The sequence below is a fragment of the Aricia agestis genome, chromosome 7 (genome assembly GCF_905147365.1).
Source record: "Aricia agestis chromosome 7, ilAriAges1.1, whole genome shotgun sequence".
Lineage (NCBI taxonomy): Eukaryota > Metazoa > Arthropoda > Insecta > Lepidoptera > Lycaenidae > Aricia > Aricia agestis.
Window position 1 is genome coordinate 8,181,289 of NC_056412.1, and position 144,179 is coordinate 8,325,467.

The window sequence follows — 144,179 nt, forward strand, 5'->3', positions numbered from 1 at the left end:
GATTATTAAAAATAAAACATCAACATGGTTACATCATGATACTTATTGAGGACGGCTTTTGATTTTCAATTTAAAAAAAGCATTAGGTAACTAACAAGTATCAAAAACGAGTGTAGACCGGAATCTATATTTTTGTAAACAAATATGACGAGTTAGCGTGTTACTAGCTAGCAATTCACACTTCAAGATATTACGTACTTATTATGAAATACAGTGATATCATTAAAGTATCATAGTCATAATATTGTATAATGTATTGTTATTTGTATCTATCCATACGATACATAATGTCTACAATATTCTGTAGATACATAATTTATTCCGGCTTGGAGACCAAAAATAAAGCAGATTACGTGGTCAAGTACATGATTAGCTCTGTCGGCGTCTGAGCGTTAGAGAAAAACATCGAAAACCAAAATAACCGCTGAATATTTCCGTCTCGAGTACGGCTCGACTTGTGGAAATATGATTTCTAAAGACGGTCGGCGCGCGCGCCACTTCCGGAATGTGAGTAAACATGGCGGCCAACAAACATGGCGTAGTTTCCGGCCAGCGCAGCGACTACGCTCGACGCTGATTCACCTGCGATGGCGGTTGATTCTGGCTTGCTCATAACATTTCTGTGCTGTGATTCAGCTTTACGCAATATGAACTCCTCATCCTCAATGTTTCTAAATTCTTTGTCTGGCATATATTCAAGGTTTACTATTTCATAAAACACAATCCTAAAACTTATTTAGACTTTGTGGTTCACGATATCTTTTACTCTGCACTAAGTAGGTACACACCCTAAAGAACTATTACCTAGTTTTGTTACACCCTCTATAGTCTATACCAGTGATTCCCAAAGTGGGCCACGAAACAAAGGAGTTTAGTAACCTCTGGTCTATACCTTAAGCGTGCCAAAGAATACAATATATTATACACTCGAAAAACTTAACTAGTGTAGTGGAGTCAAGAAATTCAGATCGCCAGCAACAAAAATTTCAATGCAAGTAACATTTAAATACAAAATTATTAAATCCATTTAGTGCTTCTAGATTAATTCATTATAGAGGCGAAGGTAAGCGAACAAGGTTGTCGCACTGGTGGCCGTGGCAGTGAACTTGCTTTCTTTACCCCGACTCGCGACACATCGCGTTGCGTCGTATATCTACGAGGTAACACACGAAACTATGACATAATCACGAAAAAACGACGCATTGTCAAATCTCACCACGCGTAATGATAAGAGGATACACCAGGGGCAAGAGAAATGAAAAAAAGTACCTGTAATATCTACAGGGTGTAACAAAAATAAGTGATAATACTTTAGGGTGTATACGTGTTCCTTGTAGAGAGTTCACTATGAAAGTAGCAGCGCTGAAAGACCAAAATTTTTTTTCACTTTTGTATGGGAAAACTCGTGACGCTCGGGCCCTTGCCCATACAAAAGTGAAAAGAAAAATTCGTCTTTCAGAGCTGCTACTTTCACAGTGAACTCTCTACAAGGAACACGTACACACCCTAAAGTATTATCACTTATTTTTGTTACACACTGTATAGCTGTCTCCCTTACCTCAAGCCTATACCGCAGAACGCGATAGAGACAACTGCAGAAAATCAACGATTCATTGTCCCCTGATTCCTTCTCCAAAACTTAACCGATTTACGTACTTTTTTTCATTAAAGATTAAAGAAAGGCTTGAGCTGTGTTTCTATGTTTTTTTTTCTTATAATCTAGCCAAATCTGTTTTCTGGATGTTTGAACACAGCGGAAATCTGGCCATTTTTTTGGGTTTTGAACGGTCATATCTTATTTAATGATTAAATTATTAAAAAAAAAGAGAACATAGGGACTTTGTATTAGTGGCCGTATATATTCAGGAAAACAATTATAACTCTACTAGCATTATCCAGGGAGGAAACAGGGGACAACGTTTGTATGGAAAAAAGGGCGGTGTGGACTCCTCATAAGGATCACTCGTTAGTCGTTAGTCTTTACTCGTTCCGTAAGTCGTAACAAATTGATAATCTTCTCAGCTTAGTTAAATATTAGCTTATCAAAAACAAATAACGAATTGCGATGACATGAGATTATTTAATTACCTATGATCCTCACGTGACTTTTTTATATTTTTTCGCCAAACATTAATGGGGTAGCAATGTGACACGAACGATTAAAAAGTATGTGCTCAATTTGTTAGATTCTCGGTACGGGGCGGCATGCTTTGACGCACCTCTAATAGCGCAAGTCGGGCTTAATCGTTGTCCGCAATCCCACTTCCGCGTAGCTCATCCCGCTGCGCGACCCAGCCTCGGAGGCCTCCCGTTATCGTCGAGCCCGTTACGTGACGCGCCTGACCCGGATCCGATATGCTGCCGCGACCAACCACTGGCGACAGTCGACACGCATAGAAAACGTACCAACTCACATTCTCTTAACACACATACGAAAGAAAAAGACGAAGACTTATCTCCATCTAGGCTTTGGATGAAATCATGATTTTCTTACAGAGTAACTTCATAATCACAGTAACTTCTTAAAGAGTAGAGTAGTTGTCTCAAGTATAACTTGAGACAATCTTCTCCGCGCTGTCTCTTACATTTTGTCCTGAACCGAGTGAGCTCGAACTCGCCGGAAGGATATTTCGGATAGTGTGCGGGGTGGCGGTCCGGCGAAATTCAACTGTTTCTGATCAGAATTCGGACAATGTGCGGCCGGGCTAAATAAATAAAATACGGTAATCCTAGGGTTATCGAATACCAGAAGTTTTAAATGTCAAACGGGCTAATTACAAAATTTGGAAAGCTGGCTTAAAGGACTCACGCTCATTCCATACCGCAATGATTTAATAACTCGTAAAGTTAGAATAGTTGTAGTCACACAATATTAAAATTCATGTATTTTGTTCTTTGATTCTGGGCTACCAGTTCTTAAATTAAAAAACAGGTTAAGAAATTCAATACGATTGTGATTACGAACATTAAACAAATAGGGTATTCTCAAGTTAACTGTTTCAAATAAAAGTGATAACTGATAAGGCATAGTTAGCATGGGTCATCAGCCGTCATGTTGGTAATAAATAATCTATATTATACCTAGTAATACGCGAGAGAAAAACTTTGTACTTATCCCTTTTGACGAAAAATGGGAAAACGTAAGTGAATGAAATTTTGCACAGTAATAGCTGTTTATATGGTGAAGGAGTGCATCGAGCATAATTTTTTAACAAATTAAACATTACACACACTAAAACACACATGTATACAGCATAGTGCATACTATACTGTACTCGGCGAAACATGGCGGTAGCGGTCATTGACTCCGATTTCAAAAGTTATTTTGTTGTTGTATATGATATAGTCCAAATTTGGTAACATGTTCACAAAAATAATGATCAGATGATGCAATCTTTGAGGAATTGACGGAACTCCTTGAAATGTATATTCTTACTCTTGGAAAGATATAGTGATTTTACCCTTTTTTGTAGGATTTCAAGCATATACGACCAAAAAAATAAGAATTTGCACCGAAGTATACCTTGGTTCCGAAGATGCTGTATAGAATTTTTGAATCCTTATATAGACACAATTTGGATACAATATGTTCGATAAAAACATAATATTATGTCAATGTTTCAATTAATCATCATCATTATCATTATGATTATAATGCCATGCATCATCACTTTATGTCGACCTTATTAATGGTATTTCTCATAATCCTTTACATCAAAACGGGTGCCTTTGATTATTACTATTCCACCGTTTATTGACTGATGGATGTAGTGGTTATTAATAAAGTATTAAAACTCATTTGAGTATTTTGTGTTGATGTCGAGCAAAAAGGGCCAAAGTAATCGCGTTTGCTGTATGCGAGCCGCCACCCTTAAATATTTGCTTTATTTTGTTTTTAGTCTTTGTTGTTATAGTGGCAACAGAAATACATATTTTGTAATTTCAACTATCTAGCTAGCGCGGTTCTTGAGATGTAACCGCCTGCAGACAGACTATTATATTGCCGCGGATGAATTCGCGGGCAACATCTAGTAAGACATATAATTATATCATAATGATAAGTATTAGCTCATCACAATGCGGCTAAAACTCTTCCTCCTCATAAGAGACAAAGGACGCTTATGTACTTAACTTATCTACATAGTAAGAAAACAAAAAGCAGTTATCTAAGAACAAGGAAAATAAGTCGGAAAATATAGTCCGCAATCGCGTTAATGAGTGTACTTCAAGCAGTCATGTACCGAGAACGCCCAGTGGAGCAAGCAGCATTTAATGTAATTAAAAGCACAAGTAGAGTGCAAGAGGGACCGCTACGGTCCGCGGTGACACTTATTAGACAAGCTAAAAACAGGATCGCATTCCACGAACCGTCGCGCCAGTTGCACAAGTCAGACCCCACTTTATCTAGGTAAATAGCCCATCAATTATTACTTTTAAGTAATAAGAAATTCTTTTCCTTCGAGTAAGTAAACCTTCCGAAGACAACAGTGGATCCGTAAATTTCTTCGATGAGTTCCTGATTTCCTACAATTTTCACAAGATATTAGTAGAGTAGACAGAATTAGAAAATACATACATACTTGCAAACAATGATAAAATAAAACAAATACAGACGTCAAATCATGTAGTAGGTAGGTGGGCTAGGCTAGATAGGTACTATCTAAAATCACTGTAAATTGACTTTTTAAAACGTACTGCGTGTGTACTGTATAATACTTCGGTAGCAAATATAGAGAAGGAACTACACAAGATATAAAGTTATTAATAATAATTTAGTCATCTAATGACGTAATGTTACATAACAAGTTGATTGTTATTATGCGACATTTTTATCAACATAATATATTATGTAGACTTGGTACAACGGTTTATAGTTATCAACTAAGGAACGACATATTATTATAGTAACGTGACACATGTTTAGTTCATTCTATTTACAATCATAGGAAATTGTCGCTTCGCCAGTCTGCGCGTGTTTGAGCGCCGTCGCGCCAGGAAGTACGCCCACACTTTAATATCACCATTCCACAATTCAGATCATTATTTGGCAGACCTATCGGTGCTGTGTCTAGTGGGCATAAAACACGATGATCTCATTTCATCCGTTCCATACATAAATATTAGATGATATTATATCTTATTATTTTTGACCCGCAATAGTTTTACATGATCTAGATTTTAGTTCATCCGTCCAAAGCTAGAATACCTAAATATGTAGTCCTTATCAGTGTCAGGGATGCAAATCTCTTTTGTTGGTTTGATTTTATTTTGTTAAAAGTCATAAATAATAATTAAGTAGGCTTTTCACGACAGGAAGAACCAAAACATAAGTATAGTAGATATCTAAATAATAAATATGTATCTCAACCCAAGATGTCTTTATAGATTATACCTAACCACATCAATTTTAGGATATTCAAACTTTGAGTTTTAATAAGTATACGAAACAGGTAACCATTATGGGATGTCTCTCGAAGGTAATCAATAACCTGTGTGATTCAAAAACAGTCCATAAAATGAACAATTGCAGGGAGTCAATTTTATCAGACAGCGTGGAGCAAAGAAACGACTATTCAAAGAATGGTAACGTGACAATGACTTCGGTCAGTCAGAAAAATTATTAATTGGCTGCAGAATCGACAAAGAAGCGGAAATATAAAACTGCTACGAAGGATCCCCGCGGCGTGAGGCGCTTTACCTGACTCTTGCCCTGCCTTTGTGTTCTAATTCAAAAGAAGGTATTTGCTTTGAAGATCCTGTGGGAAATTGCACAACAACTATATAGCCTCCATGAATCTATAAACTGTAATTTTATAGGGAGCTAGCTATAAGATTTAAAGGGTTTAAAAGTTGTGTTTACCTTTACAGCTTAAATCATGTGTATTATAATAATATTATGTACATATATGTTTAACTCTTTTTTGAACCATGGATTTAAAAAATTAAAACTTGAAAATGGCACAACTGAAAAATTTTGAAAATATAAATTCCAAAACCGTTAGAGAAACAAATCTTTTAAGCGTGAAGATTCTTGCTTCAGCAGAATAGGGTTGGATCGATAGCAAAATAGTAAATACCATTGTTTCGTAGAAAACCGATGTGAAAGAGCGTTTGCGTTTGTATTTTTACCTAATGACTGTGGTAGCAGCCCAAGGGGAGTTAAGCATATTAGGAGCATCGCACCACTCATGTAGGCAATCATCCGTTTGCTTTACTAATCCATACATAAAATAAAAATAAAACTATTTTTTTAAATGTTAAACAGTATTCAATCTGATCTAAATGAAATTTTAGAATCACGTAACAAAAGCAGTAATATTTTCAATAATATTAAGTGGACGTATCTATGCGTAAGTAAAATCATATTATTCAAATATAACATCTAATAATATAATAATAAAATATTGTACTTGTTACATTAATGTAGAAATTCACACCTCAGTTCTCTCGTCTTAGCCCAATGTAGAGTGGATGTCCGGATTCGTCGAATTTTATTGTCCACTAGCCGCTCTATATCTCACAGATGAGTGTCAAACAAATCTGAACATTTCTAAGAAGGGTCTACGCGGCGCTTTAGACCCTTAAATTTTTTGTACATTTAAAGATAATAAATGATGTGCGTAAAAAAGAATCCGACCTGTTCACAAGATAACGATCGGGAATGATTTTTATGGTAATGTTCACCGGAATTATAATGATCAGGAATCCTTTGGGGCGATATGAAACGAGCAGACAATACGTCGGCGAATGCTCTAAAGATAAAATCGCGTTTATTTTTTTATATTATTATTATTACGATTAGCTTAGAAACGTTACTTTAAATTATAAATATTTGGAAAAATTTATAATTTTATCAGAGGATAAGAACAATATTTAAAATATTATATAAAAAAATAGTACTTATATAAAAATCAGAAGTCTAGCTATAGAGGTTTGTTTAGATACAGCCTGGAAACAGACAGACAGACAGACAGACGGACAGACAGACGTACAGGCATCGAAGTCTCAATAAAAGAGTATCCGTATTTACCCTTTGGGTACGGAAACCTAAAAAATAAAAAAAATACGTTTACTTAATCAGGATGTTTTCATATGCTCGAATTTAGATAATTATTATGTAATATGTTGTTTACATACCTAGCGCCGGCGCAAGGACACAATACAATGATGTTAGGAGGGCCAAAGCTCACAAGAAAGCAATAGTCCTCTTAAGAATTTTAACAAATAAAGAAATACAAAGCACAAGCAATGGTCTATTATACGTCCTTTTGTAGGGTTTCAATTATTAGTTAGTAAGAATTTGAATTTGACTATTCCCTGAATCGCTAATCCATAAGTTAATCATTATTAGGTATTTTAAAACTTGATAGAAACAAGTTAAATAAAAGCTTTTAACCTTTCGATCGTGGAAAAACGAGACACAATAGTTTATCTACTGTTATCGCGGGCGGATGTGGCCGCTTGAGGCTTCATGAAAATACATCATTTCGTAACGCAAGTGTGGCTTTTTTTAATTATAAATCGTCCTGAATCCTGACCGATTCGTACTGAGGTAGTAACGCGGCATTCTGTGTAGCTTCTTAACATTTTAAGAAAATAATATTATAAAGTTTATAACTCTACTTATAGGTTGTCTGGAAGAAACGGCTTATAGCGAATTTTGATTTGAGCAAAATATCCTTTCTTTTTATAATATTTGTATTATGTTTAAATGTGCAAATAAAGAATTTTATTATTAATATAATAGGTATCATCTATTGGACTATTTTAATAATTAATAATTATACTCATCTACAATTCTACATACAACCTAAGTAGAAGTAGGTTGTATTAACAAATAAATCTTTAGATACATTTTAAGAAGTTGATAATTATTGGACGAAAACAGTCTTCACCGCCAATGGTAATTTCTGAAATATTCTTGCAGATATGAAAGTAACCATAGCAAAACTATTTGTATTTTATATTACATTATATAGCATATATTATACATACTAGCACGAAAAAAATACGATAGATCAGGCAGAACCAAACTTCGAAAGCTTTTACAGACCACTGTTTACCACTTCGTTTTCCATTCAAGCTATTGTTACGAAGTGGAGAAGTTCTCTTCACTGAGGATATAATGTTTTCTTTTGTGCGAAAGTTAATATTTTATCCCAACGAAATGCGTTTCTTTTGTGCGCCGTTCGCATTACCTGGGCTCCATAGAATAAGTGTGCGGATTGCACACTTATTATATTATAAAAGAATTTTTAATCAATAGCGGAACTATTTCATACCAAGAACACGTAATGCTAAGTAAGCATGGATATTTTATAAGTGGGTTGGGTGTTGTAATTGATCTGGAAAGAAAGAGCACGCCCTCAACAGCCATAAAATAGAACCTTACCTGTAAACCGTGCGTTCAACCAAATAACATATAATGTACTAGCTGTGCCCCGCGGTGTTACCCGCGGTTTAAGTGATATATTATCATAAAAGACTTTGAAAAGTACGAATAATAGGGTCAAAACGGGACGACACATGGTCCTATAACGGTTTATGGTACTGATAATGATTATGATGAAGGTAATTTGGATAGTAGCATATGCTTACCGCTCTTTAAACAACGTCGTAACTCCCAAACTTGTATCTATAAAGAATCAGGAGTTCTCTCAGCACCTTCCGAACCATGGTATAGCTTGGTGCAAAATTACTTGTTGGTAGCATATGCTTAGAATAATGCTCACGAAACCGAAGTCACCAAATATTTCCATATAAATTTTGAGGAGTTCCCTCGATTACTTATGGATCTCTTCATCAGGTCACTACTTTTATGATTATGGTACCAAATTGGAATGTTAACATTCCTATACACCAAAAGAAAAATTCTGAAAATCGGTTCACAAACGGTGGAGCAATCGTTGAAGATAAAAAAACGAACATAACACCTCCTCCATTTCGGAAGTCGGTTAAAATTGTAGCCTATATGTTATTTTGATGTATAAGCTATATTATTGTAAAGTTTCATTAAAATCCGTTCAGTAGTTTTTGCGTGAAAGAGTAACAAACATCCAAACATCCAAACATCCAAACATCCATACATCCACACATCCATATTCCAGACATCCAAACAAACTTTGGCCTTTATAATATTAGTAGCACAATGTACATGATACAACTGATGCCCTATTTATTAATCGGATAATGGATAATATATCATAAATTATTAACCGATTCAGTGCGGATGACACGGGAGCCGTGTCATACATGATTTTAATGTGCTGCGTATGACACGTGAGCCGTGTCATTTAAAAAACGCTTGCATCTCCCTCAAATTACACTTTAGAAGGTTCTACTCTGAACAAAATCATCTTAATTTTTCACGTAGGACAAGCCTATAGGCTTCGCCTCTGAATATTATGTGAATTGAAAAAAAAGTAGGGGCCGTCAACCTTTTTTAAAAGGTGCATTCATTGCGGATTACACGGCAGCCGCGTCTTATGGGTTTTTAACGTGTGGCGTATGACACGTGAGCCTTGTCATGTAGAAAGCGATTGTATCTCCCTCAAATTACACTTTAGAAGGTTCTACTCTGGACAAAACCGTCTTAATTTTTCCACGTAAAACAAGCTTATAGGCTTCGTTTCTGAATATTCTGTGAATGGAAAAAAGTAGGGGCTGTCTTCTTTTTTAGCCCGGCCGTACGCCCGCCAGATCCCCGCCGGAACGCAATGTGTTCATATATTTTGTTGTGGACCCCGCATACTATCAGAATTCTAACGTGTCAAAATGTATTTTTCTGATCAGAAATTCGGATAGTGTGCGGCCGGGCTTTTAAGTAGTAAGCTTTTAAGAAAATAAAGAAATAATATTGGGAGCCCATATTATTCTATATTATTTTAGACTTTCAATTTCACGCAATTTTTTTTAAACAATAATGTAGAAAAATACTTGCGTTGACATCAAAGTATTACTAATCCACTAACGATTTTTGTTTTAATCTAAGTTGTTTCTTTCGAAAATATTTCTAACTAGCTGTTTCCGCAAACTTCCTTATCCATAGGAATAAAACGCTTCCCTGCGGTTAAAAGTGGTCTTGTATCTATAAGCTTTATTACTTGACACCAATTATCGTGCTTATAAAATTTATCGAAAATCGATATAATATTATATCGAGAAAACTTAGTTTTTATGTATGCAATTGGCTAGTTCATATATATTTTTTTTATTTCCTGATGGACCCCATGATCAGACTACCACTTTTGTGAACGCGGTACCAACTCGGAACCGGATCAATCGGAACAAATACCCCATAACAAAAGAAAAAATTGAAAACGGCGGAGTAATCGTTGAACACACATAAAAAATCCACTCCTCCTTTTTGGAAGTCGGTTAAAAAAACTAACAACGAACTTCTTTAAATTTATCTACGAACGTGTAATTTACGTCGGAAACCCAGATCTATTTAATATAATCATTTTTCTAACTTTGAAACCTACAAAAGGTTTGCTACATCTGAATAAAAAAATCGCTAACCTGCCATTTTCAGGTTAAAACATAGTAAAACTTCTCGAAATCAACTCAAAACAACGTAGCCTTCCGTTAACATCATGGTTTGGTTTCAAATAAATAAATAAAGTTAATAAACACGTAAAAAACACGAAAAACAATATACAAATACCGTGTCATCTACTTCTATGGCGTATGACACGGCTCACGTGTCACGAGAAAATTGTATGCCGCCACGACTGAAAGTCTTCAAAAAGGTGCGCCGCATTTAATCGGTTAAAAGGGCATGGTAGAAAAATTTGAAACTAAAGGAGATCGCGAAAAATACCTAAAGAAGTTGCGACCCGATTCCGATACAAACTAAACTAAAACTGCATTATATTATGTATTATTATTTTTAATTTTAATTTCTTTAGTCGGGAATCAAACAGGCTCTATTATATAATTTTACTAATAAAAAAAAATTATATTTAAAGCTGGGCTCTGAATTTGCAAGCTTACAGTTACCAACTTTTATGGTGGAGCCAAATTGGTGTACCAATAATATAATTATTATTACTATAGGCAATTACGTTAAACGCGACAAGACGCTGTAATGACTTACCAATGGATGGATGGAACTTGTCGCGTAGTTGACCTTGAATAACGCTAGAACGTTTTCCTACTTTACTTCCTGCTTGATCTTGGCATATCTTAAGAACCGATTGTAACAATAAGCTGTGTTTTATGCTACAACATTATTTTACTGATTTTAATTTTTGGAATTTTACCTCACTTTAATTTAAGTACCTAATTGTTAAACAATTTTAAAATACTAGATGACGCCCGCAAAATCCGTTGCACCAAAATTCGTTATCACGCGGGAACCGCATAATTTTTCGAGATAAAAAGAATCCTATGCCCTTTTCTAGTACTCAAAGTACCTTAGCCTCAACCTCAGCAAAAGCGGTTTGGGCGTGAAGAGGAAACAGAAAGACAGACACACTTTCACATTTATAATATAACTATGGATCTCTTAACAACAGTTTCAGTACTGTTGTCAAATTCTCGAAAACACAATTAAAAGCAATATCATTAGTAAGTGTAAGTCTTTCGACATGTAAAGGAAAAATCTCATTTTATCTAGAATTAACAAAGAGCGACATCGTGAATACATGTCACATCACCCGTGAAACCCCGGCTTTGTCCTGAGTGTGAAAGGGTTCACTCATTAGGAAGATTGCGAGGGCGCAGAACTACGCCACATTGTCTATCGTGTGTTGCCGTTGATACATTGTTCCTGTTAGCTGCCTCGATGTCACCACCATGCATTATATTACTGCCTTCTCAGGAAGTATTTTTGCATCAACCAAATGAGTTTTTTTTGCAATAACTACTCAAAAAAGCAACACTAAAGCTTTTACCCAAATACAACATGTGGTATTATTATTATGCACTTAAAATAAATAAATATAAGGTTCTCTCATTAGAATGTTACATTACGTTAATTCGTCTCAATATTACATAATGTTGTAGCCATATTATGGAAATTTAGAAATAGCGATAACATTATTTTTTACCTTATGGCCTTCACTTGTAAGTTTATTACAAAAGTTAGTAGATAAAACTTATTAGTACATTAACACTTATTTCTTATTAAGAATTTAGATACCAATAAATTACATTAAAGTATATTTTACCTAATCAGTTACATAAGCCCTACAAGTGCATTGCTCTTTCCCCAGTAAAGTAGAATACGCAATTGCAGTAATTGCATTATTTCACTGACGTCAGCACCTAACTGACAACAGTGTATATTCTTTGATAAGAGAATAAACATTGAATTCGGAATTCACTTATTTTGACTACTGGACGACGCCCGCAACTCCGTTACGCCAAAACTCGTTTATTGCGCGGGAACCGTCCATTTTTCTGGGACGGAAAGTATTCTATAATTTTACGTAAATTGGTTCAGTAGTTTGGGCGTGAAGAGGTAACAGACAGACAGACAGACAGACGGACGGACGGACGGACGGACGGACGGACGGACGGACGGACGGACGGACGGACGGACAGACAGACAGACAGACAGACAGACAGACAGACAGACAGACAGACAGACAGACAGACAGACAGACAGACAGACAGACAGACAGACAGACAGACAGACAGACAGACAGACAGATAGACGGACAGACAGACACACTTTCGCATTTATAATATCCTACTAACTACTAATATTATAAAGGCGAAAGTTTGTAGGTAGTAGGTATGGATGTATGGATCCTACTATCCTACTCCTACTTATATTATAAAGGCGAAAGTTTGTATGTATGGAATATGGATGTATGGATGTGTGTATGTATGGATGTTTGTTCTCTTTCACGCAAAAACTACTGAACGGATTTTAATGAAAATTTACAACAATATAACTTATACATCACTTTTCATCAGAATAAAACATAGACTACAATTTTAACCGACTTTAAAAATTGACGAGGTGTTATGTTCGTTTTTTTATATTTAATGATTATTCAGCCGTTTGTAAACCGATTTTCAAAAATTTTCTCTTTTGAAAAGCGCCAAGGTATATCATGATTCATGGCTGAGAGGCATGCTGAGAGAACTCCTGACTTCTTATAGATACGACTTAGGAGGTCTCGGCATTGTTTTAAGAACGGAAACGAAATCTATCTAAAATGAAAATACATTTTAATTTTAGTCTTATTAAAACTAGAGAATGGCTGAACCGATTTGGCTGATTTTAGTCGCAAAATAATTATGCGTGGACTAAGTCCAGGGAAGATTCATATTATGAGGAAAGTGATACGAAGTTCACGGGGTCATCTAGTCAAGTATATGAGTATGGACCATGGATGGATTATTATCGATCCTAGAATATTTTAATTATTTTAAGGCGTCATCAAAAACCTCACTCAGAATTTTTTATACAAGACCTAATTGGTTTTCTAGTTTTTATCTGATGTGGGATATGTGTTTATTCGAAAAAGGAGAAATATTTTTATACTTTGGAATGAGAAATTGTTCTAAGTTACTCGCTAGGTCACACTATAGCTAACGAGTGCGACCATAATAATTAACGTTTTCGTTACGACAAAAATATTATATTTTTGCCAAAACAAGCTATTTCGTATAATTTGTATTTTTTACTTATTTTTAATGTTTTCATAACAATTTAGCCGTTCAGTGATCGGTTTAACAATTTGGTATTTAAATAAAATTAATTTTGGCGGATTTACACAATTGGAACACAGTTTACTGGAATGCACTGAATTCCAGTGCATTCCAGCACCCAGGGCTGAATTGGAACAATGGATTGGATGTTGACCCGCTATGATCATATTAATTAAATACACTTTTTGGCAACTTGACCTAAGTCGCCAAAAAGTGCGTGTCATATGCATATCCGATTTAAAAGTAATGGCTAACCCTTCGCATTCATTGAAATCAATTAATGACGTTTGTATCTAATCCGCATTCGATCGCGACAGATGTGAACGACAGGAGGGTAACATTCATTGGTCTCCCTCTAAAAGGAGGATTGAGACCCCTCTCAATTGTGCAAAATACTGGCTCATAGCCACATCTGTCCACTTGCGCTTCCTAGTTGTATTCACAGTGCAGTGCAAATAACGCGTCGGGGTTTGCAGAGCATATTATTAAATTGATGATGACAATAATTCTATGAATTATTATGTCGCCATAATATTTATCCACTAAGAAGGCAGGGAATAAATGGCATGATATTGGTTTACCTGCTTATCTGAGTTATTATTTTAGAATAGAATAAAAAAATATTTATGTATTTGTAAAACTTGAAACATCAAAATGTAGAGCGATATTGAAAATACATAATGGAAAATTTACAGGATGTTTTCATTATTAGCTAATTGCATTTACTTCCTGAAACCAGCTTAAGGAAATCGGAACTCGTATTGTTTCTCTATTACCACGAATGCCATCATCATAATACATACTTCCTGTTACCAATAAAATAACCTACTACATTAGCGTCTAGCCTTCAATTTTGCAAAATTTAACTGTATAATAGTTACATTAAAACCGTAATGTATGCACGCAAAAATGTAGGGTATTGTTAATGATAAAAAGCTAAAAACTATATATCTATGTAAAAACTATAGTTTAAAAAAAACATAACAGTAACTCAACTAATGTAATCGGACGCTGCACTATGTCCCTCGCTGAGATAAGTCGCCCTAGCATTCGAACAAGTGGCTTACAAACACAGACTCAAAATCAGGAAGTACAATGGAGATTAAAGACACACACACATGCACACATAGTCATCTCAAAAGCAATATCACTCGTGTAGAGCGGCACGAATATAAATAATAAAACATACACACACAAGGAAGGAATTTAAATAAAGCATCTCGCGCATTGTACCAGGAAGTAGCAGCTCAGTTACACACACAAGCATAGGGAGCACGACGTACGCGGCGGCGCTGGCGCACACTAACAACACGACTACGCGTGGGAGCGCGCGCACATGGCTCGATTGGGACATACCAAACGAGCCCTCTGACGATACTTTTTTTACGATGTGCATAATATAATAAATATATCACATTCACAATTTATCTAATACCGAACAAGGAACTACAATATTTTCTGCTATGGCATATTTTGCTACCTACAATATTTACTAATTTTGGGACACTTCACACTTCCTATATGCTTTTGATTACTATTTGAGAAAGGTTTATTTTTATCACATTGTTAATAACAATATATATATATATATATAATAGCTTTTTATAACAAAGACAGTTTTTAAATAATAATCATAATCCACATCCGCTAACACATATTATGGGCTCACCTGTTTATAGATTGTGATAAATGATAATATAGCAATGTATATCGATAACGTTAAAATTTTAATGTTGATATAATATAAACTTTCTAAAAAAATTAATAGTTTATCAACCCGATGAGCATCCACCCTCTCGCAATACGGTGCATTCCCGACCCGGTTTTTTGATCACGTTGATCCCAAATCAACGAAGGGATCGCTTTGTCATGTGACACTTGAGCGCACAGAAACTCAGTTGGGGGTTATTCGTTAGGATCACAAAATAGTAAACGATAATCTTTTCTCCCACTTCCTAAATAAATTCTTCAAAATTTAATTTTATTCATGAGAAATGATGCATGCCACATCGAAATTGGATCTGCAATAATTTAAGTATAAGACACACGGACGGACAGACAAAAAAAGATTTGGCATTAATAATATTATAAGTTTAATATGAAGATCACTTTCAGAACGTTATCAGTTGAAGTTTAAACTTTAAACTATGGTATATTACCCGGCTATATATTATAACCATAAACCTATAATGCTTATAACAAAATCAAAAACATTACACACACTACAGTCTACAACACACACACTAGGAGATTTTGATTGACAAGCCTATACACACGAATTGTAGTCTTTTATTTATGGTTGAAGTCTGTTATCAAAATGAAAATAGATTTAGTTTTTTATTGAATCTTAAAATTACAATAATTATTACACGGCTAGTCTGTCATCATTTGACTTTACTAACCTGCGCAGGAATTACGTCTAAAAAATAATAAAGTCAATATCTTGACAATAGAATATCAATAGAAAAGCGTTGAAATATGAAACTTATAATTTAATTTTTTATTTGAGGTCGAATTTCGACCATTGGACGATCTTTAGTACATAATATATACTAGCTGTTTGACCGAGCTTTGCTCGGTATCCGATGAAAATGACATTTTCTAGAAATGATTCCTAGCTAGATCGATTTATCGCCCCCCAAACCCCCTATTCATGAAAATCGTTGGAGCCGATTCCGAGATTCCAATTATACAGGGTGTAACAAAAATAAGTGATAATACTTTAGGGTGTGTACGTGTTCCTTGTAGAGAGTTCACTGTGAAAGTAGCAGCGCTGAAAGACCAAATTTTTTTTTCACTTTTGTATGGGGAAACTCGTGACGCTCGGACGCTCTTTCAGCGCTGCTACTTTCACAGTGAACTCTCTACAAGGAACACGTACACACCCTAAAGTATTATCACTTATTTTTGTTACACCCTGTATATATATATATATATATATATATATATATATATATATATATATATATATATATATATATATATATATATATATATATATATATATATATATATATATATATATATATATATATATATATATATATATATATAATATTTAGATATCTATATGCTGAGTATTCATTAAAATATATACATTTTTTTGGATGGGAATGGCCAGAGAAGAAATTGGAGAAAAGAAGGGTTGTTCCTTGGATCTTAGTTCCCCAATTTTATATCAGAGATCAAGGGAAAAAGTGAAAGAAGGTATACTTTATAAAAGAAAATACTGCTTATCAGCGAAATTTCAACAAAATGGCGGAAGAAAACTCAAAAAAGAAATGAGTTAAACTTTAGAGCTTATTACAAAAGACAAAAAAAAAGAAAAATGGGAAAAACACGAGAAATAAGTGTTCATAAATAGAGATGAACTTGTAAAATTACGAGAAAACAAAAGTAAAGTAAATTTCGAGCTGTAAAAGCTGTGAGCTACATTTGAGTTGCTATTCTGTCCAAAGAAATTTAGAATATAATTATTTTTAAGTTCATCGTACCTGGATCTTAATAAATATATACGGATTAAAACAATATTTGTTGTTATTTTCTCATTTTTCAGATTTTATTTGAAAGTTTATATTTCTTACTATTGGCTATGGTTGTATAGGACATCGTTAATTCTTCCCCTTTTGTGACAATTATACATATGCAACTTATTAATCAGTGTTTTTCTATGATGTTATAGATAGAATTATAATGCTTTCTAATTACCGTTACACAAAATTTTACATTTGTCTAATTACCGTACACATAAAAAATTTAAATCCATCTATATTCTATACATTAAATAAAAATTAATTTTAAATTTTATTAGTCTCGCTAAATCTCGAGAACTGCTAAAACGATTTGGCTTTCGTCTTGAAACATTCGTGTACGCTGTGAGTCCAGAGAAGGTTAATAATAATTATAGGAGTGATACCACAGTGATACGAAGTATTGTTACTTATAAATGACAAATTTTAAAATATAAGTATGTAATTTATAAAATAATATATAATAATTATACTGTATATTGCTCATGAAAATTACACAAAAAGAAGAATTCTAAATAAGAAATAAGATTTCGCCACCGCAGCAACACAAACATTACAAGTAACTTCTGGTTCACAAGCAGAAGTGGCGCAACGTTTCGATGTGACATCGTTGCCTAGTTTTGAGTGGCAGCAAATTATGTAATGGCAGAACAATGACGCCCGAATTGGGGTCAGAGCTCGGAAGTGCGTGAAGTTTAATGTTTTTGGGAGACAATATTTTAATAATTTTATTTTAAATAGGTGTATAGCTATACTCCTTTCTAAGACAGGTTTGGTTTATTTACATCGAAAAGTCCCCGAAACTTATACAAGGGTTATGATGATTGGTATGGACATTATAAAAGGACGCAGGTTCTGTTTATAATGGAAAATATAATATGAATAATATTTTAAAGGTTTCGATGTACCTATAACAGAGTATATATTTTTTTTTCTTAATATGCAATTTTGTTTAAAGGATTGGTAACACGCTCGAAGCAACTACGTTAAATAGATAAATATAAAGAGGTATTTATGAGAAACATACACGTTTACATAATATCTGGAATGACTACCAAAGGACTTTTGTTGCTTTCTTAAATAAGCGAATAGCAAAACATGAAAATGTTAAACGAGCCTTTTTTATCGCGATTTAACTTGTAAATTTAAAATTATTCTTATTTCCTATTTAATGATCACCAAAACATTCCCTAAAATGTATGATTGATAATATTTTTTTTTGTTTAGAAACATAATACTTACAAATATTAAGTATGTACTTTAATTATAAATACAAGTCTTAAAATTACTTTTAATTGAATTTACTTAAATCAGAAATAATAATTTAAAAGTTACTTGCATTTTATTCCTCGTGTTTTAGGTCAGCTCTCAGGAAGCAGCCGTCATTTCCATACGATTGCAATTTCAAGTGTAGAAGCGTCCGGTCTTTACTTCCGTAGAATGTTGATTTCCTAGTTCATTACACTGCTATCCATTTTCAGCTTTGTTCTGCTGCTAACACCAGTAAGTATAGTAATATGTGATAAAATATCGTAATAGTAGGGCTACACCATTAATAATGAGAATTTTAAAAGTTAATTATAAATTCTAACTACTAGATACAATGTATACATTTTAAATAATACTTTGTTTCGTTGTCAAATAGTTATATTAAGAGGAGGAGGAGAAATGAAAAAAAAGTACGTGTAATATCTATAGCTGTCTCCCATACCTCGAGCCTCTACCGCAGAACTGCAGAAAATCCAGAAAATCAACGATTCGTTGTCCCCTGATTCCTTCTCCAAAACTTAACCGATCTAAGTACTTTTTTCATTAAAGATTAAAAAAAGGCTTGAGCTGTGTTCCTATGTTTTGCTTTTTTTGTATAATCTAGCCAAATCTGTTTTCTGGACGTTTGAACACAGCGGAAAATCTGGCCATTTTTTTGGGTTTTTGAACGTTCATATCTTATTTAATAATTAAATTATGAAAAAAAGAAAACATAGGGACATTGTATTAGTGGTCGTAGATATTCAGGAAAAAAATTATAACTCTACTAGCATTATCCAGGGAGGAAACAGTGGACAACGTTTGTATGGAAAAAAGGGCGGTGTGGACTCCTCTTAAATAAAACTTTACAAAACATAATATTATAAAGCTAAACAAGATAAATAGACAAAGCGCAAAAAAGCATTGCTTAATCTAATGATACTTAAATTTGACATTTATTAAAGAAATAAAATATTATGTCATTAACTAATTTGGAGTAAAAGCAAAAGCTTCATCAATCAACTCTCAATTATATTTAGTTGATAGCTTCAATTAAAACATTTTCATTAAATAAAAAAAATGTATATTTATAGCTATCGGAATATAAAGCATAAATATTTTTATTTGAGCAAGGCGCAGTAAGCAAATAATAATATACAAGAAACATAAAGCAATATGGAAAATATATTATGTTTAATGTGACTAAATAATAATAATAATATAAAACTCTATGTTCACGAATCTCAAGCGTAGAGTCCGCACTTCCGCGACCCGGCTTCCTTTTCCGCGGTACAGACAGTCAGGAAGTTAAACAGAGATTTACTCCCTTTGACCCTCCCGAGATCCGGCACGGAACGACTAGAGAGTCATCTAATTTCCTCTTGCCTTCTTGCGGCCTTGCCTTGCCTTTTCAGTTACGCTTGTATTGATCGAAATTTTGCTGTGAAAACTTTTAAGCGATCAGACTGTAAAATAATATTATAACATATGTATTATAGTAAGTACTTACATACATTTTGTGTTAAGTATAATTTGAAACATATACGAGGTGTATTTTTAAATATGAACGGCTATGCTTACGCAATGAAATGATTATTTTGAATATTTCCGCATGTTACTAGGACTTATATAGGATTATACCAGCCTTTAGTACTAAAGTAATTGTTGGTATGGATTTATATTCATAACTTTTGAACTTTATCGATCTTACATTTGTACAAATGCACAATTATACACTGCAACTCAGTAAAAATATGACCGTTAGTTGTTTAGATAATAATTTAACTATGCGATCTAGCACTTAGCACCAGCTACATGTTTTAAAATAAATGTCTTATGGTTTGTTGCGTTTGTGTGAGCGGGATGCAAAAGCGGGAGCGCAGCGGGCGAAGGGAGCAACAGGTAAAGATTCCGAGGCCACTTCCGCCTTAGCTGCCGAATATTTCTGTACGAACCGGTAGTGGGACGGCAGCCAAACCACGCTTTGAAGCCGAAGTTAATTTTTACGGTTAAATGACGTTATTCTCTTACTATTATAATACTTACACTATATTTTACAGAATATGCTAAATGGACAAATTATAAGTATCTTAACATTAAATTTACTTGAAATTAAAAAGCATTTGACATTTTTTTTGTTTTAATTTATGTACTATTTATACTATTTCATTGAGAAGTTGTTTATCTTTCCTTATATAAAAAGGAAATTCTAATAGTTGGGCCGTAGCCCGTAACAAATAATTTATGTTTCGAACATTATATCATTTATCTCGTTGTCCGCAATAACACAAGTGGCAGAGAAGCGCGGTCGCGAACGGGGCGGAGGACGCGAGGGGAGCGGACACGCGTCCGTCCACCCGCGCCGCCACCGCATCGTCAGTTCGCGTCGAAGAGTTGCTCGCGACGCTTGTCTGCGAGCTTGCTCCCTCAGATACGCTGCTGGCTTACGGTGTGCCCGTAATACGACACGTTTGGAGGGACTAAACTACTACAACGCGTGTGTCCAGTGCTCTGTGAACCTAAGACATTGTGATTTTTGTGTTGAAGATGTACATGTGCTAAATCAAGATTTAAATACCATTATTTCAAAGGATTTTTGACAACTCTGCTAGTTCCGGATCTGCTCAGCCGGTGAGTAGCGGTTCTTATCGCAAAGCGCGCTATCTCGGACTCACGCATTTCCGACCCCGCCCGATAAGAGTATCGGTGCCTACTGACGAGTTGGCGATTCCATATTATAAAATATCAAAATCCAGTGGAATGTAATATTTAGATACATTTACTTATTATTAATGTGTTACATATTATTCTTTTTGACTTAAGAATTATAAATATTAATAAATAATGATAAATATTAGTAAATTATATGTTTAAATAATTGTAATAGGTTCTAATTGAATTTTTGTACAACATTATGAGTAATTTGTATGTATTATTATATTTCTATTAAATCCTAATTATGCAAATGATTTATTCTGTAGGTTTCCTTTACTGTGTTTAGTTTATTAGTATTAGAATAAAAACATAATATGGAAAATGCAGAATTTCCCGGAAGTTAGTTCTTGGAACCATATCAGTTTGTTTGTTAATCATGTCAATGAAAAAAAAAATATAAGAAAAATTGAATATTATGTAACACAATAATAACTAATTGTGTATAAATTAAAAATAATTTTAGAGTTCTATATTATAAATTGTAAATGTGTTTAATATAAAAAATCGGCCAAGTGCGAGTCGGACTCGCGCACGATACCATTATAGAGCAAAATTAGGACAAAAATTGTGTTTTTATATGGCACAATTTTTGGCCTAATTTAATTATTTTTATAATATTATAAAATATTGAATTACACATATAACTAAGGATTTTGTGAAAAAACAAGTATTTACCTGTTGCTATTATTGATATAGAGCAAAAAAGGCCAAAAAAAAACACGTTTGTTGTATGGGAGCCCCTTTAAATATTAATTTTATTTTGTTTTTAGTAAGTATTTATTGTTATAGCGGCAACAGACATACACAATCTGTGAAAATTTCAACTCTAGCTATTACCGTTCTTGAGTTACAGCCTGATGACAGACAGACGGACAGACAGCGAAGTCTTAGTAATAGGGTCCCGCTTTTACATTTTGGGTACGGAACCATAAAAAGGATTGTTGAGAATTAATTTCGGCTTGCTATTTTGTTACTATGATACAGCACAAAAGACTCATTCATCATCAAAATTAATAATTTTGGAGTCAATTATTATGTATCAAAATGTAGCCCCAAAATTACTAACTTGCATTTCTATTTTAATAAAAAAGTTTTACTACCATACTTAATATTATAAATGCGAAAGTGTGTATGAATGTCTGTCTGTAACCTTTTCATGCCCAAACGGCTGACCAGGTTTTGCTGAAATTTTGTATAAAACTTTGAATCCCCGGGAAAGGACATTAGACATAGGATACTTTTTATCTGGAAAAAATGCACGGTTCCGGCTTTAACGCAACGGAGTTGAAGGCGTCACCTAGTTTCTTATAAATTAAAATGTTTTTTAGAATAATATTATGTTCTTTATACTAGAATAATATATATGAAAGTATATGAATAAACCATAATATACAGCTTCACTTGAAAAGATTCCTATAATTATACTTGAATTTATTATTACCTACCACTCTTTTATTGTTACTGATGGTCTCCAATAAAATATTTTTAAGAAGTAATTTTATTGATTACAGATATCCGTAATGAAAGTAGTGAGTTTACAACTACCATCGGGGCCGAGTATGGAGCGGCTGCCGTTGCCTTTTAGCCCGACGGAACTCCTGTGGCGGTATCCCTTGCCGTGGGCACCGCCACCCCCGTCACCTCTCGGAGACACTAAGGCTCAACTGCCGGCTGGTCTCCCACCGGAGCCAAGATTATGGACTCGGGAAGATGTCGCAGTATTTTTAAAATGGTGTGAGAGGGAATTTGACCTACCAAACTTTGACATGGACCTCTTCCAAATGAATGGTAAGTTTATGGACAATATTTCTCAACTTGATTTACGATATTCTATGTATATTATGATGCTAGTCTTGTTTTTTTTAATACTAATAATATCCTTAAAATTTTCAGGTAAAGCATTATGCCTTTTAACGAAAACTGACTTGGGTGAACGGTGCCCGGGGGCTGGAGATGTTTTACACAACGTTCTTCAAATGCTAGTAAGGGATGCGGCACTTCTAGGACGAGTGCCTTCATCACCTGTGACGCCCACGGCACGCGCTGCCCCGTACCCACCATCGCCACATTCACACCCTCCAACGCCGACATGGTCAGTCGATGGTTTCCATCACTTTCACAGTGCAGCTGCTGCTGCAGCTCAACCGAACTCGGTGACATTAAGTCCCGCACCATCTGTAGACAGCTCAGGAAGTCCACAAAGAGGGGAGGCAATGACATATGCACCGGCCTACACACAATCAGTACAAACGAATGTTCAAGCTGGAAGCTCTGGCAGCAATCAAAGCGATTCTGATGAAGAAGCTCAATTCTCGCAACCACGGTCACCAAAGGAAACTGCCCTCCCGAGCCCAGCGCCTCAAACCCATTCTGTACCACAACACCCACACTATCGTAATCAGCACCGAGAATTCTTTCCTAACGATATGCCAGAATCTAATACAAGTAAGTTGTAATATTAATTATTAATTGAATCAAAGTTTATTTATACCGAACATTATTGAAATATGTTCTGAAAACACGAAACTTTAAAGTTGCAATATATAAATAATTTTAATTTTTTATTTTAGATGGAAGACTTTTATGGGACTTCTTACAACAGCTTCTAAATGATCCAACACAGCGGTACACAAATTACATTGCTTGGAAGAACCGGGAAACTGGTGTCTTTAAAATAGTAGACCCAGCTGGCCTAGCTAAATTGTGGGGTATCCAAAAGAACCACCTTTCAATGAACTATGACAAGATGTCCCGAGCCTTAAGATACTATTATCGAGTAAATATACTACGAAAAGTTCAAGGCGAAAGGCATTGTTACCAGTAAGTTTTTGTGCTTATTTTCTATTGGTAGTTTATTTGTGTTTTCATATTTAATTATGTATATAATAGCACTATACTCCACTACGGGCTAACTTGTCGCTAGCGGTCGTTGACTCCCTGTCAAAAACTTGTAATTTTCCATATAAAACCACGATAAACAATATCTGACACTTCATTGTCAATCGCGGTTTATATGGAAAATGACAAGTTTTGAAAATGACAGGGAGTCAATAACCGCTAGCGACAAGTTAGCCCGAGCGGAGTATAATACTATATATTTTTAAATTTTTTACTTTAAATATAATATAAGAAATGTTTTCTATAATATAATCATTAACGAAGAAATATATTTTCACAGATTTTTAAGAAATCCGACGGAATTGAAAAATATTAAAAACATATCTCTGTTAAGACAACAAATGAGTCCTACACGCGTTCCACCGCAGCAACCAGTTGTGAAAGCTGAAATGAAAGAAGAACGCTGTGAAGACGAGAATGTTGACGAGGATATGCCAACAGACCTAAGTATGTCTGCTTCTGAACCTTGGCGGAAGAGACCACGAGCAGAAGCTGTACCGACGTCACAGTCTCACGACAAACACCGCATTAGTGCTCTCATTGGGGAAACAATGATGTTGAAACGGGAACCGGAGTACAGCGCTGACCATTACGCTCTCAATTTAAAAAGTGAAAAGTGTGAACAATGACTTTCCTACAGAAGATAAAAAGTGAGACAGTTTTAAATCTTATACACACATTAGTATCTCTAGTCAAATTCTTCTCAGGCGTGTAGGTAGGTATAATTATTGTGAATATAAAAGAGAACTACTGAGAGAAATTTGGCAGATATTTAGTTTTGGACATTTGACAGGGTATGGACCTAAAATGCCTTCGTGCCAAGTGATTTTAAATTATAGTGTCAATTAACATAATATTTAGTTAGTGAAAAAGACAAGAGTTTATAATGTGTTAAAATCATAGAGACATTTTTAATGTTCTGTGCAATGAACAATTCAAAAACGTACTGACTATCCAGTAAGAAACGAGATAATAATGTTGCCAAATTGTGACTGCAATGTGTGTTTCCATGTATAATATTATGTACTTGCGCTTATCATGCATTTTGTTAATTTAGTTAGTTCTTTATAATTATATTTAAATTTTAAGATGAGTAGAAACATAGCTGTCAGCATGTCAAATACATGATAACTAAATATTGTCTTCCATTTATTCCATTTGGCAAAATATTTCAATTGTAGCGAGTGAAAGATTAAAAGTAGACTACCTACCACATACTCAATTTGTCAGAATAATTTCAAGAGAATCTTAAAAAAAAAAAGTTTTAATATGTATTCATTATTCTTTATAATACTAAGCCCCAATTTCACCAACGTCTGTTAGCAAGTTTTTAACAAGCTGTTAACAGCTTGTTAAAATGTCATGTCTTCTCTTTCATTCATAAGAAAAACGAAAGAGGTAACGTGATACTAATTCGAGCGTTAACTTTAACAGTCGTTAGTGAAATTGGGGCTAAACATTATTATTTATGAGTTATAACAAACATGGGCGTACCGAGAGGGCTACCTAGCTTATGAAAAATCTGATTTGCTCCCCCTCCCCCCCCCCTGGCACAGAACCTGGGTAATTTGCCCCCCCCCCCCCCCCCTGGCACCAGAACCTGGGTAATTTGCCCCCCCTGGCCAAGAACCTGGGTACGCCCATGATAACAAAACATTATTGTATTGTTACCTGATGCCTTTAATCAATCTTTAAATTGCACTGTGATAAATATAACATTGTGGTAGTGTAATAGCATATTATATAATTTAGTCTTTACTACATTTTTCAAGCTACAATTTTCTGTGATCTCTTATAACAATATGTATATGTAATAAATAAAGAAATATTGTGTTTGTAAATATTTTATTATTAAGTTAATTAGGAAAACCAAAAGAGTGTATGATTTGTCAAACAAAATGTGAAGCTTTATTAAATATGGATAAGAGTATGTAACTACAACTGAATTTGTATTTTTACATTATATAATAATACTTTGGCAATTGCCATTTCCAACTTGTAAACAATAAAGTATGTTTCTTTTAATGTAATCCAAAAATATTTATTTCACTTTCCTACATAGAAAACAAAAGTCTGTAACTATTTATTAGTGAAATTTATCCGCCATGGAGCTGTAGTTCAAAGCGTAACCTTAAACTCTAACGGTCTTATTAATAAAAATGGCCTACATCCAGCATAATCCGTCCTTACACTCGGAGTTGTTAATCCCTCCTGGATTAACAACTCCGAGTGTAAGTACGGCCGACTTAGCTCTGGTAATAATTTTTTATTTATAAACGTGGAGTAAACTTGGAGTAACAATACATTCCTTACATCGGGATTAAGGAGTGCATTATGGCAACTCTTCCAATTTAAAAGTAAATAGTGTCACTGAGGGAATAAACTAACGTCAGAAATGACATTTATGACACTGACAGTCAACATACTTTGCCTGTTATTATTTCAAAATTCAAAATATGTGCGGGTTTTGCTGTGGTGGTGCTAGGGTGTTTACTGTTTTGTTCTTTGGTTTTGTTAGTACTGTTATTTTGTGCAAGTTTGCAACGTAGGTACTTCTTTGAAGTTTTGTACTTCGAATATGTGTTGAAAACAAATAAAATATATAAATTAACGAATACAATGAGCAAACAAACAACGTATTCGTTCCAGTAATTGGGATAAACTTTTTTTTGTTCGTTCATTCAACGATATCAAAATACGCTCATTGTATTTGATAATTTATAATAAGTAATAAATATTATTATATTTATTTGATAATTTACAATAATAAATATTATCATATTTTAAATAAAATATAATAATATAAATTTATTATTGTAAATTATCAAATACAATGAGCGAACAAACAAAACGTATTCGTTCCAGTAATTGGGATGAAGATGCAAAAATAAGTTTTTACGAACGTTAGACATCTGGTACCTATAAAATGTTGGGTCGTGTTATTTTTTGTTCCAATGTTTTTTTTCCAAATGCCAAAATACACCTTTGTTCTATACTTAATCTCTCCTTAAACTAGGTAGTGTGAAGGACTAACTTTTGTTCCGAGAGTAGATTCGGATTAGTTTACTCCTTCCTTACTCCATGTTTATTAATACTGAATTTTATTACTCTTACCTTAAGCCTAGGAGTAAAGTTATTCTTGCTCTAGTCTGTGTTTATTAATAAGGCTGTAAGGTTGGCTGGTTCAATCCCAGCTTTGGCAAAATGTTGTTTCCAAGTTTTTTTACTCATTGGGTATGCGAGTGCAAAATTAAGAAGATACTCCCTAATAGCCACACTCAAATAGATTTAACGATTAAGTACTAAATAATAATACTTGATGATAATCTTTACATGAATCTGAGTCCAACTTTAACATAACATTACTTAAACATATGTCATGAGATTGAGTTATAAATGCCAACTAGAAATTCATTTCATCAAAAAAAAATTGTCGTGAGTGGAAGAAGAGAAAATAGAAAAGAAAAGATAGATTAAGTATAAAAAGTTTTGGTCTGAGTCTTTGAAGACTTTTTATTTGGTCTAAGTTACGTTAGTAACATAGAATATCATTGGGTCTAAGGCGTCGAGGTGGTAAATAATTATTGTACAAATCACATATCATAGATTTAAATCTATGCAAATACCAGCAAATACTCACCGACCGACATTATTTGTTGTGATTGATGATAATTGATTAATTTAGGTTGAGGACTTGAGGTTCAAGAGGAGGAACTTCACAGAATACCTACGGTACAATTTACAAATTACTCACGGAGAGGAACCAACTTTGAAGTTTGAATTTCGAATTTCGATTACAATTTTGTAATCACAGTCCACAGATTACGTTTCATTTTTTCGCAGTTTCGCAGCTGACTGTCAACTTCATTTTTTTTTTATTTATTGGGAGCTGGAAACGAGTCCTTTGCTCCAAAAAAAATACAATAATAATACAAAATACAACAGATTAAAATTTAAAAAAAAGGAATGTCTTTCTTCTATGTTGGTTCTCACCACAGGCTCTCACCAATGTTCACACTAAGCACTATTTACAAAAAAAAAAAAAAACAAAACACTACGGTACCTATTTACAATTATTTTTAAACTTTTTCCATCGTTGAGCATATATACTGTATAAACATTTGAAGAAATTGTAATTAGAAAGTAAATCTTCTGGGCGGCGGGGTACACTTATATCTTCATCTTTACAAATTTTATCTATTTCAGAGCAGAGTAAAATTCTGTCCAGACCTAGTGCTTTGCAATCAAAGATTATATGTTTGAGGTCAGCATCATTTTCTAAGCATTTGGGGCATTTTGCATCATCTAAAATTCTTAATTTATGGAGGTGGGAGGGGACCAAGCAATGTCCAAATCTCATCCTTGTTATTACTGATGTGAATTTTCTTGATTCAAACTGTACAGTGTAATACCATGGGATTGAAAAATCTTTCTTTATGTCACTGTACCATTTACCCTTATTAACCTTTACTATATTCCAGATTCTTTTCCATAGCTCAAACATTTCATCTTTGACAGTCAAAAAGAGGTCTGTAAATGGCACTTTTATGATGTCCTTATGATCCTCATCTGGTGGTCCTCTAGAGGCTGTATCCGCCCTCTCATTTCCAGCAATTCCTCTGTGGGACCCATAGAAATTCAATATTAATGTTATTACTGACTAATTCATGTAGAATGTTTTTGATCTTAAAAATTAAATAATTACTTTTGAAACTTAAATTACTATTATCTAGAGCTACTAACACACTTTTACTATCTGATATTACAAGAAAATTATTTACATATGACAAAGTTTTTATATATTGTAATGCCATATAAACAGCATAACATTCGGCTGTGTAGATAGAACACATATTACTGATTATAAAACATTTGGTAACATCCAGAAATTCATCATAATAAGCCGATTTAACCTCATCTATAGTTTTCGACCCATCTGTATAGATTTTGTAAAAGTCTGTTTTCTTTTCTATAAAACTGAGAAAGTCGGTCTTACCATAGATGTCTCCAGTTGTTACCAAATATTTTTTCTCTAGAGAACCTTCAAAGTTGTCATAAATTGGCCATAGATCACTAGAATAAATGTCATTTGTCATATTTAAAACCAACTGTAACAAAGTCGGCATCTGTGGCAAAATCCTTGTAGAAATAATTTGTGATGTTATTACAGAAGAATCTAATAAACTAGTTATTTCCTCAGACACTTTAAGTTTTCTTACAGGAAGTGAGGACTTAATTGTAATCATCTTAACAAAGTATTTCTTAGCTAACATGAGTCGTCTCAAGAATAAAGGAGGAATATAAGTTTCAACTTCCATTGAGTTTATAGGGGTGGATTTCATCGCACCAGTTATAATGAGCAGTGCTTGATTTTGAATGATATCTAACTTTTTTAGAAGACTAGCGCTAGCATTAATATATGCTAAGCAACTATAGTCAAAGTGGCTCCTAACTAAACTTTTATACAACATTGAGATTTCATTATTACATTTAACTTGAACTGTCAACTTCATAATGGAGCAGTATTGCCAGATGGTCTCGGCGCCGTACCCCTGAACTAATTTGATTTCCCCCTGGAAATCCCCTAAATTACTTTTTCTTTTAATATTCAATAAAAATATATTACTTAACTTTATTGCAGCTCGACAAGGCTTTATATGAACGTGGCGAGAAAAGGAACTAACGCTTCTATCATACAAAAACTTCATTTTTGACAGTTCTCCTTTACCAGCAGCGCCCCTTGACATCATTGACATATTCATTTAAAGCCTTGTCGAACTGCATTCATCTTTTCAACATCCCGAATCTCGATTAATTGTTGTGGCGCTCAAGTAATTTAAAGATGGTAAAAAAGTATTAGGAACGTGATATTTGGCAAAAAAAAAACTAATTTGACGTGTATTTTGAATTTCCCCTAAAAAATCCCCTAAATATTCATAATCCCGTAATTTCTCCTCGAATATTTGTTGAAATTTTAATTCATTCGCATGTGCCTCTAAAATTTTTGTCTCTTTAATAACACTTGTAACTTTTATTAACTACTTTTTTTCCGAAAAACAACCACAAACACCAACAAACACCTGCTAGTTGACGCCATATTGTAAATAAAACGCACCTAGCGCCGCAGCCGTGCGCGCTGAACTACTTCAATTAGACGGCGGCTTTAGTGTTGAACGTTTTAACGACTAAAATATTCAATATAAAAGCTAGACGTGTGATTGAATGGCGTTGTTCAGTCAAAGGGCTAGCTGTTTGATTGAACGGCTATTTAAACCAGTCGGCTGCGACATATATACGCTACATTCACCAAAACAGCATTTTTTTACAATTTTTGTCTGTATTGTCTGTCTGTCTGTTTCTTCCGGCTAATCTCTGAAATGGCTGGAGCGATTTTGACGGGACTTTTTTGGTACATAGCTGATGTAGTAAGGCAATGAGTTTCGTTAGTAACATAGAATATCATTGTAGTAAGGCATAACTTAGGCTACTTTTTAACCGACTTCCGAAAAGGAGGAGGAAATATTTCACTTTTTTTATATTGGTTCGCGGACAACTCCGTCGTTTGTAGACCGATTTCCAAAATTCTTTTGTTGTTGTATGAGATGTAGCCCGAATTTGGTAACATGATCGCAAAAGTGGTGATCTGATGATGCAATCCATGAGAAATCGACGGGACTCCTTAAAATTTATATGGAAACATATAGTCATTTTATATTATTCTGAAGGATTTAAAGCTTAAACTACCAAAAAATAAGAATTTGCGCCGAAGTACACACTGGTTCCGAAGGCGCTGTACAGAACTCTTGAATCCTTATAGATAAATGTTCGGCTATTTTGGCGTAGTTTCAACAACTAAAAGCATATTATTCTGTCTGTATGTGGCAATAATACTAATCATCATCATCACTATAATTATGCCATGGCCCATGAATCATCACATTATTATCAAAAATCTTGCCTTTGATTATATTATTGTTCCACCGTTTGTTGACTGATTTTCAAAACTCTTTTGTTGCTATAGTGTTTATAGGTAGGTTTATAGGTATAGGCGTCAACTATTTCTGTATTCAATCTTCATATTTTTTTACTCCGTAGCAGCTAACTTTAGCGCAATTGCTATGTGCAATTTATCTTTTTTGTAGATCTAGATTAAATGAACTAAAAAGTATTAAATAATTCATATTCTGTACTCAGTATTTCTGTTCTCAGTTTTCATTATTTTGAAGTCGGTACCAACTCTCAGCTAACCTAATCGCCAGTTCTTTTTTTTATGAAATAAGGGGATAAACGAGCAAACGGGTCACCTGATGGAAAGCAACTTCCGTCGCCCATGGACACTCGCAACATCAGAAAAGCTGCAGGTGCGTTGCCGGCCTTTTAAGAGGGAATAGGGTAATAGGGGAGGGTAGGGAAGGGAAGGGAATAGGGGAGCTTAGGGAAGGGAAGGGAATAGGGGAGGGTAGGGAAGGGAATAGGGTAGGGGACTGGGCCTTCGGTAAACTCACTCACTCGGCGAAACACAGCGCAAGCGCTGTTTCACGCCGGTTTTCTGTGAGAACGTGGTATTTCTCCGGTCGAGCCGGCCCACTCGTACCGAAGCATGGCTCTCCCACGTACTCCCAGTTCTCTGTTCTATGACAAAATATAACTGCAACTTATAATATGACTGACGACGTACCGACTTCAAATTATGAATGTTGAAAACAGAATACTGAGTACAGAATATGAATTATTAATTAATACTTTTTAGTTCATTTAGGAAAACTACTTCTTTTTCTTTCTTCTTTACCTTTGTCTGTACCTTGGAAGTCGGTTTAAATTTTTGTTTAAAAATAATAATTTTACTCTTATTCGTTATCCTTAAGATTTTCTATACAGTTTTGGCGTTTTCATCTACAACTTTATGTTCATGAAAAGTGATCATATCAACTACTTAACAAGATCCCAGTTTTACTATTTGGGTGAGGAAGGGGAAAATTTCTCTCTTTCATTTTCTTCTTTTATCACATTTTGCTGACGCGGACGAAGTCGCGGGCAACAGCTAGTCCAAGTATATAAATAGAAAAATAATTACATTACATTATTTGAAACAGATTAACGAACAAGAAATTAAAAACTCTTTTTTTATATTAAATAACTGGCAACACCTATTTCTATGACCGTATTGGATCCAATCTCTCAGCAAATGTCAAAAATCTATGATCAAGGAAGAAATAAATCATATGTCTATATTACCAGAGTAGACAGAATTATAGGGTATGCCGACTTAGAACTGATGTTGAAATTTTTAAATTTGACGTATTATGACGAAAATCGTCGCTAGGGTTGTTAACTTTTTGGGGTGATAGGGCAAAAGAAAAGTCTTCTTTACACAATCACACCACTGATTTTATTAAACGTGTTCAGTATTCCGTGCAACAGCTCTAAATTGGTACATTACAATTCACAAAAGTCCACAAAAGTTGTAAACGTACTTGTTTCACTAATCACTTTCAAAATCTGTAACGACTGTCTATGTGTATCATTATTATTGTTGTGTGACGCCAAGCCAAGACGTGACGCCAAGCGTGGCAGTATTGCCAACAGAATAATTGCAGATGGCCAACATTAAACAAATTATCTAGTGTTGCTATCTATAATTAATCTATACATTATAAAACTTAAACTACAGTTGCGACAGAGTCGCCACACCACCCCCCCACGGAGAAAGGTAACCCGACGAAATTAATAACTAAGCATAATAATCGTCGAACTTTTTAAAACGTACACGTCTGCCAGACCTTGTGGTGTACGGCTGTTTAGGCTGATCTGTGTTTGGAGATGGTGCTAATTTATTTGTGGAAGATGTAGGAACAGAAACTGCTGTGTTTGGAGATGGTTGCTGAGATATCGGAGAAGTCGGTGGTGAAGAATCTAAAGTTGGAGAATTGTCGACATAGGCTGGTTTGAGTCTGTCGACGCTGACAACAACGGTCTTGCCCTTAACACCAATGGTGATAGTTTTGCCGTCAGTGGCCCGTTCAAGGACTTGATAAGGACCATTGTAAGGGGGCTGTAAGGGGCGACGGACAGTATCGTCTCGCAAAAACACGTGCGAAGAAGTAGCCAAGTCTTTAAAAATAAATGTAGATGGAACCGAGTGTCGTGAAGCTGGAACGGGTCGGATGGATGCCATGTGGCTCCGGAGTTTCACCACAAAGTCGGCAGGGTCCTCGAATTTGTTCGATTCAGCCACTGGAACCAGTATTTCTCCAGGAAGACGAAGGGTTTCACCGTAAACCATTTCAGCAGCTGTGGCCTTCAAGTCTTCTTTGAAAGCCGAGCGTATTCCAAGTAAGACGAGCGGAAGAGCCTTGATCCAGGAATTGCCATGGCACATTAGGGATGCCTTTAATTGGCGGTGGACGCGCTCTATCATTCCGTTGGCGCTCGGATGGAAGGCCGTTGTACGAATGCGTTTCGCAGCGAAATTCTGCAAGAGACGACAGAACAGGTCGGACTCAAACTGAGTACCGCGATCCGTGGTTATAATCGACGGAATGCCGAAACGAGGTATCCACTCCCTTGTAAAAGTGTCAACAACTTCTTCGGCTGTGATGGTACGCATAGGCCAGACTTCAGGCCACCTAGTAACCCGATCGATTGCTGTAAGGCAATAGCGATACTCAGAGCAAATCGGTAACGGTCCAATAATATCCATATGGATGTGAGAGAACCGACCGGATGGAGTGTCGAAGGTGCCTAAGGGAGCAGAAACATGTCTAGATATCTTGCAACGCTGACAAGCTTCGCAAGTGCGGGCCCACTCTCTACAATCTTTGTTTATGGAGGGCCACACGTAACGGTCAGCTACGAGACGAGCTGAGCCCCTAATGCTAGGATGACTCAGGTTATGTAGTTTGTTGAATATCGTGCGACGCAAGTCACGGGGTACATACGGCCGAGGCTTGCCGGTCGCAAGATCGCAAAACAGGGAGTAGCTTGTGCCAGGTACGCGTAATTTTACCAAATTAAGACTGGAATTGCCAAGTAATTGGGTCAACTCCTCGTCTGCTCCTTGGGAAGCGGCAAGAGCCTCATATTCTTGCTCTAAGGAAATGGCTTCTACCCGAGACATTGCGTCAGCGACAATATTGTCCTCGCCTCGTATATATTTAATGTCCGTCGTAAACTGACTAATAAAAGACAGTTGGTTAAGTTGTGGTGGGGGAAGCTTCTCGCGACGTTGTACGAAAGCGTACAGCAATGGCTTGTGGTCAGTGAAAATTGTCACATGTTGGACTTCCACAACGTGTCGAAAATGCTGTACACTTTCGTACACGGCCAAAAGTTCGCGGTAATAAGCCGGCCACTCACACTGTTTAGGGGTCAACTTCTTGCTAAAGAAAGCAAGTGGGACCCAATTTCCGTTAACCAACTGTTGGAGGCAAGCACCGACATGAAGGCTTGATGCATCGGTAAACAAACCTAAGGGTGCATCAGCAACAGGATGGTGAAGGATTGTCGCGTCTGAAAGGCTTTTCTTACAGTCCTCGAAATTCTTCAGCAGTTCAGGCGTCCAGGGATATGGTTTGGAACCCTTACTCTTGGTAGCGGCCAAAGTCTCGATAAGCGGAGCCTGAAATTTTGCGGCGTCAGGGATAAAACGCCTGTAGTAATTGAGCATGCCAAGAAACCTGCGCATTCCTTGGGCATCCTCAGGAGGCTTAAAATCTATCAGGGCCTGAATACGGTCCTGGGGTGGGCGCGTGCCATCGGCGCATATGGAATAGCCGAGGAACACTACCTCGCTGGCGCCAAGGACGCACTTGGACGGGTTTAAAATCACTCCATATTCTTGGAGGCGTCCAAACAGAGTGCGTAGGTGCTTCTTGTGAGTATCCTCGTCTGGTGAAAAGACCAAAATATCATCGATGTATGGAAAACAGAAATCGAGACCCCGTGTGACCTCATCGATAAATCTCTGAAAGGTCTGACCAGCATTACGAAGACCAAAGGTAATATAAGGAAATTCGAAGAGGCCAAACGGAGTCACGATGGCCGTCTTCGGAATATCGTCCTTGAAGACGGGGATCTGATGGTAGGCTTTCACCAGGTCGAGGGTACTGAAAATTTTGGCACCAGAAAGATTGTGCGTAAAATCATTGATGTGACGAACCGGATACTTGTCCGGGACAGTCCTGGCATTCAAGCCCCGGTAGTCGCCACAAGGTCGCCACAAGCCATCCTTCTTGAGCACCATCTGCAAAGGAGCGGCCCAATCACTTTTAGATGGCCTTGCGATCCCGCATTTCATCATGTCCTCAAACTCCTTTTTGGCAGAAATAAGTTTGTGTGGAGCCAAACGGCGAGGACGATACGATACAGGAGGACCATCAGTAGTTTGGATGAAATGGACGGTGTTGTGCTTCACAACTCGGGGTAAGCCAGGAGGACGTGTGATCTCAGGAAACTCAGCGAGCACCTGTGTAAAAACTGAGTCGTTGCAGGCTACAGCCTTGACACTGTCCTGTGAAACCTGAGCCGTGACAGCAGATACAAATAATTTAGAATTCCCGTCGACAAGACGCTTGAGTCGGCAATCTGGCAAAAGGTTATAGTAACTAAGAAAGTCAGAACCAATGATAGGAGTACTAACGTCAGCGATGACAAAATTCCAATGGAAGTCGCGACGAAGGCCCAAGTTCAGATGCATGGAAATACTTCCGTACGTCTTGATTGAGCTACCGTTCGCAGCGCTGAGGTTGTACTCATTATCAGTAAACCGACCTTTAAGAAGCCGCCGAGGGAAACAGCAGATGTCTGAGCCAGTGTCGATGAGGTACTGGTGCTTAGACTTCTGATCAGTGACAAAGAGTCTAGTCTGGCGGCTGGGTTGGTAACAATCAGTGGCCGCCTCTACTGACTGTTGCTGCCATTTCCCTGCGGCGCTGGCCAGCTGCAAGGTTGGATGCATTTGGCTGCCTTGGTGTTGAATTTTTTATGGTACCAACACATTTTTACGGGAGCACCAGGTGTCGAAGTGCGAGAGCGACGACCAGCAGATGCGTTGCGGCTGCGTGAACGTCCAGGCCTCTGGTGAGTTAAGGAAGCAACCTGCTTACTTAGCTCGTCAACCCTTGCCAGAAGTGTGTCGAACACAGTAGAAGAAAATGATGAGGCCGGCGAAGAGCAAGAAAAAACTTTGCTTGGCCCGGCAATCTCAATGACCTTGTCGGCCAGATCTGCCAGTTTCTCTAGAGTCAGGTCAGTCTGTGAGACTAAAATAGCCTGTACTTGCTGGGGTAGGCGTCTCATCCACAACTGTCTCAGAATGCTCTCGTCTGTGAGGGCATTGTTCGAGAGGGAGCGGAGGTGCCGAAGAAACTGAGAGGGTTTTCTGTCGCCTAGTTCTTCCTCTCCGACAAGTTGGCGTACCCGTTGTTCTTCGGACATTGAAAGACGTCGGATTAATTCCTCCTTCAGTTTCAAGTACTTGGTACCGTCGGTTGGAGGAGCAGTGATAATATCATCCACCTCTCCAGCTAATTTCTGGTCGAGCTGCGAAATGATGTAATTGAACATCGTGGTATCGGATTTGATTCCAGAGAGCTCAAATTGAGCCTCTACTTGAGCAAACCAAACTTTAGGCTTGTTCGGCCAAAATGGAGGGAGCTTCACGGAGACTTTGCAAATTTCCGGTTTGTTTTGGCGTTCTAGCCGTTGCTGTAGAGCTGCCTTCTCGGCCTCCAAACGAAGAATGATATCTTGAGGAGTTTCAGCCATTGTTAGTAATTATTAGAAACCACAACCAAAGATCACAGACATGCAGTGCAGAAAAACAAAACCAAATAAACCCAAAATTAGTTTTTAAAAAATTTGGTGTGGCAACGCTGATACAAAAATATAGTTAATAAGTAAGTATAAGTAGCTATAAGTTACACCAATAAACAATTTTTCAAAAAAGAGTAACACCTTTGAAAAAAAAAAAATTAAGTTTTACAATTAGGTTTACCAAATTATGTTAAAAAAATAATAATAATATCCAAAACCACTGGCAAACTTGCCTGTTAATATAGTTAGCAGATAAGGCAAACAAAATGTAATATTTACAGCGAAACAGTGTAAAAACAAAACTTATGTTTGTGAAATATCCGAAAACCAAAACATAATATAAATCAGGCAAAAACCATGAAAACACACAACAAATTAAGGTAAAAAGCGTACCCTCACCGAAATGCGGCAAATAATGAGGAAAAATATGAGTATAACGTTAGAAAACAAAAGTTAGTTTCGAGCTATAACAACTCCGATAATAATTCGTTAAATAAGTAAAATATCAAAAAAGCTTACCGAAATAATGTTGTTGTAACTTAAAACTGAATACTCACTGTAATTTCCTAAAAAAAAACATAATTAAAAGTGAAAACAAAAGTCGAAAAACACTTTGCACTTTTTCACGAGTGTTTGTTTACGTTTGTGAGTCTTTGACAGATGTCAGACGTCAGATAGGATGACAGACGTCAGATATGATGACAAACGTCAGATAGGATGACAGACGTCAGATAGGATGACAGACGTACCGATGCCGTCGATTGCCGAGGAGAAAGTTTCAATAGACACCGAAAGATGGCGCGACCAGTCTGAAACTTCCTGAATGCTTCACAGATTTTTTTCCAAATTCTGCTGAGAATGACTGGATTGATGTGTTTCAGCTGGGAAAACGTAGAACTTTGCAGGAAATTAATTCTTGAGTCTAATTCCGGTGAAATGGTCCTGTTTGCGTCGGCGAAAATTGGCTTCGCCCGCACGTTTTACAGCTAACGCCGAGGCACGGAGTGTAGCGGGCAGGTGTAGTTCCTGTTCCCGAAGTCCGAATGGAAGCGTCGTGTAGCAATTGAGCCAGGAGTTAGGTATCACCAGTGCCGGAAAAGTAGGCTTGACTAACGAAGGCGGTCACCACTTTGGGGTGATCACGTCGGGGTCACCACTTTGGGGTGATAGGGCAAAAGAAAAGTCTTCTTTACACAATCACACCACTGATTTTATTAAACGTGTTCAGTATTCCGTGCAACAGCTCTAAATTGGTACATTACAATTCACAAAAGTCCACAAAAGTTGTAAACGTACTTGTTTCACTAATCACTTTCAAAATCTGTAACGACTGTCTATGTGTATCATTATTATTGTTGTGTGACGCCAAGCCAAGACGTGACGCCAAGCGTGGCAGTATTGCCAACATAATAATTGCAGATGGCCAACATTAAACAAATTATCTAGTGTTGCTATCTATAATTAATCTATACATTATAAAACTTAAACTACAGTTGCGACAGAGTCGCCACAACTTGTTACTTACCTACGAATTTAAAACTATGACATATTCGATGGACGTGTTCCTCTTTGGTCGTATTGTTGTTTGTGTTTTGGCACATGCGATTAAAATTGTCAGAATCCAATTTCGAATTTTTTATTTTAAATATTTAAAATTAAATTATATCAGCCAGCGCGAGGCCCGTTCCGTTCATAATCCTAGTGAAACCCGACGAATTTGACAGATATTGAAACCTGTCCGTCTCTTTGCAGTCGAACTACTGGTCGTTATGTCTATTGTGATATTACATTATCCAATATCATTGAGTCAATTATATAGACATATGATTCATTTCTTCCTTGATCATAGATTTTTGACATTTGCTGATTGGACAGAGATTGGATCCAATACGGTCATAGAAAGAGGTGTTGCCAGTTATTTCATCTGGCAATCGCTTGTAAACAAGCGATATTAAAAATGACGATGTCTTTTGACAAATCGAATTCTCTGAGATCTAGTAACCCTGACGTCAATACCTGTCAGCACTCAGCGTTAGCGCTCTCCATTGGCTATTGAAACCAAATATGACGTAAAATAGGATCAATGAAATATGATAATGAAATATGCAGATATGATCAAATGATCATATAATACATTGGATCCTATATATGATCATAGATAATGTAATACCCCCCTAAGAAAAAAGGGATGACACTACGATGTTGCCACTTTTTAATTTCTTCACTTTCTTGACAGACTGTACTGGAGAGAGCCTTATATTAAAAAGCTTCTAATTAGGGGATATTAGATTATCATATATATTGGATCCGAGATCACTGAGTCAATGATATTGGATAATGTAATATAGACATATGATTAATTTCTTCCTTGATCATAGATTTTTGACATTTGCTGAGAGATTGGATCCAATACGGTCATAGAAATAGGTGTTGCCAGTTATTTAATATAAAAAAGAGTTTTTAATTTCTTGTTCGTTAATGTTTCAAATAATGTGATGCAATTATTTTTCTAAGATCTACAATTGATTAGAACATTTTATGGTTCTATCTTTTATAGTTTAGGCAGCGTACGCAAAATAAGTAAATAACTATTCTGGTTGATTTTTTACACCTTGTCTCCGAAAAACCCAATTAACTTACGGAAACCAATTTTTCCTAAATAAAATTTAGCCTATGTTAGGGGGATATTAGATTATCATATGTATTGGAGCCGAGAACATTATACAAACAAAGTTTACCTCTTATAGATAAGAATATATAAAAATATAGTATGCTTAATTCGCATTATTTAGTGTGCAAGTCAGTAGGTAAGTATTTTTGGTGAAACTTTCAAATATTTTGATCGAAAAAAGGGAATATACAGACACAAATACATGCCCTTAAGCCTTTAAGTACTAGATAAAATATAATATTACGGAGCGCGTGTTACAACTTACATGTCACATGTAAGTAGAATAAATCCATACTAATATTATAAATGCGAAAATATCTCTGTCTGTCTGTCTGTCTTGCTTTCACGCCAAAACTACTGAACCGATTGCAATGAAATTTTGTACACAGTTATTCTAGAGTCTGAGAAAGGACATAGGCTACATTTTGATGTGGGAAAATATCTTATTTCCATGAAAATATCGATGAAAATGAATTCGCATTGCGCGTGGCCAGCGCTCATCCCGGGGGTCCTGGGTTCGAGTCCCGCAGGCGGAACAAAAAGTTTTCAATGTTCCTGGGTCTTGGATGTGTATTAAAATAAAATTTCAAAAATCTTAAACATATTTTATGTATAATATTATAAAAAATCCAGAAATATATCGATGCAATGAACATTTTACTTTTAATACGATTCAACAGATGGCGTTTTATTTTTTACTTTATTGTAACATAGAACTAATCATACTTATTAGTTAGTATGTTTTTGTTTATAGTTTTTAATACGTTAGAATATTATGTTTAATAATATTATCACTTGGTATAATAATAATCAATCTATCTTATCTTATAGAACTCCTACTGCATTTCTAATATATGTGACAAGTTGACAACAGAAGGCGCTCTAAAATAAAGGAGTTCGAGTGTACCGTGTTGGCCTATACTCCATCCAGAAAATATATCAATGCAATCAACATTTTAATTCTAATCTATGAAAACAGATGGCGTTTTATTTTTTACTTTATTATTGTAACAGAACTAATCATACCTACTTTACTATATAATATTGTTTTTATTCATAACTAGCTGTTGCCCGCGACATCGTCTGCGTGGACTTTAGTTTATAGCGCGCGGTGTCAACAAAATTTGTGTCAAATTTAAAAACTTTTTAAAACCCTGGTAAGTGGTACCCCCCTTAGGGCCGCGCTACACCGGAATGGCAGCGCTGAAAGTGCTCGCCTCGCCGCTGCCATTCCGGTGTAGCGCGGCCCTTAATTAATCAAAATACCCAAAAACAGCTGTGCAGTGTGCACATAATCTATACTAATAAAATATCGAAAAATAGGTCAACATCCACCATGGTTGGATGTTGACCTATTTTTCGATGCTCTTACAGAAGTAATAAGCGCTATTCCCGCTCATGACTACTTAATTTTAACTGGTGACTTTAATATCAATCTCCTTTGTCTAAATACAGTAAACACAAACAAATTGAAAAGTTTTCTAAGTTGTTTTGGTTTATTTCAATTCATTGCGGCGCCCACACATTATACGGAGTCTACACGAACACTGATAGACACTATCAGCTCAAATTTAACGGCAAAAACTATATTTACAGAGCACGTAGGTTCAATGTATGGGCATTGCATGATTGGGTGTGAGTTTAACCTAAAAAAAGAGAGGAACAAACCTCATACAATTATTTATAGACCAATTAAACATATAAATACTGAAAACTTTAATGCTGACTTACAGGCTATAAACTGGCACAATATTCTGAGTCTGAATGATGTTGATTTGATGGTTGATTTCTTTAATTCTCATATTTTAACTCTTTTTAACCTACATGCACCAGTTAAAACTACTCATATAAAATCAGCCTCACATCCCTGGATCACAGATACCGTTAAATTAATGATGAGGCATCGTGACAGGGCACTCGCAGAATATCACAGATCAAAGTCCGATAGTAAAAAAGAATATTATAAAAGTTTAAAAACTTTGGTAAATAAGGCTTTACACCATGAAAAAGTAGCATATTTTGAACAGAACATAAATAGCAAAATAAATGAACCTAAGAGACTATGGAAAAACATAAAAGATACAATTACACCTAAAACTGAGCACGGCCTACCCCCGCATTTCAAGGATCCTAATACTATAAATCTACATTTCCTTAAAATACCTACTGTACCTATAACCCATCTTTCGTACATAACATACTATGAATTCCACAAATTCAGTGATGCAATATTCCACCTCGAGACTGTATCCACAAGTACTCTGATTAAAATTATAAAAACATTGAAATCCAAAGCAGTAGGAAGTGATGTTATCAGCTTAGACATGTTATTTTTATCCTTGCCAAACACTTTAGATGCAATTAGCTGTATTATTAACATGTCCATAAAAACAGGAACTTATCCTAAGAGTTGGAAGCAGGCAGTAGTAAGGCCTCTCCCAAAAACTTCAAACCCTGTCGAGTTAAAGGATCTAAGGCCAATAAGTATCCTGCCATGCCTTTCGAAAATTCTAGAGAGAGTCGTATGTGAGCAGGTTACTGGCTACCTGGAAAAAATAAAATGTTACCAGAGATGCAGTCAGGTTTTAGAAAGGGTCGCAGTACAGCAACAGCTTTACTTGATGTCACTGACAACATCATAAGTGCACAAGACAATGGTTATTGCACTTTGCTTGTTTTACTGGATTTCACCCGGGCTTTTGAAACATTAAATATAAATATATTGCTCTCCAAACTAAGCTATTACGGGTTTGATGCTGCTACTATAAAATGGTTTGATAGTTACCTTTCCGGTCGTAGCCAATGTGTTAAGCTCTCTGATAGCAGTGGCTCCTTTGTATTATCGGACATTATGCCTGTTACAGATGGCGTGCCGCAGGGTTCTATTTTAGGCCCCATACTGTTCATTTTATATATAGCTGATGTCGGTAGGTATATTAGGTATTGCAAATTCCATTTTTATGCAGATGACACCCAAATTTATTTATTCTTTAAGCCAAATGAAGTGGACGCTGCAATAAAGCAACTTAACGAAGACCTTAATAGTATAGCCGCATGGGCCCAGAAAAATAGTTTGTGCCTAAATCCAGCTAAATCTAAATACATTATCTGTGGCACTAGCAGACAACTTAGCCTTGTAAACCCATCAACCGACGTCATGCTCATGGATGAGCCTATTGCGCGTTCATATGTGGCACGTAATCTTGGTCTTCTTCTTGACTGTCATCTGCGTTTCCAAGATCATGTTACTAACATAGTCAGTAGTTCGTTTTATAAGCTAAAAATATTGTATAGAATAAGACCTTATCTATCTGAAGAGATGCGTATCACTCTGATTGAGTCTCTGGTACTCTCAAAGCTAAATTACACTGACATAGTTTACGGCCCTCGTCTAGTTTCAAGTACCAAAAGACTGATACAGAGAGTCCAAAATGCTTGTGCTCGATTTTGCTTTAGCATACCCCCCAGAAGTCATGTAACACCCTATCTTAACAAGCACTTAATGTTAAAAATGAAACACCGACGCAGGCTTCATCTTGCATGTTTACTTTTCGGGGTGCTGAAGTACGAGGAACCCAAGTATCTGTTCAACAAATTGACAAGAACAGCTAGCCTCAGATCTTGTGGGTCACGGCTATGTGCAGCTCAGCTGACAATTGAAAAACATCGTACGGTTTCATTCAGAGGTAGTTTTCGGTATTCAGCTTCCAAATGCTGGAATAACATACCGCCCCCAATTAGAAATGCAAAAAGCCTTAAATCATTTAAAAACAAACTACGACAGTTCCTTTTGGATCAACAGTTGTCACAAGAAAACCTCTGCCATGATATCTCCGTGATCTAATATGCCCGTGTCATTGTGTTGTTTTGGTTTTTATTTATTTTTAAAATAAAATAATTATTAGTTTTAAAAAAAATTGAAGGGCCGGCAACCTTTGTATTTGCATAATATTATTATCACTTATTAGATTATTATAGCTTTACCTTTCGATACTCGGAACTTTTGTTTATATTTATAATTAGTTAATGTGAATGGTGTTGGGTACTTTTAGTTAAATCTTTAGTTTGTATCTTGTTTTATTTCTTTGATATATATTTTTAATTGTCTATTTTCTAAAGTACAACAAAATTTTATTAAAAATGGAATCTTGTAGAATCTAATATTTTTTGTTTCGTTTGTTTTGACAGGTGACAGATTTCTTGACCATAGACAAGAAGTCTTGCGTGTTGCCAATATAATCATTGTGGTGACAGCGCGCGACAGCTGTTTGTCGTGTGCGACAACATCAGTCTAGTCGTGGGCTGTCGCGAGATATATTTTATTGTTGTTGTATGTTCTATGTTGTTTTAGTTGTTTGCAATCTGTTGTAATTAGTTAATAATGATATCCATGTCGTCATTATTGGCTCTTGCGGAAGACCGGCGCTGAATATGCCCCTGGGTGTACCAGCACATGCCGAGCATGAGCCAATTTGCGGCTGCAATTTGGAATTGTCTTGTTTTAAAGTATGTGTGCATGTATCATTAATGTAGTTGCAAATAAACTTTATTATTATTATTATTATTATTATTATTAAATGCGAAAGTATCTCTGTCTATCTGTCTGTCTGTCAGTCTCGCTTTCACGCCAAACGCCAAAACTTCCGAATCGATTGTAATAAAATTTTGTATACAGATAGTCTAAAGCCTGAGAAAGGACATAGGCTGCTTTTTTTACTGGAAAAAAGGGTTGTAAGGGGGTGAAAATGCGTAAATTTGTTCAAATTAAGTTAGTTCTAACAATTCATAATAGATGGCGCCGTGCGTCTTCTACATCGCGCTGACGCTTGCTCAAAAGTCTTTCTATAAGACGTGGTATCATCTTACATTTAAGTTTCGATTTTTTTCGATTGTTATATCTATTCTACGGTATTAAATAACTCAGTACTTTATCTGTGCAGTGACGTAACCTTAAATCTATCAATGATAAATAGTTTATGGGTAAAGTTGTGTAATTGGAGGGCTAAATAAGCTTTAAAATTTGGCATAAAATATAAAGTTTAATATAAAAAAATTAAATACTTATTGTATGCACACTGCACAGCTGTATTGATTTAAGGGGTACCAGGGTTTTTTTATAAAAGCTTTTGACACCAATTTTGTTGACATCGCGCGCTATAAATTGAAGTCCACGCGGACGAAGTCGCGGGCAACAGCTAGTCAACAATATAATAAATCAACATATTGCCATTCCAAATCCTAAAATCCCCTAAAATCCCAATGCTCTAAAATCTATAATTTTACATTAGTATTGTTGGAATTTCCAACAATACTAATGTAAAATTATAGATTTTAGGGACACATTCAACTATACAGACTTTTAACGCTCTATAGAGAGCGTTAAAAGCTTCTAATACTTAGAAGCTATTAAGTCGAATTTCTTACATAGGTACTTTATACTTATTACTATCTTTAGTTTTCAATCAAAGCAAATGCGTTGGTTTGGGTTTTGGCGGGTATGTGAAACAGTGATTTATAGCGTTTTCGAAATCTACAATTGCCCCGGGGCAAGGCAGGCAGGACGGGTTGAACGGATACGAAAATAGCCAAAGTTTAAAATTATTATGAACATAACTAGCTGTTGCCCGCGACTTCGTCCGCGTGGACTTTAGTTTACCTATAGTAAAGTTGTTCCCGTACATCGATTGAGTCGTTTACGCGCAAATCAGAAAAGTATATTGTGTTGGAACCGCACATTTTTCCGGTACAAAAAATATTCCTTGTCCCGGATTTAAATTAGTATCTCCAATCTCCATCCCAAATTTCATCAAAATAGATTAAATAGTTTAGGCGATAATCATAAAAGTTTATTGTGCGGGAACCATACATTTTCCGGGAGAAAATTAGTATTTCTTGTCCTTTCCCGAGACTCAAAGTATCTCCATACCAAATTCCATCAAAATAGATTGAATAGTTTACGCGCAAATCATAAAAGTATATTGTGCAGTAACCGTACATTTTTCCGGGACAAAATGTTTAGTATGTTTTCGGGACTCAAAGTATCTTTATACCAAATTTCAGCAACATAGGTCCAGCCGTTTACGCGTGATGTCGTGACCACGCGAAATATAATGTTCCGCGCAGCTTCGCCCGCGTAAATTAGATATTTCACAGACAAATTAGTTCACAAAAAATAGCCTAGCAAAATGGGTGCAGCCGTTTACGCGTGATGTCGTGACCACGCGAAATATAACGTTTCGCGCAGCTTCGCCTGCGTAAATTAGATATTTCACAGACAAATTAGTTCACAAAAAATAGCCTATGATCCGTGGTCTACTTCTTACCTGTGCCAAATAACAGAAAAATTGCTCCAGTAGTTCGTGAGATAAGCCCTTTCAAATAATTTCACTCGTTTTTTTCTCCACATTTTACTCTATTTCTTCGCTCCTATCAGTCTTAGCATGATAAAATATAGCCTAGCCTTCCTCAATAAATGGGCTATCTAACAGTAAAATATTTTTTTAAATCGGACCAGTAGTTCCTGAGATTAGCGCGTTCAAATAAGCCCTTTCAAATAATTTCCCCCATTTCTCCACATTTATCTCTATTTCTTCGCTCCCATTAGTCTTAGCGTGATAAAATATAGCCTTTAGCCTTTCTAGATAAATAGGCTATCTAACACTGAACTAATTTTTCAAATTGGACCAGTAGTTCCTGAGATAAGCGCATTCTAATAAGCCATTTCAAATAATTTCTCCCGTTTTTTCCACACTTTCCTCTATTTCTTCGCTCCTACTAGTCTTAGCGTGATAAAATATAGCCTATAGCCTTGCAGTACAGTACGCCTTTCTCAATAAATGGGTTAACTATCACTGAAAAATTTTTTCAAATCAGACCAGTAGTTCCTGAGATTAGCGCGTTCAAACAAACAAACAAACTCTTTCCAATATTAGTATAGATTTACGTATTGCACTAGTACTAAGTCCACTTGCTTTGTAGATTGTCGGGTAATATGACGTGTTCTGTGATCATTGGTTTTGTTCGGCTATTTCTGTATCCATTCGGCCTGCCCAGCCTGCCCTGCCCCGGGGCAGTTCCAGATGTCAAAAACACTATATGTATTTGTATTTTATATTTTTTGCTGAAATTGGTTTAATAAAATAATATATTGGTAGAATAAAACAGAGTGAAGACATATTAACTATTTTAAAAATGTTTGTATTCAATAGCTTACAGTTCTACATTTACGTAACAAAATATGTATTTCTTTTTATGCAAATGTTACATTAAGTATCTTGAGGTAGGCTTTGGAAAAAAATAATGTCATCTGCAATAACTGTAGAGGCAGTTCTTACTTGTCCATCATCCAGTTTCACCTCTCCGTAGGATAGTTTACCGGTAACATAAACTCTTTGGCCTTTTCTTAGATATTTGTACACGGTATCTCTCAGTCCTGGTCTAAAAACACTGACTCTGTGCCAGTCTGTCCTTTGTAGAACATCACCAGATTCATACTTGTAGCTGAAGTGTGTGGCCAATGGAAAGTTTACTACAGGGTGTTCCTCGTTGCCCCTTTTTTGTGGGTCTGCTCCAACTCGTCCAAGCAAAGTTACTTGATTGATTGCTAAAATTTACATATTTTTTAAAAATACACAATGTACAGGTAATGTGGGTATTTATAAAGGTCTTTGTCCAGTGACCAGCATACAGTTATGACATTTGAGCAGTTCCCTGCTCAAATGTCATACAATAGTATGACATTTGAGCAGGGACAATATATTATGTACTATGTATACACTAATACATAGTACATAATACTCTTGAACAATATTATAATGCTTTGGCCTTATGTTGCTTTGATAATTTAGTATTTAATTGGCATGTAGATCAGCATGTCTAAAAACGATACATACTTTTTTCAGTCTTTTGGCCGTCCAAAGTAAATGCTGTTGTATGAATCTTTATGGTGCTTGGCAGCCGGTTACAAAACTTTGAAGCCTGAAACATGCTTATCATTTATATCAAATAGGTAGGTAATTAAAAACGAAACAAAACAATAATTTATTTAATCTAACCGTTGCCGCATATATAATGACGAAAATTTACTTACGCGTGTCAGGCACAACATGTTGATGAAAGATATAAATAGTGTGATTGTTGTCAATGAAGAATTAGGTATTTATAAAAGGGTACCGTAGTGTTTGTAAACGGAAAAGCGGAAAGTTGCTGTACGCAGTACGAGGTTATATTTTGTGATTGAGTTGAGTTCTTGTTCTTCTTCTTTTTCTTTTTTGAAGTGAAAACTTCTTTAGCGTCGTTGAGCACTTTTGTGGGATGGGTAAAAACCAATGGTAAAAACTAAAAACTGTGAAACTCGCGTCAGATTCTCGTGCTGATCGAAAAACCGTAAGACGGTTGGAGAGTAGTGTTGTAACATCGAAATCGATTAATTGACCAATCGATTGCTTTTTCTCGATTGTCAATATTTTTAAATCGATTGTAAGGGTTTCGATTAATTAAAAAATAGATTTTTTAAAAATCGATTTTCATAAAAAATGGGTTAAAAATTATTGCACAGCGTTAATAATCAAGTTTTCACTTCTGTGGGCACTCCCGGAGTGCAACCCGTCTTTTTTTTCGATTGTCGATATTTTTTAATCGATTGTAAGGTTGGGTAGGGTTTCGATATTTAAAAAAAATGATTTTTTAAATCAATTTTCATAAAAAGTGGGTTAAAAATTAAATCGATTGTAAGGGTTTCGATTATTTAAAATAATCGATTTCTTAAAAATCGATTTTCATAAAAAATTGGTTAAAAATTTAATCGATTGTAAGGGTTTCGATTAATTAAAAAAAAAAACAATTTTTTAAAAATCGATTTTCATAAAAAAATGGGTTAAAAAAATTATGCATAACCCTAATAAATTTTTTTCTTATTAAGGCGCTTGCGGCTCGGCTTTCTAAAAGCAAAAGTACTCTGTTTCTAAAAGTACTATTATCTATTCTGTGCTAAAAGCTTCTACAGAGTACAGACTACAGATTGGCCAATGGGCGGACCCGGTCGGCGGTCCAGAGTCCAGACTCCAGAGGGCAGACTGCAGAGACGTAGTTACTAATTCTAACGGCCGTTCCCAATATATTTTGATCTATCTCTGGTTTTAGCTTACTAGAGAATAGCTCATATTAGATATTAGAGACATAATATATTCAATGTTAGCTGCGATCGGTTGTATGTCAAACCAGAGATAGATTGAATAGGGAACGGCCGTTAATCTGTGGTCCAGAGAGAAGTTGGTTTTCGCCAAGAATCTTATATACAAGACAAGTTTATTGACCTTTATAGTTTGTGCGTTTTAGGATGATATGGGTCACATAATACTTGACAATAATAGGGAAGTTACCTAAGAAAATTAATCGATAATTTAAAAATATCGAATCACTTTGTAAAGGAATGGCAATCGAAATTATCGATTTCGTACTGACGTTTCAGAGTGGCGCCGGCGATTTAAAATGGCCGCCCTTTTTATCGATTTGATTTCGATTCAACAGTATCAATCTCTATTGGCATAATTTCCATTTCATGCATCTGACATTTTTCAAATATTTTCGTAACAATAATTTTCACAGTTAAAATTTATAATTTTATATTAATAAGTTAGCATTTAGCAACTTTTCATTTTTATTAATTTACAATTATAGGAAACATTTGTTTTTGTAGATGGAATAATATAATTTATTACATTTTGATTTTTTCTGTTTTCTTGTAAAAAAAACCCATAGCAAGGAATATGAGAAGTGTCACCCATATCATCTTAAAACGCACAAACTATAGTTATGAATTTTTTACCTCTCACACATTACACAAAGTTGCCATGGTAAAATGAAAAGTACTTACCTCATCCAAATTTGAAGAACTGTAAAACTTAATTAAATGAGTATTATTGATCGTTTATAATCAGATCATTGATCTTACAATTTATTTTGAAGTACACCTAAATTCAGTTTTTAAAACTACATTAGTAAAATCACGTGATATTTTTTAAATAATTCCGTATATATTTTGCCTAATGGGGCATTTTCTTATTTTTTTCATTTGATTGTCAAACAGTTTTCATTTTAGTAACTAGATGGCGTATGGGTAGACAACTATCGGTAATACCAGGGAATACTATCAATAATTGCTACAAAAGTGGGCAAAATAATGTAAAACTTGATACATTTCAATTTGAAAAAGACACAATGATATTCTAATGAATAGTGTAATAAAGTTATTATAACGATATTTTAGTTAAAACTCACGGAAGAAATAGCCCTATTTATCAATATTCACACCAAATGTCACAGGAATTATAAATTTAGGTTTTGACAACAACTTACCTGCACTTGTGCACGATAACGGATATTTAGTGAGATCGCAGATGACGTCTGTCGTCTGCGATCTCCCTTAATGGCCAATATTTTACCAATAATGAACATCAAAAACCCAAATAACACAATTTGGGTAAAAATAATAAAAACCACACCAACAATAAAAAGTAGAAGAAGTTTCAAAGTAACATGCCCGCCAAAACTCTTTCAGTTATCAGTTTTCAGTAGTGTCCAACCGAAACTGGGTTTTCAGCCGAAACCGAAACCGAACTTTCGATCTTACTCTCAGTTTCGGCCGAAACCGAAACCGAAACCGAAACTTGGTAAAAAATTTAAAATTACGATTATTTACTAAAAATTTTATGGATTTTTGACATAAAATACAACTTTTTAAACTAAAGTACCGCATTGAATTTTTTATTTTTTGTGACATTCCTTATCTACTTAATCTTAGACTAATATGTTCCCTAGATTTTTTTTTAAACTATATTCGGTTTTTATATGATTCTAAGTAGGTGCGATTTCACCAAAGAAATTAAACGCGCTTAGTGCACACTAAACCGGTTCTAAACGTATAAACACGTTTGTAACACTCAATTGCATTTCACCAACATAACCTAAACTCGTTCACAGCAAATCCGATTTTTTATCTTCTGAACGCCCAATATCCGCGTTTTAACTTCATAAAACACACTTAAGTCCTGTCAGTGTAGTGTCATGACAGATCGAAAAACATAGACGAAAAACTTGTTAATATGACAGTTTTCACAGATGCGTTTGGGGAACTTATTTATCGTTTTTTGCAATTTTTTAATGAAACAACGTGACAAGGTTCCAAGATGATAAAAACATATAAAAATCATCGTGCGACGTAACGCAAACGTAGATTTATTAATCGCGATTAAAAGAAGAATGTGAAATCTATTTGAAACAAAACGAGATTTACGTCGCCACATAATCGCGTTCATTCTTGAATGAGAACTCAGTTTAATAAAACGAAATTTTAAGTGTGATTGGTGAAATTCCACTTAATGTATTACAATGAAGAATTACCCTAAGAAACAAGAGCAGAAATTATTTCAAGTCATTTTATTTAGGTGCAATTTTACCTAAGAAATAGGATGCGTTTAGTGTATACTAAATCAGTTCTAAATGTATGTAAACGCGTTTATAGCACCAAATTGCATTTCACCAACAACGTTCACGTGTGAATGTCCAATGTTGTACAGTTAACTTCATAAAAGCCGTTGAAGTGCTATTAAGGTGTAGTGTCACGGCGAATCGAAAATCATAGACGAAAAAAATGTCAAGACGACAGTTTTGATAGATGCGTTTGGGTAGCATAAGTATCGTTTCTTGCTTTTTTGGTTGATAAAATAACGTAACTAGACTCCAAAATAATAAAACTATGTAAAATCATCGCGTGACATCACATAACCTTTGATTTATTAATCGTGATTAAGATTATGAAATCCATCTGAAACAAAACGAGATTTACATCCCCGTAGGTACGCGTTTAATGAGAACTAAGTTTTATAAAACAAAGTTGTGTGATTGTTGAAATCCTCCCTTAGACATTAACTACGTACTACTGAAAACAAAATCAATTGCAGTATATTATTTTAATGGGAAACATAGACGCGAGCGCGGTCGAATTTCAAAATGCAATTACTAAGCAAACTTGCAGCAGGGGTCACTAAATCTCGCAAGATATATCCTAATAAGTATATCCTACAATCTCACAGTCAAACAAAATTATTAAGTAAATAAAGTTCATACACAATATTATAATCAATTTATCATAGCATTTACTAAATCGTTTGTTTGGGAAACATTGTTAAAATAGCACGTAATTTGCTAATAGTTATGTATATATTAATTAATAAGCCTGCGTTTGTCGTAGAAATAAAATTTAATAATATAATTTCGATAACAATAAGTTTAGACAATTTAATAAAAATAAAACGTAGTGCTAATTTTTGATTTAGGACTAATCTCGAAAACATTATCTCAAATCACGATTAAATAGATGTGGCGAACTGAGCCGGGGCCTCGCTGCCAAGCAAGCACGAGTTAACTGCGAAGTTTACTGAACGACGCATGAGTTTCGGCGGGGCCGAAAGTTTCGGCTATATTTGAAACTATGGCTGAAACTGGCCGAAACCGAAACCGAAAGTTCGGTCGGTCAATAGTTTTCAGTTTGACGAGTTTTTATTATGTCAGCGTGTTCCTAAACTTTTACCATTATACTGGCCTAATCGCTTAGGCCAATGATTGCTCAATTTAAAAGTCTGACCCCCTCTATTGCCCCTTAACTTTAAGACGACATAATATTGTATTTGTTATAAGTTCAATTAAAGAGGATTATAAAGAGTTAAGCGTTTATCAACTCTTCTTATGTTGCGTATGTCCATGGGCAACGGACAATGGTTGCTTTTCATCAGGTTACCCGTTTGCTCGTTTGCCCCCTAATTTTTTGAAATAAAATGATGTTTCTAAAATAATTTATTTATATTATTATATTATGCGTCATTACTTTCTTCTTACTTGGGAAAATCCTTAGTATAGATCAATCATGGTCACCTCAAAGAGCGAGAAAAAAATACATAAATGACGTCACCCAAGGCCAAATTTTTGATCTTCAAAGATTTGTTTGGAGTGCAATTTCCAGTGTTTTTTAAGTTTCTTGGTTCGTCATCCACAGTCCATTATAATACCATAAACTTTATTTCTAATTTCTATCACAGAATACAAATATTTTTGGCATAACGTCTCACGAGTCACGTATCTACCGCTGATTTTCTAAAATTCAGTGTGGCAACCATTGATAAAGACCATAAACTTATAATATACTGTCGTATAGACCACCTGACAACTCGAAAATGCGTGACCATTTTTGATCTGTCAATGTGTGCGTGTGCTAGTGATGTATATTTTACTATCGATAGTATAGTATTTTGCTATCGATAGTTTAGTCCGTTCGAGTTATTTTACCTGAGTTTCTATAAGAAATAACTGAAATAAATTATATGCAACTTTGACAGATTTTGTATTTCAAATTAGGTATCATAAATTTTAATTGGCAAAAAAGGTGACGATTGAAAAGTAGATACACATTTTCGTTTGTAATAATTTTTCAATCATTATTCGTTGGATATGTTATGACTTATAACATGAGGTTCTTATAGGGGTAAATAATATACACATAACACATTATAAAGCTACTTATTTATTACTCAGGTAAAATCGTAGTATCCCTAAGTAGTCTGTGGGTAAAATCTATCTGGTAAATCAGCCCTTACATTGCTGCATTGAAAGTAAACGTTGAAAGTAAACAACACACATAGTTTATTATATTTTATTCTTAAATTAAATACATATAATAAAACATCATAATACTTTTGGGAGTGCCTCCGCTGCCGGCACGGGCGCCGGCTCCCAAAAATATCAGTAACGGGAACTACGGTAAGTATACTGCCGGCAGCCGAGATATAAAACAACGACTGCCGGCGCTGGCACTCAAATGGGAGCCGGCGATAATGCGTAAAGGGCTAGGTTCCAGTGCCGATACACAAATTTTAAAAAGAAATAATAATTATAATCTCAATTTATTTATTCGACTTTACCGACTTCCAAAGGTGAAGATTTGGTACCTATTTGTTCGGCTGTGGATATTTTAGTTTTTTGTGATGCATTTTCTTAGCTTAGCTTTACCTTAGCTATCTTTTTTCAGCTACCAAAAGTAAGATTTTGCACCACAGCTACAGTTATAAACTCCGTGGTATACTTCCGAAGGTACTGAGCAGAACTTTAGATTCCTTATACATGTTAGAGAGTTTCAGCGTTGTTTAAAGAAGCAAAGATATTGTCTTTAAATGCTACTATGCAGATCACATTTATCAGCATCTTCATCATCACCACCATTAACCCATCCAAGATTCAAGCCCCATACAATTATTATGACCTTATCTATACTAATATAATAATTGGGAAAAGTTTGTTTGTTTGTTTGTTTGAACGCGCTAATCTCAGGAACTACTGGTCCAATTTGAAAAATTCTTTCAGTGTTAGATAGCCCATTTATCGAGGAAGGCTATAGGCTATATTTTATTACGCTAAGACTGTAGCGAAAGTAGCGAATAAATAGAGGAAAATGTGGAAAAACGGGGGAAATTATATGAAAGGGCTTATTTGAACGCGCTAATCTCAGGAAACACTGGTCCGATTTGATAAATTCTTTCAGTGTTAGATAGCCCATTTATTGAGAAAGGCTATAGGCTATATTTTATCTCGCTGAGACTAATAGGAGCTAAGAAATAGAGGACAATGTGGAAAAATCGTGGGAAAATATATGAAAGGGCTTATTTGAACGCGCTAATCTCAGGAACTACTGGACCGATTTAAAAACTTATTTCAGTGTTAGATAGCACATATATCAAGAAAGGTTATAGGCTATATTTTATCACGCTAAGACTAATAGGAGCAAAGAAATAGAGGAAAATGTGGAAAAAACGGAGGAAAATTATTTGAAATTGCTTATTATCTTAAGAACTACTGGAGCAATTTTTATGTTATTTGGCAAACATGAATAATAGACCACGTAAAGGAACAAAGGCTATTTTTAGCGGAAAAATGTACGGTTGCGTGAAATTCCTAAATTACGCAAGCAAAGCCGCGCGAAAAATCTATATATAATAAAATCGTAGGAAAGTCAATTCTGTATTTTGAATATTTTTGTACAACAAATAATACTTGGGATGTGATCTACTATGCTAACGCGGACGAAGTCACGGGCAACAGCTAGTTATTTATACTTTTCATAGTCATTTAGCTCGAGTCTGATGTTATTGATCATTATTCTGTTTGACAAGCGATGTTTGCCGAATAGGCGCCGGCAGCCTATTCGGCAAACATCGCGTGACTTCGGCAAACTTCGGAGTTCGGAAAACGGCGCCGGCAGCCATTTCGGCAACCAGCGCCGGCAGCGGAGGCACTCCCTAATACTTTTTATTACAATTATTTTTAACCGACTTCCAAATACGAGGAGGTTAAACGTTCGGCTGTGGATATAATATTTTTTATGTATGTTCAACGATTACTCCGTCGTTTGTGAACCGATTTGAAGGTAAAGACAATAGTAATATTATACTTAAATGAAATAAAAAGTATTAATTAATCCTTATTGTGTACTCAGTATTTCTGTTCTCAATCTTCATAATTTTGAAGTCGGTACCAGTCCTATTAATAAGTATAATCTAAGTTGCAGTTATACCTATACTGTCAGAGAACTGTCTATTATATTATTGAAAGCTGCATTCAATGAGTATTAGATTCAAGTGACTTATCTGTGAAACCTTGATTTTATACTAGATATGTCAAAAGATAATTATTACTTAAAAATAATCGTTAAAATAAGACAATATGTCCTTTTTAAGGTGATAAATATAAAGGTAAATGATTTTTATTTTAGTTTTATGTTATTGTAAAATATCGATAAGCATATCGATAAATTTGATTCAAGCACTAGCGTATATGTAAAAAAAATAATGAAAAAAAATTCTTCAAAATTTGTGTAATATAAGAACAATAGTAACTTTAGTTACGCAAAATATGAAAGTAAAAAGGAGGATTCACAATATTTTATTGGAAATAGAGAGCTAAAGACAGAATAGAGCAAAAATAAACACATCGTAGCAATTAGGACATGAAGATTAATTACCTGTGAAATGTATATTTTTCAGGATTATTCTTATGATTTACACTGCAAACAAGTACAGAACAAGTCACCATTTTTAAATATAATAATATTTATTAAAAATAACAAACAGATTGAACAATATATTGGAAATACCGAAAGGGCATAAAAACGATTGACGACTTTTGACGACCTGTCAAATAAAAGTTGTTACAATTTTCATTAGACTGCCTCTCTCTTTTCATCTTGTTATAATTCCATAAAGGATTTTCTTCTCTCTCGCACTCTTTATTGGTCTATGCATTATAAGTTTATGCTATAGACTTAATCTATGGTGGCAACACTGTTAGCATCGGAATTCGGACATCAATTTGACATTTCCATCATCCATTCAATTCAATCACCACCATAGACTACCATCATCTAACAATCCAGAAGAAGTTGTTGCCTGTGAAGGATGCCTTCAGCTGCGAATGCGAAGTCTGAAAAACCAGCTTCTTCGGAAGCTACGGACAATTCACCGATAAGACAAATTATGACTATAATCGATCACAAAATTCGTAATTTAGAAAAAAGAAAGGTATGTTATCTCCTTGTTAAACCTACATTGTAACTTTTATTTTGCATTTGAATTCATATATTCCATATAACTGCTTAATGTTATAATAATGTTTCAGAACTATCATATATTTAGTTATTTTATTGCTTTTTCTAGTTTGCACATATATGCGCGATCTAGTACGTATGTAAATAAAGTTGCGGTATTTCGCTGACGCCATTTTCCACATGTGCTCTATTGACGCTTTTGATAGCTATAATATTATTATGTTAAATTTGTTAGTCTACATTGTAGGCGTTATAAAATATGCTCAAAAATAAATATTTATCATACATTAAGGTCCTTTAAAGTTTATTTGCATACTTTTGCCAGTAGCAAATCATTTACCATTGTTGTTTTATTTACGACCATTATGGTTGCATGATTATCCAAACTTCTAACAATTATTGAATTTTTTGTTGTCAAAAGTTGTAGCGAAAGTGGATACATTAATAGGTTGTTATTTGTTGAATATTTCAGAGTAAACTAACATCATATCGAGACCTGCAAAAAGCTGGGAAAGAATTAAAATCAGACCAGAAAGTAGCAGTTGCCAAGTATGATGAGGTAGCTCAGACTTTAGAGTTTGCGAGAGATTTGGCAAAACAGGTTGCGGGCATAGCAACTTCAGCAGAAAAAGAAGCTAAGAAACAAGCTAAAAAGGTAAGTTAGTTAAAATTATGCATTGCCTTCCAAAGCTATAAAATAATTTCAATTTAAAAACTTTTTATACTAGGCCCTCTCTTTATGCTATACATGTGTATGTTACTACTTAAATATTATTATTATAGTTCAACAATCCTTGCTTGACAAGCTCATACAAAATATGGTTGCCAATTTTAGCCTGTGGCACCTCTATTGTGGGTATTGCAGACACAATAGATTATCATTGTTATGCGGCAGCCGGCTGCCTCTTGGGGATTGATGGGTTAACAAAAAAGTGTTAACTATTTTTGCATCTTTTTATATTTTTGTTCATTATGTACAAAATCTGTAAAATGTCCTGATGCCCCAAACATATTATATTTGCAGGATGCATGGGTGCGTTATACGGCAGAAACAAACAAAATTCGTGAGGTACTGTTAATATTAGACTGTCTCGTGCAAATGGGAAATACAGAGGCAAGAGATGATTTTCTAAATGGCACCAATGGAGCAGTAAAGTTAACTGAAGAGGACATCAAAATCTTAGATGATTTGTAAGTTTCTGTAATTTTTTCACTGCCAATAATTTGAATTACTTAATTAATTATTAGATATAGTAACTAAAAGTCCATATTTTGACAGGTATCCTGAAGTAAATCCAAAACATGAACTAAATGAAGAAGGTCAACCTGGATTTCATATTTACACAAACAAGGCTGCTGAACACCTGTACTCCATTATAGATGGCAAGCCTAAGGAAGTTCTGGGTACAACCTATGCCCACATAAAGGAAATCATTACTGCAATACATGATTGTGGTTATTTTGACAAAACAACCGAGATTATTTTAGTAAATGAGGAAAATCAGCAAGCTGTTCAGGAGGAAGTGCAGGAGGAGCATCACATCCCTGAAGCTGAGGAACAAGAGGTAGCTCAAGTGTATCCCACCCCAGTGCCCATTCCAGCCCCACCTGCCAGTGTTGTCCCAACTCCGGCATACCCTCTCCGCCCATTGCCTCCGATCACTCTCCAAGAGGTGGAGCATGCCTATTTCTCTCAACAATATCCCCAGCAACGTCCAATTTCAGAGGTAATTGGATCACAAAACTTCTTTTTTCTGCAAGAGTCTGAAATAGACAGCCCCATTGGCACTCCTCAGCCCCCACCAATTATGAATCAACCTTCACCCCCTGGACCAATTCCCACCCAGACATTTACAAACCAGCACTTTGTTCCATTATCTGGTGGGCGAGTTGCTGAACCTGGGTCTATACCTCTTCCACACCAGCCTCACTTCCCTCCGCACCCAGATCATGCAGCTTACCCCATTCCGGGTCCACTACCGGCCCATCCCCCGGCTGCCCTGGGTCCAATTCCACAGCAGGTGCCCCAGGTAATGCAGCACACTCCTCAATTAGTACAACCAATTCTCCCTGAACCCACACCAGTAGAGGAGAGAAAAGTTGATACTCCGATTGAAGATAAAAATGATGATGGATCAAAGGAGAGCCAAAGCCCAGACCATGAAGAATCTGGTGAGCGTAAGACAAACCAAGGTGAGAATCAAAACCGATTTCGAAGATATGGCCGAGGCAGCGGGAGGGGGTCTTCAAATGGATACCGGGGTCGTGGGTCATATCAAAACAGACAAAATAATGATGGATATCACAATCGGCATGGGGGAGATTACCCAAATAGATCTAGCAAAGATGGATACCAGAAACAGTACAATGATGACTATCAACCCAGGCATGGCAAAAACTACCAAAACAGAGACTCCTACTACGGCAATGGTGATGCGAGTGACAATCATCAGAATGAAAATGGAGGACGAGAAAGATATAATAATGATAACCAAAATTACCAGTCTGGATTTAAAAGCCGCGGGAGGGGCGCCCCCCGGGGAGGCTCTCGAGGAGCGTCGCGCGGTCCTCGCCCACAACAATACAATCGAAAAGCTGAACATGTTGAATAGGATGTGTCACTGTAAAGTGTCACAAGTTTAACAACGCAAACATACCAGTGGTTACGGCTTCGTAATTACAAATTTAAAGATCTAAATCATTTGTGGAAGGCAAATTTCACCGGCAACAACGTGCTATGGAAACAACAGAGATTATGGTATAAAAAAAATAAAAGAAAAAATAATAAAAAAAAAGTAAAATAATAAAACTTGAAACTAAATAAAAAATAAGTTACTTGGAGTTAGATGTATGATATATGCAATTATTGTAAGTTATGTTAATTCTAGTTTTTGTGTAGGATTTATGTCATGCAAGTGACAAAAGTGACATGGTAAAGGAGACTAAGAAAATTTCTCCAGCCCAGGTCGCTGAGTACCTCATGCGTGCCTCGTCCTCGTGATAACTATAAGTATGGTACATGAGATGTGCACACAATTATCCCTTCTGGACCTTCTCTCAAATCTCATACACCTTTGTATTTTGAATATAATAAAATGCTAATTTATAATGTGTTATATGATGATTGTTTTAATAAAGACCTAATATGTTAATGCATAATATATTTGATTGAATCAATTAAAATAACTGAGATATTGTTTGTTGCCTCACTAACATGGCAATGGCTAAAATATGTGATTGGCGTAGTTAACTCATACTCAAAAACAATCATAATCTTAATGTCTTAATAATTTTTATTAAGATACTAGAAATCTTTTAATTTACTAATGCGTACAATAAATAATATTATTAATATTTGGATAAATGATATTATTTGGATCAATACAACGCTTTCTTTCAGCTGGGCAAAATTGTTCCTGCATTGTATTTGTTACTTACTTGTTTCCAAGCTTTACTCTCTATTTTCCAAACATTGTTCTCAATAGAGGCTGTGTGCAAATAAAAAGTATTCTATGAATAAAATGGTTTTACTTTTATATTACAGATGTTCGCCATAGAACACTATCCCAGCCTGTCTGTAATGATCGGTTTAAAACAAGAGAATAACGAAACGAATAAGTACGGTACTTCGCAAGTCGCAACCTCTTATATTATGACGAAGTGAGCGAACTTACGGAGCGGTTTTCGCCCGCGCCCCCCGGTTGTGGAGCTGCGGTTTTATTTCAGAACGCACGAGACCGCTGATTTGTGCGGGCCCGTAGCCGCCGCGGTTGCGATAAGCGCCCGCAAACTCTGCGGGCGATGATCGCAAAACTGGCGGTTTCTACTACGATCGCCTATTACGGCTACTGCGATCGCCCGCTAAACCGCCGAGGCTGCGGGCGACCGCCGCCCGTCGATGCAGCGGGGGCCATGGGTGAAAACCGCTCCGTGAGTTCTTAGCCTACTCGCGCCGCATCCTGAAGTGGCCGAACTCCCCGAGCCGCAGCTGATGACGTCTGACGTCACCAACGCTGGCCTGACCGCAACGGACGCTGGCGCGTGCGCCAGATAGGCGGGTCCACAGCAAGCGAGCCGCCGCGGGCCAGGCCCCTCGCGCGGAATGTGCCGTACGCTCGCTTGATGTGGTGGACGTTGCTCGCCCGAGGCGGGCGCATGCTCACGCTCGGGCGAGCGCGCGCGCGGCCGAGCCGAGCGGTGTCGGTTTTTTGAAATGCTCAAAGGTGCCTCGGTCGTTTGCCTCACGCAGTGTGGACGTCACATGTTTTGGTTTTTGCCGCGGTCAAAAATTAACGATCAGAGTCGACAACTAATAAGTTTATACGCCGCAAATGTATGGCTTTGGGATGCCAGAGATCCCAATTACACTAACAGAGGGATGAGGAAAGATTCTTGAAGAAAAATCAGCCGCAAAATGAATATTCCTGTTAAGGATCTAAAAAAAGACTCCATGTCTTTGTTAGGATCATACATTTAAAGCTGCCACGGCTGTGCGTACGTGCGGTGCCATCGTGTCTTTGTGAGCAATGGCTCGGGCTGTTCGAGCGAGGCAACCTCGCTGTGTACGCCCGTCCGCCTCGCCCGCGGCGAGCATGCCTCGCCCGCGGCTGCGCGCGGCGGACCTCGCCCGAGGCGGCTCGCTTGGTGTGGCCTCATGCAACGATCGGCTATACCAGTTCATATTTCTTCTCATAAATTCGTCAAGAGCGATACCATACTTAATACCTACACGCTTACTCTTGATTGAAAATAACACTGAATGAAAGATCTCCAGTGCGATGTGTGACGGGTATGACTTATTATGTAATTATTGTAAGTACTTGTAGTCGCAGACAGGTGTGCGAGGTCGTTAAAAAAAGCGATTACTGCGGTGTGGCCATTTTCTTAAAATGATTTCTAGCTAGATTGATTTATCGCCCCCGAATATACTAAATTTCGTTGGAGCCGATTCCGAGATTCCAATTACATATGGATCGAGAGAACTTTGGGGGAGGCCTTTGCCGAGCAGTGGGACAGCATAGGCTCTTAAAAAAATGCCTCATGAATACGAACATTATTATCAGGATAAACAAAGGTAAGGTTTATCTTAGTTAAAAATATATTTTGCGGTTTTAAATATTTTCATTTATTGTATCGTAAAGTAAAAAAATGCTAACACTAGAAATATTTAGCGTCATTGAAAATAAATAAAAGTTCTCGTTAACCTTACTAGACAGAACCTTTTATTTTTACAAACTTAATACTATTGTATTGCATTTAATCTAACACTTACATACAATGATGTTATTGGACTAAACCTATACAACCCAATGTAATCATACAAAATATTATCTAATAGTGTACTTATTCTTGTTAGAGAAATATAATATCAATTATTATTTTGTTCATTTGTAGAAGATGATACGTTTTTCCATTTACGGACTAAACATTACTTAAGTTAGTATGTTTCAACTATCATAAAACATTCAAAAGGCCGCTTAGGAATGTAATATTACTTCTATATGAGATTTCTAGAGATATTTATGACGGTGTCTAAGTTATGGGTGATTATTTCGTCTCAGAAAAATTAGCTCTTGGTTTACGTTTGTTTCTTACCTTACTACTCTTATCTTGTTTCTAACTTAAAAAGCTTGGTTTTGCAAAATCGACGTAAAAATAATTATTAAGCAGTAATTAAACATAACTCGTGTCAGAGGCCAAGATCCACTTTGGTTCGCTGAGCCATCGTAGTGAATAAGTAATTAAACTGAAACGAAAATAAATCATCCATAAAGTACATAATATTTATTATATTATTATTCTTTTAGAGGTACTTTCACCTGTTTTTGACGTTAGGTAAATACTGGTAATATTTTTGTTAAAGAAATTTGTGTAATACATACATCCGCATGGTATAGGTATATTGACTATTTTAATTTTTAGGAAATATCTAAAAATCTCGAAGACGCAAAGCCACATTTTATTTTCTAGTATTAACAGATACAGAACAAAGAAATCCAGAAATTATACTTATCAAAGACCATAAACTATCATTCTCGGGGATTTACTGTTTTAAAACTTTTGCTAGATTTTTAGATATTTTATGAAGTAGCCAATATTCCTTCCTTCCTTATTTTAAGGTCAGCTCACATATCAACTTGGAAAGTTACGCTTACGGCTCGTTGTACCCGCGCTTACGATTCTCTAGTCGTGAGCGCGGGGATAACGAGCCGTAAGCGCGGGGACTGCAAGTTGACCACGCATCGCATCGCCGTTCGGAGTCCGAGGAGAGGCATTTACGTTACGATTCCGAGAGCTATGCTTCGGCACGAATGGGCTGGCTCGACCGGGGAAATAACACGTTCTCACAGAAAACCGGCGTGAAACAGCGCTGTGTTTCGCCGAGTGAGTGAGTTTACCGGAGGCCCAATTCCCTTCCCTATCCTCCCCTATTCCCTTCCCATCCCTACCCTCCCCTAGTACCCTATTCCCTCTTAAAAGGCCGGCAACGCACCTGCAGCTCTTCTGATGCTGCGAGTGTCCATGGGCGACGGAAGTTGCATCCATCAGGTGACCCGTTTGCTCGTTTGCCCCCTTCTTGCATAAAAAAAGGGTAATGTGCGTTGCAGTAAGTAGTTTAATACAAACAATACTGAACGGCTCGAGGCGATACGGTGATGATCCCTTTTAGAGTTGATATGTGAACTGACAGTACGGTCTGTGACCCTTAACGTGTGATTGTAGTCGCTTAACTTAAATACAAAAAAAACAGAATAACATAGTATCTATTTTGACTATTGAGAAAAATACGGTATATTTTTTGAAATTGCATAATCACAGAAATAAGGTAAAATACGGTTGCCGCAATTTTGAACATTCACAAAATAGTAATTTCAAGTAGGTAGTTGTATGCCGGCGACAGTAAATCTACATACATTGACAAGTAAGTATATAAAATTATAATTTATATATTTTTCCCACACTTGCTTTATAAGCAAACAGTAATATTTTAAAGAGAGAGTCCACCCGCGTTAAATTTTTTTTTTACAAACACTTTCTCAAAAACTGGTCACTAGATGTTCAAGCTCGCAACTTCGTTCGGGAATTAGTTTTTACGCAGGAATCGAAACTTTTTGTGATAAAACTATCAAAATATGTAGAAATGGATACAAAATATTTTAATTTAAAATAAAAAGAGCTACTCGTAATAATATAATACATTTAAAAATAATGATCACAAAACATTTGAGGTCTAAACACTATTACAATATTTCAAGAAGGTTTTAAAATTATTGTTCACATTTTAATAAACAATTTTTTTTCTCCGCTTGGATTATATTAAAGCTTAGGCCAAACCTATGCGAACAGGCGTCTGCGAAGCGGAACGTCAAGTTGTCAAATGTGTGTTTTGTATACAAAAAACACATTTGACAACTCGACGCTCCGCTTCGCAGACGCCTGTTCGCGTACGTTTGGCGTAAGCTTAAAGAAGTGAAAGGTGTTATGACGTAATAAATCATAACATAATAATATAATACATTGCATCTTAGACACAAATAATTAATTTAAAAAAATTCGACAGGTGTAACAAAACTAAATGATAATACGTTATAGTAGAGGAGGGGAGGGTGCTATTTTTGTAGTCACTTGAGCGTCATGGAGAGCTTTGTACATTAGGTAAAGCTGATAAAAAAATAATAAGATTGTTTTTTTATTTTAGCGGTGGGTTCAGAAACTGCAGCCATTTTAAGGTTTTGAAAAGGAAAATATATTCATAAAATTGCTTATTTAGGTAAATTATAAATATATTTTAGACAACGAGGACTAAATCATTTAGTTTAGAGCAAAATAAAATATCTGCGAAGATTAGTTAAGAAAATATGACGCTTTATTTTTTTTTTAATTTAAAATGTCCCTACAGGCTTACCTAACCTTTGAATCGCCAGTGCTTCATATGAAAGCTTCTTTAGGGTATACTAAACATCCCCTATTTTAATCTGACAGATCCGACGACATATTTTCAATATAAAAAAAAATACCCACCACCTGAGAAATTTGATTTCTATACCATGATAACTAGACACATGTCGGAAGTCTATGCAAGCTTAATCTGACACGCTCGAGCTACTCCCGAAATCCCCTCTTTCCCTCCCCAACTATTAGGATGTATATGTGTCTTATATATATATTACAAAAGTATAAAAAAGTTACTCTTTCAGCGCAGCTACTTTCACAGTGAACTCTATACATACCCTAAATCATTCCTAGTAAACCATAAAGATATCCTGTAACGTTTAGTTTAGTAAAGGAACGCAGACAAAGTTGTGTGACATTGAATACACAAAAAAATTAGGCCTGCTATGCAATGTTTCCCTTGAGGTATGCAAAATTGATTAAAAATATTTATATGTTATATATGCATTTTCATAACTTAACTTAAGTATGACAACCATGTAAAAATTATATTTTAAGACTGCTGCTTTGCAATCGGGATAGACCATAGAAACTAAAATCGTGTAATATTTATCTCTTCTCTGCACGGCTGGCAGGTAACAAGTAACGAAACCGAAAATATTATTCTGCACTACGTACTGAAAGTCTTGCACCGGCAGAAATGGCACCGTTTCATACTTCATGTAGCGTAAAATTAAAAGAACTTGTGATGAAACTTGCAATAAAGGAGGAAATGCTCATGCGTGGTCAAACTTCCGTTTGTCACATTCACGTGTGTTAACTCAAATTGTCAGTACTTGGCCGGGCGGCTCCGGTACTAGAGCGAATGTTATATCATCTGGCGCGACATGGCCTGCCGCATTTTCCGGTCCCAGGACTCCGCCTCCGCCCAAGAATGCCGGACGTCTCTGAACAACTGAAATGTTTAGAGTGCCCCATTAGTATTGTATAGGACAAGGACGAGGTTAAAGGGAATTCCAAAAAGGGCACTATTATAGGTAGAGTAATAATTATTTCATACTTTTTAGTTCATATGAAATATTATTGTCTTAGTCTTGATAATGTAATACCCCCCGTATTACATTATCATTTATATGATCATATATAGGATCCAATATATATGATCATTTGATCATATCTGCATATTACATTATCATATTTCATTGATCCTATTTTACGTCATATGTGGTTTCAATAGCCAATGGAGAGCGCTAACGCTGACAGGTATTGACGTCAGGGTTACTAGATCTCAGAGAATTCGATTTGTCACAACTCACAAGACATCGTAAGTTTTAATATGGCTTGTTTTTTGTTATTTCAGCAAGATTATCCAAGTATATTATTAGAAAAATAATTACATTACATTATTTGAAACATATTAACGAACAAGAAATTAAAAACTCTTTTTTATAATTAATAACTGGCAACACCTATTTCTATGACCGTATTGGATCCAATCTCTCAGCAAATGTCAAAAATCTATGATCAAGGAAGAAATGAATCATATGTCTATATTACATTATCCAATATCATTGACTCAATGATCTCGGATCCAATATATATGATAATCTAATATCCCCCTTTATCATGTAAGTCGGTTTCAATTCTTTTAAATAATATTTTTTTTAGTAAAGAGGTTTTAAAGATTACCTGCGATAGCCAGACTTCGTCTGCTAACAGTTCATTGAGTATGGCCGTGGTGTCGTTATTGGGGTTCTGCATTCTCTTCTCGGTTACTCGTTTGCTGCACTCGGCGTACATTAGGTACTTCTGATGCGATATTCGGGAATAAAGCTGCACTCTACCGCAACACGTCGAACATACGAGGAAGTCCTGAAATTAAATATTCATATGAAAATAAATTAATAATAATAATAATCTTTACTTAAAAACTTTTAGTAGGTATCTGTTACATTGTGTTGGTATATGACCTAGGAGTACAATACAGTTGTATACGAACTTTCGAAGACAATAAATAACGGACTTTACACATATTGTATAACTTTGGCGCCTGCACTAGGCTGAGCCTGTCCTGCAGATCACCAATATATTTTCCTTTTTTTAGACATATAGTTTAGTTAAGATTTAATTAAAAAAAACACAGGTATAATATTGGAAAAACAAATAAAAGAGCATCTAATAATAAAACTAATTCAAGATTTTTAATTTTAAGTGCGCGCTGTGTGTGTGTGTGTGTGTGTGTGTTGTCTATCTATTTATCTCTCGTAGCATAAAATTGTCTTGATACAAAATGCTACACTGCTCCACTTTCACGAACGCTAAATGTTAGAAATGGGCCATCTTGACAAAAATAAAATTAACCATTTTAATCGACTCCCAAAAAGGAGGAGGTTATATTATGTTATATTATAAAAATAACCTACAGGCCATAACTAAAATGAAAGCAAGTCCTAAAATTCGTAATTTGCTGTTGGCCGTTCTTTTACATGGCTGCGTAGTAAATAATATTATAATTCGTTAGGTCGACAAAAATTGTGTTTTTTGTATGGGAGCCCCCATAATTATTTATTTTATTTAAATACTATTATTAATTATTAAAGTGTACACATTTTTAAGGCCTTTGTGAAAATTTCAAGTGCCTACCTCTTATCATCATTGCTGACGAGCAAAAATGCCCAAAAAATCACGTTTATTGTATGGGAGCCCCCCTTGAATATTAATATTATTTTGTTTTTAGTATTTGTTGTTATAGCGGCAACAGATATACAAAATCTATGAAAATTTCAGAAGTCTAGTTATAGCGGTTCTTGAGATACAGCCTGGCGACAGACACAGACAGACGGACGGACACACAGACGGACATACAGACAGAGGGATGGACGGACGGACAGACAGACAACGAAGTACGGAACCCTAAAAATATCGTAGTTGTGAGTGTGACTATGACTCTGGGTACGTCAAAGTAACGTACCCAGTTCGATTTTATCTTTTGATTGAAATAAAAATTTTTAAATTTCAGAATTAATTAACAATTAATGTTGATTAGTATAATTTCCCATACAAAACGGCGAATTCGCATCGCATCACAAATATCTGGACAAAACTCATACTAAAAATGATAAGGCGATGTGAATTCGCAGCTTTGTGGGAGTCCTAAAACCATACCTTTTCATAAGCGAGTCTCGCGTCCGGCTGAATAGGTTCTAGCGTGGCGGGGTTGTAGGGCTGGCCGTACAGCAGCAGGCGGGCGGCTGCGGGGCGGGCGCAGGCGCGGCAGGTGCCCGCCGCGGCGCTGACGCTCAGCCCCGGCCACGTCGCCGCCGCCCCGTCCAGCGCGCGCGCCCCGCCCCCCGCCCCGCCGCACGACACGCGCGCGCGCATGCTGTCCGTCACCTCGTCCACGGTCTTCACGTTGGACAGGAAGTACTCATCTGAAACGTCAGACGGCTTAGGCAATTGCATGCTTATGAGTGTTTGTCACTGTAGCTTGTTGTAAGGTCTTATTGTATACAACACTCTTTGCAAGTAAACAATGATTATAATAATTAATTAATATTATTGTTAAGCTAGAGCATCCGTGGCGTAGTGGGTAGGTTTGAACGAGTGCGTCTCAAAGTTAGAATTTTGGTTCGCCCTCGCAGAGAGTGCAGATTCGATCCCAAGAACAAGATCCCAGTCCCAGACGTTGACCTGCTCATTCTTCTGGACTAGGCCGACTATGGTGCTTGAATGCGGGATGAGCTTGTACATGATGACATTTAAAATCGTGTCCCAGACACTACAGTATTTGATGAGTGGTTACTGCACTCAGCAAAGTGTAGTTTTTACTATTAAGCTGTTTCCCAATTTGATTTTGTATTAATTTTATATGTATATTAATGCTTACCTTGATAGTTGCATCCCGATCGATATTACATATAGGTGACCGTGGAGTAACTTAAAATTAGATAAGGCTAAGCAGTAAGCAGCTTAATATAATATTGTTCATCTTACCTTTTTCTTGGAATATTTCAGTAAGGAAATTAGGATCTAAGGCGTGTGAGATGAGAGTCTGTATATACACTTCGAAATTTTCTTGGTACATTTGGGTCTCCAGCATTCTCTTCTCGATGAAATTGCAATCGTCGAGTGGAAGTTCGCTTCTTATTAATTCTACAATTGTTTCTAAATGCGATTGTGATCGAACTTTAACAGGGACTTGAGTATACAATTTCTTGTTTTCCGGATTCCACGCAGCATACTGGAAAAAACAAATAATTTCTTAATCATATTTAACGTGCTCCTACGTTAAATAAAGCACTCAGCAGTGCAACAAAATCAAAATATATTTTTACGACTTTGAGTTTTTTACTTTCAAAGGGGTACGAAGATTTTGGCCGACCTACTTTCGCTAAATGTGTTTTTTCGCGTTCACGAATATTGTTTTCAAAAATGGATACCTAACATCAATACAAACAAAAAATAATCTTAGACAAAACCACGTAAAGAGTCACATTTCGAAGATGCTAAAGTTTTACCAATTTAAGATATTGCAACTTTGGCAGCTCAAATCTTCGAAATGTGACACCTTACGCGGTTTTTTCCAAGATTGTTTTTTGTTTGTATTGATGTTAGCTATCCATTTTTGAAAAAAAAAACATTCGTGAATGCGAAAAAACACATTTAGCGGACAGTAGGTCGGCCAGGCTCCATACAAAAATCTTCATACCCCTTTGCTTCCCCGATTTTCTTAACTCACCGTTGAAATATTTCTGTATAATACTTTGCCATTCTCCTCGAATGGCTCATATTTTTGCAGTAACGTCCTGCCATCTACTCTCCATATAGCAGGCCAAAGTTCATTCAATTCACTTTTTATTGCTACGAATTCTCCGGACTGAAAATAATGATAAATAAATATAACTGATAATAATAATTAATGTATAATGTTTTTTAAATTTTCCAAAAAGTCGAATCCAGAAGTCTATTGTTGTATCTATTATCTAGGGTCAAGCAAGGTCGTATTCACCTTACCTACTGATATTGGTGATGAAATAAAACCGGAATAAGTGTAGTAAATTAAAATTCAAATCAAATTAGTTGTATTTGAGGTTACTACGGTGAAGTAAACACACACTGTTGTCTGCAGTGTATGATTGTTTGAATAAAATAGATACTTACACACATAAAAAAAAATATTTAGTATCTAAGTACACTTTTTTTCGGCTCCGCATAGTGAGGCAAATCTTAAGTGTTCGGCATAAATTAAGGCTTCGGACAAGCTGGTAATGGGTTTAAAGGGTACTTATTTTTTAACCGACTTCCAAAAAACGAGGAGGTTATATGTTCGGCTGTGGATATATATTTTTTTAAATTATTTGTTTAGGTAATAACACTAGAAAATAATGTAAAATGTAGTGTTACAGCTTTCTATTGTTTATGAAAACCAAATCTGGTCAGTAGATCAAAGATTACCTAGAGATCAATAAAGATCCTACAATCTCAATCGCATTACTTTGTCTCTAATAATTCCGTATCCGTAACTATTGATTTGTCTCACTGTATTGTCCGAGGTTGGGGACCTGGTGATTTGTACCACAGGCTTTGGCCTAACACAAACACCAGCTCCTCACAGACCTAGGTATGCTGATTAAAAATGTTATCTAGCTCATAAGACTGTTTGTGAGGAAAAATAAATAAAGAATTAATTAAAAAAAAGAATTACAAATTGTGATTAGTTAGTGCAGATAAGAAAAACTTTGATACGTTTTTATCTAATTTAAATTTGATCACTAGTAATATGAAAATACATATTATTGGAATTTGGGACAGGGGAATGTACCTACTTACTTATGTCTTATGCAAAAACATAATGTAAAGTCTATTAATTGCACAATATGTCTCAATTATTATTATATAATGTTGCCAAATCCAGTGCTTTTATTTGAACACAAGGCTTTGAATTTTAAACTCACAAAGGAATTTATATATTTTTTATACAATAAGGGGGCAAACAAGCAAACGGGTCATCTTATGGAAAGCAGCTACCGTCGCCCATGGACACTCGCAATATTAGAAGAGCTACAGGTGCGTTGCCGGCCTTTACACTATCATAGGTATAATAACTAAAACCAGACACTGCATTATTCATTCAAATTCTTTTTATATTTTATTCAAGAGAATTCTCAGAATGTTTATACACTCCTGATATCAAGCTCTTGTTTCTACTCTTTCACGTGGTAAAGATGATGTTGATACAATTCAGCAAAGTCTTAAAATGAATAAAAATAGTTTCTGTATCTATAAGATGTGGTTAAATCAATTAACGACCTTTGGAACACATGATTTATGATTACCTACTAGGTACTGCTTGTATAAAGACATGCAGACAGGAAACAGATAATGTGCCCAGATGTCAATTTATTTTACCACACGTTATGTTGCTAGCACAACATACCTGATACGGCATTTCTTCAACCGGCCGGTTGCTGTCAATTTGGCCCGTGCTTGATATTTGCTGATGGGACTTTATGTGGTGCAATTTCCTGTTTGAATTAGAGTCGTTGTCCGATCCATACACGCCGTAACCTAATCCGGCTGCATGTGCCGAAACTAAAATAGTAAAATATACATTTTAGTTTACTTATTACAAAATTTTAAGTATTCTTAGAATATTGAATTAGAATATTATGTACATAATATTACCTTTTGCGCAGATATTTTTAAATTTATCTATAATCGGTAATCACACTAGGTATGGGACACAAAAAAGTTCCGACTGATGAGCAAAAAAAAACAACAGTCTTCATAGGATGCCTTTGATGTGTTCTGTACTTTTTAAGCTGTTACTGCCACTTGCCAGTCTATTTTATATTTGACAACAAACGCACGTTAAAAAGCGGAAAGGAGTGGAAAAGGAATAGGATATAAAATGTGTTATTCACCAACGTGATAACATGTACACTTGATGTAAACTTAATAATCTTTCGATGCTGTATCGGGCTGGTAGGTTACTGTACAGATATTTCAAGTATATTGTATGGACATGTTATCCCTATTGGCGAAGTGAGGGGTGCTACCAGGAATAATTACAAACTAAAATTATTTAACACATATATCAGTAATATACTCGCGTTTATTTTAGTCTTTCCTATTATACAAAAGTATTTACATATAATATTCAGTTGTGCATAAACAAATAACAATTAAATAGAAATACAAAACTTATATTCAGGGCACGGCCTTCTAATAATACATTATACACAATGTATAGCTGTATTTATTATGCAATAGTATTCTTCTTATAATATAAAAAAAATCACTTTCGTCTAACAGCAAAGTACATGAGTACATTATAGTAACCAACTAAAGTCAAATACTGTAAAATTACAATACATAATTTAATTATATATACAACAGACACCACTGGTATTAGACCCATAGAAAAATATACCACGATTTGGAATTATAACTGGTAGCACCCCTTCAGTAGCGAGTATGACAAGAGTCACAGAATTTACAATATACATAAAATGGCACTAACAATGTGTCATCAACATAAGGGTGAAATCTTGTTACAGACTAACCTAAATATCCCTCTCTACTAAGATACGTACATCACATTTTCTCAATATAGAAATTATTTACAGTAAATAATAGATTTTATCTAATAAAAATTTACATATCACAGTTAAAATGTAACAAGTTTTCACAACCTGCCCAGTCGGCAGCTAGCTTGCTCCTGTCATACAAGCTTCAGGGCTGGTTCTTCACCATCGCGCTCTACTTCTCAAATGAAAATCTAATAAATTAAACGCACCTTCCTCGGGTTGATGTTGGTAATAATATTGCTGCTGTGGGGTGGGCTGCAGAGCGGCCACGGGCGGCGGTATGGGCACTCTTGGCTTCTTAGGCGCGGCCGGCTGAGGCGCCACCACGGCCGCAGGCGTAGGCTTACTCATGATCGGATTTGTCGTACGACCTTTTTTCCCTTTATCGTTTAAGGGGGTAGTGGGGACGTTGAGCACTGGCTTGTTTAATCGCCTCGCTTCCTCGTCTGGATCGTAGCTGGACTCATCTGTACCATCGTATTTTCTTTTCCGATCTTTGAGATGGTAGTATCTTGGATCGTCCAAATCTACTCCCTTTGAACCTAAAAGATTCGCCGGCGTCCCATGTAACTGATTTGATCCCAACAAACCAATCGCACTCATGTTTGCAGACGAACTCATAACTTGACTATTCAATGACATACCTGAGCTCAATGCATTCGTGGAAGCCATTGCGCCGTTGGAATTTTGTTGCGAGTTTCCCTCGCAATGAGGTTTATTGTGTTCGTTAGGAGTATATGGTTTATTATTGGTATTGGTATTGCTATTGGTGTTAGACCGCGACCAAGTGGATTTCCTAGCGCCTCGGCCGGCCGGTGGCGGAGACGTGTCTCTTTCGCCTTGTAGAAACTTAAGGTAAGAAGCCATGAAACCTGAACCGGGGCCCGTGACCGGAACATTGAATTTTTTTTCCATAACTTTCGAGTCTTGTGCAGTATTGTTAATACTCTGCTGCTGAGAAGTGGGTGCTACCGTTGATGCAGTATTTCCCCGTTGTTCTGCAAGGAAACCAAGTTCTTCCTCTATATTAGGCACTACTACCTTAGGCTGTTCCTCTTCACGAGTTTCTGGTGTAGAAAATGATGACGAGGAAGCCGAAGGTGGAGTTTCACTAAACGAGGAGAGAGGTGTTAACTCCACAGAGGACTGGAAATCTGGATGGGGGCCCAAGTGGAAAGGTGGAAAATAGGTTAAAGCATGCCCATGCTGCATAGCCAGAGCCTGGTGTTGGTTAGCGAAATTTGTTGCATGTAGAGGAGCTTGAGAACCAAAAGCAGATGTGCCGGGAAACATTTTTGGAGGGGGTGGAGGTAGATTCCACCTTTCAAAGTCGAAATAGGTACCATTTTGTTGTTGATTAGTGGTAGAACTATGAGCTGGTGGAGGAATTCTATTTGCAAAGTAATCAGCCATTACAGCATTTGAGAGCTCATTAATATTTGGATGAGAAGATTTCTCTGTGCTTTTTCGCCTTGATACAGATTTTGTAGGAGTAGAATTTGATACTGGAGGTGGGTTTTTGCTGGTTTTTACATCCTGTAATTGACAGCTCTGTTGTAAGCTTTGCAGATTTTTTACTATACTCATTGGATCACCGCGACAACTGGAAAGGTCTTGTAATGCTACATTGTTACTATCAAAATAATGTTTCTCAGTTACAGTAATACTTCTTTCAGTTGAAGTTTGTGCTTGTGTAGGTTTGTCATTATTATGAGTATTGCTTTCAGATGCACTATTGCTAAAATTACTAGAACTAAACTTTCTAGGTGCTTGCCTCTCTGACTCCCAACAACTTTGATTGGAAGTCTGATTTTGATTACGTTCAAACCTATTTTCACTAAATGATTTACCTTGTTCAATACCTAATGCTCTTGTTATAACTGAAGGGTATGCTACTTGACTATTCTGAGATGGAGGTCTCGTAACGGAGGCATCTAAAGGTGACCTTGGAGCTGCACTATTAAGTTTAGAATAGTGATCTCCATGCTGCTGTGGTGAATTAATAGAATTCATTGGACTGTGGTACACAGGATATGCAGGACTAGAGCCATGACCTATAGGAGAGGTTTGCGGGGCAGTCTGAAGCGGACTTTGTTTTCTTGCTACAACCACCCCACAATCTGGACCATTTTGAGAACTGCTACTTGAGTAGCCTGTATCTGTACTTGAGCTGCTTTTTGCTCTCACATGATAATCTGCTTCAACATTATTTCCACTTTGATAATGTCTGAAACTAGAGCTTTGAGAAGATGAATACTGAGACCCACCGATTCTATTGGACTTGGTGCTAGAAGAACTACTATTATAGTTTAGTCTTCCAGGAGCGTCCATTATTGAGTAACTTATTGGAGATGATTGGGGCTGAATCTTATCACTTGGATTTGAATCACAACTTTTTCTTTGCTCATTAGATAGTTCAGGGTATATTTTACTTTGGGCTTTAGTTTGAACTTGTGGTGGTTTAGATGTAGGTGATACAAAACCACTGCTACTAATAATAGGTCTAGAAGACTTTTCGGTTGCAGAGCTTTTCGGAGACTGGGAATTATAAATGGATGCTGATGGTCTAGAAGTTGAGGAAGGAGAACGATAATCTTTACTTGGTGGGGTTGGGGAAGAGGTCACTGATGGAGTTGACACAATACATGATTGTTGGGTGTGAGCAGTAGAGCTTGCAGAACTTGAATAAGACTTACTTCCAGCATAATCCTGCTGTGATGAAAGCTGACCACTTTTTGAGTTACTTGAACTATAATTATCACTCTGGTTTCCAAATGAAGGAGATTGAAAGAAGGTGGATGATGAAGACGATGTTGGCTGTTTTGATGCCGTTGCCGGTGATCCGGATCTGTTAGATTGTTTGGCTGAACTTGCAATTTGAGAATTAAGGTGGTTGTTTAGAGTTTGTGCTGCCGCAAAATGGGCATTAAAATTTTCATATGTAGCTGATGATTTAGTAGTCGCTGGGCTTGGAGACGAAGGTACAACACTTTCATGAGGCAGAATTCCAAAAGGACTTGGTAGCTGGTTATTCCCTTGCCAACTTAATCCTGTTGCTCCTCCAGGTGTTGCAGATTGATCAAAAAATGTTCCTTGAGTTGCTAATGTCTGGTGAGAATAATTTTCTCTCAATGAAGACAGCTCACTCTCTACGGACGTCTGTTTTGATGCAGCTGCAGCTTGTGCTTGGGCAATCACTTGGCGATGTTGTGCTTGTAAAGAAGAACTGTAATGTGCCGGTTTTGGGTTTGCATGATGAAAAAGTGGCGAGAATACTGCATCATATCCTACAGCTGGTGGTGACAAGAATCCTCCTGGGTTAAAAGGCGAAGCAGTTGATGATCCTAGCTGCCCAGCTAAGGAAGCCGTAGTATGTGCAGCCTGTAATAACAATTGGCTAGTTGTGGATGGCACTGATTGACTTCCGAGCCCAGAGCCACCACTTGCTAGATGGTGATGAAAGTCCCCACTTGCAGCACCAGCTTGTACGCCCGCTAACCGATTGTATTGAGCGTATGCTGACCATGGTCCTACTGGATCCATTACCACCTCCGTGTTGTTTCACTTGAATATATTATATTTTAACAGATGTCCACACTCTCATCCATAGTTTTTATGCACTTAGAGTCTTTATTTACCATCAATTCGATTGTAAGCACTCAGCAGAATCATTCATTATTTTATTTTTATATTTTTCGAAGTGTCAACATGCCTGAAAAAGAATTAAATAATTTATAATGCTGAAATGGTATAGTGATACAAGAATTAGGAAGGATAAGAAACATAAAATATTACACGTCCTTAATATCATTTGAAATAAATAAAAACAAAGTAAATAAAAATAAGGCGCCGCTCCATGATGGTAGCGTCGAGAGACAGAACAATGCAGAAAATTATTTATGTAGAATCCTTTTCAAAAAGTGTGCATTTACTTGTAGAAACATACCCATTGTCTTCGTTTTAAATAATCATTCATCAATGTGCTTTTATTGGACGCTCACACGGCAGATAACATCATAAATATGGCCTCGATTCTTCGAGTGCTCGTTGCGACGGTTTTGTATAGAAGCGAATATAATAGCCACAAATAATCAATTACAATGTTACGCAACTATTCACATTAATGTTACCACTTGCCACTAACTTTTCAGATTATTTTTTGTGAATAATTGTGCTCAAGAAGATCAATTTCTTTATTTACAAGTAAAAATACGACAACGTTTCGCCTTTCACATTAATCGCCGCCATCTTACTTGTCGAATGTCGAATGAACGACCGCACAACAAGTACAGCAGCGCCATCTTTTTAAAAGTTTTTATTTTTTCTCTGTACCAAAACTACCAATTTTTGACAATGCAATATCTTCATACTTTTGAATAATTTTGTTATTTTGAAAATAAAATTTGAACAAAAATCCTACTTTACTAATTTATTACATTTTTAATTTGTTGGTACATGTTCTACGTAAATATATAATATGTATTCAAAAATATTTCTCTTTCTATATTTTTCCTGAATGGCATGGCCAAAGCCCAAAACTATGGAAAACAAATCCTCATTTTTTTTTAAATGCGGATATGAGGCACGAGATGGCGGAGACGCATGACGGCTGACGCACGGTGCGGCAAAAAAATCATCAAAAAATAGAAGGCAAAAGGCAAATCATAAAGTTACAGTCTGTCAAGAAAGTCATGACAGGCGGGAAAATTTTTAAATCAAAGAGAAGGAGTTTTGCCGGGAATGTGAAATGGTGATGTTGCGTTTTTATAATATTATTTTCCTAAAATTGTGTTATCTGGGTTTTTAATGTGTAATATTGGTAGGATATTAACCATTAGATATTCGTTATCATGCACAAGTGTGGGAAAATGATGTAATAACCAGAAACGTGCTCTTTTGTGTTTCCTCCAAAACTCCATCGAAAGTTTCAGTAAAGCGTCTACCACTTTACTGAATCGACCGACTTGACTTCTTGATTTTATGCTTAGACTTTGACTAGACTTTAGACCTGACTGACCTGACGATAATATTGAAAAAATTGTATTAAAGAATATTGTTTTCCCGCCATAATATTACACTCGACACTGGCCATGGTTATAGCCGAAGTGCCATTATAAGAAAAAAAATAATCAAAGAGAATGTCATAATATGACATTTAAACTACGTTAAATGAAATAAAAAAATAAGAGAAGGACCAACTTTATTAATTAATCGAGATAAAAATGTGCATGGTGACAATCACAGATTAAGTATTATAGTATAGATGTAGTCTTAGCCCGTGTTCGCGTGGCCATTTTGTGCTTATTTTCATACAAATATTGTGCGTTTATTTTCTTCAATATTTCTATAATTTGTCGATTATTTCGAAGCACATTATCATACAGGAAAGAAAGTCAATTAGTTAATGATATCGATTAACTATAGTTCAAGTGATGAGAATCCGTAACCACACGTAAAAAGCTATGCAATTTTTATAGCCAAATTATTAATTGATGTGATATTTTTAGCACTAATGCCTTATATAGCACGAATAAGGGAATAATAAACTTATAAATTATCTTTTTAGCTTACAAAAATACCGATTGAAAAGCCCAAAAAACGTTATTCAAAACTTACGTATTTAATGTTAAATCCACGTGTTTGAGGCATTCTTTGACTATTCTTATGGTTTATTATATAGCGGAACCACCAAACTCAACAATATCTAGCATAAATGTTTACTAAAAACCTTTATTAACACTTTTATTACATGAAATATGCCGACCTACTCCTTTGTTATGTCCTAGTAAGTAGGACATAACATTACACGCTTTTGACGCTTATACACCGATATAAGGCTCTCTCTAGTCTATAAATAAATAAAATAAATAAATAAAATAATTTATTTTCAGCCAAAAAAGCCCATATTATAAATAATTTTTGACAATAAAATAATTATGAAATAACAAATAATCACAATGCAGCTCATCAGTTCATCTTGCTACCCTGACATGTAGCTCAGTTAGTCTGCGAAGGAGTGGAGAGTCAATTCACTCCGCTATCATCTTCAGGACCGTATTCCGGCTCTCCCGAACTCTATGCACCACTGACGCTACCTTTTTCCGCATAATCGCATAGAAATCGTCGACTCCTGCATCGGCAAACATCCCGGATGCACTGCAGTATCGAGGGAGCCGCAATAGAGACCTGAATATGTTATTGTAAAGGACCCGCAAGGCGCCATAGGTCCGTTGAGTAAAGCTGGCCCACAGACCACAGATGTAAAACACCTGACAAAATGCTTTAAAAAGCGTTATCTTGACAGGCGCTGTACACCTGGCAAACCTGTGTGCCAGCATATTACCGCGGACCGATAGCGCCCTGCGCTCCCTCTCAATATCCTCCTCATCACTAAGAGTATCTGTCACCACGTGACCGAGGTATTTAAATTTTGTAACACGACTCAGAGGTACTCCGTTGAGTAAAGGTGGTGGACATTCTTGGTGAATGAAAGTCTTATTATTGCATTGAAATATCATGTACTCACACTTACCAACATTGATGTACTCTAAGCCGTGTTCAATAGCGTACCTCTCACAAATTTTTAACAGCCTGTTAAGACCACTGATTGAGGGGCTCAGCAGTACCATATCATCAGCATAACTTAAGTTATTCACACATACACCATCAATATGACAACCAGTATGAGTACTGCTGAGCTCCTCGATCAACTGGTTTACATAAATATTAAATAATCGGGGCGAGGTTTTTCCTCCTTGTCTCACCCCACACTCTAAGGAGTAAACCTCAGAGAGTGAATTACCCCACCTAACACAGTTCCGTTGATTACCAGACCAATACGTCAATAGCCCAATTATGTTATTTGATACGCCAAGTTTTCTTAACTTTGTACAAAACTTCTAATACGATACGATACTCTATCAAACGCCTTGGACAAATCCAAGAAACATGCAAAGACCGGCGTTTTCCGCTTGGTATAGTACTCAACGGTCTGTTTCAAACATAGTATGGCACTCTCAGTAGACACTCCCTCTCTAAAGCCAAATTGTGTGTCCCCAATCGAATCACACTTCTTCAGACACGTATCCAGTAACGCATCTAGAACTTTTGCTAATATTGTAGCAAGAGAAATGGGTCTATAGTTTCGCATACTGGACGTATCCGCCGAAGCATTCTTTACGATAGGGACCACAATAGTTCTCATGAGGTCTGCTGGCAAATAGGAGTGCCGGATACAAAACGTATAGAACATTCCTAATACTCTTTGCAGATGAAAGCCTGCGTGCCGCAGGTGCTCCACACTGAGTCCGTCGTGACCAGGCGATTTTCCCCTCTTCATGCCATTTATCACCTTGGACACATCCTTACCCGAGAAACCAATCGCTGGGCCCGACTGAACTTGACACTCAGTGTGGAGAGCCAGCGGCAACAGGGATTTCACCTGAAAAACCTCTCGAAATAAATTTGCAATCTTAATTGGATCCTGCACCCCCTCTATACTAATAGGCAGCCTTACTTTACTATTTAGTTGCTTAGTACCTCTCCAGAACTTTTCAAAACTCTTGGATTTCTCTATAGTACCTCAATGGTGACAATATTAAAAATGTAATAAGCGTTCTCTGTGAAAATACAAAGAAAAAAATACACCCTTTAAGCACAGTATAGCAATATTAGCACATTAGTCCCTACAGTAACGAAACGCCTTTGATGTCGCACGATGCCGCCACCGATGACAGGTACCGAGCAGATATGCCAGGGTTGCCACGAAACGGGAAATAAAATAAAAATAAAATATTGTGCTTATAATGCAAATGTTATCATTTAATCTGTTTCATCAGCGTGTTCTATTTACATATTATGTCGTACTGCCAGATATTTACGTGAAACTTTTTTTTAGATGATTTTAGTTCTATATTTAAAAATTTAATTAACCCACCAAGCCACCGGTGAGCGAGACACAATACAATAACAATAGATTTCCAAGGATCCACGAATCACGAATCACGATCGAAGGATTAAAATAATGAAGATGCATTCGAAATTTCGAATATATAAAATATCCAATAATTAATCACACGTCAGGTGTAACAGAAGCAATTCAAAACTCTTATTACGTGCGCGGTAAGGGCGGTCCAAAGGACAAAATGTTACACTTGGTGTGTGTACCTAGCTAGGTAGGTACTAATTAGTATGTAACAGGGTATTTGACAGATTTTTAATTTATTCTTTATTGTTTCTTTCCTTGTTACACTTCTTACAACGTAAACAATAAAATTAAATTAAGAAATTTAAAAAAACTCCCGCCAAAAAACTTTAAAAAGTAATGAAATAATATTTAAAGTTTAAATAATTCCTAAGAGTAAAGTAATATTTTAGTCCATAATTGTTATCATGGTGTGTCGGAGGACCGCCAAGTAAACTACGACAACAGCGACTTGCATTTTGTGTCGCCATAATGGCATAATAGTCGCTGATTCTTTCGATTCGGGTCGCTGTGAACTGACCCTTAAACTGTAATGTTATGTGAAATCAAACATCTACATTAGCGGTCCCCCGACACACCTTGATAACAATTATGGACTAAAATATTACTTTACTCTTAGGAATTATTTAAACTTAAAGTCAATAAATATTATTTCATTACTTTTTAAAGTTTTTTGGCGTGGATTTTTTAAAATTTCTTAATTTAATTTAATTTTATGCTTTTTAAACTTGTGCAGAATAATTCATATCAACAGGAACAATACCTACCATCTATAAAATATGTCCTCTTGGATGAGGCCGTCAATATGAGCCCAAACATGAAACCTCCACAGATCCAGGTGATGCTGCAGCAGCAGCATGCAAATATTTATTGTTTATCAACGTCTAACTGGTTGTCGCAATTAAAATTGCAAACACGAAACCTCTGCTCTAAGTTGGTAAGGAGTTGGGTATCCTATTGATTACCAGGTGACGCTGCAGCACCAGGTCAACTTTCCAATAATATGTATATATTCATAAGTGTCACGAACCAGGATGCAAAATATAAAACCCATCAAACGACTGCAAGTTGCTAGTCGGCCTATCACGAACCAGATAAACCGTGATATTTCAGCAATGAGCAGGCTGATGATGATGAACTATAGCTAAGAACACTCTCGATCATGTCAGCTTTCAAACAAAACAAAACTAGATCAAAATCAGTCCACCCGTTTGGATGCTACGATGCCACAGACAGACAGACAGACCGACAGACAGACACGTTAAACTTATAACACCCCTCTTTTTGGTCGGGGGTTAATAAGACAGAGATGCAAATAAATGCCGCCAAGGCCAACACAATAATATTAGTGTAAACTGTGAGCCGATATTTATGAAAATTTAAATCCTTTTTATTTTTTGAATCAGATTTACATCCATACACTGAACATTTATTATAATATCCCATTGTTTATAAGATAAGTTATCGTTTTACAACACAAAATTCATAGACAAAGCGCCAACGTCACCCCTGTGCGCGCAGGTACCTATACAAACTCCGCGAGTTTGTATACGCGGGCCCGCGCCGCCCGCTTCCCCGCGGGTACCCCTCCGTTGCTCTGCGCAAGTACATTCGTTTCACTACTGTAGGGATATGTCATATTGCTATACTGTGCTATAAGCGAGAAATACGTTTAGAAAATTTTCCCGCCTGTCATGACTTTCTTGACGCACTATATATATTAACTTTATGAGGCAAATTGCCAGTGACAAGTAAAAGGCGGGAATTGGGCGGGAATATAAAATTTTGTATCGTCGGATCGTCACCATATCGTCACTTTATCATTATTATTAGCGGTCTTGGTGCGATTTATCGAGTTAGTCGAGAGAAGCTAATGAAGCTAAACAACGGATCTTAATTAGCACTGTATAAAAACAAATACAAAAGCGTCCACTAAAGCGCAACGAATGGTATCTACTTAAGAGGAGTCCACACCGCCTTTTTTCCATACAAACGTTGTCCCCTGTTTCCTCCCTGGATAATGCTAGTAAAGTTATAATTTTTTTCCTGAATATCTACGGCCACTAATACAATGTCCCTATGTTTTCTTTTTTTTCATAATTTAATTATTAAATAAGATATGAACGTTCAAAAACCCAAAAAAATGGCCAGATTTTTCGCTGTGTTCAAACGCCCAGAAAACAGATTTGGCTAAATTATACAAAAAAAGCAAAACATAGGAACACAGCTCAAGCCTTTTTTAATCTTTAATGAAAAAAGTACTTAAATCGGTTAAGTTTTGGAGAAGAAATCAGGGGACAACGAATCGATGATTTTCTGGATTTTCTACAGTTGTCTCTATCGCGTTCTGCGGTATAGGCTTGAGGTAAGGGAGACAGCTATAGATATTACACGTACTTTTTTTTTATTTCTCTAGCCCCTGGTGTATCCTCTTAAGGTAAGCCACAGCCCACAGGGCATACTAGCTGTTGCATGCGATGATTCGATGTTTATGAGACCGATGTGTACGGTTATGACCGATACGGACCTTAATGCCTGGTTTCTGGGCCCCTACATATTTATTTTAGGTATTTGTTTGACACTACGATGTTGCCACTTTTTAATTTCTTTACTTTCTTGACAGACTATACAACTTGCGAAAATCTAACTGTCCACATATCGCAGTTTTTGAGGTAAGTACAGCCTGGAGAGTGGAGACTGTGGAGACACGCTGAAGACAGACAGATGAGCAGACGGACGGAAGTACGTACCTAGTACGTACAGACAGTCAAGTTTTGATAATTAATGATAGAGTCCCGTTTTATTCTTTGGGTACAGAACACCAAAAAGGCAAAAGGCGCCAGTCAGACTATACAATAGCAATCATAATAAAACCCCATTTTTGATATTTGTCCTTTACCGGCAGCGCCCCCGCCCACGTTCATTTAAAGCCTTGTTGGTTCATTCTACCGAATGCAAGAACAGTTGCCCACTCGTGGATAATATTCGTTGGTTGCCCCTCCCACTCTCCTTTCGCTCGCAAGTCGCTAGTGTGAAAGGCTCTAGAATTCGTCATCTTCAGAGCCTGCAGTGCTGTCAGACTCAGAAATATCAAAGCACATTAGCCCCGCCTACACACCCCGCTATCCTTCAATCGTGATATTATAATGATTCCATGAATCGTGCCACCGAGCATTGTGCTTTACTCTGCAGCTAATAGTGAACAATACGCATATACGGATGCCGCATTATAGCACGAAAGTAGGTAAAGGTCGTAAGTCCCAAACATGTTTTTGATGATTACTTAAAAATTAAATACAATACTAATATTTCCTTTAGCCATTATTTTATAAAGTGTGTGATTGTAGTAGTGCAAGTTATTTAATAATAGTAACAGATATTTGTTGTAAAAATATAACTATCGAGTCAAGTGAATGGAACTTGACTTGACACGCTACCGCATGTCTAGATCGTGTTTACGTTAGGCAAATATCATATAAATATAGGTACAATGGTTAAATAAATCTCAATTTCATTTATGTCAATCGTCTTCCGGGATCGTAATACTTACATATTAGAAAACACAACAAAATTTGGCAGTCCGCTCTTCATGACGTCCTTTGAAGATAAATGCTCACACAACCTAAGGCTGCATCCCCATCAGACAGCACGACGTGTCTGATGGGGACGCAGCTTAATAGGAGTTTTGGTGGGTATTTGGGTTTTTAATGTGTACTTAATGTGTACAATTGGTAGAAAATATTTACCAATAAACATTCGTTAAGTACTTATTCCAAAATTCCATCAAAAGTTTTAGATAGGGACTACTTTACCCAATCGACTGACTTGACTTACTACTCTCACATTTAAATAGGTACTTATTAAAGGAAAAAAAAACTGTAAATTATTTTAAAAAATATTATTAGATACACTTACAATTTTCAAGTTATTACAGGTTACTTACTGTCTTTGGTACAGATGCAGAATTAATATAATAATATATCAACGGGAAGACAGCTTTATTGCAAATAATAATAGTCGAAGTTTCACCACTACCTGAAAAGTGAGGCTCTATCCTACAATTAACTTGACAGATCAAGTATGGAGAATCTGTCAAAAAAGTTGTGAATAGCCTATTCGACACTTTATCAGAAAGTGGTGAAACAGGCCCTAAGAAAATTAGTTTCAAAATCGTCGGTCAGACCAAATAATTCATGTAGTTTTGTAAGTTGGTAGGTATACTTAGTGCGTCAAGAAAGTTAAGAAATTAAAAAGAGGCAACATCGTAGTGTCATCCCTTTTTTCTTATAAGTTTTACTGAAAATCAATCTAATCTTATAAAAGCGAATATTAATATTATGGTACTTAACATCAGAACACTTCAATTTATTCACTTTTTATTGGCAAAATGTACACACATGTAGGCACCCAACAGCTTACCGAAAAGTTTAAAACGTCTGACAAATTTCATTTTGTTATATTGGCAATATGGTCGAGTATCGGCGACATGTATGAGTTGAGCTGAGACCTTTTTCGACTTAACTGTTTTACCGACATCCTGGCATTGGAAATTACGCTATACATATCGAGATAATTGCAAGTGTTATTCTTGCCCCGGTGATAGACTTACCCCATCTCACCTTATTGATTTGAAAGAGATGACACTACGATGTTGCCACTTTTTAATTTCTTCACTTTCTCGACAGGCTATATAGTTATTCCTAAAGGTGTCCAGATGAACATACTAAAAGTCCCCGGCTCGTGCACTAGGTACACACAACTTTCAACACTACATGAATTATTTGGTCTGAATTCCTTAATTTTACCAGGCTATAAAACTTAAATTAAATACTTATATACGAAATAAGAAAAATACAGGTCAATCAAATCTTTAGTGTAACCAATTTTAAAAAACACAAATTTTGAAAATTTCTCATTGCAAACTCTTTGAATAGGGGTTATTATGAAGTAGGAAGCAATCCAAAACACTCCACTGTTGAAACAGTAACTTTTTATAAACTTTCATCAGCATTTGGAACTCTGTTGATGAAAGTTCAAGTTCAAAAAAATATCAAAAAAAGGAACATAATATTTTTTAAACACGAATTTCGAATACAAAAGTAAAAGGGCCCATTCACGGCAGTCCGCCGGCTTAGTGGAGCAGGATAGTGAATGGGCCACTATAATAGTCTGATGATAAAGGCAAAACAGAACTAAAGCGTCACTACCTTTGGTCACTACTCACTACGCGACAGCGATGCGACGCCACACTTTACGTTCCCTTTAATTTAAGTGTCGTAATGTCGCTTAGTGCGGTCTCGCCTTATGATTAAACACTTAAATAATAATTTCTTGTAAGGAATTAAAGTATATTTCCTAGATAAAAATACTATATATTTAATATTTGGCACGAAGGAACTAAGCACATTGGGGATAAAATCAGACGGCATCTACGGACTTACGGATCGCATTTTGTCGGCGCAGGACGGCTCCAAAATAACAAATTGTCACAAAGTAACAAGCTAACAACTTGCTAAAAACAAACTGGAATATTTAAAGTTTAATATTATCCTTAATTTTATCGGTAATAATAAATGGTAATACGTTTATTCAATGCTGCGGTGCATTAACAATGTAGATAGGCGCATAGCAGGCGTTTAATATTTTAAGGCCTGACGTGCGCAAACGACGATATCATAAATAGGCGACGACGAGATTGCAGACGCAAAACTTTAAGGTCGTTTGGCTCAATTTTTAGGTTTATTTGGTGGAGCGAAGACTAATCTAGGCGGGTGTACGCGCATGCTAATTGGTACTTGGTAAGTTAGTTATCAGCAGTGGCGGCCTTACCCATTGCGAGGTCGGAAGGTCTTTGCGAGGCCCAGGGCGATTGCCCCATTCGCCACACCCTACAGCCGCCACTGGTTATCAGACAGAATTATATTATAAGCCTACGGCTGCGTGCGCCTCAGTTCCAAAAGGACGCATTCCATTCTGATAGCGCGCAGATAATAACAGATTGCGAATCAGACGTTGACAACTTCTGTAGGTACGAATTACGATATCGGTGGGACGGTGGATTTGTAAACATGTGCAGATTACCAAAAAATCTTAAAGTTGTCACGGTCTATACCTGTATGTTTATGCGCGTAATAATTTTGTTTTGTTATCTACATAAATTACATGATTTTGAAAACGTAAACATTTTATTTCTGCAACCTGCAAGTTAAACTTACATTTAAATATTATTGCGTTAATCGCATTTTAAGTTGTCAGCGCAACTTTGGTTCCCATTTGTATATTATTTATCAATACTTACTAATATTATAAATGCGAAAGTCAAAAGTGTGTCTATCGGTCTGTCTGTCTGTTACGTCTTCACGCCCAAACCGCTGAACCGATTTTGCTGAATTTTGGCATGGAGATACTTTGAGTCCCGGAAAAGGACATAGGATACCGACTTTTTGTCCCCGGGAAAAATGTACGGCTCCCCGCGATAAACGAGTTTTGACGCAACGGAGTTGCGGGCTTCATCTAGTATCATAATTTCTTTTGATAAAATAAAAATGTTCTAATACATTTTAAATCTATACAGTATGTACACCATATTTTAGTGGTGAATCAAAGAAACAAACGATATTAAGAGATATAAATAGATAATAAGATTTGCATGGCATAAGTTTTGTTACTTAGAGTATCTATTGACGGCAGTGTTTGGTATGGCTATAATATAGTATTATTTTAGGGACGTTTAAAAATGAGCTGTATAAGGTTGGGTTGCAGCAACTAACTTTAACTATAACTTTAACTACAATGCAAAATGTCAAATCTTTGGTTAAAGTTAAAAAACTTTAACTTTAACCACGCCTCTGGTGCAACCCAACCTAAGAGATACTACTTTTTAAATATATCTATAACATTTTATGCATATTCATATTGTATCTGAACCACTGACCACCATTATACAAGTACGCTGGACTTTGGGTATGCTTTTTGTGCCTATTGGATTGGATACCCACCTGCTTTTTGTGCCTATTTGAAGCGGAATCAGCGCCCCCAATGCGGGCGAAGAGAACTAAAGTTGACGTAACCACAACCAATAACAACAGTTGTCATCACTGGTATTAGTTCCAAGTACTCCCACTACTGCTATCAGCGCCAATATGGAGACTTTCAAACGTCATTTTACGTCAGAGTTAGTTCTCTTTCCCCGAATTGGGGGCGCTGATTCCGCTTCAAATAGGCACAAAAAATAGCTGCCATTTCAAAGGGTATTATAAGTATTCATAAGTCCAGCGTACTTGTATAATGGAGGTCAGTGATCTGAACAATAATCTGCCAATAGCTATGCCGTCGGATTTATTTTTACAATGTTATTTCATATTTTTTTCAATAAGTTGTAGTGAAAACTACACACCTAAACCTAAATACAATTTTACTTATTTTCAATGACGTATCGAAATAAAGGTAAGTATTTTTTTATAACTAAATATCCTCTTCCAATTCGACTGGCACCTATACAACTCTGTCCTTGTATCGCCCAAAGGTTGACTGGTAGATAATGCCATAAGGCATTAAGTCCACCTTTGTATATATGTGCATAAAGTTTTTAAAATAAATAAAAATAAATAAATAAATACTTACTCTTTCACAAAAATAAAAGCACACTTCTCTATGGCTACTAATTTTATGATGTACTAAGTTTAAAAGTAGATATTATTTTATATGTTAACAAACACTAAATTTTAAATAACATCTAAGAGACAATTTATATTAGCGCAGAGTCGAAGCGCATCGAAGCGAATTCAACCTTAACTCCAAAGCGTTAACGTACTTTATTACTTCTGAGAATTTTGTGTTCAGTTTTTGGGAATTCGCTTCGCTTTGCTTCGACTCCACGCTATTATAAATTGACCCTAATTAACATTTAGACTCTAAAGGTTCCCTCACCGGGAGCATTCGCTTAGAATGTAACGTTACAGAGTCGAGCATTGCAATGCGCAACTTGTAATGATACTAAAGTCTAAACCGAGCATTACAATGTGCACCTTGTAATTGATAGTGTGTAATATTTTGCTACAACTTGTAACATCAACTAGCTATGGAATGCTTATAGTCGAATGTTACATTACACACGAATGCTCGTCAGTCCGGGAGATAGTGTACTTTTTTGGGCATTACATTACACGTGTAATGTAAAGCCCAAAAAGAATCTATAATTTTATTATGCTCGCGGTGAGGGAGCACCTTAATTGTTACGTTACAAGCCTTGTAAATGCATCTTGGATTTATTGAGTTGAAATTGAAATAAAATTTTGGCTGGAAATGCTGGAATGCTCAAGAGTGACAGTGTTTTAATATTTTACACCATCGGTGGTATTATCGGCAATAACCATGCGTCTTGTCATTGTCATTTATCAAATTATAACATACCCCTATCTCTTTCATACCATTTATCGGTGCAATACTGCGTAATGTGAAAAGCTCTTAGCTAAATAAAAGTCGTTTAATTTTTATATTGCGTATGATGACTGGTGCGCAGTGATCAAATGACTTTGATTCTGCCCATGAGCAACGAAAAGAAGAATAATAAGACATTGTTATTTTGTAAAATATAAAATATTGTCAAGCTGATCGCACATATTTTGTCAGCACCGTACGCGTCGAAAACATCACATAGTTTACGATATGCGGCGCGTACGGTGCGGACGAATCTGCGAGGTTTCGCATCATGTCATACAACGAATTCTAAAATGCGGCGCGTTCGGCTCGTGCGTACCTACTGATAAATGTGTGATCACATTATTACTGATACTCTAAACTTTTTCACATATTTTATGACGAAAAAAATATGTAAGGACATGTTACTTAGTAGGTAATTGTAGCTATCTATTAAAACAATTCGCGTTAGTATAGAGACGTTGATGAATGTTATTGTTCTTAAACTAACCTATGATTACATAATATAATATCGTTTTCCACACTGGTAATTGACGATTTTTCTTTGTGATTTCTACGACCAAGTGCTGGTTTATTTTTAACAGAGATCATAATATTTTGCATTACAGTTTCAAGTTTTCTCTAGTCATACTACGATAGTCAAGTTGGTTTTATTAACGTAAAGTGTGCGTTAAAATTATTATTTTACTAGTAATCTTTTGAAGTAAGTGAACCTATATTAAGAGATTCTGTATCTATATAATATTATTTTTGGTTAAACAACACGACATACGGTTCGAGCTAGTACGGCATATTTAGACTACAAAAACACTGGCCAGCAGCGCTAATACAAACTACTTACATATTTTCTTAAATTCGATATAAAAATTAAAATCAGAAAAAGATGATATAAAATCTTAACAATAAAATGAATAGAAAAATCATGTAGAAAACTAATCTACGCTAACAAAAAATATTTAAAAAAATTATGTGTAACACTTTAAAAGTAGGTAATCAATCTTTGGTTAGAACTGGCAAGTGTGCAGACATCGAGCGTTACTAAACTATGCCAAGTTATAAATAACCTTCTAGGTTTCAAACCCGGTTAAAACTCCACTTCAAAACGAATCGATGTTTCCACTGTCATGGAATAAATAACGACGTGCCAGAGAAATAACACCCTGAATAATAACAATTAAATAACATTTCAAAAAAGAGACAAAAAATCTTAGTCTACGAGTATTTTTGTTTTAAAGTTTTTTTTTTTATTAAATTCCTTGCGTGAGAGAGTTTTCTAGAACGATGTCGAATTCGTCGAGCGGCTCGAGTATCTGCCGTAGGAAGGTGAGCAGGCCGCGCTTGCGCATGAAGCTCTGCTCCTCGTACATCTCCGCCGTGACGCGCGTCATCGACATCGGTACCAGCATTCTGTGCAGCCAATGCTCTCTGAAAAGGTATACCTCGACGTAAGTATGTAACATCAATGAATGAGTGAAAATATTTTTAGTCGATGAATTAATTGGAGGAGGTCGTCAAGACAACACATTTATCTTTATATCATGCGTAACTTCATCGCGCAGTCCTTAGGGCGGTACTGTTTCAGCACAAGCATATTATTTCTTAAATAGTTATATTTTATCGCAACATAGACAATAGACATATAATACACGACGCAACGTAATGCAAATGACTCTTTTATTAGTGCCGGTTTTAGCACTGCCAGCGTCCTGGGCGAGATTTCTTCGGCGCCCAGGGTGCTGGTAGTGCTGAAAAAACTGGCGCCCCTTTTGTTTGCTTTCAGCGCCCCTTTGTTTCGGCGACCTTATTCCCCTAACGCCGCTACTGCTAAGTAATATTAAATGATTATGATACATCCCTCTACTTTTTGCTAGGAGAGAAAAAATATAATTTACTAGACCCCAAAATGTATCGCAAAATATCATAATAATTATAGAGATACACACCGTAAACTGAGGCAAACGAACAGCTGGAATTTGCCGTCTTTGCCGAGCGCTCGACCGACGGAGTTGACTTCGTCCAGTAGATGGCAGTAGCACCGCCATATAGCTCTGTGCTCCTGGTCCTGCCTGCAGTTGTACGCGACGCCGCACCCTTTACTCTGTACGTTTGTTTCGTCGCAAAGGCTCATTTTGAACTCGTCCTTTACTCTCGCTAAAGTAAAAAATAAACATGATATAATCTTATTGACTCGCTCGATTAACGCGAATCTCCTGTTATTTACGAGGTCATAAGATTATTAAGTCGATACTAAAACGGAATTTGATAGTTCGTTTGAATAACGCATGATGATATACCATTGTCTACTTCTGAAGGTACGTCCAGATTAGGCGTGATTATGACCGTGACTCGTGGACATTTCAGAAGTACGTGTAAGCTTACTGTAGATTACAATACACAAATAGACGTCACGAGTTCACGATATCATTTCCAAGCGACCTTTTCAGAAATCCCGGACTGTTTACAGTCACGCCATGCAGCATGCTAATCTGGAGGCAGACTTAAAAATTACTAATTGCTTACTTACCGAAATAGTCCCAAATGAAGAGATTCTTGCCGAACAGACGGGCAGATTTGAACCCGCACAAGAACGCTTGCTCCAGACACTTGACTAAGCCATTCTCGCCACACAAGAGGACACTGAGAGAGTTTGCATCTTTCTCTCGCTTCGACTGGTAGTGCCATTTTACTATGGCGTTGACGCAGTCACCTGAAAGATAGCAGGGCGGTTAAGATAACAACTTTACATTGAAAATAAAGTCAAACGTAAAATAGTACATTACGCACTTATCACTGTATTATTGTCAATGAAAATGTGCATTTGTGGCAATGTTAGTAAAAATCAACAATCTCGATTGCGTATAATATGGCTTAGGAATGCAAAAAAGATAAAAGTTGTTGATTTCAGACAAAGTCCATAAAAAGCCGATGTCAATAAATAATTAAATCTAATCGTCACTTTTTGTGCTACAATTTACAAATGACTAGGAATGACTAGGCATGACATTACAATGTAGATCAAAACCATGAGCATGCCTCTAAATTAATTATCGACTAGATGTTATAAACTCAACGGGACTGAAATGTTTATAGGTCGCAATGATATAACATATTTAACAAATATAAACGATTTTAATCAATGCTATTGGACCAGCGTACGTACCTGTTAAAGTAATTATATAAAAAATATGTATAATTTTTTATTCTTTATAATATAACCGGCATGTTGGGCGGGCAAAGCGACGGTAAAGCGGTTCGATACCTTAGTATGATAAAAAGACTTTAAAGGAAATTATAAATAAATAAATAATACCTATATTTTAAACATTTTGTCTTTAAGACAAAGGTTTATCTTACTCTTTATTTATTTAGTAAATAGCGCATTCGTTGAATCAATTAACATATTTTATTGCTTTTATCGAGATTGTTGATTCTTTAAAAATATTTAGTGTTAATGTGATAAAAAAAGAAAATTACGTGCAAATAAAAGAAAAAAAAATTAGCAGCTTCATCTACCATCGTTACTCTCTTATTTTAAATCTTCAGCTTTAGTAAAGACTTTTTCGTAACAATACTGCTGCGTTTATATATGTATATAATACGCAACAAGATAATTAATAGATATAAAATTATCCTATCACCAATGTATTAAATATGGAGACAAAGGTTTGAATTAAGTTGTTTTTATACTTACGACTGTAAATCAGATTCCTCGCGCATAAAAGAAAATGTTCAAAAAACTAAAACATACAGAAAACAAAGTAACATAAAAAATAAAAAGAAACAAAAATTAACAAAAACAAATTCTATCAATACATTTAAAAATAAGTGTCTTATGATTTATAAATTCCTTTTGTAAATAGTTTAGTCCATTTTAAAGCACCTTAAATTAACGCGGGAGCCAGAGGACGGTGAGCATGCGAAATTGCGAGAGTCCATTCACACCCCCTTTTCGCCCATACAAAGGCTTGAATTTTATTCGTCCGTGCAACGTGTGCCATCAAAATAATAGGCTAAGTGCAAGTCGGACTAACACGAAGGGTTCCAAAAAATTTCTTGACATCAAGGAATGAATAGGCAATGCTTTTATGCAAATATATACTTGAGTTGATTGAATAAAAGGTAAATTTCATTTTATGATTTATGACGTACTAGACTACAGCACCGTAAATAAACAGACGAACATAATATAACCTCCTCCTTTCTGAAAGTCGGTTAAAAATAAATACTTGCTAGATTTCATTCAAACCTGTTTTCGCAGGTAGTTTTCATGGTAAGTAATATACATTATATATCATGACTTATTCGTAACTCGAATTTTACATACTTACTACCCTCTGGCGTCTTCTCTAAATAGTATGTCACTAACAAAGTGATGACCAGGAACAGTTCCGTTCCACAACTTCCTCCCTTAACCCTTAATTTAAGTTACAATTTAATTAACAAGTTTAACATAATGTAAATAATATACGGTGGTATTATTAATTAGAAGAATAGAATTATCTAAACAACAAAGGCTATAGACATGCTTATTTTAGTGCACTTATAGTTTGTTAATTGCGACGCACATTATCAGTTCATAATATTATTATTCAAGTGAGCTGCCTAGTATTTTTATACATGGAAAGGCAAGATTGCTCTCATTTCTTAATATAAGCATGCAAGCTTCTCGCAAATGGAAACGTGCACTTTTCACAGAACATGGCGGCAAAATATGACAGTTGTCACGTGACTTTTTTTTTTGCACTGTCAGTACGAAGCTACGGCGTCGGGCGCGGGGTATTCACCAATCATGTGCTGTATGGTGGAGGTGGAGAGATGAGTGGTGGGCGACTGTGCGGGGTGTGCGGGGTGCGCGGGGGGCCGCGCGCGCTCGCCCGCCACCATCACGCGCTCCGTCGATCCGTCGTCTACGCCGGTGCCCAGCCAGCGGTTGCACAGGAACCTGACCGTAAGCATTAAGGATGTCTTATTGAGCTCGTACTTTTGAGATACCATTAGACATTCGATTCGCAACACTTACGTATAAGTGTGTCCCGTGACTTCATTTCGCACGAACACTTGATCCAGCAACCAGCGCGGCGACAGCCCGGAGTTGTCATGACCAATACGTAGTGTCGACAGTACACCTAAATTTTTGTGCTGAAAATATAACAAATAGTTTTAAGATCACGGCAATGGTAATGCGCACTTAAATGTTACATTTATCGTAGAGCTTAAATAAGGGAAATTAGAATTATTTATTAGGTAACGCTGAATAGGCGAGTATTTTATAGTTAACTTGAATTGTTCGGATTTACCCTATTTGATAGATAAGGTATGATATTTTAACACAGAATTAGTAGTAATTCAGATTAGCACAAGTAGGCCTAAGGGCTCTCACACAAAATTGCGAATACGCATCGCATCGCGAATATATGCGACAAAACTCATAATAAAAATGACGGTTTTTTTACGCAAGAAATGCATTTACGCATTCCGCTTGGGATGAGGGATCCTGACGCGGATATGTGGGACTCGCTCGAAAGCCCTACCCACCAAAACTTGGCGGTGCGCCTTCTCTCCGACGACGGAGCCACGGGTACGTCACCGCGACCGCAACTTCACCAGCGGTCGGCTGCCTGGTGGTCGGCAGACCCCTCTTCGGAGGTGAGATTGCTCGCCCCCCAGGCCGAACAGAGGCCCCAGTGCGGGCTTGCCTAGGCCATTCGTCTCCTTTTTGTCTGTCGCGGTGTGCGGGAGCACGTTGCGCATCACGACTCACGCGGGGGAAAATGTGTGGGTACCCTAAGATATCCTAAGTACCGAGTGCGTTACGTAATAACTTACATGAAAGACAAATTCGTTAGTGTTTCTGGGAATCGGTATCTTTGGTGTAGACTCCCCGTTAGCTCCGGAGATGGACAGCCAGCAGTTGGCGGTAGTTTGGCTGGCCTTCCGAGATGGCACGATCAGAACTCGATATGGCAATTCTGGAAGTATATTACATCTCATATGAGTATTATATTATGATAAATCAAAAGATACCTAAATGAATACATAGCGTATAAAGTTATATATGCGACTTCTTGCGTGCAAAAGAAAATCCTGCGGTAACCTTCTTTTTATCTTTTGCCATGGTCTCTACATGTGCCAAATTTTATCAAACTATTCAATGCAAACTTATTATAATAATCTTGTATACTACTACTTATTATTATTTATAATATTTTTATATACTTAGATATGACTCCGAAATTCCTCGATTTTCAAGTAACAAATTATAGAAACTGTAGGAGAGGCATGTCTGCTATATAGACACGCGGTAGTGTGTCGAGCCAAGTTCTACTTTACTATAATCATTTTCTACTCACTAGTGGTGGGATATGTGTTGGTAAAACAGTGGTAGTCCACCGCGTTCAGAGTTAGCAAGTGGTACAGGAACTGCTCTCGCTCCTCTTCGCAGCGCAAAAACGCAGTCCTCTTGTACTGAGATCTGAGTAGAGTTGTATCCGACAGCAATTCTCGCAGGTGTTTGGACAGCAATTTCTTCTCCAACGACAGTCGCACCCACGCGCGCGCGTAGCCTATTTCTGTTTTGATATCTGTCATGGCTTGTACATTCCTGAAAATTGAGAAAACTGAGTATAATAATTCATATAAGATTGCAGTGTTCGTTAAGTTAAATATCATTTGACAAACACTGCAATATCAGAAAAAGGCAGCAGATTCAAGACTTGTACTTTTAAATTAATCATTATAAAGTCAGACATGGCATAGTAGAATATTACTAAGATATGGATAAGCAATACTAGGACACAGTAAAAAGTATACTAAAACTTTCTTGTATGGTTGTTCTATCGCGTCAGAATTACCTCATATCAAAGGTGAGATTCTCCGGTAGGGGGCGCAGGGGGTTCGGCGGCTGGGACTTCCTCTCTAGAGTCCCGGAATTGCTTAGTCTGTCCCGCGAGCTGTCCCTGGACCCGCCCCGCGAACTGTCCCGGGATCTGTTCGCACTGGAGCTCTGCTTCGCCTCCACCTCCGGGCCGACCGATGACAGATCTGAGGACATTATTGTGATACAACTTCAAAAAAGTTGATATATATTTTGTTTTAAATATTATGTATTGTTACGGTACACGGTATACGGATATGTGGTGCCATCTAGCGGCAAACCAGCGAAACTGATCAGATGATGCTAGGTGGTACATGCTGGAGCCTCCTAGAAAGTTCCCATACTTGTTTAATTGTTTACGTGAATCGGGAACTTTCTGGAATTCGTCTCGCCATATAAAAAGCCGCAGGTAGACGGCCCGGCAATTCAGTTCAGTTCGAGCGATCTTCGAGGCGACAACAAGTGATCAATAGTGAGTGAACCAGTGAAACCTGCGACTTGGCTACGACCTAGGACAGTGATAGTGCTTAGTGATTGGACCTAGTGATTAGTGTTTGGACTTAGTGCTAAGTGTTGTGACCTAGTGTTTAGTGCAGTGTTAATAAAGTCTTCAAGAGAGTCACCAGGTCTTTCTCTCCAAATCCTCGAACCCTAGCACGTAACAGTATTAATGTTCTTTTTTATGTTGTTAATTTCTATAAATATATATTTATAGAAATATAAATATATAATTAAATATCCACTTTACGGCTGTCGGTTGTGTGATGTGTCTGGCAAGTATAATTTTTGCAATGCATCAGCCAAACAGACAAGACAGCAACAGCGTGTAGGTATACCGTAAGGGAGAGTAGAACTTATCGACATATTAGTAATTAAGTTATTTTAGTATACTTAGATATTTATTTTTAAAATTTTACTGTACTTACAATCCAAGCGTTTTCGTAACACACACCAGGCTAAGGCTGCATGAAATTCACACAATATTCTATTATGAATCTATCGAAGCTTATCTTACTATAATTATCTTAAAATCTATAGGTAGTCTTAGGTTGGGTTGCGCCAACTAACTTTTATTACAATGCAAAATGTCAAATCCTTGGTTAAAGTTAAAAGTGGATGCCATCAAGACGCCATATTTAACCATAACCATAGAGCTTGACAAGGTTTTAAATGCACGAGGCGAAAAAAGGAACTAACGCTGTCATCATACAAAAACGCAATTTTTGACAGTACTCCTTTACCAGCAGCGCCCCCGCTCACGTTCATTTATAACCTTGTTGGACCAGCTGTCATCTGTCAATTTCTCCCGTCAAAGTTAAGGTTAAAGTTAAATTTAGCTTAACTTTAACCTTAACTTTAACCATAACTTTAACTTTAACCACGCCTCTGGTGCAACCCAACCTTAGTTTTTAAGACACCTCTACACGTCACCAGAATATTATGTCAACTGTAGATGGCGCGAACGCTCACGTCACGTAGAGGCGGTTTCGGCTCATTATATACCTAATGAAAATAAATGACAATAAGCTAAACAACTTGCTAACACACGTGTCACTTTTATGGACACCTAAAAATATAAATATAAACTTACCGGGCGTCAAATAGTTTGGGTCGATGGGTTTGGTGGAGTTGCTGCATTGCTCTAACTCCTGGTAGTTGGTGAGGTGCATCCAAAGCGCGGACTTCCCCATCTTGTGCTGTAGACCATGAGACCAGAGCCTCTCTAGCAGGTCACATAGTGAAGCAATCATGGTGTTCTCCTCGACTCCCGTTATGGATACCTCGCACCCTAAACTCAGATCTTCTTCTGTCCCCATCTTCTCGAGTAGCATTCGTTTCGTTTTGCTTTTGCACTCCTAAATAGGTAATTGGCATTTAACCTTACTTGAACGGTTTTGATTTGTTGGACTTAATCTTCTGTATAAATAAAAATAATTTTCAGTTTTGTTATTTTTGCTAAAACCAGACACCAAATATACTAGTATATCTGGTCTCTACTAAAGCTGAAGAACGACTGAACCGATTTTCAAAATTTTAGTCTTGCCGTATTTGTGGAAGTCCAGTGGAGTCCAGGGCAGGCGCGGTCGCAGTTTGAAGTTTTGGAGGGGGTCACACAAAAAAATATATCGCTGTTATAGGATAACTAGAAATTACCTTTTTATTATTTAGCACCCCTTCGGACCGCGCCTGGTCCAGGGAATTTTTATGTGGTAAGAAAATTTAGGAGTTACGTGATTCGAAGTTCACGGGTTAAGCCGCTGAGCAGATTTAGATGAAATTAGGCATGGAAAGGACATATTATAGGATAGCTTAAATTTCGGAAACATGAACGATTCCCGTAAGACAAATGGATATAAATAATATTGGTGAAATATCAGCTAGAGCTGATATTTCACCAATATTATTTATATCCATTATCCATAGGTAGACCTATTTAATACCTATATTTTAATCATTTAGAAATAAATATTTAAGATATCAAGTACCTTTAAAAGTTTTTCGACGAACGTCCTATTGTTTTGGGCAATGGCAGCGGGGGTAACCTCTGTGGACAGTCGCCTACCTATATCCCCCAGGAGCAACTCCGGTGGACAATCTTTCACCTGCCACTTCGCATTCTTTATGCGCTTCAAGCTATTAGTTCTGTAACATATTAAAAGGGCTCATTTAAAAAAATATATGATGGATATTGAAAGTACATTGATTTAAATTTCAATCAGGCATTCGACAAAAGAACTTTAAAGAGAGTTTTAAATGTAACATTGTAGTTAAAATTTAATACTCTAAGTTTAATGTTATTTTAGGGACTTACTTGCATATTACAAGAAAATTGGGTTGAAATTAAAACACACTGCAAGCAGGACAAAGCAAAAGCAGATTTTTACATTACAAAACTAATAGCTTGCACTACTACAAAGGTAGTTAAATGCGAAAACTACAATAAAAATCTAAGTCGCAGGCTAGGTCTTACCTACAAACTGCAATCTATGACTTTGAAAGAGCAGTTGAAATATTTTTTAACTGTATACTATTAAATAGGTTGACTAGGTTTTTAAATATTTATTCTACAGTTAAAGGTTATATATAATTATAGGCAGTTTACGGCGCAACAATATTTTATTTCTCTACTATACACCACAACAGTGATTGCACAACTATGTTTTCTATTATTAGTAATAAACTAATAAATATCAACGTATAACCTATGTTATACAACTCTATAGATTCAGGTCTCATAATTGAAATGTTACAAAATGTCTAAGCAGAAGGATTTTACTACAACGCATAACTAGCTAAAACAACACTAGAAAGCAAGTTTAAGCCCGGCCGCACATTAGCCGAATTCTGATCAGAAACAGTTGAATTTCGCCGGACCGCCACCCCGCACACTATCCGAAATATCCTTCCGGCGAGTTCGAGCTCACTCGGCTCATACAAAATGTAAGAGACAGCGCGGACGTACAACTGTTTCTGATCAGAAATTTCGGACAATGTGCGGCCGGGCTAAAATATAATATGACAAGATAATTTTATTAATAGACAAATTACAAAGTAACAACATAACACGTTTTTCAACAAAACATTTTTGACAAATTGTTTATACCCGATTTTTAATAAAACTAAAAATGTTTTACATTTTGAATACTAGACCGGGAGATAGTGACACAAAATTCTTGGTCATTTGTACCAGTATGGCGGTTCTTCAGTGGTCTAATTACGTAAAGACAAAAAGGAAAATGATGATCATAGCGCTCGCACTGGCGGCCAAAACGCGTGGGCGTTAATCGAACGCGTCGAAAAAATAACGAGTGTTGAAAGATTTGTTCCACAAAAATACTTGTATTTTCAGGTAGTCGAAAAAAAGAAGTAGGCGGTAGCGTAATGCCATACTTCTCGGGTGTGACTTACAGCCCGCCATACCGACGCGAATACATTAATTTAAATAAAACAATTCAACCATTTGTACCAGGCTAATTTTTGCATAGCTAATCATCGTCGAGTAGCCATTCACGAAAATCACCTTGCCCTACTTTTCCAATAGTTCCCACTATCGACTATCTGAAAATACAAGCATTTTTGTGGAACAAATCGTTCGACACTCGTTATTTATCCGACGCGTTCGATTAACGCCCACGCGTTTTGGCCGCCAGTGCGAGCGCTATGACCATCATTTTCCTTTTTGCCTTTAAATAATTAGACCCCTGAAGAACCGCCATACTGGTACAAATGACCAAGAATTTTGTGTCACCATCTCTCGGTCTATAAGTAATTAATTTTCCCTAGTTTAGAATTTAATCTTTAATTTATTGAAAATTTTAATTTTCATTCAATTTTCATGTAAACAATGTGAATCATTGTTAATTTGCAGTTTGCAAAACTTTTAATAAAATCATATTATTATTATGCTTCCAAGCAGACATTTTCAGTATTCAAACATGCGTATCACATAAACCATGCACTAAATAATTAAATGACATGTACTAAATTCATTATCATTGGGCAGATCTATAAGTAATTAAGTCATAATCATTAGCAATAAATTAACATCATAACATGCATCGACGTTTCACAAACACGATATTATCATGCAAGGATCACAGCAAATGGAAGCATTGTTTAAGTTTTCCAGTGTGAGTTTAACCATTATATAACCAAATACATGGAAGTACCGTAGCAATCTAAAACCATTTTCAATAATCTATACAATCGGCAGTACCGTAACTATAACATCTGGGACCCGTGGCTTTATGGGGCCCTATCAGTAAAAATCATCACGTTAATGATAAAACAATGTACTATCAGAGAAGTTGATTCCTATGCAGATGGCAGACCTAAGTAATTTGGTCGCGTTATGTCATACCCAGCCGACAGCTCACAACTTACATTGAAATGACATATTCCGGCCAAATGACGTAGGTCCGTCAACTGCATAGGAATCAATTTCCTCGATGGTACATATAAAAAAATATCTGACCTCACGGCCACTTGGGCCGGGGACCTTTTGGGTCAGGGGCCCGTGGCATTTTGACAGCCCTGTATAGTTACGCCACTGACCCTCGGGAACTTATGTTTATCTTTCAGCGTATACTACATAATATTATTACTTATGTTAAAATTTTATCAATACCGCACGAGCTATGTTCATACGAGTAATTCATATAATAATACATAATTAGAGCAAGTAATTTTGACTTAACGCGAATAAATACACTGACTTTATTGACAAATGACAACAAAGGCATTAGTACTGAAACATTTCCGCTAAGGGCGCTGTGTTAAAGTTGACAATTCAAACGTAAACGCAGTGTTAAATAGTTAACGACTCACACTTGGGAAAATCATCCAGGTACAGTACAGTAGATAGAGTATAAACAGGAGTGGTACTTGTTCCATCAACATTACATTAACTAAAATTTATTTGTAACTATACCTACTACTTTTTACTTTAATATAAAAATGTTACACAATAGATAACTTATATAAGTTATTTTGTCTGTCAAATTATAATTTTATAAATCTATATATTAATACGTGAGAGAAAAACTTTGTAAGAAGAACTTTTTACGAAAAATGGGGAAACGTAGGTGCATGAAATTTCGCACAGTTATAGTTTATATGGTGAAGGAGTGCATCGAGCTAATATTATTTTAAAATTATGCTTTTATCATATATATTTTTAACAAATAAAACGTTACACACACTACGACACTACTACTAGGAAAAATGACAGATTTTTGAGTGACAAGCCTATACATACGAATTATACTCTTTTATTTATGGTTGAAGCTGTTGACAACAAGTTGACAAATTGAAAATGGATTTTTTTTATTTAATTTTAGATACTATTAGACAATGATTAAACGGCCAGTCTGCGATCAGCTGAGTCCCAGAGACAAGAATTGAAAAAAACTATGATGAAGTTAATATTTTTTACAAAATATAGGTCCTAATGTCGTTGCAAGTAAGGTCGAATTTCGACCATTGGGCGATCTCTAGTTATAATAAGTACATCTAATGTATCGGACAAAGACAACAGTCTTGTATATAATATATTTTTAAAGTAAGTAAATTATTATTGGAAGTAGGTAGTCTCCACTTATCTTTACAATATTTATTCACAACAATATTATTGAATAAGAAATAATCATATAATAATAAAATAATATGTACCAACACATTAATTAAAATATGAACCCTTTTATATTACTGAAAATAAATTCATGTAATGGTTTTTAACCATATTCCACAGTCTAAAAAAATTCTAGCTAAATATGCTCTGAGCACACTTTGAATAATTATAATAATTAATTGTTCATATTTAAATATTAGCTAATAATAATATGTTTAAAATTAATTATTCAGTCAATAAAATAAATCACGTGAAGGAGATTCTTATATCACTAACCAAAATATAATAATAAGTGTACAATTCTATATCATAATATAATTATTACACTATTAGAGAATAAATTGTGTCAATAATCTACATCCAATCTGTTATTAGTGAGCGACAATCTTCATATTTTATCTGTGAAAATGATTTGTTCATTTTCAGATTTACTTATATGAAAAAAAAAGACTGCCGAGCACTATTATTATCACAATAAGTAATACTATACAAATAATATTATGTAATTGAGGCCCACTGCCTCAAATTCCCATGTGAGCGAGGCCCGCCCTGCTCACTGCTAAATTCGAGACAGTTTTACTTACAATCATAATAAATATCTATAATTTTATATGTACTTAGATTAAATATTTTTTACAAAAGTTAGTCCAGAACAGTAAATAAATATAATTTGTAATTACTGAGGCAAAATATACCCAAAAAAAAAAATATATGTACCAGGTGAGCGATCAATGACCATAATAAATAACTGAATGAGTATAGCGCATTTCAACATTGTAATTATAGGTAATTGAAAAGAATATTTAAAATATTGGCACAAAAAACATAATAAATATAAAAATCATCAACAAATAACAAATTGCAAAAGCAAAACTCTTTACATTTGACATGCAATACTGTCACAAAGATCAAACGCCACAAACAGCTGCAATTTGCAAACAATTAGAGCACTAAACAACTACTGTCTCCCGAGTAAAATCGTTTTAAAGTAAAATGGACAATGCTCTGTTATGATTTATATTGTATGCCCATTTCTTAAATTTAAATTTTCACAACAATTGATCAATTAATGGCAACAGGTGGTGGGGATGCGTGAGATTTGGGAGGGCCGAGGGGCGTGGACGAAGCGACAGAAGTGGGTGGAACACTGGGGCGCTCTGGCGTATTATTTTCTGATTGGCCGGATATGCGAGCCCCAATGGACGGTATGCGAGACTTTTCGGACGGTTGAGAATCTTTGGATGGAGTTATGGCAAACGAAGCCGGCGAAAGAATCATGCGAGGCAATGTGCTCTGACGTACATACGGCACTGAAGAAGAATGAGATTCGTGACGCATCTTAGACTCATTACGGAACGAAGCGTTATGTGCGCGTGCCTCAGGACTGACAGGAGGTTTGCTTAGCACTGCCGAAGCTTGAGATTCCTCGGGTTCTAGGGTGGCATGTGACAACGAACGAGTGCGAGATTGTTTAGAGTGAGATCCGTGAGGGTTTGGATTGGAAGAAGGTTCGCTTAGCACATGGGTAGACTTAATTTCCTGGGGCCCTGGGGTAGCACTAGATTCGTGATGCACTGAGGTAGAGAGAGATTTTGCGAAATAAGATGCTCGATGCTTCAAAGCGTCATGGGAGTCGCATGGCACTGAGGCAGCCTGGGATTCGTCAGGGGTAGCAGAAAGTTCAGGCGGCACTGGTGTAGAGTGAGGCTCTCTAGAGTGAGATGCATTCGGATAAGCACGGGAGTCGCATGGCACTGGGAAAGCCTGAGATTCATCAGTTACTAGGGAAGCATTATGTACGTGAGGCACTGGTGTAATGTGTGGCACTGCAGATTCAATCACGTGGGGCGCCGTGTTATAAGATTTATGTGTTGGATTGTCGGAAGGTGCTGAAGGAGCTGAGGGAAATTCTGTAGCCGGGTCAAGCGTAGTGTGAAATGCGTGGGATGCCCGTTCATGAATGTTTTGAAACTTCGTGTGCACGTGGTCTGTGTGGGTTGCGTGAGATTCGGGTTCGTGTACGGGGTCTCGAGGCTGCGTGTCTCTGTAAGACTCTGTAGCCGGGTGAAGTGTATGACATGCGTGAGGCTCGCGCAGCGCAGACCTGCGGTCGGGGTGCGGGGGCGGCGCGAGGGCAGCGGCGTCGAGACGCGCGGGGAAGGCGCGATAGTAGGCGGCGCGGTGGGGTAGGCGCTCCCCCGGCGCGCCCACTTCTACCTCGCAGGGCCACGCCCCCCCGCCAGCCGCGCCCGCCCACACGCTGTACCCGCGTGCCGCTAACCCCCCCTCGCCCAAACGCCCGCTGCAAAAACACTTTCCCTTACAATTTCCTCGGAGCATCGTTTCTCAATTCTAAAGTAACCGTGCCGTTATTATGGTAGATAATTTTTTTTTCTCTAAATAAAAAAAAACACAATCGTCGTTAAGTTTAGCAGAATAGCTCACACATGTATATCACATACGATTACATAATATTTTTTCAGCAGCATAAAAGAGAAACGATGCTTTACACGCTATTAAAATAAACATAATATTAATGATATTATCATTCCATAAGAGTGCCTCAAGATAACGGTGACAGAACTCTTACTTTGTTATTTTCACAAAAATGCAAAATGCAAGCGCACTAATCATGTTACTCTGTGCAGAAAATTGGTTAACATGATTATTTCAAACAAAATATTTCTAAATATATTCAAAGCAGGTTAAGCAGGCAACATCGTGTAATACATACCGCACTGTCTTGATGCGGTGCTCGAACACTTGTAAGTTGGCATCGTACTCTCCCCAGTTCGCCATTATCTTATTGTCTATGAGTGTAGCGAACATTTGCGTTTCTAGAAACCGGGAGAGGAATGGCCGGTGCCTCTGCGGCTGGTCGGACAGGAATGACGCTTTGTCGAAATTGACCATAGACTCCCGAGCTGACAACCACGAATCTCGATCCTGAAATGACAAATTTTGATTGTATGTTTGGTTCAAACGGAGGGTTTTATTTTTAAAAGTAATGAAAAATTGATTTTTACTACTTTTTGGTACGTTAAGTTCATTATCGCGCGTTGCGAAAGGGGGCTAGACGGAAAAAGTTGTAACGACCCTTTTTGACTGACACTTTTTGCCATAGACATAAATCAAGATAGATGCCGCATCGATAGCGTGCGCGTTTTACTCTGTCTGTCTTTCTCTCTCTCTCTCATAGAAAGCAAGTCAGTTATGATTTTTTTTGTTTTTTAGGGTCCCGTTTTTACCCTTTGGGTACGGAAACCCAAAGGGTAAAAACGGGACCCTATTACTAAGACTTCGTTGTCTGTCCGTCCGTCTGTCTGTCTTGAGTATAGATGCTGGCGGGAAAGATTCCGAATTATTCCCGTCGAATACTTCGGAAGTATTCCGAAATATTCCGAAACTTTGGGAATATTTCAACTGTCAAATAAAACGAGGAAAATTGCGCTTGGAAGTTGTAAACTATTTATCTTTAGTTGTGTATCTAAAAATATGTGATGCCGGTTACTAACTTTATAAGCCAAGCGGCGAGAAACGGCTTTTTTTGGCTTATTATCATTACTAGCGATAAATAGCGGCTGGTAACGGCTTGTTACTTTTCTTTGATAATACCTAATCATATGAGTTCGTTTATTTTTTATGGCTTTTATTCTGATTTACTTACAATAGGATATATTAGTATGGATAGTATGGATATAAGTAAGTAATAAGTAGGTAAGTATAGATTAATCAATCCCATTGGCCATTACTAATTTATAATAAAACTAGATGACGCCCGCAACTCCGTTGCGCCAAAATTCGTTTATCGCGCCGGAACCGTACATTTTTCCGGGATAAAAACTATCCTATGTCCTTTCTCGGAACTCAAAGTATTTCCATGTAAATTTTCAGCAAAATCGGTTCAGCGGTTCGAGCGTGAAGAGGTAACAGACAGACAGGCAAACAGACGCACTTTCGCATTTATAATATTAAACCTAGAAGTAGGTATAGATAAACAATTTATATTTTACTTAAGTACGTACTGTGCCACTGAACAAATAATTCACTCAACCACCACAAACCACAAACACGTATATTTCCATTGAATTATTCCGGCGAAATATTCGACGGAAACATTCGATTGCGGGGTACGAATCTTTCCGCGGGGTGAGGGAAAACTTCTCCGGGGAGCATCTCCCTTCCGCACCGCCGTCGCCCGCTCGTACGGGCGAGCGAGTCGTGTGAGCGGGCGACGGCGGCGCGGAAGGGAGATGCTCCCCGGAGAAGTTTTCCCTCACCCCGCGGAAAGATTCGTACCCCGCAATCGAATGTTTCCGTCGAATATTTCGCCGTGGCAGTCGGCGCGTGCGAAGCGGTGATAGCGGCCGGCGGGCGACGCTCTATGCGCGGCGGCGATCGATGATTGATGCAAAATTCGATTTTTCAGCGTAAATAAATATTCATATTATTTTTTTTATTAAATTCATTTTGAATAATTCAAATTTAAAGAAACTTTCCCAGAAGTATTCCGGAATTATTCGGAATTTTTCAGAAGTTTTGCAACTATAGTCTTGAGGCTGTATCTCAAGAACGGTAATAGCTTGAAATTTTCACAGATTATGTATAGCTGTTGCCGCTATAACAACAAATACTAAAAACAAAATAAAATTAATATTTAAGGGGGACTCCCATACAACAAACAATGTATGGGCTAAGTTTGCTCTATAATGGTACGGAACCCTTTGTGCGCGAGTCCGATTTTTATTTTTTTAGTGTAGGTATACAGGTTTTTTGTACATACATAAGAAATAACTTCGTTCCATTCGGGTGCCACTTGACACCTCTCAAGTTTTTTATTTTAAAGTATAGTTAATATTATTATGAATAAAGCACACAATATTAAAATTACCTGATCCGGCATGATAACGAAGTTTTCGTACATCAGGAACATGTGGACGAATCTGTTGAGGAATGTTTCTCTGACGGCGATGTTGAACCGCACGTCCTCGTTGTACTGTTCTTCGTCGTTCAGGATTTTCTTCTTCGCCGTCGGCATGACTGTGTCAGCGTCGACATCGTCTATGTTCACACCTAAAAATTTGTTATAAAAAAAAGGTAACATCGACATAAAAAATATTACTTATTAGTTATTTTATTACGTTTAATTGAAGTGCTCAAACTTAAATATTTAAAAAAATCTAGCTGCTCCGACAGACGCTAATCCCTTTTAACTTTAAACTGAAATAATTAACTATATCTGACGCCTATAACTGAGTAGAAACAAGCAGTAAAGTATGATTTATATTTTTATGAGTATAGGCCTATGATTTATATTTTTGCCAAATATGTATGAACTCTGCCGCCATACTCGGACGCTGCCGCCCCCCCCTAAGGCGCCATAAGATGCTGCATAAATTCAGAGCTGCTCGGTAATATGGTGCGGTTTTCTCACGTTTGACGATGTCGACGATCCGCTGTAGCGCGTCCATGCGTCTCGGCGCGCGGCGCGTCGGCGAAGCGGGCGGGGAGCCCGTCAGCGGCCGCCCCTCCTCCCACTCTAGCACGTCGTGCAGAGAGTGCTTGCGTCGCAGACCGCCTGATACAAAATATATTCCGTTCTGGGTTCCGTTTTAGGGTTACGTAGTCAACCAAGTTTTGTTGATTACAGAACCCTAAAACGGAACCCGAACCAGCTGATTTTTTGTAAGTATATTGATAGGTTATTAGTTATATAATTTAAGAGTAACATTGTCCTACAAATAAAATAATACATATTTTAGGACCATCAAATCAAAGTATAAAATCCTTTCTATCTCTGTTAGCTAAGTACCACTTTCGAGATTTTTCGCAAATAAAAATTTTGTTCGTCTTATCAAAATGATGCTACTCACAAAAAAATTGCTGGATAATGATTCATATCACTTTCCTCTTAATATAAACCTACCCTGGACTTCCACGAACATTTCAAGACTAAAATTAGCCAAATCGGTTAAGCCGCTCTCGAGTTATAACGCGACTACCACATTTGAAAATCCATTTTTATAGATATACTTAGATTACTAAGCGAATTGTTAATAGGTAGATAGGGAAACATGTTATGTTGTTAGGTTATGTCAAGTTTTTTATTCGTGATTTGACTGAGGTTGACCTAGCCCCACCAAATTAAGTAGGTCCGGTAGGCCTATGAATCCATTTCTTTCATAGTAAGCCGCTAACTCCCAATCTATTTATTTTCCATTAATTCTAAAGGCGAGACCGCAGTAGGTGCAACTACGCTACAGACTACAGTAGAGTGAAGTGACAAGTCAGGGGCCGTACCACGAAACCGTTGTAAGACTCAAACAATCGTACTAAAATGCCGCGTCCTACTCTAAATTACGCCCTACACTAATTTACGAACGAGAAATTACGTTGTGAGAGCAGGACGCGGCCATAGTAAAAGGAGGGGAAGTAAGTTATCTTCAAACAAAGGCACCGCGCGCGGCTTGTATGTGTGCGCCATAGCACAGAATATATATTAGTAGTACCAAGCCATAGTATCAATGCGTCGCCACGTACGGCATACAACAAAATCTCGGCCAGTTTTACTAGGCTGATACCGCCGAGATTTTGTTGTGTGCCGTACGTGGCGACGCATTGATACTATGGTCTATGGCGCATACATAAAAGCCGCGCGCGGTGCCTTTGTATGAAGATAACTTACTTCCCCTCCTTTTACTATGACGTGGCATTCTCATCCGATTATTTGAGACTCAAAACGGTTTCGTAGTAGGCCTTCAGGGTCAAATAAAGCATTATTAAGGTTTTCAAGCAGATTGGCTTAAAACACTAACCTGAAGGTAGAGTGCAGCTAGTACTCATATCGCTCATTGGTTTGTACGCTCCGTTGATTGGACCACCCAGTTTCACAGGCTCTGTCTCTGGCCTTTGTATCTATGAAAATATTTATAATACAATTATTTCGCTAGACAATAAGTTCTTTATTTTATTTTGTAACTCCATGTTATTTATGAGCATGATACATAACTGACGACACTTATTTTCATTAATTCATTTACTATCAAGGTGACTGACTGACATGGTGATCTATCAACGCACAGCCAAAACCACTGGACGGATCGGGCTGAAATTTGGCATTTTGGCATGCAGGTAGCTGTTATGACGTAGGCATCCGCTAAGAAAGGATTTTGATAAATTCTACCCTTAAGAGGTTAAAATAGGGGATGAAAGTTTTTTTTTAATGAAATAAGGGGGCAAACGAGCAAGCGGGTCACCTGATGGAAAGCAACTTCCGTCGCCCATGGACACTCGCAGCATCAGAAGAGCTGCAGGTGCGTTGCCGGCCTTTTAAGAGGGAATCGGGTAATAGGGGAGGGTAGGGATGGGACGGGAAGGGAATAGGGGAGGGTAGGGAAGGGAAAAGGGTAGGGGATTGGGCCTCCGGTAAACTCACTAACTCGGCGAAACACAGCGCAAGCGCTGTTTCACGCCGGTTTTCTGTGAGAACGTGGTATTTCTCCGGTCGAGCCGGCCCATTAGTGCCGAAGCATGGCTCTCCCACGTATAAATATTATTTTATATAATAATACTTCTTAACGCGAGAGAAGCCGCGGGCAAAAGCTCGTTCCAATATATGACACAAATTAATATTACCTGATGCTTGTCTAAAATATGATTAACTTCTTCGACAAAAGGCGTCCTATGCGGAAGTATTGGCAGCTCTTCGGGTAGTTGAATATCAGGCTTGTCAATATCTACTAAGCACAGGCCTGCTTCTGTGCCCAGGACAATGTGTCTCGATCCATTTGAGCCATAGTTATGGGATCCACTGTCCATATGGAGACCTATATTTAAATAAGGAAAGAGAAATTTTAACTATTTGAACAATTAGAATAAAAAAATTTAATCTCCACTAGCTTAGCTAACACCTGTACAAGTGTACATACAAGTTATCGATACTAAGACCCAATTTCACCAACCTCTGTTTGTTAAATCCTAACAAGGCATTACTTAACGGACCTTGGAAAATTAAACAGACTGTTAAAATACTTATGTCCCACAGTAAAAATTTAACAGCGGATTAGTAAACACAATGTTAAGTGAACAACGAGTGAATAACATTCAATTCGTTCGTTCTTGTCATAAGGCGACGAAATTGCAATGTACAAGTTTAATACGACATGTTGGCTGCAATGTGTCATCACCTTATTCGTATAATACGTCATCTGGTAGATAATGCGACCAAATTAAAATATCACTGATCGCCTACATTTGTTTCACTACAATAGTTCTTTTTAATTTACCAGTTTAATTTTAATTTACATCCGAGGGCTGAATTTTTGACAAAATGAAAATAAATAATTATGCATAACATGAAAAATAATAAATAATATGTAAGGATGTGGCGAAACATGGCAGCAACACTCAAAAGTCAAAACAGATTCTTTTATTGATTTTAAATATTGTCTTTGAAAGTTGTTGTTTTGACTATTATAACGGCCTGTTATATATTTAACGGACCTCCCCAGCAGGAATTAAAATTTAACACCGTGTTAGGCGATTTGACATGACATTAGCGTATGGTGGAACGCTGGATAGCTCTAACAGGCCGTTAACTGATTTAACAAGCCATTATTTATTTAACATTGCTTGATGAAACTGGGTCTTATACTAATATTATAAATACGAAAGTGTGTCTGTCTGTCTGTTATCTCTACACGCCCAAACCACTGAACCGATTTTGCTGTATTTTGGTATGAAAATACTTTGATTCCCAGGACAGGACGTAGGGCACTTTTTATCTCGAGAAAATGTACGGTTCCGGAGCAACAAACGCATTTTGGTGCAAAGGAGTTAGCCCCAATTTCACCAACGTCTGTTAGTGTTAACAGCTTGTTAAATTGTCATGTCTTCTCTTTTATTCATATGAAAAACGAAAGAGGTAACGTGATACTAATTCGAGCGTTAACTTTAACGGTCCTTGGTGAAATCGGGGCTTAGTCATCTAGTTATTATATAAAAATCTTTATTTAGAACTGATGAGTGCAGAAGGTTGTGATTGGAAGCTCTATCTCACATTTTAATTGATTATTATCTGTGTAACAAAAGATAATTAAACTGTAGAAGATAAGTAAAGTTTATAAAAATGCAATGTACTATCAGAGAAGTTGATTCCTAGGCAGATGGCGGACCTAAGTAATTTGGTCGCGTTGTGTCAAACCCATCAAGAGAAGAAGAGAAGAATCAAGAAACGTGATTTTTCCTTAATTATATTTGTACTTTAATAATTTATAATAAAATTAAAATAAAGTAATTGCAAGGGGGGGTCCCATACAAAAAACACAATTTTTTGTCTACTTTTGCTAAGATAAAAAAAGATATAAACAATGAAATTTTTTGAAATCTCTATTAACAATATTATTAACTATTGTATATAGAATTTTAAAAAAATATATTACTTTGACATTATTTTTTTTTAATATATTTTTCATCGGTCGAAAGTACCCAAATTTGAGGTTTTTCGAACCTTTAAAAATTCATATCTTTAAAAATATTAACTTTATCGTAAAAAGTCATAGGACCTTTTTTATTGGTATTTCAATAAAGAATATAAAAAATTTGTTCGGTAGAAAAATAACAATTCCTTGCAATTGTTTAAACAATGTTTGTTTAAACAATATGGCACCGGGTTGCGCCCTGGCAACATGCATTTATATCATCAGGAGGGCAATTTGAAGAGGATCGCATAAAAAAAATGAGGTGGAATAGTTTTCGGTACTCATGCGCCGACTAGTCCTAGTCTATAATAATATAATTGTCAACAACTGTCAAAAGTGCAACTTACCCATAACAAATGGTACTGGTGCATCTAAGAAGTGGTGCAGAGGAGCGGGCAAAATAGGCACATACACGTGTGCCCAGGAGAATGGCAACAATAAAGACACTATACATTCTGCCACTAGCATTAGCTTGTTAAAATCTGAAAGAGAGCTATAACATTTAATAATAGTAGTTACTGTAAAGTATGACATGTTTAATATAAAGATTTATTATTTGTGGAAGAAATGAACCTGCATAAAAGTTTAAAATCTGCTAGCAAGTATAGTAGAGATTCAACTATGTTGTCAATTTGTAAGTACATTCAATTTGAAGTTATTAGGTTATGTATACATAATTGATAATATTAGATTTTGGTACATTTCTTTGAAACCTTTTCTTGTTTTCTTTGGTTCTAAAATCTAATTTTTATCTATTTTAATAATCATACCACTGGATCGAAGTAAAACTTGCTGTTCCAGGAGCACACATGTAAATAGTTGCACCACACAGTCCACTCCTAATGTTTCGAACATCAAACGTAATGGATAATCAAGTAACGGTAACTCATCTGGAGGATTTGGCATCCTTATCACCTGAGAACAACACATAAAAATCATATCATTTTTAATACACTATTACAAACCATATACAATAAACTATTCAGCAACTTAGTTAAACTCTTGTACAATGTTGCTAATCAACCTCAATTTTATAGTCTATATTGAAGTTGAAAGAGTTGTTTAAAAAATATTTAAGTACTAGTTGTTGCCCGCGATTTCGTCCGCGTGGACTTCAGTTTATAGCGCGCGATGTCAACAAAATTGGTGACAAAAGCTTTTATAAAAAAAACCCTGGTACCCCTTAAATCAAAACAGCTGTGCAGTGTGCACATAATATTTCATTTTTTTAAATTAAACTTTATATTTTATGCCAAATTTTAAAGCTTAGCCCCCCAATTACACAACTTTACCCATAAACTATTTATCATTGATAGGTTTAAGGTTACGTCACTGTATATAATATAAAGTACTGACTTATTAAATAACGTAAGAAAGAAATAACAATCGAAAAAAATCGAAACTCGAATGTATGATGATACCACCTCTTATAGAAAGATGTTGGGCAAGCGTTAGCGCGATGTAAGAGACGCACGGCGCCATCTAGTATGAATTTTTGGAACTAACTTAATTTGAACAAATTTTCGTATTTTCACCCCCTTACAACCCTTTTTTCCAGTAAAAAAGTAACCTATGTCCTTTCTCAGGCTTTAGACTATCTGTATACAAAATTTCATTACAATCGGTTCGGTAGTTTTGGCGTGAAAGCGAGACAGACAGACAGAGATACTTTCGCATTTATATAATTAGTATAGAAGTATAGATATACTTTGACATTTCTAGATTTTTTAACTCAATCCCCAAGCGGCGCCCGGCTATCGCATAACAATTAAAAATCTATTGTGACTGCGATTCCCACGATCGAGGTATTACTATATAGTTAGTAATTTATTTCTTAGGCTTTGTATATTGGGTTCAAATTATAAAAACACTAAAGAAATTATAAACTTACAACAGGTATGGGATTAAGATGAGGTTCGGCAGGCGGCACATACAAGCGTAGTGCCTGACCCGGCAATGGCACAGGAACTTCATACAGAAGGTTATACACATATGACTCTGGGCTCAGACCCGGACCAGGCTGCCTTGGAAGAGATCTGCAAAACCATATTATAATATATAATCCCCCTTACTAATAAACGCTGTATAAGCATTGAACAGTTATACAGTGTTTTGTCATCTTCAATCCAATTAAAAATGTCACTTGTGTGACAGGAACAAAACACTGTTTAACTATTCAAAGCTTATACAACGTTTATTAGTAAGGGGGTTGACATATAACTAGCTGTCCGGGGCCTCGGCAACGTTGTTTTGCCGTATAAAGTATTTCGCCTATATTATTTTATTGAAGTGACTAAATAAGTATTTCAAAATGGCAAGTGGCAACGTCCATCGCTATCCCGTCGCACAAACAATGGTCGCCGTCAGTCTCCACTCTCGAGTTGTAATGGCAACATGGCAACGTCCATTGCTATCCCATCGATAGCAATGAACGTTGCCATAGTGCGTAAAAATATAGGTGAAATACTTTATATGTCAAAACAGTGTTTGCCAGGACTGCTAGTATAATAGATGTAATTTATCACTTTATTCTATTATAGGTTGTGGAGCTGGTAAAAATACATGATAATAATATGTGTAACATTGATCTATTGATATTTATTTTATATCAAAAAAAATAAACTACTCCTATTATGCTTGGGCCACACTAACGAGAAATGCCGTTAATTATCGCGATAATGCTAAAACTTGTTAAAGCATTATCGCCTTTAATTAGTGGCACGTAAAGGCGATCGCGTTAATTCTAAAACATGTTATAGCATTATCGCCTTTACGTGCCACTAATTAAAGGCGATAATGCTATAACATGTTTTAGAATTAACGCGATAATTAACGGCGTTTCTCGTTAGTATGGCCCGAGCATTATAGTGTATTTGTTTGTGGAAATGAAATAATAATATATTTATATAATATAATATATTTTGTGTGCAAGTGAAAGAGACCAGCAATGGGCCAATGGATAAATTTGTAATTGTTCCTTGCTCATAGTTTAGTAAGTGTAGAGGTGCCCATACACGGTACAATTTGTCGTTTCGATCGATCGTCAAGAAAATCGTCCAATCGATCTTTTGAACGTAAAATCGTTTGCGAAATTTGCTACACACGTACAATTTGTCGTTCGATTTTAACATCGAGAAGATAAATCGTTACGATAATTGTCCTGTCTATGGCCTTTATTTACCTTTAAGGTACAAGTTGGAACCGAGCGACACGCGACAAGTGCAGACGACGTGCAGCTAGCAACACTTATTCATAGAAATACATAAAAACCAGAAGTGTTGCGACGACACGTCATCAGCCGCTGTCGCGTGTTGATCGGTTCCAACTTGTACCTTTAATGGCAACTTGTTTCTATGAGTGTCAACACTCTTTGTGACCTGACACAATGTGCTAAAGTGGAAAATATCAGTAACTTAAATATGTCGTTGGGTTTGCCAAAACTTTTGTGTATTTAGTCAAGTTTTCAGGGGAGATAATAAACTATTTTATTTAATGTTGGATGGACTTATCAATAAATTAAAAAGACTCAGTTCATATAATATAATATTTTTGCTACCATTCTGCATTTTTGATTTATAATTATTTTTTTTATTTTTAATTTGATTTATAATAATTATTAAGTCTGTCAATCATTAAATAAATTATTGTCTACCCCTGAAAACTTTACTGAATACAAATAGAAGTTATGGCGTGCTTAGCGACGAATAGTTTAATTTAAAATCATAAGCTAAAATAATAAATATTTTAGTTGCTTACCTAAATAAATTTTCTAAGAATAACTGTGCAACCCTCACATATGGGTATTGACAAATAAGTGCTATACTTTTGGCAACATAAAGCTTATCTTTGGTAATGTCGTAATATGTAAGAGCTGCACCAGTGTGTGGTGCTAATTTAAAGGATCGAGGCAGGGATCTTGAACTTTCTTTTCCATTACTTTTTCTATTTCCAGGTGGTGTTTGTCCACTGGAAAGTTCTGTGATATACATGGCCTGGAAGTAAAGATGGTTGTTATTTTTGTAAAGCTAAAATTGTTTTCAAATTTGAGAAACATTAGAAGCATAAAATATAAGATTTAGAAAAATATATTACTATTATTCATGAAGGTAAAGTTTTTTGTATATTTAATATTTAAAAAAAAAAAAATATTACCTGCAAAGTATGCATGGCACTGCATATATTTCTGTTCCTAACTTCTTCATAAAAGATGAGACTAAACCCATAGTATCTTGATGCATTTTCTTTTGTTACAACAAAACTATGAAACTTTGGCTCTAGTGAATGTTTTTGAGTTTTGAACTGGAGGCCAGCTGGCAAGCATAGCTGAAACATTAATTATTCAAGACATAAATCTCAATTACACGTGGGAGAGCCATGCTTGGGCACGACTGGGCCGGCTCGACCAGAGAAATACCACGTTCTCACAGAAAACCGGCGTGAAACAGCGCTTCAGTGAGTTTACCAGAGGCCCAATCCCCTACCCTATGCCCTTCCCTTCCCCACCCTCCCCTATTCCCTCTTAAAAGGCCGGCAACGCACCTGCAGCTCTTCTGATGCTGCAAGAGTTCATGGGCGACAGAAGTTGCTTTCCATCAGGTAACCCGTTTGCTCGTTTGCCCCCTTATTTCATAAAAAAAAAAATTTATTACACTTTACATTCTCATTCAATTAATAGTTCTACCCACCATACACACTGCATGTTCATCAAAAGGGTTACTGTTAATGTTGTCTGGATAGTGTGCTAAAACTTTTCCTTTGTACGAGCGATCCAACGGCGATATGTGTAAATTGTCTCCTACAAATAAAATAAAAAAAAACATAATATTGTGGTAGTGCCAATATAGAATATCATTGGGTAGTGCTAACTAAGCGCAATAACTTAGAAAGTGTTTGTTACCACTTAATGTGTCGGTTTCCAGTCCTGAATCAAAGTCAAGGCCACATATAACAAAATAATCAGCAAATCGACAGCTTAAAGATAAATCTGAAGCAGACATAGTCATATCGACCCGTTAGATGTTGGCTTGAGACACTTTCTCTTTACCATAGTATTTTTAATTCTTTATCTAACATTATTCGAGTGTTTTAGGGTGACGCGAGGACTAAAATGTAAGCGCACACCATATCTACACTAATATGTATCACAAACACACATCTTTTGCTTTAATTATAATTTATAATGCAATCGAGTATTTTCTTAAATGCCCATCACCATTTTACAAATTCCATCAGTGATCACTCTTTATTTCTGCTACGTCAACTTGACGCCAACTGTCAAGTGTCATCTGTCAAGTAAATCCTCGTCTTTTGTTTTTTTGGCTACGGACCTCGGTTATGACTAGGGCCAATAAAGTTAACATACCTTAGGTTAGACTAGCACGAGTCGGCACTCGGCGCATGAATATCGAAAACTATTCCACCTCAATTTTTTTATACGATCCTCTTCGAATTGCCCTCTTGATGATGATGATAAATGCATGTTGCCATGGCGCAACCCGGTGCCATTGTTATTTTTCAACCGGACAATTTTTTTTATATTCTTTATTGAAATACCAATAAAAAAGGTCCTAAGACTATTCACGATAAAGTTAATGTTTTTAAAGATATGAATTTTTAAAGGTTCGAAAATTTTCAAATTTGGGTACTTTCGACCCAAGAAAAATATATTAATTTTGTTTGTGTACTTATTTGACAATAATCGCGATACAGGTAGAACAGGCGAAATTACACTTGGACTTGTTTTTTGCAGTTATTTCCGTAAATATTGATTTTACAATAAACATTATAAGGACTAAAGTTCTAGAAAATAAAATTTGCGACAAATTTGACCTTTATCATTTTCTAAAAAAAAATTAAAAATAAAGGAGATATAGCTAAAAAATGATTAGACTTTCAAACCAATATTGCGGCTAACGCACACGTCGTGTATGGTCGAGTTTTTGAATTTAAGCTATTTATAACCTCCTCTAAACACTGGTGCAAAAAAAATTCTGACTATAATTAATTTCAAGAAAAAATCTAACCCTACTGGGGTAGGACAGCTAGTTGTACCTTTATAATATTAAGTTACAAAATTGTAAACTTTATTTTAAAAAAGATGAAAAAAATGAGCCTATTACGCCGGTTCTTTCCGAAAACATATTTTATTTTAAATTTATAAAGGGGGTGTGAAGAAGCCGCGAACCGGGTCGAGAAAAGTATGATGCAGCCGTGCCTATGCTAAAAAGCTTGGCAGTGATGGCACTGCCGTGCCCCCAGATTCAGAAATGAAACAAATCACTAGTCATAGACTACGGACGGATATACAAAAACGTAGGTACCTACTCAAAGATAGAAAAGCCAAGCTAGAAAAAAAAACCTGAAAAATCTACTGACAGGTGTTAAAATGTCAATTTGTCAATACTCAATTGTCATTTGTCATTTGTCAAAATCATTATTTGAAATTTGAACGCCGCTGAAGGGCGTGCTTTTTGCACTTTCGTTTTTTATCGCCTTATCTTTATATACTACATAAAAATATGTTTATTAAATAAAATACATACAAGTTTACAAATAAAGAATACTTTATTTATTACTAATTATAACTGACTGTGATAAATTCTTTGACCGATTTTGTTAAGTGCTGAAGCTAAAGGTATAGTTTTTTTTCAAGTATTTTTTTAAAGGAAAAACGTAGAAATCTTTGTTTTCTTACATTTTATTCTAAAATTTTCAAATATTCATCTGTTTTTTGTCATTTTTACAGAATGCTGAGAGGAAGGGTTCAACATTTGTTGCACTGTATATTGTTTTTGACGTTTATATTCTGTTCTCTCGTATTTGCGGGTGCTATTACACTAGATGGAAAGGAAAAGCCCTATATAGAACCATGGGGTGCTTACGGCATACAAGGTACATTAATTTTGTACATCCTTCGGCTTTTGACTTTGTTAACGATACCACAAGTTTTTTGCAATTTTGGTGGGCTTTTGTTTTTCAATGCTTTTCCGGGAAAAATTAAATTAAAAGGCTCTCCACTACTGGCCCCATTTATTTGTATAAGAGTGGTAACGAGGGGCGATTTCCCCAATCTCGTAAAGGATAATGTCACAAGAAATATGAATTTGTGCTTAGATGTTGGAATGGAAAATTTTATGATCGAAGTAGTCACTGACAAAGCAATAAAGTTACCAACTCACAGACGAGTGAGAGAGGTGGTAGTGCCACCTGAATATAAGACGAAAACTGGTGCATTATTTAAGTCTAGAGCATTGCAATATTGCTTGGAAGATAATGTTAACATTCTTGCTGACAATGATTGGATTGTGCACCTAGATGAAGAGACATTGTTAACGGAAAATTCTGTGCGAGGAATATTAAACTTTGTATTTGATGGGCGACATCAGTTCGGTCAGGGTCTTATCACTTATGCCAATGAACATATTGTCAACTGGCTCACGACACTGGCTGACAGTTTCCGTGTTGCTGATGATATGGGTAAATTGAGGTTCCAGTTTTATGTCTTTCACAAACCCCTGTTTAGCTGGAAAGGATCTTATGTTGTCACTCAGGTAAAATTATATGATTAATTAATATAAACCTTTAAAGTGCAATTACAAGTTTATAATTTTTATAACTTCAGCTATTTGTAGAATGATACTTTAATCTTTTTAGTTAACACCTTAATTTTCTCTTTAGTGCAGGCATCAAGAAGTAAAGAATAACTAACAGTAACATCTTGTTTACTTTTTTTAGGTGTGTGCTGAGAAGAAGGTGTCATTTGATAACGGCCTGGATGGGTCTGTGGCTGAGGATTGCTACTTTGCAATGAAAGCATACAAAGAAGGTTATACATTTAATTTTGTTGAAGGAGAAATGTGGGAGAAATCACCATTCTCTCTGTGGGATTTCATGCAGCAAAGAAAAAGGTGGTTACAAGGTATACTATTAGTGGTCCATTCCAAAGAGATACCTCTCTTTCATAAAATCTTCCTAGCAATATCCTGTTATTCATGGGTTACACTGCCTCTGTCCACGAGTAACATTTTGCTTGCAGCATTTTGTCCAATTCCATGTCCTCACTGGTTAGACTTAATTTGTGCATTTACTGGGGCCGTGAATATTTACATGTATATTTTTGGTGTAATCAAATCTTTCTCAATATATAGATTCGGGCCTCTCAATTTCCTCCTACTTATTATAGCTGCTTTAGCAACAATTCCAGTTAATATAGTCATAGAGAATATAGCGGTGATTTGGGGTGTTCTCGGTAAAAAGCACAAGTTTTATATTGTCAACAAAGAAATTAAGATCCCTGTTACAGTATGATTGTGTATGTTAAAGTAAATGACATGGTAATTGACTGCACAAAATACTTAAGAATTATCTAGTTGAACATATGTGTAATTGCAGTAAGTATGTTATTTAGATTGTAGTTGATATTTATCACAATAATTGATAAATATTGTTAAGGTGTCCATAGTCACACACTGTTACCAAAGAATACAGTTAAAGAGTGTCTGCTTAATTATTTTATTATTGTTGGTTAATTATTTATTTTTATACTTTTAATTATTTGGTATATAAGTCTGGCTTTAAAGTTACAAGTATTTTAAATTTAAAGAATATTACAATGTTTTTCAAAACATACTTTTGTTGCAAGTTTTTTTTTCCTGTAAACTTATGTACATGCAGTATTGTATCACAGATTCAAACTAAAAACTATTTTATTGCTGCACAAAAATTTTTTACTCTTATTTTTGAGTAAGTAAACAACTTTGTCTGGGCTTAATCAAGATTTTCCATGACCTACCTACCTATTGTACCATTAAATAAATAAATTCATAGGCAGTTGAAGGAACTACATCATTTGGTTGAATTATGTCAATTCAGTGATCTGTCGGCTGGATTTGACACAACGCGACCAAATTACATAGTGCATAGGTCCGCCATCTGCCTATGCATCAACTTCTCTGACAGTACATGTCAATGTTTTTGATATAATTTAAAAATTAGGATTAGTATAGAAACATTCCTGATTTTTTATACTTGTTAAGTTAAAGCTAAAAATGCCTACATGCTACACACATTGCTATAGTCCGGTCACCGAAAACATAACAATTTGAATGGGATATTGACATTTTTAAAAGCTTTTAAAGTGATATTTAATTTTTTTGTCGTAAAATTAAGTACGATTTCTTAAAGACTTAAATTATTTTTTAATCAGATTTTAACAAATTCTTGAAACAAAACAAACTACAATCAAGCAGACTTAAGAAATCTAGTCAGAGATTTAACTAAAAAACAAGAAATAAATTATAAAAAAAAAAAACTTTTTGAAAAAAAGCTCGCGACAAGCTTTTATTATTATGCAAATTGTATAATATATTGAGGTTATAACTTAATAGTTAGAATTTTTAAGGGGTTTATTTTCTTTTTTTTAGAATATTTAAATAAAAGCTTTTTTTCAAAGAGTTTTTTGTTTATAATTTATACTTGCTCCCTTCATTCACAAATCACACCTGAAAATATACTGTATTTAGTGGCCCAGCTAAAATAAATAGGTTTCATGCATCATTTTAGCAACTATGCAGTTATTACAATAGCACACTCAATTGGAATTTTAATAGTTGCATGGTTGGCTCAGTAAGGTATTGGTTGTCAAAATATATCAGCCAGTGTTCAGTGATTCGCATTCTAAACAAGCTGGCTTTGTTGAGTGTGAGTTAAAAATATAATAACAAGAATGGTCTCAGCATAATGTATTTTTGTTCTATCTGATTTAAATTCGTATTTAATTACATAATATCATTTTATGTTCATGATCTTTGATCGTATTATTCATGATGATTCATAGAATAAAAAAAAATGAACTTAAAAAAGCGCTTAAATACGCACACTAATATACCTAATTATTGCAAATATACACACGAATATCTATTTTTAATGACTGCCCAAGCTTACCTTCCTATGTTATATTATAATAAAAAATATTATGTATCTTCATATGCGTAAGCGAATTGATTATTATCTATATAGTTTTAAACGTAACAAATCAAGATTTGATTTTAGTTGTCGGTTAGATAATGCTAAGAAAATAATATAGTAGTATTATAAAACTGTGATAGCAGCAAAATACGTGTTGGTTATTATAATATTATGTACTACTTTCTGTATTTTACATACTTACTTTGGACTCTTCATTTCTTGATTGAGTTTTTATTCTGTAAAGACTAAAGCCACATTGCTTTAATGCTTTAATGCGTTACGTTATCGGAACGAAATAACGAAACGCGTCGCAACGTTGCGTTAAAAAAATTATGTATAATATTATTATTGTAAACGTCGCAACGCAATAGAGCAATATAGCCTCGCACTATCTAAAGATGTTTTTCTTTGTAAACTAAACAGTACCTACTGATACTGAGTGGAAATCCTTGGACTAACTGCATATTATCGCATAAACATGATCTCAAATCAATAAAAACTAAGTACAGTAGTAAAATGTAGGTACAAAATTGTAGTATTTTCTTAACTAATTTTACGATAATAATTAAGATATTTGTAGCACTTTGTTTAGCTTTTTGATCCTTTTATTGCGACTTTTGTATCCATTTTATGTCCAGTAATAGCTTGTAATGTTAGCAACGTACTCGTGGGTCACTAAGTAGTAGCAGGACACTGCCTAGTCATAGTTATATAATTAGAGTTAAAATTTGAACGTGTGGAGTGTTAGTTTTTAATTTATTTACCAAAATGTTAACGGGGAGGTCAGACGTACGCTCAGAATTAAACCTAATTGGTGTCACCTTTATCTAGTGTAATTAGAATAATAAAGTAGATAACTGCCGCTCGTCATGAGTCATGACAATTCTGTAGGTAATTACCCGAAAATACGTACTTCGTATCGAACATACGAAGTACGTATCAGATAATTGATAATTCTACAAATTGTCTGCTATCGGTACATGACTGTGTTTTTACACCCGCAGTGACGCATTCTACTGTACCGATTGACCAGCCTTAGAGAGCTCGACAATCACCGCTTTTCTATGGAATTCTGCTGAATGATAAACGACAATTGCCGAGCTGTCATTGGAGAAATCACTGTCATATAATATTATAATATGAAAAATTATATACATATAGGATTGAGGAATTCTAAATTTTTTATAGGTGTTGACATTTAAGTTATTTTATTATTTTAGGAGAACAAATAGCTGGCTACATTCTCTGGTTGGTGCCAGACGATTAATTGTAATAATAATTTTGAGGATTTTCTACCAACTGTGCTTACCCAATTTTGTTAGAATCACTCTCGTCTGACTATTTGGATTCTAACAAACTACAAAAGTAAACGAATTAGTAAAGTGTGTGAAGCAAGTTTTATCGTCGATAGAAAGATAACAATGTGCGACCGACCTCGACAGCTGCATCCTCATGCTAGAGCATTGTTTAGAAATATTTGGTCAGGTCGTGACAAACATATCATAGAACATTTTGTATGTATAGTCTATTCGAGTTGAGTGGAGAATCGTCAGTCACGTTAAAATTGCCTATAGTATAGTCTCGTATCTTTACCATAATACAACCAAGCCATTTTACAAATGATTTTCTGCCTTTTTAACGCGAATAGACTATATTATAATATTTTCTTTACAAGGCCAGGTATTGTTGTGTAAGTATAAATTTTGTTGTTCAGTTAAAATTAGTTCCGTTGGTCATTTGTGTAGTTCGTGTGTAAATTGTTATAAATGCTTATAATGATGATCGTATCGATTGCGAGTTCGTGTCCCAAAATGTTATTAATTAATAATTTTATTAATAAGAATTTGAATAAATATTGTAATGAGTGAAAAATAGTTTTGTGTGTTAAGATCCCAAGCTCTCCGATATCAATAAAACTATCTAGCAATAACTGATTTGGTTTATTCTAACGATGTTTGGATACGAACGTTTTTAGGGTTCCGTACCCAAAGGGTAAAAACGGGACCCTATTACTAAGACTTCGTTGTGTGTCCGTCTGTCTGTCTCGAGGCTGTAAATCAAAGAATGGTATTAGCTAGAGAGTTGAAATTTTCACAGATTATGTATATCTGTTGCCGCTATAACAACAAATAATAAAATCAAAATAAAACTAATATTGAAGGGGGACTCCCATACAACAAGCGTGAATTTTTTGGCCTTTTTTGCTCTATATTAATAATGACAACAGGTGACTTGAATTTTTCTTAAAGTCCTTAATTATATGTGTTATTTAATATTTAATAATAATTTTAAAATAAAAAACGTACTAATTTTGGCCTAATTTTTCTCTATATAGGTACGGAACCCTTCGTGCGCGAGTCCGTCTCGCACTTGGTCGATTATTTCTTATTTGACGTCTTCAGTCCACGAGCAATGTTTCCGATAAAATTGTTATTAAAATGTTCAAAGTCACTTAGCACGTTGCCGCGTTGCAAAGACCACAAGGTAAAGACCGAAGACTGATGGCGACATAAAACAATTAAAATTTTCATATTATACTTGCTATTATACTTCACTACACATAAATCACACAGGAAATACTTAAGTATAGGTACTAGATTTGGATTTTCTTATTAAGTGCTCTTGTATGTATCTCATCGATTTATCTTTTCGAGCAGGTGTGACCAAAACATGTTTATTCATCAGATAATCTCAAGAGATGATAAACATAAAGTGACTACTTACGTACAGTCACAGACTTACAGATTACTTACTATGTTAGTACATTTGTGAATCCGTAAATAGTCAAAAGGTGTGACGTCTCTCTCGGTAAAATCGACTACGTGACAAAAATCTAACCCCTCCCCCCCTCCTGTGACCGATCGTAGTATTTGTAAGACACCCCCCCCCCCCCCCCTCCTCTAAATAGGTCACGTAGTATGGGTATGTCACTAACACAAATATTACAATATTACGCTAGAAAATGATAATTGTTAATTATAACGTATAAATAAGGATACCCGTTTAATTTCAGCCAGAATTCGTTTAAAATATTAAAATAGAACAAGTTAATTAACATTTCCTGAAAAGTCTCGAAAGTTTTTTTTGTGTAAGGTACTTATACCTTATATACTTACCTATTTTGTAAGTATTTTATCAAAGCCTTAGCCATTGAGGAGAATATTAGACTGGATTTTTTTGTATCAGCTACATTACCCATAAAATGAAATAGGTACGTAGGTCGTAGATATGTTTTTGTTATTTTGTACATCAAGTGACGTACTAATAATATGGTTGATGGTAATGAAATATTTAAATTCTCTCTCCCAAAAAAAATACTCTATCAGCTCTTCCATATTATAGTGAACGTACTGCTACAAAGTACAAACTTAATATTAATATACTATTTTTCCTTAGTCTATCGTATAAGGGATTCACTAGCTATTTGACCGAGCTTTGCTCGGTATTCGATAAAACACGAATAAAATGACATTTTCTAAAAATTATTTCTAGCTAGATCGATTTATCGCCCCCGAAACCCCCTATATACTAAATTTCATGAAAATCGTTGGAGCCGATTCCGAGATTCCAATTATATAATTATATATATATATATATATATATATATATATATATATATATATATATATATATATATATACAAGAATTGCTCGTTTATCGATATAAGATAGACATCCACATCCTAAAGTATTATCACTTTGTTTTTTTACACCCTGTATAATGAACATATACGACTTTATTGGAGATCTAACTATTAATAAAAATACTTACTGTAATGCCTAATTTTTTCGGTGGCTGTCGTCGGATTAATTGAAACCAACATTTACTCATAAGAGGGCGACTAACCCAAAAAATCAAACATCATCCTCTCTTCACAGTCACGCCCGTCTTTCATATTATGCCAGGTGAAAAAGGTCGACGCGGATTCATCGCCAAATTAGCTTTTTCTCAATAACTCGATAAATATACATTTTAAAAATCCGCTAGGTCGATCTCTGAATGATAGAATATTATACAATGTGTTAAAATATTAACTTAGTTCAATGTACGGTTATAGCAATAAATGAAAAATTCGTGAAAATTAGATGCATCTTTGTGATTTTTTTCTATCGAGAAAATTTTAAGATATCGTGTTTTTGCTCAGATCGAATTCTCGGAAGTATAATGTAGTATCTAATTTTAGAAAATGAAACAATTCGGGGCTTATTTTCAAGTATAAAAATGAATTATAAAATTGACACTTTAGGGTTAGTCGCCCCCTTAAGTATGATGTGATTGTGAGGCATACAAAAGTGAAAAAAATGGTCTTTCAGCGCTGCTACTTTCACAATGAACTCGTATGTAATCTGTATACTATATCCTGTGTAACAATATGAAAATGTATCTATATGTTATTATGACCATCTTTTATAATCTACATATTGTAAGTATGCCTTTACAATGCAAATGTACTGAAATGTGGTAAAAAGCACAAATTCCCATTCTGGCCGGATTTTGCTCAGCGGTTGGTGTTTATTTTGTACGAGGATTCACCGTTCATGTGTCTTTTACACGGAGCTAATTGTAATTGGTGATTAGCTACGTGGTCTCCTAAGTCCATTGAGTGCAAACTCCTCGAACGTGATGGTGTGGTAACGGAAAGATAAGATTACACGATAATATCGTGGTTTATTATGGTCACAACTCACATTAGGTACAGATAAGTCACACCGCATGATTAGTCCAAAAGTACTTAAGGTGACGCCGTATTAAAGTAAAACCCCGTGTTGGAAAGGGCGTAAGCGACAAAATGGTTTTTGCCGCGTAATTTAAAAACCATAAATGCATTTCATTAATGCTATGGGCAAATTAAAGTGTATGCTTGAACCAATCTATGTACTGGAAGCTTAAGGATGTATATGTATAAGGTCAAATTCCGTTCTACATCCAATTTAATTATGAAAGTACTAAATATGTAAAAAATTGGAAACCCAGACAATTATTATTAATTATAATGATATTTTATAATAGATTTTTAAAGAACTATTCGATATTTAATTATTATTGAAAACATTTTTGTTGTAATTTGACTAGGTACTTACCGTAAATGGCGGCCAAGAAAGCCTTCCTCAGAATTACCGGTGAACCCACTTTTTTTTGGGCTTTAAAAATCGTAAATCGTACAAAGAAATTAATAAGCAGTTTTTAGCTGTTTATCTTTGATACAAAGTTCCCAATTCTGACGAATTCTCAAAAATTGTAACACTTCCGGCAAACATTACATATGATAAATGGAAATTTTAAAATGAATTATTTCACGTAACTTGTCGGTAAGGTATTGATTTTTTGGTATCAATCGATGCAGGATGTTTTATTCTACTATATATTTCAAATTTAGGTCAGAATCTTTGAATTTATAAATATTATATACATCCTTAAATCACTCTCCTCTATTGGCAAAATAGGAATCCCTTTTTTTACAGAGGTCTTTTTGCTTGATTATTCTGTGTTATAAAAGTTGACCAATCGTTTATGCTATGGGTAATTCAACGACAAAGACATGATGAATACTGACAATGAACTTTAATTTCTTAGCTTTAGTCATTGCTGAGAAAAATCGATATCGCTACAGCCAAATTATCAAGGCGTCGCCTAACTATGCTGACTAGTCCAAAAGTACTAGTGTGACTCGTAATGCCGTATATTGGCTAAAATCGCTTCGAATATTAGCCATTACTTATATCTAGTAAAAAGTAAATGACAAAAAATATTATTGTGGGATATCCTTATGAGATTGACATAATCTAGACACGCGGTAGCGTGTCAAGCCGAGTTCCAGCATAGCAGAATGGTGAGCCGCACCGTGTGTAATGGACTAATGGCCCCTCTTCATGATGGGCCAGCGCTGGGCGATCGAATGGCGCATGCGATGGCTATGCAATGGTCGCAACGCCTCTACATGATGGCCGCAGGCCGTATTCTTGTGATCTAAACGTCGTTCAAGATGGACGTGTAAGCATTAGCCATTGCGGCAATGCAAAACGTGCATTTTTAATAATTTATGACTTCACCAGATGACCCGGTGAACTTCGTATCACCCCTCCTAATATGAACCTTCTCTTGAATTCTACGAATAATTATTTCGAGACTAAAATTAAAATAATGGTTTATGGTAGTGATGATGATGACAATGATGAATGTAATAATAGCATAATATGCTTTCCGTTCTTAAAACAACGCCGAAACTCCCAAAATTGTATCTTTAAAGTGTCAGGAGTTATTTTTTTATTTATTTTAATGGCCCCTCACTTGGGACCTCTTGTTCCCCCTTACATGATAAGGAAAAATTTCTACAGTTTTTTATTTATTACATGTTCGTATTTTTTAGAAAGTTATAGGTACATGGCTTGTTTACATCACTTAAATTATGTAGGTATGTTATTATTTTTTAAAATATTATATTAGTTTACATTATGTTTATACGCCGTTTTTATACATTGCTTTTCCATCAACTTTTTTACATTAACTACTTACATTAAAATTTATAGTATAGGTAACTTCTCATGTTTTTACACATTATTAATTCATACTTACATTTTATACATTTCTCAACTTTTTACATTATCTTTACATTCAGTTTTTACACTTTGTTCAAACTACAGTTTAATACATGTATGCCACGGTACATATTTTCCTTTACAGGATGTCAGTTCGAGCGGATCATAGTCTGTTATTAATTTATGTATATATATTCAGTTGAACTACTTTTAGGTGCTATAGAGATAGTGCTATAGATGTAGAGCCGTTTACATGGGTGTCAATAATATTAATTTTTTCCTTAATTAGTAACAGATTTAAATACAAGATTAATACAATATAATAAGATTAAATACATAGTTGTAATATTTACATTCATAAATCTTTACACACAATAGACATTATTACTATTGCTTTATTTGCTACAACAAATAAATGCCAAGTAATATATATATATATATAGCCGCGCGCGGTGCCTTTGTATGAAGATAACTTACTTCCCCTCCTTTTACTATGGTTTGAGTCCCGGGAATAGACATAGAATTCTTTTAATACGTCCGTCTGTCTGTCCGTCTGTTCGTACGTCCGTCCGTCTGACTCTCTGTCTGTTAGACAGCTATAATAATAGCTACTTAACCTCCGCGCAATAAGCTGTACCCTATAGTTAATGGTTGGAAATACACTTGTGTTATTATACCGTATTATTCCAATGCCTCCTGATGGTAGCTGCTTTTTCCATTCGCTTGGATTTTCTTTGTTTTATTCGTCTGATACTCAATAAGGCTTAGAGGCTGTTTCCCCACTTCCTGATAAGTTTCAGATAGGCTATCCACAACTTATCTGACAGATGAAGTATCTGCCAGATAACTTGCGGATAGCATCTATCGGACACTTGTCGGGAAGTGGTGTAACAACCCCTCTTAAGGTTGCGATTGAATATAGTCGAATATTATGTATGTTTGAACTGGGAAGATTAAGGTGTCTACCCTTGCTCAGAAAGTTTTATTTACAAAAAGTAATGATATCCCACCAAAAACATAAATGTATAAATGGAGAGCCAAGTTCCATTCTGACATTATTCTTGTCTATGGACTTCGCCGTAAAAAGGATGGAGATTTAAATGATTGCCAAGTTCCATGGAAAATCGAAATGTATATTGTATAGGAACCAAATAACATTGTGAACAAAAAATAGAGTCTATTTATTTGCTTTATTGAATATATCTATAACAATAACAAACACCGCCGTGGTCTAGTGGTATAGAGTACGGCTCTTGACTCGGAGGTCGTGGGTTCGATTCCCGCGTTGGAAACATGCTATTTTTAAGTTTGGTTAGGATAGTGCAGGCTGATCACCTGATTGTCTGACAAGTAAGATGATCCATGCGTTGGATGGACATGTAAAAAGACCTCCTGCGCCTGATCTCTCGCCGCACAGTGGATCGAAAATCGAGTTTCATTACCCCACGTTGGGCGCCTATGTAACACTTATTGGTGTGTTAAATAAAATTAATAGAAATGAACTTAAAAATATATTAAAATATAGATATAGATAGAGAGAATATAGATTATAGGGAATAGGGGTCGTGGTTCGTCGTTCACAAAGTGTGATCCTGTTGTGCCCAGGTGTACTTTACTTTCCTGAAAGCTCCAGTAGGTAAGTGGTAGACAGGTATGTTGTAAGTAGACTGGATGCAGGGCAGGCAGGTAGGGTTCAGGTAGGCAGGTAGGTTGTAGGCAAGTAGATAGCCGGCAGGTAGGCCGGTAGGACTCGTAACGGACACAGAGCCCGGAGAGGTGAGCTCGTAGTAAGGTACCCGACGCAGTGATTCCCGTCGTGGTGATCTCCGTCGCGTTGATACAAGTCCCGGTGATCTCCGTCGCGTTGATACAAGTCCCGGTGATCTCCGTCGCGTTGATTTCCGTCCCGGTGATTACCGTCCCGGTGATCCCTTGAATCAACATCCAGAAATTTTCATAATTGTCTAGATTCTAACTTTGACTGCGACATCAAATCTTTAAAACTACCAGCCAGACAAAATCGTAAAGCACAATTATTATTGCATGCTCGTAATCATTGGTGAGGCAGTCAAAGAACACAAAATAAACCAATGATGTTTTAATAAAGATGGCGTATGCTCATACAAAGCGGTCCTCAGAATTTGTTCCTGTACGACATATAAATACCTACCTCTGGTATATATCTATAAATTACAACAATGAATGCGACAGATAATTTACGACAGATAATAAAGACAAGCTTTTAATATCATGCAAATTGTATAATACTTATATTGAAGTTATAAGTTATAACTTAATAATTAAACATTTTAAGGAGAAATTTATTTTCTTTATTTTAGAGTGTTTAAATAAAAGCTTTTCTTTAAAAAGTTTTTTGTTTACAATTTTGTGTACCCAGCTTTTTTCAAATGCGCTAAAACCGTTTATTATTATGCCGATCTTGCTCCACTTTTTCAAAAATGACATCAGTTTTGTCCCTAATAGGGCTGCCAGAGCGACGTGCATCTTTGATATCAACATTTCTGGATTGAAAACGCTTAAACCAAATTGGCACTACACTCAAAGATACTGCATTATAGTTGGGGAGGGGAAGAGGGGATTTCGGGAGTAGCTCGCTCGAGAGTGTCAGATTAAGCTTGCATAGGCTTCTGACATGTGTCTAGTTATCATGGTATAGAAATCAGATTTCTCACGTGGTGGGTATTTTTTTAAAATATTGAAATGTCGTCGGATCTGTCAGATTAAGATAGGGGATGTTTAGTATACCCCAAAGAAGCTTACATATAAAGCACTGACGCTTCAAAGGTTATTTAAGCCTGTAGGGACATTTTAAAATATAAAAAATAAAGCTGCATATTTTCTTAACTAAGATTCGCAGATATTTTATTTTGCTGTAAACTAAATGATTGTCTCTAACACAGAAATAGATCAAGATATATCTGTGGTCGCTAAAGAGTAAAGAACGAGCGCAAAGGAGTAAGTGCGGCGTTAGATGGCCCCAACATGTTTTTCAGTAAAACAGAGAAAGAAAAAGAAAATAAAATTAGGTTGAAAATATTTTAGTTGCACGATTTGTCAATTTGTAGACTTGTTTTGATAATAGAAATTGATTTTATTGTGGTGCGTGCACCTTTCGATATCGTTTTTAGAAATTCCGTTGTAAGATTGTCCAATTTAGAGTGCAAGTTAGTATTTTTGATAAACAATTTAAATTTTAGTTTTACAAATAATATATCCGATGTATGAACCATATTTTTGGTGTGAAATCGGTTATAAAGGTCGTCTCGTTTTGTATGATGTTTAAGTTTTTTTTGAAGGACATGTTCAGTGAATCAATTGTTTTTTTGATCAGCATTAGTTTTTCTGGTATGCATTCAGGTAATTAGTGGAGTTAAGGTAGTGTGCTGAAAAAGTATTCTGATGTGCATTTAATAATATCCCTTTATAATTTACCGAAATTAGCAATTTTCTGAATATACTTATTTTCTTTTTCAAAACTTTAAAATGGCTGCAGTTTCTGAACCCACCGCTAAAATAAAAAAAAACGCTCTTATTATTTTTTTATCAGCTTTCGGTAGGTCTCCATGACGCTCGAGTGACTACAAAAATCGCACCCATCCTCTACTATTAGGTTCATAAACATCACAAATTTTTTTCGCGGCTTGTGTTGAATTTTTACCTTTTTTGTAATAAAATTTTAAAATGTATCGAATTTCTTAATCAGAATCACTCATTTTAACAATAAGAAAAACAAATGAAGATCTCACATTTACCTAATTTGAATTTGGAATTGTCTTCTGTAAAATAAAAACTATTTAATGATCAAAATCAGCCAGATACGATTGGTATATCCCAAGAGATTTTATGACAAGTTCATACATACTAAGTATAATGTGAAAAGACTTTTTCCCAAACCTATTATGTCAGGCAATCTACTAAACGATGGGCAAGCAGTTAGCTTATAGATCGATAAGCCACTTTATTAGCATCGGTTTCATGCATTTTAATAAATCTTCATGAAGTTTAAGCCTTAAATGTCAGCACTCGATAATAAATTAGACTTTAATGATCAGCTCATAAAAGTATAATAGCATCTATATAAATAATAATCGGCCAAGTGCGAGTCAGACTCGCGCACGAAGGGTTCCGTATCGTTATAGAGTGAAAGTTGGCAAAAAAAAAGTGTTTTTGTATGAGAATATTTATATTATTATCTATTTATTTCAATTTAATTATTATTTACTAGATGTCGCCAGCAACTCCGTTGCGCTAAAACTAGTTTATCGCGTGGGAACCGTACATTTTTTTCGGGATAAAAAGTATCCTATGGCCTTTCCCGGGACTCAAAGTATCTGCATGCCAAATTTCAGCAAAATCGGCCTAGCGGTTTGGGCGTGAAGACGTAACAGACAGACAGACACAGACTGACACACTTTCGCATTTATAATATTAGTATGGAAGTATGGATATGGAAGTATGGACTAAAGTACAAATATAATTAAGGATTGTGGAGAATTTGTGAGTATTTCAAATGCTCTACCTGTTGCCATTACTGATTACGAGCAAAAAGGCCAAAAAATCACGTTTGTTGTATGGGAGCCCCCCTTAATCCCTTAAATATTAATTTTATTTTGTTTTTAGTATTTGTTGTGATAGCGACTAAAGAAAATCACAATTTGTGAAAATTTCAGAAGTCTGGCTATAGCGGTTCTTGATATACAGCCTGGAGACAGACAGACGGACAGACATCGAAGTTTCAGTATTACTATCCCGTTTTAACTTTAGGTACGGAACCCTAAAAATGACTGCCGCCAACACGTGCCGTCGCCTGCCGTCGATTGTCGCCGACACGTGCCGTTCGTCTGTAAGCGCTCTTAGTTTCTAGTTTTCAATAATTTATTGCTATCGAAGTGTATTTGGCGGTTAGCTAAGCGTCATTTAGATTATTAAACTGTCTATCTAGCATTGTCATAACTCATAAATCATAATATAATATTATAGGCACTTTGACACGTGTTATGTGAACGAGGCAAAGGAACGAGGACCGAGTCAACAAAAGGAAAATGGAATATTAGAAATGTTTATCTATCGTCACAATCAATATACTTACCTATTAAGTACAAATATTTATTGCCCTGCTTTGATTATATTCAAAGGCCAACTGTTTGTAAATCCTTTGCAACTTCGAACTTGGGCTGTATCAAAATTGATACCAGAGACCAGACATACATTGATACAAAAATCTCGGTATACTTAGCGATACGGTTACAAATTACAATACAATACTATTGTAGGTACTGTTATTACATCTATACATATAATAAAATCGTAAGAGACTAAATTCTGTACATTGAATATTTTTGAAAAATAATACTTGTAACGTGATCTACAATCGATATGGAAGCCAAAAATATAGTTTTTAGAATTTTTGTTTATTTGTCTGATTGTCTGTTTGTCTGATTGTCTGTTTGTCTGTATGTATGTCCGGGATAAACTCAGAAAGTACTGGGTGGATTTACTTCACAAATTTTATTATTTACGAATATTACTTATAGGTCGGTTCAACACATAGGCTATATATTATTACGATATCTCCTAGGGTGGGGGAGTGGGGCTCAAGTTTCAATATTCTTAGTTTTTTGCTCATTTCGCTAAAAAGGTGCGTTGTAGAGAAAAAAAGTTCGGTACATAATGAAAGCTTTCTCCTTATTCTCCTTTTTTAAGAACAAAGTTAAAAACTACACTAAACATACGGTTTTCGAGTGTCATTTGATTTGGGGGGGCGCAGCCCCCCCAAACCCCCCCTCCACTATGGATCTGGTACTTATAACGAAATGGTGTCGTGGCGTTTGTATTGCTTTTACTTTTTAGGAACAAACTAAGTCATCTATCTATATCTATATTACATAAAATAAAATCGTAAGAGACTAAATTCTGTACATTGAATATTTTTGAAAAATAATACTTGTAACGTGATCTACAATCGATATGGAAGCCAAAAATATAGTTTTTAGAATTTTCGTCTGTTTGTCTGATTGTCTGTTTGCCTGATTGTCTATATGTATGTCCCGGATAAACTCAGAAAGTACTTTAAATTTTGCACGAATATTACTTAGAAGTCGGGTCAACACATAGGCTATATATTATTACGATATCGCCTAGGGTGGGGGGAGGGGCTCAAGTTTCAATGTTTTTAGTTTTTTGCTCATTTCGCTGAAACGGTGCGTTGTAGAGAAAAAAATTTCGGCACATAATGAAAGTTCATAAAATTTTCTACAAATTTCTCCTTTACACTTTGTATCTATCTCCACTCCTTGCCTTGCTATGAGCTTTTATCTATCTTATCTATACAGATTTTAAATCAAACGACACTAAGAACAAATTAAAAAATTGATTTGAACCACCCCCCCCCCCCACCATGGATCTGTTACCTATAACGAAATGGTGGAATCTCTGAGTCTCGACAAAATTTATTTAGTTTTAATTATCTATACAACGGTACGTTTGATAATGATAACACATAGGTAAGATTGGCTGTCTCAAGCTTGCTTTATAATAAGTTCAAAATTAATCGAAACGAAGTATACCTACGTTGTCGTACATTTCTAATACATTTAACCTTCATATATGTTATTAAATATAACAGCATTAGGTCTAAATATATTCATTGCAAACCGAAAACACCTCACACACTTTAAAGGGATTACTCTATAGAAGCCTTAAGCGTGCGTTCGTGACCCGCTTGCTCGGACGTAGCGGCCATTCGGACTTATTTTTCCTCTGACAGCCCCTTACACCGACAACATAAGAATCACTGTCTTTGGAAATTACATGTAAAATAAATCCGGACGGGCCACACGGCGCATGCTATAAGTTGTCTATAACTTAACTTCACTTAATTTAATAATATACCTCGTAGCAAAGGTAATCTTTTACCAAGGGCAAAGTATGGCAGTTTACGATATTGGCTCGGTGAGATCCGGTCGGTAGTTGTGTTGTGTTTGTGCCCATCATGGGGGATTGCAATGGTGTCGATGACAGTGATGAGGAAGGGTTAGTATTCAAAAGTAGATAGAGCCCTGTCAAATTCCGTATTCGACCCCTCGATTTTTAAGGAAGAAGCACGTAGAGTGACAAATGGTCCGCATTCAACCCATAGGTTTTGGACTCCCGTCCCACGTAAGCGGTAACGCGCGTCGCAATAAGAGTAGGCGATGAAACTAGAAGTTTAACCCATGAACATCCAACCCCTACCTTCAACTACTATAATATTCAACCACTCCAACAATAACGGTTGTTAGAAGGAATATTATACACCAGACCTTGACTAATACTACTGTCTGTTGGTTCTAGGCTCTAGCTTAACTTGTGAGGGTAGGGATTGTATCGCTTGGTATCAAAAAGTGTAAAAAAATATTTTTTTGTCACTTCACTGCCATATTCAAAGGTCGTAAACATTTGAATATGACAGTGAGTCTCAAATTAAAAAAAAATGTGACTTGTTAAAAATATTATATCACGATTATATAAATTATATTATATAAGGAAATAGTAATTGGTTAAAATGAGTAATAGGTATTAATCTTATTATTTATGAGGGAAAACCCACAAAGCCTCAACCATAAAATTTTAAATGCTGTTGTAATTAAATTAGGATATGGGATTTAACAACATTTTGTAATTAGGAATATAACGCAAAGGTCGAAGCAGAGGGCGCTGATATCACATACAGTAAATAATCCGACCAAAAGCCAACATTTTGCACGCGTAAGAATATTGACAGAAACATTACCAAACCTCGAGAAAAACTACTGTATGTGCTGGTGCTGTCGTCTAGCGTGGAAAACATTGAATAATATAAATTCATTTAGTATGAAAATACGCTACTATAACGTCGCTAGATTTCATAAATTGTTCCCCATGCAAATAAAATAATTTGTTAGCTTATAACTGAATACCATTTATTCAAATATTATTTTTTATTATAATATTTTACTCGTCGTCTACACTATGAGGCAAAATTGTTATCTACAAGATGGGTTGTAATAATTTTCAAAATTTAAATGGTAGCAAAATTTTATTTTTATAACAGTTTTAGTTTATAATTGGATTTTTTTATTTGTAGATTGGCCCTTGACCCAAAACTGGGATGCCGGGTACATTTCCCCAGTGACGTCATAAGAAAAACGTGAGTTATCACCGAGTTACGCATCCCCTTCGGGACGTCATTCTGATGACGCGTTCTCTGCTTTAGAGTTTAGAATAGGGCTACACGGCACACGGGCAGCTCAGCAGTCCATCGGTCTGATCCAGACTGACGGGAGAATGATCGTGTAACCGTGTGATTGACGGACTGATATTTTTTTATTATGTACTTTCCGGCCATTATTCTGGCGTCATCGTCAGTCTGAGACTGATGGCCTGCACTGATGCGAGACTGACCGTGTAAACCTAGTCATAAGTTTGCAACTACACCGCTTTGTAAAATCTCGTCGTACTACACAAATAGTATTTATACCGTATTCGTCGAAATATGGCGGTAGCGGTCATTGACTGCCTGTCAAAAACTTGTCATTTTCTATACAAAGCCGCGATCTGACACTTCATTATTATCAATCGCGGTTTATATAGAAAATGACAAGTTTTGACAGAGAGTCAATGACCGCTACAGCCATGTTTCGCCGAGTACAGTATAGTAACCTCGCTTGGAATTTTTTCTGCTTCACCTTTACGCAATTAGCTTTTAATTCCAACACTTCTCTTTTATAACTCTGCCTTTGAAACTTTGTAGAGCTTCTCGAACCTTTAAAGTTTAAGTTCACAGATTGATTTCGATTTCATTGTTTTATTTCTAAAGAAATGCCGCCGGTTATAATATTACCTACTAGTTACTACGGTAAACGGTTATGGCTGCCATAATTATATGCTACGGTCTATCGGCCCATGCCTTGCGCAGGTAGACCGGAATGTGTATGTACATTGGTATACTGGCACTTCGTAACAGTTTGGGAACCCCTGGTCTACGGAATAGTTGGGTACACGTGGTTAACCATAATAGTACTATACCGAATACAAATTAAAATCAAATATTATCCAATATTATAAATGCAAAAAGTGTCTGTTTGTCTGTTACCTCCTAACGTCTAAACGATTTGATTAAATTTGGTATGGAACTATAGACACTTTGAGTCTCGGGAAATGAATTCCTAGTCCTTTGTTTATCGCATAGGAATTTCCTACGCGATAAACAAATTTTGGCACAACGGAGTTGCGGGCGTTATCTAGTAGTTACAATTACTTACAGGGAAAAGGTGGTAATGTGGCCCCTGCACATAATAATATATTGCCCCCCTTCAATATTTTAATGTTTTAACAACGATATCCAGTATAATTTTGGTGGAACGGGATGCTCGCGGTATGCTACTAATTTAGCACCGTACAAATCCAACAGAGGCTGTCAAGTGCGATTGTCATATTTTGATCGAGTTTAAACTTACGACCGGCCAAACTTTTAAGGTTGGGTTGCACCAAGGCGTGGTTAAAGTAAAGTTATGGTCAAAGTTATAGTTATAGTTAAGGCTAACTTAACTTTAACCTTAAGTTTGACTACAGAATTTGACAGATGACGTTGCAGGTCCGACAAGGCTTTATAAGAACGTGGGCGGGAGCTCTGCTGGTGAAGTTTTTGTATGATGACAGTTCCTTTTTTCGCCACGTGCATTTAAAGCCTTGTCGAGCTCTATGGTTATGGTTAAATATGGCGTCTTGATTTTTCATTGTAGTTAAAGTTTAGTTATAGTTAAAGTTACAGTTATAGTAAGTTGGTGCAACCCACCCTAAGTGTGTGTGATTTTATTTCGATAGTTGTCAAGAAAACATTGGATACATCAAACAGTTCTCCTACGGAATTTAAAAGATAAAAAAATTAAACATTTTACATATAAAAATTTATTTATAAGTATATATTTTAAATTAAATATTTTTGGTTTGTTTAAATATTAGCAATAATTATAATTTGGCCCCTCACATTGGTCGTAATGTGGCCCCGGGGGTCACATTACATGTAACAGTGTTTCATGACGTAGAATACGTAACCACGATGGAGAAGGCGCTGGTAGGAATGCCGTTTGACGCCAGAGAGACACTCCAATATCCAGCAATCGCTCTGAAACTGACTAAGAAGCCGTAAATACTATTTATGACGACTCATATACAATTAATATTATGGTTCCTGAAAACGCGGACGTGCCACTATGTTCTGTGACACAATTTATTGGAATGACAGAGCTGGAGAGTCATGGGTACAGTATCAAATTTTTGACTTATGGGCTATGTAGCCTGTGGAGGCTCCGAAGGTGACTATTACAGATTTATGCCGTTAAGTTTCACTTGTGCAATACATTTAATGTGACCCCCCGGGGGGTCATATTACCATCACTTGACTCAAAACACCAAATATGTGATTGATTAAGAAAAATTAAAATTTTCGATTATCCTGCAAGAGTTTTATTTATTCCCTAATAAGACATGTTTAATTGTTTAAACAAATGAATAAGAAGCACCATAATAATACCCATAATATATTTTTTAGGTTTCTGACGCCTATATTTTTTAAATAATGCTTGATAAAGAAAGTGGGGGTCACATTACCACCTTCTCATATATTATATTATATCTTTATGACGTGTATTTTAGGAAGTAAACAAAAATATTACGCGAATTTAACGTATTCATAAGTGATAACTCATAAATCTTTATTATAACTACCTAAAAATAACAGGAAACAAACTATTAAATTCGTAAAATTATAAACGTTTTTTTCTTAACATCGTATCGTTTCGTATCTTTTTAACCGACTTCCAAAAAGTTGTTTTTAGTATTTGTTGTTATAGCAGCAACAGATATACACATAACACAATCTGTGAAAATTTCTGAAGTCTAGCTATAGTGGTTCTTGAGATACAGCCTGGAGACAGTCAGACGGACAGACGGACAGACAACGAAGTCTTAGGGTCCCGTTTTTATTACCCTTTGGGTACGGAACCCTAAAAATGTATAGAAGTATGTAATCTAAGTTTAGTATACAATACAACTAGTATACAACCAATAAAAAATTCATAAACTTACTAGCTGTCCCGGCAACGTTGTTTTGCTATAAAATGATTTTTCCTGTTTTCCTGCTTTTCTCCTGAAGTTTTTTCTGATATTTATATTGAAATTTTCACATATTGTGTATATCTGTTGCCGCTATAACAACAAATACTAAAAACAAAATAAAATTAATATTTAACGGGGGCTCCCATACAACAAACTTGATTTTTTTGCTATTTTTTGCTCGATATCAATAACTGCAACACATAGGCACTTGAAATATTGACGAAATACTCAGTTATATTTGTACTTTCATGATCAATAATAAAATTTAAATAAAGGACTATGAGAAGAAACGTCCCCACCAACCATTTTATTATTAATAGACAACTACGAACTGGCGAATAATAAATTGTTTGCTGAAGCTCATGCATAAATCATGGTTTTAACCGAAATCAAGCCATCCGTAGCATCCTTCATATCTTCAACCAACTTTCAGGCCCACATTTTGTTCCTAGTTGATTAGCTATCACTCCTCCTATCGATACCTTGAAATAACTAATCAGTTATGGTGCTGATAATCGTAAATAGTTTGTTGGTTGCGAAGCAATAATTATTACAAAAAGATAAAAGGATTTTAAAACGTGATCTGACTAGTCAGATTTGTTTTTTGCGCGTTACATCTAGATTCTAGATAAAAATAAGCACGTTACTTTATTTTTATTAAAACGCAATGTTTTTTTTCTTATTAAATTAATACTACGCTTAATCTTATGTGTCTAAACACACCATGCCGAAGATAGCGGCCGAAGTTCGGCAAAATAATACGCCTGCAATGTATTTTAAGTTACCGATGGCACACCATGACGAAAATACGTCGCGTTCATACAGCTGATCTTCGGTCGAGCGTAATATAAGTTCGGCCGAGATTCAGCGGTAAATTTTTTTTTCGGCGTCAATTCGGCGGCAATTCAAGACACTGAATACTCGGACAAAGTTGCTACTGAATTACCGCTGCGTAATTCCGGCTATCATACGACACACGATGAGCTGATACGACTCGTATCAGCCGAATGCGTCGGAACGTATAATATCGGCCACGGAACTTGGGCCGCGTATCATCGGCGTGGTGTGTTTAGACCAGGGGTTCCCAATCTTTTTAGCCTGCGGCGCAGTTACACGTTCAATATTTCGCCACGGCGCCTTTCATTACCTAGCTATTACAAAAATATACATAAACGAGCTTTTGCCCGCGGCTTCGCCCGCGTTAGGAAGTATTATATACAAACTTTCATCCCCTAATGTAACCCCTAGGGGTTGGAATTTATCAAAATCCTTTCTAAGCGGATGCCTACGTCATAACATCTACCTGCTTGCCAAATTTCAGTCCGATCCGTCCAGTGGTTTGGGCTGTGCGTTGATAGATCACTATGTCAATCAGTCTGTCACCTTTGAGTTTTATATACATAGATAAACACCTTTAATGATTATTATAGTTAGGTTAAGCAGGTAAATAATAATAAACAAATAATTAAATCTTCTGCCTGCTTGGTATAATTCATATTATAATTTTATTTTATAATATTCGTGGTTTCGGATAATGATGGAGGATCGACTCACGGTGCCCCTCTTGCCTTTCCACGGGGCACCAAGGCGCCGCGGCGCACAGTTTGGGAACCCCTGGTTTAGAAATAACTATTTTATAGCGAGATTATATATTAATACAATCTTACTGTGTTTTAATTTAACGGTGTCATTTACAATAATTATTTATTTAACTCTGTTTTCTTTTCTTTTTCTTTTTTAACTCATTAGTAGTATGCGAAAAAATTTAATATGTATTTTTATTATTTTCAGGTAAGTACAATATTTATAAAGCGGCCAGGAGAGGACGGAATATTTTAATGATTTAATAAAAATAAAAAAAAGATATATAGGTCCAGACTCCAGGCAAGACTGTCGAAGAAATCAAGAGTTGTTAGTGTTAAACTTCAATTATTAATTTAAGCTATAGTACTTAATGTTGTAACAACAAAAGAAGACTTATACTTACTTAAGTTTTTAAAAAGATACTTTATTATCTTCGTATCTAGATAAAATCTGTTACTTTTCTTTCTTCTCATTAATTATATGTTTCAATAGTATTTTCCACAGGATAAAGGAGTATGTGTGTGTAATGTATTGTATACAATTTAAGCGTTGAGTTGGCAAGTCGACAGTCTGTTGCTGTGTTTGTGTAGGCTCATTATAGTCAGCGAGTTTGTTAAGCGAGGGAGACGGCAAACTTTTGCCTTCATGTGAGTTGTGTAGTCAGTGGCACGCAGTAATCTATAAACTATTGACTTTATGTGTGTACGACCCTTTATATGTTTTTTTTTTTGTAAATTTTAGTTACGTAACTATTCATTAAACTTTAATTCTTTACCGTAAAGTGTAAAAATAATTATTTCGTTTTGGTATAGTTCAAGAAATTACGTTATACCCGAGGTTATAATATTTATGTTAACAGTAAATTCTTCGTCAACCGCTGTAGTTTTAAAGTTGATAAATGATATTATTATAAAGATATTTGAGTATTTTAATTTTATGTCGAAATTTTTGTTATATTAATATTAACTAATTTAGCGTAGGTAATTTTTCTATAAAAATTACATATTATTTTATAGCCATTTGATGTTGTTAATGGAATTGTTAACTTCATAATTCTAAATAATAATGCTGTAAATGGCATTGGCTGTAAATTGTAATAGATGTCAATACAACAAATAACGAGTCGAGACGAGAATGTTCGTTCTCTCATGTCGCAGTATAAAAAAGGGGCCTACTCCTTTACAATTACTTTAGGAGCACAAAAGGGAAGCAATACAGACAAATTTGAGAAGCTAACAACAGGAATTTATTCTATTGAGGTTTTTACGCCTGCTGTATACATTTGAGTTTGATTTATTTCGGAGGATATAGAGCTTATTTTTTCTTCAATGGGTTGTAACAAATAACGGCAATAACGACAGTACGTAAGTATTAAGATTTTGGCGTAATACGGTATACCATATTTAATACAATATCTGAAAACGTAATGTAAGCTTTCTCCGACCTCAATCTTTTTTAAAGTTCTCAGGAATCGAGCAGTGAAAAGTGTATAATGAACTAAATTTAGTTCATTTTCCGTTGCCTATCGTAGTACAGTCACGTCTTACGTGTTCGTGTTCTTTTGAGGCCGAGTCCAAACGTCATCTACGAGACGTGGTCAGATTTTTATCGCTTCAGGCGCCGGCGTTAGTTCGGAAAGAGTTGTATTAGTTAGAAACAATAACCGTGGTATAAAAGTTCAAAAATAGCTTGTCGGCTAGGCCGGCTACGTAAAACAAAACTGAAATAACGCCGCCTTCACAAATACCACGTAAACTCCTCCACCTTCACGTGAACTCCGTGAGATAAACATAATTACCTACTCAGTGTGTAACGCTGTAGAGCAGGGATGGCGAATCTTTTCGTATTAATGTGCTATTTTTCTAAAGAAATCTTCAGTTAAGTTATAAATGTGCCATTTAACATTTTTTTGTGATCCTATGCGTATTTCATAATTTGCCTAATAGGTGCCCACTATTACAGAGAAGGAACTATAACCTCCATTATTGATTAAAATATTGTTCGATACTAGTTTTGGGACCAGTGGCGTGCTCTAAATTTTATGTCACGTGCCACTGGTGGCACGCGTGCCATTGTTTCGCCATCCCTGGTCTAGAGTGTAGACTCTAGACTACCTATAATTATTGAAGACGTGAGTTGAAGAACACGATAACTAATGGTTAGAGCTGGCGACCAAATCGGTCATGTGGCTTCAGCTGTATTAAAACTCCGTTAGCTACTTCCCTGAACAACCTTTTCTGATAATCTGCGTGCTGGCACCCACGGCTTGCATGTGGGTACGGGTGTAGTGGGGTAGGGGAACAATTGAGAAAAATAGGCTCAGTGATTTTAATTTTTTTTCCAACAGTTGCTCTGTACCTACTTCCTGTGCACCCAAAAATATATATTTAAATCGATCGAGTGGTGGGAAGGGGTTGCCAGCGTTAATTATTAAAAGGAGCAAAATAACAATAATTTTTATTGAATTAAATTTAACAAAAGTAGCAAAACTGATTAAAATGCGGGAGGCTTTGCCGGCCCCTTCTTGGGCTGCGAGCTCCACCACGGGCTCACAGAAAACCGGCGTGAAACAGCACTTGCACTTTGTTTCGCCGAGTGAGTGAGTTTACCGGAGGCCCAATCCCCTCCCCTATTCACTTCTCTACCCTCCCCTATTACCCTATTCCCTCTTAAAAGGCCGGCAACGCACCTGCAGCTCCTCTGATGCTGCGAGTGTCCATGGGCGACGGAAGTTGCTTTCCATCAGGTGACCCGTTTGCTCGTTTGCCCCCTTATTTTATTAAAAAAAGGACATTGGATATTTTCGAAGCGATAAAGGAATTTCAGCGCGACGGAGTTGCGGGTTTCATTTAGTTTGAAATAGACATTATGATGGTGAACCAAGAAAATAATAAGTACATATTTTTTTAAAGTTTTATTCGTTTTTATTGATGCCGAAACACGGAATATCACTCGCCATTCACCAGTCGCCAATCCATCATCGATTCTCAAAACTCTAAAGCTGGCAAAGTTTAAAATCCACAGTGACGATTTTGTTAAATATTTGTGGCATGGATTTAGATACGCAAATAACCGATCGCAACACCAAAAAGAGTGATGAAAACATTTATTTAGCGGATATAACCTTATTTAACTATGTAATATTTATTTCAAATCGTAGCTACTTAAATCTTAATTAAAACGGCTAAAGCTTCACAGGAAAATACCGAAAGCGGAATTGCGACATGAACTTACTCCGAGTATAACAACTTGGACCTTCCAAACCACTTTGCTTGTTAAAATTTTATTATTATGACATTTTGGGACTCGCCTTTGTGCCTTCTGTTTCGGTGTAAATATTGTCACGCTAAGGTTAGGTTGCACCAGAGGCGTGGTTAAAGTTAAAGTTATGGTTATAGTTATGACTAATTTGATTTTAACCTTAACTTTGACCTCAGAATTTGACAGAAGACGTAGCTGGTCCGATAAGGCTTTATAAGAACATGGGCGGGGGCGCTGCTGGTAGAGGAGAACTGTCAAAAATGACGTTTTTGTATGATGACAGCGTTAGTTCCTTTTTTCGCCACATGCTTTTAAAGCCTTGTCGAGCTCTATGGTTATGGTTAAATATGGCGTCTTGATGGCGTCCATTTTTAACTTTAACCAAAGATTTAATATTTTGTATTGTAGTTAAAGTTACAGTTATAGTTAAAGTAAGTTGGTGCAACCCACCCTAAGTAAATAAGCAATGAAATGTTTTGTAAACTATAAAGGGGTACGTACCCCTTTATAGTTTACAAAACATTTCATTAGCTACATCGTTCTTTGAAATAATTGATGCAATAAATACTTAATAATATTTAAAATATAATTTTTATTGCATCAATTAAACTACCTCTATTATTATTTTATCAAATATTCGATAACGTTATTTTATCGAAACATGACTGCGTTGAGACAAAATGTAATGAGGTTATAAAATATTGATGTAATGCAAAAGACGTCGAACCTAAATCTGCCGGCCGTCAATGTTTACGGTGCGAGAGCAAGAGATTTGTGTTTTACGCACAGAGGTTTATAATATGATACATATACTATACTCCACTCGGGCTAGCTTGTCGCTAGCGGTCGTTGACTCCCTGTCAAAAACTTGTCATTTTCCATATAAAACAACAATAAACAATATCTGACACTTCATTGTCAATCGCGGTTTATATGGAAAATGACAAGTTTTTGACAGGGAGTCAATGACCGCTAGCGACAAGTTAGCCCGAGTGGAGTATAGCGATCTGTCCCGTTTCTTTTCGCTAAGAGGTACGATTTTTTAAGACTTTCTAAAAGCCTTAGCTTCCATTACAGGTTCAATGCATATAGAGGT

At 36.1% G+C, this 144,179-nt stretch overlaps 6 protein-coding genes across 10 annotated transcripts; 3 read left to right on the forward strand and 3 right to left on the reverse strand.

The window, feature by feature from the left end:
• Nucleotides 1–20,965: 20,965 nt before the first annotated feature.
• LOC121728755 (ets DNA-binding protein pokkuri) lies at nucleotides 20,966–24,798 on the forward strand. Its single transcript, XM_042117004.1, has 5 exons — nucleotides 20,966–21,077; nucleotides 22,673–22,949; nucleotides 23,055–23,606; nucleotides 23,732–23,981; nucleotides 24,340–24,798. The coding sequence occupies exons 2-5, from the start codon at nucleotides 22,682–22,684 to the stop codon at nucleotides 24,686–24,688; spliced, it is 1,419 nt and encodes a 472-aa protein (XP_041972938.1). The 5' UTR covers nucleotides 20,966–21,077; nucleotides 22,673–22,681; the 3' UTR covers nucleotides 24,689–24,798.
• A 21,921-nt stretch (nucleotides 24,799–46,719) lies between these two features.
• LOC121728586 (single-stranded DNA-binding protein, mitochondrial) lies at nucleotides 46,720–57,164 on the reverse strand. The gene is made up of 4 exons (XM_042116756.1): nucleotides 57,146–57,164; nucleotides 47,633–47,713; nucleotides 47,436–47,520; nucleotides 46,720–47,146 (listed from the first exon to the last, which is right to left on the reverse strand). The coding sequence occupies exons 2-4, from the start codon at nucleotides 47,648–47,650 to the stop codon at nucleotides 46,809–46,811; spliced, it is 441 nt and encodes a 146-aa protein (XP_041972690.1). The 5' UTR covers nucleotides 47,651–47,713; nucleotides 57,146–57,164; the 3' UTR covers nucleotides 46,720–46,808.
• LOC121728585 (caprin homolog) lies at nucleotides 55,982–59,307 on the forward strand. Its single transcript, XM_042116755.1, has 4 exons — nucleotides 55,982–56,165; nucleotides 56,664–56,846; nucleotides 57,216–57,382; nucleotides 57,471–59,307. Exons 1-4 carry the CDS (start codon nucleotides 56,043–56,045, stop codon nucleotides 58,801–58,803), a joined length of 1,806 nt encoding a protein of 601 aa, XP_041972689.1. The 5' UTR covers nucleotides 55,982–56,042; the 3' UTR covers nucleotides 58,804–59,307.
• A 5,078-nt stretch (nucleotides 59,308–64,385) lies between these two features.
• Nucleotides 64,386–75,950, reverse strand: LOC121728629 (proline-rich protein 12-like). Of its 2 annotated transcripts, XM_042116832.1 has the most exons (9): nucleotides 75,620–75,950; nucleotides 74,370–75,385; nucleotides 71,883–72,671; nucleotides 70,521–70,675; nucleotides 68,823–68,960; nucleotides 68,078–68,324; nucleotides 67,250–67,515; nucleotides 65,774–65,956; nucleotides 64,386–65,039 (listed from the first exon to the last, which is right to left on the reverse strand). In XM_042116832.1, the coding sequence occupies exons 2-9, from the start codon at nucleotides 75,214–75,216 to the stop codon at nucleotides 64,953–64,955; spliced, it is 2,712 nt and encodes a 903-aa protein (XP_041972766.1). In that variant the 5' UTR covers nucleotides 75,217–75,385; nucleotides 75,620–75,950; the 3' UTR covers nucleotides 64,386–64,952. The 2 variants fall into 2 exon arrangements, with proteins under 2 accessions (XP_041972766.1, XP_041972765.1); XM_042116831.1 differs by having other exon boundaries at nucleotides 71,883–75,385.
• Nucleotides 75,951–89,005: 13,055 nt separating this feature from the next.
• On the reverse strand, nucleotides 89,006–115,811 carry LOC121728547 (DENN domain-containing protein 5B). Of its 4 annotated transcripts, XM_042116714.1 has the most exons (24): nucleotides 115,477–115,811; nucleotides 115,265–115,374; nucleotides 114,732–114,902; nucleotides 114,336–114,571; nucleotides 112,471–112,615; nucleotides 111,350–111,494; nucleotides 110,927–111,061; nucleotides 108,736–108,926; nucleotides 107,916–108,015; nucleotides 106,535–106,678; nucleotides 105,992–106,173; nucleotides 103,835–104,046; nucleotides 103,205–103,402; nucleotides 97,457–97,613; nucleotides 96,562–96,826; nucleotides 95,897–95,932; nucleotides 94,948–95,137; nucleotides 94,447–94,697; nucleotides 93,923–94,065; nucleotides 93,117–93,235; nucleotides 92,881–93,038; nucleotides 90,621–90,803; nucleotides 90,040–90,247; nucleotides 89,006–89,521 (listed from the first exon to the last, which is right to left on the reverse strand). In XM_042116714.1, the coding sequence occupies exons 1-24, from the start codon at nucleotides 115,580–115,582 to the stop codon at nucleotides 89,344–89,346; spliced, it is 3,963 nt and encodes a 1,320-aa protein (XP_041972648.1). In that variant the 5' UTR covers nucleotides 115,583–115,811; the 3' UTR covers nucleotides 89,006–89,343. The 4 variants fall into 4 exon arrangements, with proteins under 4 accessions (XP_041972648.1, XP_041972650.1, XP_041972649.1 ...); XM_042116716.1 differs by lacking the exon at nucleotides 103,205–103,402; XM_042116715.1 differs by lacking the exon at nucleotides 95,897–95,932.
• Nucleotides 115,812–117,034: 1,223 nt separating this feature from the next.
• Nucleotides 117,035–119,111, forward strand: LOC121728548 (beta-1,4-mannosyltransferase egh). Its single transcript, XM_042116718.1, has 3 exons — nucleotides 117,035–117,213; nucleotides 117,325–118,129; nucleotides 118,314–119,111. The coding sequence occupies exons 2-3, from the start codon at nucleotides 117,326–117,328 to the stop codon at nucleotides 118,884–118,886; spliced, it is 1,377 nt and encodes a 458-aa protein (XP_041972652.1). The 5' UTR covers nucleotides 117,035–117,213; nucleotide 117,325; the 3' UTR covers nucleotides 118,887–119,111.
• The last annotated feature ends 25,068 nt before the right edge of the window (nucleotides 119,112–144,179 follow it).

Bases quoted from the DNA above. Each gene is read 5' to 3' on its own strand.
- LOC121728755 (XM_042117004.1), top strand. From the start codon at position 22,682: ATGAAAGTAGTGAGTTTACAACTACCATCGGGGCCGAGTATGGAGCGG. The intron at 23,607-23,731 runs GTAAGTTGTAAT...TTTTTATTTTAG, and splicing joins TATGCCAGAATCTAATACAA to ATGGAAGACTTTTATGGGAC. The intron at 23,982-24,339 runs GTAAGTTTTTGT...ATATTTTCACAG, and splicing joins GGCGAAAGGCATTGTTACCA to ATTTTTAAGAAATCCGACGG.
- LOC121728586 (XM_042116756.1), bottom strand. The intron at 47,147-47,435 runs GTATGTATCGTT...TGTAAATTTTAG, and splicing joins CGGCCAAAAGACTGAAAAAA to CAATCAATCAAGTAACTTTG.
- LOC121728548 (XM_042116718.1), top strand. From the start codon at position 117,326: ATGCTGAGAGGAAGGGTTCAACATTTGTTGCACTGTATATTGTTTTTG. The intron at 118,130-118,313 runs GTAAAATTATAT...TACTTTTTTTAG, and splicing joins GATCTTATGTTGTCACTCAG to GTGTGTGCTGAGAAGAAGGT.
- LOC121728629 (XM_042116831.1), bottom strand. From the start codon at position 75,216: ATGGATCCAGTAGGACCATGGTCAGCATACGCTCAATACAATCGGTTA. The intron at 68,961-70,520 runs GTATGTTGTGCT...CATTATTTTCAG, and splicing joins TTGAAGAAATGCCGTATCAG to TCCGGAGAATTCGTAGCAAT. The intron at 65,040-65,773 runs GTAATCTTTAAA...TAAACATTTCAG, and splicing joins ACGAAGTCTGGCTATCGCAG to TTGTTCAGAGACGTCCGGCA.
- LOC121728585 (XM_042116755.1), top strand. From the start codon at position 56,043: ATGCCTTCAGCTGCGAATGCGAAGTCTGAAAAACCAGCTTCTTCGGAA. The intron at 56,166-56,663 runs GTATGTTATCTC...TGAATATTTCAG, and splicing joins GTAATTTAGAAAAAAGAAAG to AGTAAACTAACATCATATCG. The intron at 57,383-57,470 runs GTAAGTTTCTGT...ATATTTTGACAG, and splicing joins ATCAAAATCTTAGATGATTT to GTATCCTGAAGTAAATCCAA.
- LOC121728547 (XM_042116714.1), bottom strand. From the start codon at position 115,582: ATGACTATGTCTGCTTCAGATTTATCTTTAAGCTGTCGATTTGCTGAT. The intron at 115,375-115,476 runs GTAACAAACACT...TTTTATTTGTAG, and splicing joins GGAAACCGACACATTAAGTG to GAGACAATTTACACATATCG. The intron at 97,614-103,204 runs GTCTGCGCTGCG...AATATGTTACAG, and splicing joins CCCCCGCACCCCGACCGCAG to AACTAATAGCTTGAAGCGCA.